At 34.7% G+C, this 107,547-nt stretch overlaps 19 protein-coding genes, 1 long non-coding RNA gene and 2 other non-coding genes across 28 annotated transcripts in view; 9 read left to right on the forward strand and 13 right to left on the reverse strand.

Moving 5' to 3' along the window:
- Positions 1 to 1,643: 1,643 nt before the first annotated feature.
- LOC130724535 (protein trichome birefringence-like 21) lies at positions 1,644 to 4,857 on the forward strand. Its single transcript, XM_057575781.1, has 2 exons — positions 1,644 to 2,292; positions 3,869 to 4,857. The coding sequence occupies exons 1-2, from the start codon at positions 1,849 to 1,851 to the stop codon at positions 4,640 to 4,642; spliced, it is 1,218 nt and encodes a 405-aa protein (XP_057431764.1). The 5' UTR covers positions 1,644 to 1,848; the 3' UTR covers positions 4,643 to 4,857.
- Positions 4,858 to 6,747: 1,890 nt separating this feature from the next.
- Positions 6,748 to 8,451, forward strand: LOC130726816 (cyclic dof factor 4-like). Its single transcript, XM_057578120.1, has 2 exons — positions 6,748 to 7,274; positions 7,970 to 8,451. Exons 1-2 carry the CDS (start codon positions 6,809 to 6,811, stop codon positions 8,005 to 8,007), a joined length of 504 nt encoding a protein of 167 aa, XP_057434103.1. The 5' UTR covers positions 6,748 to 6,808; the 3' UTR covers positions 8,008 to 8,451.
- A 3,405-nt stretch (positions 8,452 to 11,856) lies between these two features.
- Positions 11,857 to 13,019, reverse strand: LOC130724487 (olee1-like protein). The gene is made up of 2 exons (XM_057575717.1): positions 12,781 to 13,019; positions 11,857 to 12,483 (listed from the first exon to the last, which is right to left on the reverse strand). The coding sequence occupies exons 1-2, from the start codon at positions 12,935 to 12,937 to the stop codon at positions 12,134 to 12,136; spliced, it is 507 nt and encodes a 168-aa protein (XP_057431700.1). The 5' UTR covers positions 12,938 to 13,019; the 3' UTR covers positions 11,857 to 12,133.
- A 7,787-nt stretch (positions 13,020 to 20,806) lies between these two features.
- On the reverse strand, positions 20,807 to 26,441 carry LOC130724488 (uncharacterized). Its single transcript, XR_009014531.1, has 3 exons — positions 26,354 to 26,441; positions 23,326 to 23,408; positions 20,807 to 22,840 (listed from the first exon to the last, which is right to left on the reverse strand). It is a non-coding gene; the product is annotated as an uncharacterized LOC130724488 (long non-coding RNA).
- A 222-nt stretch (positions 26,442 to 26,663) lies between these two features.
- Positions 26,664 to 28,296, forward strand: LOC130726079 (anthocyanidin 3-O-glucosyltransferase 5-like). Its single transcript, XM_057577301.1, has one exon. The coding sequence runs from the start codon at positions 26,765 to 26,767 to the stop codon at positions 28,172 to 28,174; it is 1,410 nt and encodes a 469-aa protein (XP_057433284.1). The 5' UTR covers positions 26,664 to 26,764; the 3' UTR covers positions 28,175 to 28,296.
- Positions 28,297 to 29,544: 1,248 nt separating this feature from the next.
- Positions 29,545 to 30,767, reverse strand: LOC130724328 (14-3-3-like protein C). The gene is made up of 5 exons (XM_057575531.1): positions 30,692 to 30,767; positions 30,301 to 30,604; positions 30,130 to 30,217; positions 29,872 to 29,981; positions 29,545 to 29,789 (listed from the first exon to the last, which is right to left on the reverse strand). The coding sequence occupies exons 1-5, from the start codon at positions 30,765 to 30,767 to the stop codon at positions 29,639 to 29,641; spliced, it is 729 nt and encodes a 242-aa protein (XP_057431514.1). The 3' UTR covers positions 29,545 to 29,638.
- Positions 30,768 to 32,258: 1,491 nt separating this feature from the next.
- On the reverse strand, positions 32,259 to 34,639 carry LOC130722002 (anthocyanidin 3-O-glucosyltransferase 5-like). The gene has a single exon (XM_057572593.1). It carries the CDS (start codon positions 34,317 to 34,319, stop codon positions 32,895 to 32,897), a length of 1,425 nt encoding a protein of 474 aa, XP_057428576.1. The 5' UTR covers positions 34,320 to 34,639; the 3' UTR covers positions 32,259 to 32,894.
- A 2,554-nt stretch (positions 34,640 to 37,193) lies between these two features.
- On the reverse strand, positions 37,194 to 41,996 carry LOC130722399 (putative lipase YDL109C). Of its 4 annotated transcripts, none has more exons than XM_057573109.1 (11): positions 41,837 to 41,996; positions 41,541 to 41,618; positions 41,080 to 41,124; positions 40,178 to 40,248; positions 39,786 to 40,055; positions 39,103 to 39,266; positions 38,955 to 39,010; positions 38,824 to 38,876; positions 37,904 to 38,063; positions 37,710 to 37,807; positions 37,194 to 37,622 (listed from the first exon to the last, which is right to left on the reverse strand). In XM_057573109.1, exons 2-11 carry the CDS (start codon positions 41,554 to 41,556, stop codon positions 37,518 to 37,520), a joined length of 1,038 nt encoding a protein of 345 aa, XP_057429092.1. In that variant the 5' UTR covers positions 41,557 to 41,618; positions 41,837 to 41,996; the 3' UTR covers positions 37,194 to 37,517. The 4 variants fall into 4 exon arrangements, with proteins under 4 accessions (XP_057429092.1, XP_057429090.1, XP_057429091.1 ...); XM_057573107.1 differs by having other exon boundaries at positions 41,080 to 41,147; XM_057573108.1 differs by having other exon boundaries at positions 41,080 to 41,147; positions 41,737 to 41,841.
- Positions 41,997 to 43,584: 1,588 nt separating this feature from the next.
- On the forward strand, positions 43,585 to 43,995 carry LOC130725768 (uncharacterized). Its single transcript, XM_057576961.1, has one exon. It carries the CDS (start codon positions 43,585 to 43,587, stop codon positions 43,993 to 43,995), a length of 411 nt encoding a protein of 136 aa, XP_057432944.1.
- A 1,917-nt stretch (positions 43,996 to 45,912) lies between these two features.
- Positions 45,913 to 47,924, reverse strand: LOC130722398 (plant-specific TFIIB-related protein PTF2). Its single transcript, XM_057573106.1, has one exon. It carries the CDS (start codon positions 47,770 to 47,772, stop codon positions 46,153 to 46,155), a length of 1,620 nt encoding a protein of 539 aa, XP_057429089.1. The 5' UTR covers positions 47,773 to 47,924; the 3' UTR covers positions 45,913 to 46,152.
- Positions 47,925 to 49,041: 1,117 nt separating this feature from the next.
- LOC130726872 (ervatamin-B-like) lies at positions 49,042 to 50,806 on the reverse strand. The gene is made up of 4 exons (XM_057578193.1): positions 50,326 to 50,806; positions 49,900 to 50,132; positions 49,660 to 49,794; positions 49,042 to 49,554 (listed from the first exon to the last, which is right to left on the reverse strand). Exons 1-4 carry the CDS (start codon positions 50,804 to 50,806, stop codon positions 49,300 to 49,302), a joined length of 1,104 nt encoding a protein of 367 aa, XP_057434176.1. The 3' UTR covers positions 49,042 to 49,299.
- Positions 50,807 to 51,469: 663 nt separating this feature from the next.
- LOC130725769 (ervatamin-B-like) lies at positions 51,470 to 53,188 on the reverse strand. The gene is made up of 4 exons (XM_057576962.1): positions 52,711 to 53,188; positions 52,075 to 52,307; positions 51,839 to 51,970; positions 51,470 to 51,752 (listed from the first exon to the last, which is right to left on the reverse strand). The coding sequence occupies exons 1-4, from the start codon at positions 53,186 to 53,188 to the stop codon at positions 51,528 to 51,530; spliced, it is 1,068 nt and encodes a 355-aa protein (XP_057432945.1). The 3' UTR covers positions 51,470 to 51,527.
- Positions 53,189 to 55,933: 2,745 nt separating this feature from the next.
- Positions 55,934 to 56,004, forward strand: TRNAG-GCC (transfer RNA glycine (anticodon GCC)). Its single transcript has one exon. It is a non-coding gene; the product is annotated as a tRNA-Gly (tRNA).
- A 4,375-nt stretch (positions 56,005 to 60,379) lies between these two features.
- On the forward strand, positions 60,380 to 63,612 carry LOC130726055 (U-box domain-containing protein 7). The gene is made up of 2 exons (XM_057577274.1): positions 60,380 to 61,114; positions 62,503 to 63,612. Exons 1-2 carry the CDS (start codon positions 60,633 to 60,635, stop codon positions 63,347 to 63,349), a joined length of 1,329 nt encoding a protein of 442 aa, XP_057433257.1. The 5' UTR covers positions 60,380 to 60,632; the 3' UTR covers positions 63,350 to 63,612.
- Positions 63,613 to 65,841: 2,229 nt separating this feature from the next.
- Positions 65,842 to 72,585, forward strand: LOC130723291 (uncharacterized protein YNL011C). 4 transcript variants are annotated; one of them, XM_057574281.1, is made up of 13 exons: positions 65,842 to 66,214; positions 66,283 to 66,415; positions 66,525 to 66,621; positions 66,770 to 66,813; positions 67,028 to 67,114; positions 67,222 to 67,378; positions 67,559 to 67,630; positions 68,237 to 68,320; positions 69,608 to 69,709; positions 70,019 to 70,066; positions 70,213 to 70,338; positions 71,091 to 71,183; positions 71,985 to 72,585. In XM_057574281.1, the coding sequence occupies exons 1-13, from the start codon at positions 65,926 to 65,928 to the stop codon at positions 72,114 to 72,116; spliced, it is 1,464 nt and encodes a 487-aa protein (XP_057430264.1). In that variant the 5' UTR covers positions 65,842 to 65,925; the 3' UTR covers positions 72,117 to 72,585. The 4 variants fall into 4 exon arrangements, with proteins under 4 accessions (XP_057430264.1, XP_057430265.1, XP_057430266.1 ...); XM_057574282.1 differs by having other exon boundaries at positions 67,028 to 67,110; positions 67,245 to 67,378; XM_057574284.1 differs by having other exon boundaries at positions 66,075 to 66,214; positions 66,542 to 66,621.
- Positions 72,586 to 72,970: 385 nt separating this feature from the next.
- On the reverse strand, positions 72,971 to 75,104 carry LOC130723292 (zingipain-2-like). Its single transcript, XM_057574285.1, has 2 exons — positions 74,460 to 75,104; positions 72,971 to 73,571 (listed from the first exon to the last, which is right to left on the reverse strand). The coding sequence occupies exons 1-2, from the start codon at positions 74,902 to 74,904 to the stop codon at positions 72,982 to 72,984; spliced, it is 1,035 nt and encodes a 344-aa protein (XP_057430268.1). The 5' UTR covers positions 74,905 to 75,104; the 3' UTR covers positions 72,971 to 72,981.
- A 921-nt stretch (positions 75,105 to 76,025) lies between these two features.
- Positions 76,026 to 77,877, reverse strand: LOC130722034 (zingipain-2-like). Its single transcript, XM_057572618.1, has 2 exons — positions 77,348 to 77,877; positions 76,026 to 76,761 (listed from the first exon to the last, which is right to left on the reverse strand). Exons 1-2 carry the CDS (start codon positions 77,790 to 77,792, stop codon positions 76,175 to 76,177), a joined length of 1,032 nt encoding a protein of 343 aa, XP_057428601.1. The 5' UTR covers positions 77,793 to 77,877; the 3' UTR covers positions 76,026 to 76,174.
- A 5,261-nt stretch (positions 77,878 to 83,138) lies between these two features.
- LOC130726501 (50S ribosomal protein L34, chloroplastic) lies at positions 83,139 to 85,198 on the reverse strand. The gene is made up of 2 exons (XM_057577778.1): positions 84,982 to 85,198; positions 83,139 to 83,558 (listed from the first exon to the last, which is right to left on the reverse strand). The coding sequence occupies exons 1-2, from the start codon at positions 85,166 to 85,168 to the stop codon at positions 83,305 to 83,307; spliced, it is 441 nt and encodes a 146-aa protein (XP_057433761.1). The 5' UTR covers positions 85,169 to 85,198; the 3' UTR covers positions 83,139 to 83,304.
- Positions 85,199 to 85,276: 78 nt separating this feature from the next.
- Positions 85,277 to 85,349, forward strand: TRNAA-UGC (transfer RNA alanine (anticodon UGC)). Its single transcript has one exon. It is a non-coding gene; the product is annotated as a tRNA-Ala (tRNA).
- A 2,101-nt stretch (positions 85,350 to 87,450) lies between these two features.
- Positions 87,451 to 89,409, reverse strand: LOC130724629 (F-box protein At4g00893-like). The gene is made up of 2 exons (XM_057575904.1): positions 89,229 to 89,409; positions 87,451 to 88,659 (listed from the first exon to the last, which is right to left on the reverse strand). The coding sequence occupies exons 1-2, from the start codon at positions 89,252 to 89,254 to the stop codon at positions 87,651 to 87,653; spliced, it is 1,035 nt and encodes a 344-aa protein (XP_057431887.1). The 5' UTR covers positions 89,255 to 89,409; the 3' UTR covers positions 87,451 to 87,650.
- Positions 89,410 to 94,680: 5,271 nt separating this feature from the next.
- On the forward strand, positions 94,681 to 99,018 carry LOC130723359 (protein trichome birefringence-like 38). Its single transcript, XM_057574365.1, has 5 exons — positions 94,681 to 95,270; positions 95,554 to 95,725; positions 97,596 to 97,771; positions 97,912 to 98,070; positions 98,503 to 99,018. Exons 1-5 carry the CDS (start codon positions 94,987 to 94,989, stop codon positions 98,795 to 98,797), a joined length of 1,086 nt encoding a protein of 361 aa, XP_057430348.1. The 5' UTR covers positions 94,681 to 94,986; the 3' UTR covers positions 98,798 to 99,018.
- Positions 99,019 to 103,972: 4,954 nt separating this feature from the next.
- Positions 103,973 to 107,547, reverse strand: part of LOC130726903 (protein CHUP1, chloroplastic-like) — a 3,775-nt gene continuing 200 nt past the window's right edge. Inside the window, exons 1-6 of the mRNA XM_057578227.1 lie at positions 106,410 to 107,547; positions 105,978 to 106,109; positions 105,697 to 105,878; positions 105,487 to 105,598; positions 104,493 to 104,627; positions 103,973 to 104,404 (exon numbers count right to left, since the gene is read on the reverse strand). The exon at positions 106,410 to 107,547 is cut by the window's right edge and continues 200 nt beyond it. Coding sequence (XP_057434210.1) covers positions 104,285 to 104,404; positions 104,493 to 104,627; positions 105,487 to 105,598; positions 105,697 to 105,878; positions 105,978 to 106,109; positions 106,410 to 107,450 — 1,722 coding nt within the window. The 5' untranslated portion in view covers positions 107,451 to 107,547 and the 3' untranslated portion in view covers positions 103,973 to 104,284. The remainder of the gene's footprint in view (positions 104,405 to 104,492; positions 104,628 to 105,486; positions 105,599 to 105,696; positions 105,879 to 105,977; positions 106,110 to 106,409) is intronic.

The raw sequence follows: 107,547 nt of genomic DNA on the forward strand, positions 1-107,547 counted from the left end.
ACAATAGCTCATCCTTGTGTAAACATATATTTAAGAACAATATATCATAATTTCATATAAGCATAACATGAATTCGCATACAAATAAAATTAACAGACAAGCAAATCAGAAATAGAAAACCCAAAGACAATAGAAATAGAGGATTGAAAGAAGATGGATTTAAATGTAAAGAGTTAGGATTTATTTCTAGAAGACTGAAGACCTCTTTGGAAAATGACTAATGAAACATGCGATCTAACCTTAGGTAGAATAATTTTGTCAAGTGTCAATCCTCATATTTATGCTTGGAGGATGAGAAGCGGATACTTGAATGTTGCACGACTATAATAGCAAAGAAGGATTCTAATTATTTTCACCACCGGTGAGAACGAAAATCGAAACTCCAATTTATGAAGGGGAAACCGTGTAGCTCCAATGAGATGAGTTGTTCTAAAAATCTTAATCTAGATACATTGAATTTCCCAACAATATTTAATCATTCAGTTTCAAAAAAAAAAAATGCTCCTCCTTTGGAGATGCAAAATGATATTTTTTATTCATCCATATTTTTAAAATTTGACGTTTAAAAGTAGTTGTTTTCTAAAAACTCTCCTTTAATTCCGCAATTTTTTTTACGTAATGAAAATAACTAAAATTTGAAATAATGCTGAAAATCTTTTAGGTTGCAATATGGTTGATTCTTTAGGTTGCAATATATGGTTCCAACCAATGTGCTTGATTTTTTAATTTTGAGATTTAGATATAGATGTTTTTAACGAAATTAAAAAAAGCTCCTCCTATGAAAATATTTTTTTGTTTTTCTATAGCATACAATCTTGAAATCATACTAACTAACGTAAATTTTAATTTTCAAAATCTAAAAGATAAAACCATGTGCTCAATTAATTGAATCTTTTTGATTTAATCATTTAATTGTTTTCATTTCCTAATTTGTTTTTTTATATTTTTTTGTATTTATTGTGTCATTAATATGGACCAATGAAAAATCATCAATATGGACCAATTAAAAACTTACATTTGGAAAATCATTGTAACAACCAATAGGAGGAAAACATGTGGCATTTAGGTTGCAATATGACCCACTTTGGTGGATGAGCCTTATATATTATTAAGATATATTTGTCAACTTCGAGTTTCAATAGAGTTCCTCCACCTGAATCTGATGCAGCGTCTCGAGACCATATGGATGCACGTGTGTTTTCTCTTCCTTGGTATCCCCTGTTCTTCTCACTTTTTTTTCCTTTTTTTCTACTTGTATTGAGTTGAAGTACCCCTTGTACTTCACTTCAATATATTTCATATGGCTTATAAAAAAAACCTACATGCGAGTAATTTTTTTAGTGCTTATTGATATAACATGTGTCTAAATTCAACTCATTTTTCCTTGAAGAACTGGGTTAGAAACTCTTATATATATCATGTCAAATAATCAATTCTCACAAAAAAAAATTCGTTATTTATTTATGATAAAATGAATCGTTATTTATTGTAACAAACAGTCAAACAGTACAAATAACACTCAAAATAATGTACTTTTAAGTTTTTTTTTTTACATTAAAGTTTATTCAATAAATGTTTAATACTTTTAAAAATAAAAAAAAGCTTCTCTTTAAAAAGCTATAGTCATTAATACATGCCTTAACTAACACAATAAATACCATTGTTATTCGTCAAACCAATCTAAAGCTTCAATTGTGGGAGTATATGAGTGGTTCCCTGATACGTTTCCCCTGTTCATCACAGTTGCTTCTGCTTTTTTTTGTTTTGTTTATTATAGTAACTTTGAGGGAACCACCACTCACCTGACACAAACAACCAAACCAACCCTCATTTTCATTTTTCACCGCCATGAAGTTTGAAGAAATCGAGCTTTTCAGATGCAAGCACGCTGTTCCCAGAACGGTTTACCTCTTACCAGTCACCGTGCTCCTCGCCGTGGTCCTCCTCACTCTGCTCAGAAACTGGAACCAATATTCATCTTCTGCAACCACTTTGGGAGCAACTGAAACAACAGAATATTGCAACCTTTTTTCTGGAGAATGGGTTCCTTACCCCAAAGATCCTTACTATGATAACAAGACATGTTCCTTCATATCGGAGAAGCAGAACTGCTTCATGCATGGAAGACCTGACAGAGATTTTCTCCATTGGAGATGGAAACCTGATGAGTGTGAGCTTCCTCTGTTTGATGCAACCCTGTTCTTGAAGCTTGTTCAGGGGAAATCCATGGTTTTTGTTGGTGACTCTGTTGGGAGAAATCAGATGGAATCATTGCTCTGCCTCTTGAGTTCTGTAAGTAATTTCATCCATAATCCATTGATTCCATTCCTTATTGCTTTGATTTTTTGGAATTGAAATTGAAATCTCTGTACCATAAACCTATCCCCAATCTCAGTTTGGGTCTGACATATTTTGTTTTCTGCATCACGATGATTATTCAATGAACAATTAATGTATATTTAATGGGTAATAATGACCTCTTTATTTGTTGGGAATTGAATTGTTTAGTTGATTAGTACTAGTACATTATATTTTTATTGAAAGAATAAAACAACAAGGAGATGATTCAATTCAATGTTAGTAGCTGAAAAGCAGTGGCCCCAGTGACCATTATCATTGACCTTTTCAAATTCACGTGATCAATAGGTAAAAAAACCCAGGACCTACCTTTCACAGTAACTATCTTTTGTTTTTAGTCCGGCAACCCATTGATAGTGTGTATACTGTATAGTGATACTAACGTTATGTGGGATGTACCAAAAAAACTAACGTTTTGTGGGCTGACAATTTGTTGTGCAAGTGCAACTATTTAACTTCATTACAAGCCCAGTTGAGTCCACATTATTTATCAAACATAATTTGGACATGCTGCTTGTATCAACTATCAAGTGACATTAGGATAGCCTAGTAACTACTTTTATTAATTTAAGAGAATTAGGTAAAAGTGACCTATATATAGGAATATATGTATTAAGTGTAGCATTAACTGCTCAAAAAGTATTAACATTCTCATTTCAACATTCTTTCATTGTACCATTAGTAATATGAGGAGTTTGGCAACATTCTCTTTAACACGGTCATTTCAACATTCTTTCATAGATTAACTGAAATTCTTGTAGGTTCCACTAAATTAGAAGTGTGACACATATTTTTAGAGGATGCTAAATGAATTTTAACTAATTTTGAAGAGAGTTTTGAAAAGATAGTGTTAAGAGAATGTTGCTTGCATTTTTGTTAATATTTTAGATGCTCTTGTCTGATTTTGTAAGATGAATACAACTTATAGTTTGTTTGGTTTGAGAAATTTTTTGGATGATTTCGGGAGGCAAATGGTCCCCATGTTGAGTTAGAGTTTCCTTTTGAAATGCTGCATTGGTTGGACTCCTTGTTTGGAGAATGTCATAGACTGTTGCATCTTGATGGTTTGAAGGCTGCATCCTCTCCTACTGGCCCCAATTTGTAACAAAAAAATAATTGATCTTATTTTTAAATACAAATCATCATTTTAAAAATTAGAGCTAAAATGAAAGTAAGGCTATATTGTTTTAAAAATTAGAAGAAGAAATGAAAATATGTCAAAACCAATAGAATATATATAACCTGAAAGAGTTTGTCTACCGGAGCATAACAAGATCTTGTATGTGGCAGGTTCGAACCCCCCCCCCCCGTTAATCCTCTTCTTTCGGCAGTGCAGCTTTCCCTTAAATTAGTGGTCTTAAAGTAATGTGGTTCATTCTCATTTTAGGCCTAATTATTTAGAACTTTAGAATGTCTCTTCTCCTTGACAGCCCCAACTTGTTTCTTGATACAACAATGAACTGTCCTATATTTACATTTAATTTGCTGCACTGCATATATACTCTTTCAGGTTGCTCGTCCTGAGGACATCACAGGCAGATACAGATCCAAAACCGACATATATTTCAAGTGGTGGTTCTACTCCGATTACAACTTCACACTCACATTACTATGGTCCCCATTTCTTGTCAAATCCACAAAAACATATGTCAACGACAGCTCTTTCTACACCTCTGAGAAACTCTATCTAGACGAGCCGGATGAAGCTTGGACCACTGAAATCGCGAAATACGACTTCGTGATTATCTCAGGTGGCCAATGGTTCTTCCGGCCACTGACATTCTACGAAAATGGCCAAGTCGTGGGGTGTCAAAAATGCAACAACTCCACAGAGCTCAACTACTACGGTTACCAGCACGCATACAGAACCGCACTGAGAACAATTGCGAATCTCAAAGGTTTCAAGGGGTTGGCGTTTCTTGTGACGCACTCTCCGAACCATTTTGAGAGTGGACATTGGAATACAGGTGGGAGCTGTAACAGGACACGGCCTTATACAAAAGAAGAGAAAGCTCAGGTTCATCCTTATGGCCTTGAGACTCTGCATCAGATTCAGGTGGAGGAGTTCGCGACGGCGGAAGAGGAAGCGAGGGAGAAGGGGTTGCGATTTGAGTTGATCGATTTAACGGAGGTGATGGTGATGAGGCCTGATGGGCATCCTGATAAATATGGGCACGCGATTGATAAAGATGTGAGCGTTAGGGACTGCGTTCACTGGTGTATGCCTGGGCCTGTTGATACTTTGAATGAGATTTTGCTCTATATGATCAGAACGGGAAGGTGATGACTGATGATAGATCTTCTGATTTTGATTTGGAATTGTATAATGGTGATTGAAAATTTGAAACTTTTTTTTATGAACTTATAGAGTTATTGAACTTGAAATACAGTTTATTTAAGGTCTATTATATAGTAGGCAAGTTAGAATTATCATGTAATTGAGTTATAAATTGTTTTTAATTTGAAAATTGGAGACAAGCTTTTACTTCATAAGAAAAATAGGGGATGAGTTTGAAGCAAGTTTGGTGTTCCTTTGTCCACATCATAAAAAACTAAAAAAAGAGTAATGAGTTTGAGCTGGGAATTAATAACATAAAGATTCCTTTAGCAAAGAAATGGCATAACAAAATATTAAAATTAAGTGCTTCGTACTAAAAGGGATCCAGATCTACACCCCAAAATTTAATTTGGAGGTAAAGGAAGCAAAATATCCATTGGAACCTGGAAAGTTGTCTTTGAAACGAAAAGTAATATCAAATGCAACTAATTAAGAGCATGCAGCTTTGACAATTAATATACTGAAACTCAATTTTCCTCTTTTAGGTTAAACAGATAAGCTGATACTCAGAGTGGGCACTTCCTTTTGGACCTTATCGCATATATACATTTGGCTATATTTACTAAAGAGAATATATATTGCATCATGGCACTAAGCCATTGACATCACAAAGCAAACTTAATACACTATACATGCCTTTAATCTTGTTCTTGTATTATTTTAGGGAAATTAATCAGAAAGATAAAAAAAATACTTTTTTATGGTCAGGCATATATACTTACACTTTTGACAATGTGGTATCGAATCTGGATGGAGGAGGCACCGGCCGAGTTCATTCTCTTATTGGCGCTGATGTATTGGCTTCTACGCTTATGTTTCTTGATTAATTTTTTTTAATGGAATAAAATAGAAGAATTTTTTTTTATTGTAGAATAGAAGAATTTCACTAGAACAAGCTACTTTAATTTATTTCATACATATAAATATTAATTTTAATTGAGTAAGTACATGCATTCCCTTTCCACTAACTTTTGACACTTTGCAAGCGACCTATCTGGATTGGGCCCATGTTGTGGACAATTTTGCACTGCGTGACGATGACGTAGACTAAGTCTGTGATGGGCACAAAAATGAAAACAAATTCATATCTATAAGTTTTCAACTGAATAGTTCCCTCAATCGCTTTCCACTTTTCTCATTTCCGATCCATATTTTCCTTGGTTTTGACAAGGCACTTTATGCTCCACCTACATCTGGTTTTTGGCGTGTCCCATATCCCACATGTATTTTATGCTATGGTTTATGATTGCAGTAACTAATAAGCACTTTTCGCTTACAGATCATTTGGTTATAAGTAAGTGATACATGTTTAATTATTTTCTCATTCGAGTTGTATATATGATAAAAAAATCACTAGGAAAACTAACATTGTACATTGAGGGCTCAAATAGAGTTACATCTCATGTAATTATGAGAAGAGAGACACCTGCATCGGATATGGGGCAGGGAGTATCATCTGCTCTCATCCACATATCTCTTCCTTTTCCGTTTCATCGATCCTTAGGATAAGATAACGCAACATCAAATTTAACATCAATATAATGAACTTTAAATATTATTATATAAAATTTATCACATAATATATACAGTCTACAAAATAAGAAATTTAAAATGTAAAGTTCAATATTCAACTGATAAAAAATGTGAAATTTAACATTGAAAATATTCTATAGAATTCAACTAATCCAAACGTGAAGTCTTCATTATAACAATTCAATATTTGTAAAAATATTATCATATTTGTCACTTATATATACTTAACAGAGACTCTACAGGCATGAATGATGATCTCATCATCAGCACCTAAATCTTTATCCAAGAATTATCGCTCATCATGCTCACATAATATTTTTTCCCTAAGGTCGAAGTCTCAAACAAGACATAATCACCGGATAGATGATCTTCATTTTCTTGCGGAAGTTGTCATGCATATATAAATACTTATTTTAGGTAAAAAAACAACTTAACTTTATCACCCTAGGTAATGCATATATTTTTTTTTAAAGAAAGGTAATGCATATATATAAACCCACTTGTATAGTATTTCCTCCTAAACGCCAACCAAAACCTTCCTTATTAAGAATAATCCTTCTCTCTCTCTCTCTCTTAGAAATGGCCGAAGTGGAAAGAAGCCAAGAGAGTGAGGGGATTAAGCTGTTTGGTGCAATGATTACTTTGCATGATAGGAAAGTAATTAACGAGGGAGAAAAAGGAAGCGAAGAAGATGAAGATGAGACGGTGGAGAAGAAGTCAGAGAAGATGATAGAGTGTCCAAGATGCAATAGCACGGAGACCAAATTCTGTTACTTCAACAACTACAACGTTAATCAGCCAAGGCATTTCTGCAAGAGCTGCAAGAGGTACTGGACCGCTGGTGGGGCCCTTCGAAACGTTCCGGTTGGAGCTGGCCGGCGGAAGGCCAAGTCGCCGCCGCCATGCCATGGAGCCGATGGACTCATGGAGGGTAATTCCGATGATGACCAGTTTGGGTTGGTTTTGGATAAATGGCACGTTGCCAAGGCGTCTCAGAGTGATTTCCGGCATGCTTTTCCGGCCAAGCGGCGGAGGACAAACCCAGGTGAGGATCCTTTTTTCAATGATTCTCATACCACTAGCTCCTTCCATATATCTAAGATCTGAATCACTTATTCTATATCCATCTTTCTAGAAAATCTTGAATCTTAATTAAACCACTAGCTCCAACTCTATGTGCGAACCATAAGGATTTTTAGACCACTTGATATAAAATCAATTAGATTAGCTTTCTCATCTCGATCATAATCCATCTTTAATTTTATTTTTTTAGACCATAGTTTTTCTTACATTTTTCTGTTTTGCTTTATGCCAGATTTGAATCCAAGATTTGTTCGTATTTACTATTTAGAAATATTTCAATCCAACAAGTCACTAGGGTACCACCTAAATCTTATTTTCACTAATTAATTAGTTGTTCTTTCTATTACTTTTATATTTCTACCATATCACCTACACCCTCATCACATCTCTCACTTTTTTTTATCTTTAGCCTGAGATACTTTTCTAACTTAACAGACTAGCTTGTCTAAAAATATTCAGGAGAAATAGCAAATTTTGTCTAAGTTACACTTAAAATAAGAACAAGTAGCAACTAAAACTATTAATTGCGCGCGTGCTGAACAATCAATTATTGGAATTTTATTCCTGGAATTGAGTTTGGCATGGTGTTAAAAATACCTCAACTAAAATAATATATATATATATATATATATATATTAATTTTGTTTGTTTCTACAGCTCAACGTACGTCAAGATCAATGAACCCCTTATTATGATGAGAAAGCTTCAACAGCAACAGAATAAAACATACCTGATCGATGTATAAAGATGTTAATTTTTTATAGGCGATGTATAAAGATGTGAATACCCAAAAAAAAATGGCGCAGCAAAGCAACTTATGATGTTCAATTCAACTATGAGGAGACGTGACAATTTTGCTTATTTCTTGGCTTCTACAGCTTTTAAGGGCATATGACTGAATTGCCCATAATTTATTCAAATTCAAGTGAATTACTCATTAGCTGTGATGACATGATTGTGCACATATATGAAAGCCATACCAATTGATTTAGGGATATAGATGAAATGGTCAATGCACAAAGAGAGGTAAGATATTGTAAAAGTACACTTCCAAAACTAAAGACTCGATGATTAGTGCAGCAAATTGTAATTTAAGCGTTTAATTCTTATTCCCTTTCTCTTTCATTTGCTTTAACAAATTTTGGCTACAAGTTTGAGATTAATGTGAACAGATTATAATCTCAATTGATGAAAGTTCGTTCAGACTGAATCTTAAAATAAGTTTTACAATTCATTTCAATTGAAGAGTACCTAAATGTATTCAATTATTCAAACATAATTTAATAAGAATTTTTTATTTTTTAGACAAGACCGTGTGGCTCATGCGGCCGGCAAATAATTTAATTCTTTATACCAAATCAACATTAAATAATTTTGTACTGAGTGGAAGAATAACGGAGATTCCAATTTTATACCATGCTCTAAAAATGATAGAGTAGTGGTTGGATTTTTTAATAAGAAAATAGCATTTAAAAAAAAAAACATACTTATATATCGATTTCTTATATTTAATTATATTTTACATTGCGTTTAGTTCCTTTTGGTTTGTTCTTACCTACTTACGAAAGAAGCATATTCTTACTTTAATTATACTTATTCAATTCAATAACGTGTATATGATTTGAGCATGAGGAGATATCAATGTATTTTATGATCTAGAGACGTCTTATATGAGAATGATGAGAATAAATTGTGACGGTTAAATATAACAATAAATAGTTACGATTAAAAGATAATAAATGATCATATTATCACTTAAAAATGTCGTGTGACTTTTTAATTCATTATTTAATGTTTTTATCATGAACATATTTATTGTTAGATCTAACGGTAACGATTTATACTCATCATTCTCATATAGGAAGTCTTTTCTCATAAGGAGACCAACTATCTATCTGTTTGCAAGAGTTTATTGACGTTTATAAGTTTTTTTGATTTAATTATTGTTGATGGCATATATTGGTAGGCTATTTGTATATTCCAAATAAATTAGCTTGCGTGCACGCTCTAATTATTTGGAACTTATGGTGTGAATGATGTAAAAACTTATGACCTCATGCAAACTTTTCAAGCCTCTCACCACTAATCCGTTTCTAAGAGCATCTCCAATACTAGGTTTTTAGTTCTTATTTCTTAGCACTATACATGTGGGCCCGTACTGCCACATGTGTTTAACCAACTCTTTGCAGATTTTGCTCCAACCATGAGTTATTAGTTTTTAGCACTATTCATCTGGTCCAACATACCATTATAATAGTAATATTTGTTATTTTCATATAATTTTGATTTAAATTTAAATGTCAATTCAATACTTAAATTAAATGAGCTGATGAATGAAAGAGAAAAAAGTTAATTTTTTATGCTAAAAACTCAAAAAGTAAAATTTCTTATATAAGAACCAGCTCTTATTTTTAAGAACTAAGATCTTCACGTCAACCCTCTCCAATAGTTAAGAACTCTCAGAAATAAAAACTAAGAAGCTTACATTAAAGATACTCTAATGATTTTTCTAATTGAATAAGAGACTATCTCATACCATCTCCTTTTCCTTTTGTCTTACAAAATCATCCCCTAAAATCAATAAACTATAATATATTCTACGATTTATTTATTTATTCGGATAGATAAATTTATTTCCTAGATGATCTCCTAAATTGTGGGAAACCTTAATATTCAAATTTAATATGCTTTATTCAATAAAACTAATATATTATGATTTTACATACAAAGTTGCAAAATGTCTCATTATTAAACTTGACAAAACTAGCCTAATCACAACTTGATGGTACAAAATTTCTCAAGTCCATGGTTCAAATCCTACTAGTAAGGTTTTTTTTTTTTGGTCAATAATGTTTGGAATTAAAACCCAAAGGATTGCCAAACGGCACTTACAACATGTGAGATTAAATCTCAGGGAATGCTATTAGCAATGTACAAAAACATAAGACCATGAAAATCAAACATGCACACTCAGCATAAGTCATGAAAGGTTTGTGTGTTTTTTTTTATAACGGCAAAAAGAAACACTTGAGAAACACAACTTCTGACAATGGCAATGTCAAGCCCATGTCGTGGAACAAACCAATATACAATTTTGGGCCAAGCCCATATATTCATTGTTCAAGTTTGTTTTTGGCTTTTGCCTTTGCAATATGACATATGGAACTGTTGAACAAAAACAAAGATGCAAAAGATGCATTTTGTCCACGAAATATAATACTATGCAAAAGATGCACCATTTAGTAAACAAAATATATATGGAGAATTTATTTAAAGAAAAATTAAAATTAAAATTAAAATAAGAATCAAATGAAGAAATCGTGATAAGTCGAGAGATAAAAGAATGTCTTTGAATAATTTTTTAATAGTCTTGACAACAAAAATGAACATTTTGTCCTCAAGTGGTTTTTTTTTTACATTTATAGTTATACATTTTAAACATATTTACTAATAATATAACTTTTTTTTCTACCAAATTGTTATAAATCTCAGTTCGCCACTCTTAATGAATGGTGAGGGGTGATACCACTTGTTTATTTTTACTTTAATTTTTTTTTTTTGCGATGGAAAACCCGTCACAAAATTCTAGTACAAAATATTCTGTCCGAAAATATTTGCGACAGAAGTATAATGCGTCATAAAGTCCTTGTGAATTATAGAAACTGAATTAGCTACAGAACTTTGAGAGGGAACATAGCCGTCGCAAATGAATGGGCGGTGGAAACCTGTTAGGACGAAGTTTTTCGTCGCAAAATAAGAAAGTCACTGTATTTTGCATTTCTTGCTCAAGGTTTTTGTGACGAAAATTTTCGTCGCAAAAAAATAATGTACACCAATTTGATAATTAAAAAGACACTACATTGGTAAATATGTTTACAAAATATACTGTAAAAAAGCCCTGTGAATATGTTACTACATTTTACCTTTTTAAAATCATTTTCATTTTCTTTATATTTTTATCTCTCTCATTTTTTCCTATCATATCACTAATATTCTTATCCTTCATTTCTCCATCTTTTCTTATCATATCAGTAATCTTAAATGCCCTAACTAAGATTAGTGAACTTTCTTGCCAAGGGGGCCTCTTTTTTTTTTTGTTTGGATAGAGGAGGCTCCGCCAGTTCTTGATGCTTTTGTTTGTTCCAATGTTTTGGCGTCTATGCCAGCTTGATTTAATATAATCGGTTAAAAAAAATTACTAATCTAATCTTTCAGTGCTCCATCTTTTCTTTATATCTTTATTAGGTGAAAGTATTTTAAGAGTGTGAATCAAACTATATTTTTAACAAAAAAAAAAAAATTTATGGTGAGGAAATGGTGTCCCGTTCAAGGCGGAAAAACCTGTATGTTAGAGTCAAACTTACTTTTTTGTTATTGCTTTGAAAGCCTTACAGAATATGTACATTCATTAGAATTCAAGTTAAATATAATTATACCTCAAAAGTTAACTTAGAAGTGAAAATTGTTTATTGATGCTTGATTTCTCAACAATATGTTGTTCAATAAGTTATCAGTTTGAGAAGATAATAGTGAAGATCACTACATAATCCTTTAACTATTATCCTTTTATCATTTTGACTAGATGAAATAAAAAGTGATTACATGATGCAATGATGCAGAAACAGGCCAATAGAAGCTCCACCAACTAAAAAATGAGAGAGTACAGAACTAGCCAAAGGATGAAGAACCTTTGACACATTGAATGTGCTAGGAAAAGCTAAACAAACTCCCCCTAAGTTAGAGAAGCTTATGTTATTAATTCTCACATATCTTGATCCTAATTAAATAGCTAATATTAATAATAATGAGGATTAGCCCTTCTTAATCATCAAAGGTTCCATCTTCCTTTATTCCAAGCTCCTTGAGAACATCAGCGCAACCAGGAAGACGCTCTTTCTTAAGGAAACCAAGAGGGTTGGCGGCGCGAACAGGGGACACAATGCCGTTGTTCTTTGTGATGCTGATCTTCGCCGCCTGCTCCAGGTGAGAATCGCTGTCAATCTCCGAGCAATCACTCCTTGGACTCTTCACCAACACAACCTGGCACAGCTCCTCCTCATGGTCTCCGTCTACCTCCACTTTGTAAGACCCCTTTGCATCCGTCACTACCTCCTTTGTGAATGTCACGCTCCCGTTCCCTTCTTCTTTGCACTCCACGCGTACAGTTGCACCTATAAAAACATGCATGTTTGGTTTCAATTTTGGTCAATATACACACGTATCCATCTTTTCAAAAAAACTATTTATTCGTTGCTTCAATTTGATGTGATCCTTATGAGATATGGATTCACTTGTAATTTCCAAACTCGCACTAATCGATGATTGATCTAGTGCACGTTTGGAAATCGATTCATAATTTGATTCAAATGGTGTAATTAATTATGAGGAGAAACTTATTGATTGCGAGTAAAAAAAAAAAATGATCCAAAGCAGAGGTGTTTGTGAAACTGAGTGAAAGGAAAATGTACCTTCAAGGAACTCGGACAATTTGGTGATGAATTGGGTGCGGCATGTGTCACAGTAAACCACTCCCTCAACAAAGAAGCGATCATCGTCGGAGTAGACAGAGCCTAAGACGGATAAGAAGCAAAGGGCAGAGGCAAGAAAGATAATAGACTTTGACATTGTGAATGTGTTGTTTGTTGGTTTGGATAGGAAAATTTGATTCAGGGGAGGATAGATGATAGACTGTGTGCAATGAAGAGATGAATGTGTTTTTTATACATAAATGGGTCAAAGTGATTTCGCATTGTCTATTTGTTCTGTGAGGTTGTAATTTCTCCCTTTATTTGTTAATGGTTGATATTGTTGTTTTGACCCGTTTTTTACTCTCATTTCATCTCTGCTTAACCTATTTATATACAGGGCCTCAATGCCGTTCTTAATTAATACTCTTGGGCTCGTTTGAGATTGCAATGTTAGTAGCCAATCAGAACCAGAAATTTTGAGATGTATTATTAGTAATGAAGACCAGCTAATTAGGAAAATGATGCCTCATTTCAACTAACAACAACGAACATTCACAGCCTCAGAGCTGTATTGACTCATAACTTCTAGTTACTGATTCTTTTTGCTCAACCCCATAGACTGGCAAGTGGCAAGTAAGGTGGAGCAATAAACATTCCAAATTACATACCTTTTAGGATCGGATTATAGTATTATACGGTATTTTCCAAATATATTTCACAATAACACTGCCAAAGTTGGACAAATGATTTGGAGGATCTCATTTAAATTGGACAATGATGTTATTTATAACAAAATTACATTATTTTGTAAATTATAATAAATGGAAAAGAAACATACATGCATTAGGCCCACTAGACTAGCCAATTTAACCACGAGACATCGAGTGGTGGATAGATGGTGTGGTGGGCCGGTGGTTGCTCACTTTTTCATTAATCAAGAAGTCAGGAGTTCAATGAGTTTGATATTTGGCGTCTATGAGAATGGAGCTACACAACGAATGAATTAGTCATTGCGGTCAAACCGTTAGTAAAGTCACTAGTCATACTGTCAAGTAAACCGCTTTTTCGATGGAAATGACCGTCGATAATTTCGTACTGGTTTCATTAAAGCAACCGCCTAACTTACCGATGGTTTAAGTCGTCGATAAATCCATCCTTTTATAAGTAACTAAGGTTTATACTTTATACTGACGACTTCGGTTGTCGAAAATACACCAACTGTTAAAATTGAGTTATGATATATACATACCTCTCCACTTCTTTTCCACCTCCATTTTATTTATTTCTCTCTTCTTTATCAATCAAATCACATATCACATCTTTACTTTCTCTCTCCTTTCTTCCTATCTCTCTCTTCTTCCACCTCTTCACACCTCAAAAATGAGGTGTGAAGATATAATTATCCATTAAAATTTGTCGAAAAATTACTAACAACTTTTAGAAACCATCGGTAATAATTACTAACGAGGTAAATACTGATAAATGTTTACTGTTGGAAATTTTTGGTCGTCGATAATTAACGTTTTTCTTTTAGTATTTGTAGTGCTGAAGCAATAACAACACCATTATTGCGGTCAGTTCCTAGTGCGAGTCTTCGTCCTCTACGAAGAAGACTCACGTGCTTTACATTTTCCTCAGGATAAGTCTCGACGACCATCAAAAGGATAACTTGATGACATCTGTTTATAAAATCATGTAATTTAAATATTAAATAATATGGTCATCATAATAGTATGCTCACCCCAGGGCCGGTACAGACATTTTGGGGTCTAAGGCAAAAATTTTAAAGGGCCTTTTTTTTTAACAAGAATTTTAAAGAGAACTACAGAAGGAAACAATAGAACCTCGAAACGTGATAGAGATGAAAGGCGCGTGTGTAGTTTGTAAGCTTTTAGAATTTAGAAGATCAATTAATTCCAAGACCTTAAAATTCAAGAGAATCGAGATGAAGAGAATTTTTTTTAAACTAGGAGGAGCAGGAACCTAAACGTCTGTAGTCTAAACTAGGGAGAGAGTGAAAGATTGAGAGAGAATGGGAATAAAAGGAATTTATATTTTAGGATAAATAAATATTTTAAATTATATTAATGATGATATTGAATAGTTTTAAAAGAGATGATATTGATATAACTTATTTTAAAAATGAATATTATGTAACTTCCCTTTGTACCTGGCTAATTTTAGGGAAGATGAATGATTTTTATTTATTTTATTTTAATCAACTATGAGTCTTTATTTCTAGAAGGTATTTCTAATAAATCCTATATATTGTATATCAATCAAGCATTCAATTATATTTGCAATTTCCAACGTGACAACATTGTAGTTAATAATTATTTCTGTTTTTTTCTTTCAATCCAACACCTAAGCTCACTGTTTGGCCGTTTCATTTATAACTAAAACAAAATTTGGGTCTAACTTTTTTTTTGTTTTGTTGGGGGCCTTAGGCAGCTGCCTTTTTGGCCTAAAGGCCCCCACGGCCCTGGCTCACCCGTATCGAAAACGAATAAAAAGCACTCTAATTGCAAAACTGTCAAATAAAAAAAAACTATGTTTTAAAATGAAAATAGCAAAAAAAAAAATAAAAAAATAAAGAAACTAGCTTTCAAAGTTGACCGGAACTGAAGAAGATATGAAAATAACGTAAATTTCGATGTTATATATAGTGTATAAACGACTCTGACTATCGGTAAATTACCGACGATTTTGGCCATGCATACTTATTACCAATTGTTTAAGCTGTTAGAACATTACCAACGACATGAATGTATGGAAATTTTATAACCTACCACCGATTTTAGTAATTAAAGCGCGCAACTTACTGCTGACTATTTCTGTCAATAAATTATCACGAACATTTTTTTATAGTAAAGTTGACCATCAAGTTACCGACGAGTCCAAATCCTCTGTCTCAATTCTCTGTCCCAAACTCTGTCCCACCAGTAAGAAATTGACAACTCAATTAAAAATTCCAACACATCACTCTTTTCATTTGACGGGGTTAAGAAGACGTTTGTTCAACTTCATCTTCTTTTTCTCAATTTCCCCTTTCTCGCCTCTCTCCTCCTCCCCCACACTTTCTCTCTCCACGCATCACCTCCCTCCGTAGTTGTCGGCAGCCGCCGCTGCGGCTCCTTGAGTTCGAGAGGGTGCTCTATCATGGCGTCGCTCATGCAGTTCTTGGGGCTCTAGAATCATCCTCTGCTAACGTTGTTCGCGTCGACGGACGAGGCGGTGGTGAGCCTCAAGATCCTCAACGGCGGTGATTATTGGCGTAACCAACTTGATCCGTGCTTTAGAAATTTCTTCGACGGTTGCCTTCTAGTGTCCGGAGAAGGAATGGGTCAGCAAACACTTCTAGGGAGGTAACCAAACGATGCAGAGAACAACAAATAATTGAAATCAAGTATTGTGCTGGTTACCTCCTTTGCCCTCCATCTAGCTTCGTTTTTCATCTGCATCAATTTCTATATCTTGCTGTCATCGCACTTAGTTGAGGGACGGGAAGTATTAAAACCAAGATTTGGGGGAATTTCGGAAAATTAGGGTTTGAAAAATTACCAATAACTAATGATATAAAATCAAATTTAATTCTCAAATTCAACAGCAACATGGAACCAAGAAAACAAGTCTCAAAATCATCAACAATTAATAAATATTTCAATGTTTCTTCTCTCATGTAATGGGCAATGGAGGCAGCACAATGTTCTGATGAGTGGAGCTGTTGCTACAATTGGATTTGGAGTGACCGACAAAGAAAATACAAGGTAACGCCGCTAGATCACAAATGAGTAAAGCAGGCAAGTGAGTGACGGAACGCAGTAACAGAGTTAAGGTAAAAAAAATGCTTGTGTGTACATTTTAATTGAGGTGTCAAATTATGGTTGGTGGGACAGGAATAGAGACAAAAAGAGGAGACAGATGATTTTAATCCGTTACCGACTACCAAAATCGGTGGTAAGTTATACAATTTTCCGATGAAAGACAAAAAAAAAAAAAAAATGTTAGCGTGAAGCTCTCAATCTATTTATGAATGAAAGTCATCATGGGTAAGTCAGGCAAAGTCAACCTTCCTTGTCCTAATAGACTAAAACGACAGGCATTTCTAGATGGAATTTTTAATTCGTGATAGCTCACCCAATTTGACTATACCAAAAAGACTAAAGAAAAAACTATGAATAACATATAGAGTTACCTTTGTTTTCATGAGTTGATCGATGCACGAAGAACCATGAATATTGAAACGGAAAAATGATTAGGAAGCAGAGTGAAACTTGATAATTACTAAGGAAGTAAGGTTTTAAGTTGGAGGGTCTTGTCTTCTTTCCTTCTTTTACTGTTGTTCTGGGGTGGTTTCTTTGGGCTGTCATTACATGGTTTTATCCTTGTATTTGGTTTACTTTTTTGGTCCTTCATGTATTTTGGGTTGAGTACCCCTTGTACTCTCTTTTAATACAATTTTGCTTATCTAAAAAAAACTAAGGAAGTAAGGATCCCCTGCTTGCTAGCAGAAAACAAAAACACACTACAAATTAAAAACTAGTTCCTCATAAATCATATTTTTACTATTGATATATAGTACGTACACTACAAAAATTCGGTGGCTTAGCGGCAGTCACTTTTTAAGTTTAGCGGCGGTTATAACCGCAGCTAAATGGACTGGCGGCAATTCAACAACTAACACTAAATTTGGCTCCACTAAGTAAATTAGCGACGGCAAAAGTCAACTGCCGGCACAAGATTTAATTTAGCGGCGGTTAGTACCAACCACCGCTAATCCGCCGAAATTTTGTAGTGGTGCAAGTTATTTATGATTTATTTATTATTATTATTCTGTCCTAAAACTAATTTGTAGACGAATATTAATTAAATTTTTCTATTTGAATATTAATTAATATTTTATTCTTTATTTTACTTCTACTTATACTTTAAGTTATCTTTTAGTGAGTTAGAGATAGCATGAAAATGCCCCATATTTATTTTGTAATCTGTCTTTTATATAACTCTTGAATGTTCAATGGCTGTCCCACTCTGCTTGCATGCAAATGAACTAATTAATATCAAAACCAGGCTAAATAAAATGAAGCTGGCCATCACCATGATACCAACTGGGCATTAAACTATTAAGAACATTTTTTATATTCAGTTGACAATATAAGGGTTTCTCGTTTGATATGTGATTTTCTTCATACGTCGCGGATCCAGAAATTTAATGTTGTGAGGGCAATACAAACATATAAATTCGTAAAAAAAAAATTAACATATACTATTAGAAGTTATGAATTTTTTTACCAAACCGGACACAAGTGAAAGCATTTTTTATCAAAGGGGTCATCAAAAACCATACTTTTACTACTCAAGTGAGGGCATTTAACAATGTGAGATACAAGTGAGGGCATTTTTTACCAAAAAAAGCATAAAAAACCACATCATTTTACTACTCAATTTTTTTTCTAGGCTTAATCTTCATATTAGTCCCTGTCTTTGAGTCGCCGTCTGAACTAGGTCCCTGACCGAAAAAATTTGTGGATTAAATCCCTCTCTTTTAAAAACGTATGGAGCCAGTCCCTGCCGGAGCTCCAAGCTCCGGCGAGTGATGATGTAGCGTGCTGACTGTGTAAATGAAGCTGACATGACACTAAAAAAAATTAAAAAAAAATTACACATCATAAAATTAAATTAAATTAAATTAACAAAATCAAATTAAATTAAAAACTCAAATTAACCCCAATTCTAAATCCCTAATTCATAAACACCAAAACCTAATTCCTAACCCTAAATCAAACACAATCCCTAATCTAGTTCTTCCATCTTCATTGCAGGCAACAGATGCAGTAGCAGCAAAGGGAGAAGAAATTCCCATCTCCCGAAAAATTATCAACAATTGAAGATTTCTTCACTTCTGATGTTACCTAAATCCCTAATTCAGAAGCAGAAAAGGTAGAAGAAATTGAGGATTTTGTTGTTACAGATCTCTCTAGTTCGGTGATGAGTTGCCATGCGAGGTCGAATTGGTGAACCTTGGCCATGGTGTCGATGAGGAGGTGGAAGGAGGAGCGGGAGAGAGGGGGGTTGGGGAGGGATTTGGCGTAGTTGAAGAGAGTGAAGGCAATCTTGGAGTGGTGCTTGAGGCGGAGCAGGGTTTGGGTGAGGAGGAGGATCTTTGAGAAGGAGCGGTGTCGAAGGGGTTGTGCTGTTGGAGGAGGATCTTTAAGACCAGCTCTCGTCGGTGGAGGTGAAATGGCGGAGAGCGAGTCGCGGAGCGACGAACGCGGCGGAGCGAGGACAGTATCGTCGGGCTTTGAGAAACGCCATCGACTTGCTTCACTTCACCACAGCCTGTGGTTCGTTCAGACATCCATAACCAACAGCGGAAGTAGCAGAAGGTCTAGCATGAACAAGAACGTTGTGCTCGCTGTGCCGATCACCATAACCTTTTTGATTGGGGATTTTGTTGTTGGGAGCAAGCTTCTTCTTGTTTCTTGGCCCAATCCCCATAACAGCTTGGCCACCGCCACTACTTCTGAGTTTCTTGGCCACCACCACCACTTCTGGGTCTCACTCTCCAGGGTTTTTTGTTTGAGATTTGATTGGGGTTGTGGTTTTTTGTTTTGATATTTGTGTTGATGATGAAATGCACAGCCAGAGAAGGCCAAAATGTTTGTAGGAGCGGATGAAGAATTGGAACGAGAGGGCGAAGCAGATGAAGAATTCATTGTTTGTAGGAGAAGAGAACAAGAGCGCGATTCAGAAGTAGGAGAATGAGAACAGGAACGCGATTTGAGAACTAGAAGAAGAGAAGGCTTGAAACAGAGAAGAAGAAGGAGAGAGGAAGAGGAGGTCGATTCAGCAACGAGAAGAAGAGGAAATGGGGAAGAAGAAGGAGGCCGGGACAGATGGAGGAGATGAACACTAATTTTAATTTCTGAGTGTTAGATGAATTGGGAATTGGGGTAATTGTTTAGGGAATTAGAATTAGTTGGGGGGAGGGGGAATTAAGAATGTTTAATTAGTTTTTGGTTTATAGTTAGTTTTAGGTTAATTATGTTAATTATCATGTGTAAATTAATTTTATTAAATTTTTTTTTTGGTGTCATGTCAGCTTCATTTACACAGTCAGCATGCTACATCATCACTCGCCGGAGCTAACGTTTTTTAAAGAGAGGGATTTAATCCACATATTTTTCCGGTCAGGGACCTGGTTCAGACGGCGACTCAAAGACAGAGACTAATATGATGATTAAGCCTTTTTTCTAATCATTTTTTCCAAAGTCAAGTGAGGTCAAGTGCCCTCATACTACAACCTGTATCCATCCCTGCGACGGTCAACAAAACATGGCATGATTTTTAAGCCTTTTTTTTTTGCAATGCAAGCGTATGCATGCGGTGATAGCTAGAGAAAAAGATTGTTTTAAATAAAAATCAGGTGGATGTTAATTTGGTTGCATCAGGGATCAGACAAATTAAATGCTGACGGAGCCTACCGTGTTAGCAGGAAAATGGCAGTTTGTGGGGTGTGTTAAGGGACCCGGCCTATGAGAAGATTCATGGTGGCTTTAATTTCTCAAGAATTTAGATGATGTTTTTGTTTTATATGCAAAATTGTGGGGCATATTGATGGGCTTTTAGATAGTAAGGGCTGCTAATGCTAGTCAAGAATTGTTATTGAATTTGAAAGGAGTGAGACTCATGTAATTTCAATACTTTTTCAACAATATTAGTATGAGTTTAATTAGTGTGTAATAAGAGTGTCAGCGTAAAAAAAAAAAAAGAGAGTGTAGATTTTCTTTTACACAATCATCTAATTAAAATTCACTAATTTATCATGTTGTAATTAAATTTAAATATAATTTAAAAATATTTTAAATAAAAACGGTAAAGATGTGATTAAATAGACGTTTTACATTAACGATACACACAAATTAAGTCATATATTATATAGTATATGTAACATTAACATCAAATAATTAATATGATAACATTATTTGACTTTTTATTATTAGTTCACACATCTATTTTGTTTTCACGCTACTTTTTATTTATCTTTTTATAAAGTCTCAATCATATATATCACATGTCACATCTTTTAATTTATTTTCTATATTTTTTCCTCAAATCTAGTTTTTCTCTCAACCCCATATTTCACTTTTCATGGAGTATGAAGGTAAATTTATCCTTCTAGAACGAGGTTCCTGTTTTATGTTTGCATTCATTTCAAAAAAATAAAATTGTCCTTCTAGAAAACTTTCTGAAGTCTTTATCAATTACTAACATAAGTCACTATACGTTACGTTTTTCTATTGAATATAAATATTTTATTGCATGTCAAAATAATTCAATTTTTTTTTTCATCTAGTGTGTTTGAGATGGCAAGGTAGAATTTTCCTTCTTTTCATTCTATGGTGTTCCATTCATCAACCATCAGCCATCCGCCATCAACCACTACACCTAATATACACAAATTATTATATACTAGTGTTTTTTACCCGCGCGTTGTACAGAGAATATGTCTATTGTATTTGATACATTAATTAATACTTTGATTATTAAAAATATATTAAACAACGAATGAAATATAAGAGTCAGAATTGATGAGTAAAGTGAACATAAGGACTTATCTTCTAAGCCCGATTGAGACCAACGGGAACTCGTTAAGACGATAACACAAATCATAGATATAAGAAATTACCAACATATTAATCTTTAAAAAAAATGAATGTAGAAGTAGCATAAATCAGGATTGTGTAAGATAAATCATAAAATATAACATTATTGTGTTTATTCCAACTAAGTAGGGATGAAAATGGGTAGGTACTATAGTACCATCCCCATACCCGCGTTTTTAAAAATTACATATACTCGTCCCTATACTCACGTGGGTAGCAACTCGAAGCTCTCCACCTTTAGACAATTCAATGTCATTATACGAAGCTATCAATCTTTGCCAAAATCTAAATCTAGGGATGACAATGAGTCATGAAATCATAGGGTACCCGCAAAAAATACTCACTATGAGTAGGGTAAAAAACCGCTAAAAGAATATGAGGTTGGGTATAGGTCCCACAAAAAATAGTGGGTATGAGCACTATAGTACCCAACCGGCTCATACCCGCACACATATGTTATTATCATTATTATTATTATTTGGGAATATATTAACAAATTAACTTAAGCTATAGCTTTCAAACTCACTCTTCTTAAAAAAAGTTAAGGGTATATTAATTAATACTCAAAAAAAAAAAAAAAATAAATAAAGATAAAATCAAGAAATAAATCACCTAAATCCTAATCAAATCTAAAATTTAAAAATGTATTTTCTTTTACTTTAAAAATAAATCAAAAATAAATTAAAATAAAATCAAGAAATAAACAACCTAAATCCTAATCAAATCTTAAATTTTAAAATGTATTTTTTTATGAGAATTAACCTGAGAATGACACGTGTAATTTTTTTTCCAATAAATGAATATTCTGCACCCCAAAAGATTTTCTTTTCCTCAATCTTTTTGCTTTTGATTAAGAGAAAAGCATGAATCCTTGAAGCATATGACATCTTACAATTAGCTGAAGAACAAAATCAATTCATGAAGAAGATTGAAACAAAAACCCAAAATGAAGTCTTGAAGAACAAAAAACCCTCCTTCATCAATTTAAAAGGACTGTGGTGAAAGAATTGTATCTAGTGTATTTGTGAATCTTGGGGTGGAACCCTTGTGAAACAAAAAATCAAAGATGCATATCAGTCAAAAGAAACAAAAAATGGTGTAATGCCCCAATTGTGCACACCCTAACAAATTATCTATATATGTGAGAAGAAAAAAATTCTCCGACCCAAATAATTATGGTTACTTCACCAATGAACTTATACTAACAATCAATTTAAATTAAACTTAAGAAAATATATAGAGCAAAGTAAGATAAGTCACCCAATTGGCATACTAAAACATGATTATATGCAAAACTAATGAGTTTGAGGAAAACATGAACCAACCTTAACAATGGGCTAAACATACTCATGAAGATTAAATATGAGCTCTTCAATTTCATCAATTTGACTGACCTGTGCATTATAAAAAAAAAATTAGTAAGTTGTGCATCATTCACATACAGTGCAAAACGTATGCTTATACACACACAGCTCAAACATGATGAATAAAAAGGAGCAAAATTTGAGAAATGAATATAAATTCAGGCTATCCTAAGTTTCGTAAATTTCTATAAATTATATATACCAAAATCTCGTTTAGAATGGCTTCACGCGCATGGATTTCTACAAACTATACTAAAATCTGGTTTAAAAACATATAAAAGCGGAAGGAGAACAATAGAAAAAACATTACATAAGAATCAAAACATTACGTCTTCAATAATAATTCGTTAAATGGTCTATGCAAAAATTTGTTAACTTTAGGATCAAAACACACAAAATATGTGAAATTTAAGAATTCATGATTAAATTACGAACAAAGGATAAACTGAAATGACACAAATCATCAATCACAACATGATAAACTCTACTTCACGTAACATCATCTTACGGCATACCTCTGTCCTGATCGCGACATGTGGCAGAGGTAGAAATAACAGCTATCAAATCTCTGCGTGTCCATGGTAGCTTTGTGGACCCTCTGCACCAAATCAACTCCCTTTTCTTAGAATTAGCATTAAATAAATAATAAGATAAAGTAAGATAAAATCAAGAAATAAACAACATAAATCATAATCAAATCTAAACTTTAAAAATGTACTAAATAAAGATAGATAAAAACTACTAAAATCTAGCAAATCAGAATAAAAAATCATAAAATCCTGAATTAAATAAAAATATGAAAGTTCAATAAAAATTAATTATTATACTCTATCAATAAATGTAAAATAAAATAAAATATTTCCCGGACGTAAAATTAAATAAATAATAAGATAAAATTAAGAAATAAACAACATAAATCCTAATCAAATCTAATATTTAAAATGGTACTAAATAAAGATAGATAAAAACTACAAAATCTAGCAAATCATAATAAAAACTCAGAAAATCTTGAATTAATTTAAAATCCGAAAATTCAAGAAAAATTAATTAATATACTCTAAAAATAAATCTAAAATAAAAGAAAATATTTCCTGGAATTAAAATTAAATAAATAATAAGATAAATTAAAATAAAATTAAGAAATAAACAACCTAAATCTCAATCAAATATAATATTAAAAAAGGTACTAAATAAAATAGATAAAAACTAACAAAATCTAGCAAATCACAATAAAAACTCATAAAATCTCGAATTAATAAAAAAAATCGAAAATTCAATAAAAAGTAATTAATATATTCTAAAAATAAATTAAAAGACCAAATCTTATCTTTCAAAATAATATGAATCAATTATTTTAGAATATATAAAATTAAAACATATATCAATTGAAAATTATATCTTCTAAAATAATATCAATTAATTAGTTTAGAATGTATAAAATTAAAACATATATTAATTGAAAATTATACCCTCTAACAAATTGACACGTGGAATAATTTTTATGAGAATTAATCTGGTGCTGACACGTCACTAATAATTAATCTGGTGCTGACACGTCACTATGAAAGTTCTTCTTTTCTAATATATATATTGATATTGATTGATTGATATTGATATTGATATCACATTTATTATTTATCTCTCTTATTTTTCTATCTCAATTACTATTTAAGTGTCTAGTACACTTGGTGTACACGAAACATTAAATAATAAAATTTAATGAATATGCACTTCAATGTAAAATATTTTTGCGCTGATATACATCTTCAATCAAATATATATCACATAGGAGAAAATTACATTCATTTTAATTTAAATTGAAAACAAAACATATTTCCTAATTTATCGAAATTCAATTGCATAAAAGAAAATATTCTCAGTAAACTTTAATCCTAAATAGTAAAATTAATTAATTTAATACTAATTAACACAAAATTAGTCAACTTCGAAATCATTTATGAAATTAATCAACCTATTATTATTCAAATAAAGTTAACTAAAAAGCAATATGTCCAATTTTTGGTACAACTATTTTCGATTTTTACTACTTTTCCGACCACTTAGAAATAAATTGATTAACTTTCCCATTAACTCAGCAAAATAATCAATTTAATCCTATTTAATGCAAAATTTGTCAACTTAGACATTATCCTTCTAATTAATCAAATTATTTATTAATACTCTTTATAGCAAAATGAATTTAATACTAAATTAATGAAAATATGTTTTTTTTTTCTAATTTGGGTTGTAAAATGAGTACGATGAGAAAATGGATATTTTCAAATCTTTTAGGCTTAATAGCTCTTTGGTTCCTCACTTATCACGATTTTACACTTTTGGTCCTTATATGAAAAAATTAGCAAAATTAATCCCTCACATTTACACACTTTTGCAGTTTTAGTCTAAATATGAATTATTTTTGCAAACAAATAAGCAATGCGGAGGGCCAAAAGTGCTAATTTTTTTATTGGGGACCAAAAATGCAAAATCGTGATAAATGAGGGACCTAAAGAGCTATTAAGCCAATCTTTTTTGGTTACAAGAGGAAGATGAATATTTTCAAATCAATTAAATATAGACTTTTTTCAATTTTCAGCTTCCTTATTTTTTTAATTTTGATTTTTCGAAATTTTGATTAACTACTATGAAAATTACTATCTAGGTAGCATTAATATGATTATATTATATGACACGTCACGAGTATCCTTGCACAAAAGTGATAGTAATAGAGAACCATTTTAATTGTTTGTGGATTTCTTAGAGCATCATTATCCAAGAAACTCTAATGAGTTTCTAATTTAAATTTTGGTAATGTCACGTCATTTAAACCACTTTAATAAATTCTACTCACTTTTTACTCCAATCCAAAAATTCTAAAAAGTTTATTAAATGGATCCCACAATATACCCCACTACTTTCTTGTAAATCCAGTTCCTATTTATTTGCTTTTTTATTTTTTTTTATTTATTTTTTAATCATTAAATTTAGAAGAGAAACTTTGAGCAAAGTTTCTCTAGAAAGAAACTTTGGAGCAAAGTTGCTTACCACGTGGAGAAACTTAATTTTCTGCAACAGTTTAGAAACTTTACTTCAGATGACATGTCATAAAGAAACTCACAAAGTTTCTTAAAGAAACTTTGTGAGTTTCTTTGTTGCTGATGCTCTTACCTGATTTTTCTCGCTCCTCTCACTTATTCACACCTGCTCTGATTGGTTATGCCCAATCGTGCTCCTTGTGGGTGGCATGTAGCTTTACTCTTAATTCACCTATCTACTTTATTTTCACTACTCCACTTTTAATTATATTTATCTCTTTATTCATTTTTAATTATATCACATATCAAATCTTTTATTTTTCCCAAAAATCTATTTTCTTTCTCAACTTCAATTTCACTTTTCATGCAGTATATATGAAGGTAACTTTAGCCTTCTAGAAAGCTTTCTGAAGTATTGATTGCTAACATAGTCACTAATGTACGTTACGTTTTTTTATTGAATATTTTATTGCATATCAAAAAAATTCAGATATTTTAGTCACCTTACCTAGTCTTTGAGATGACAAGGTAGGAATGTAGAATTTTCCTTCTTTGTGTTTGACTCATCAGAGTTCCGATTCATCAACCATCAACCTGCATCATCCAATACAACTCATATACACACAAATTTTATGTATTTACAGTGTAAAATTTTTTACACCGTTAATAATCATATTCTAAGTGCATGCGTGAGAAAATTTATTTTTATTTAATTTTAATAATTATCATGACACATATTTCGTAAAATTATGGAAATTGAAGATTGTGTCGGTTTATAGAACTTCAATCCTAAATAGTAGCAAATAGCATATATATAAATAGTAATACTGTGGTCAAGTATGCAGTGCAAGAATCTGCACTACTTTGCAGTGCTTTCAATATTATCCAAGTCACCTTTGCTGTGTGAGTAACCATAACAATGGTGTTCGATGCCAAGAAACCTCACGTGGTGATTCTTCCCAGTCCCGGGATCGGTCACATGACACCCATGCTAGAGCTTGCAAAGCGCCTCGTCCTCCACCACTCCTGTCACGTGACCTTCCTCCGCATCACCACCCAAACATCCGCTGCTCACACCCGCCTTCTCCACCACCTTCCTCCTGGCCTAGACGTCGTCGACCTCCCCCCTGCCGACATCTCCGCCCTCATCTCCGATAAGACCAAGTATTTGCACAACCTGTGCATCACCATCCGTGAAAGCTTGCTCTGCCTAAAACCCACACTCGTTAAAATGGAGGAAAAGCCCCACGCTCTCATCACCGATCTCTTCTGCACACAAGCCCTCGAAACCTGCAGGGACCTCTCCATCCCTTTCTACGTTTTCTCCACCATTTCTGGTCTCCAACTCGCCTTCTCCTTCCTCTGCCTTGACCTCAACCCCGACGAGGTTGACGCTCCTGGTGTTCAGTTTATACATCTTCCCGGCTGCGCGCCACTCAGGAAAGAGGATCTGCCCTTCAAGAGCTTTAGCGAAATGGATCAATGGTACGTTTACCACCTCCGCCGCGTAACCATGGCGGATGGGATTCTCATGAACACGTCTGAAGATCTCGAACCGGTTCCGGTTCGAGCCATCCGGGAGCATCCTTTCTACAAACAAATTCCTGCACCGTTGATTTTCCCGGTTGGACCATTGGTCAAAGATTCTGAACCGGTCAACGAAAAGGAAGAAGAGTGCTTGGCCTGGCTTAACAAGCAAGCTTCAGGGTCTGTTTTGTTTGTGGCGCTGGGAAGTGCGGGGAATCTATGCGCGGAGCAACTCACTGAGTTGGCATGGGGTTTGGAACTGAGTCAACAACGATTCATTTGGGTGGCGCGTCCTCCAGCCGGCGTGAGTGGAATTAGCAGTTATTTCAAAGTTGGAGGAGCTGAGAACGACCCGGAAGCGTATCTACCGGAAGGGTTTGTGCAGAGGACAAGGGAGTTGGGGATGGTGGTGGCGTCGTGGGCACCACAGTTGTCTGTGCTAAAGCACGAGTCGACCGGGGCGTTTCTGAGTCATTGTGGGTGGAACTCGGTGTTGGAGAGCGTGAGTCATGGTGTGCCCTTGATAACGTGGCCGCTTTGTGCTGATCAGATGATGAGTGCGACCTTTCTGGTGGAGGGTTTGGGTGTGGCTATTAAACCGGTGGTAGAGGCGGGGAGGAAGGTGATCGGAAGAAAGGAGATAGAGAGGGTGGTGAGGGAAGTGATGGTGGGTGAAGAGGGGAAGAAGATGAGAGAGAGGGCAAGAGAATTGAAAGAAAGTGCGTTGAAAACGGTTCAGTGCGGTGGAAAAAGTTATGAGGCTCTTGCTAACGTGGTAGGTCATGTCCGTATGATTAATTAGCTTATGGTTGAAGAAAATTGTGTGAATCAATGTCTTTGATAGGAGTGTATTGAGAATCATGGGAAAAATTTGATCCGAAATAAGAATTAATAAATTGTATGGATTCATTTGAGTTTTAAAAATTCAGATTATAACCAATTATATAACGGCGGTAAATCTTGGTGTCATTAAATAAAAAATTGTTAAGGAAAATGATGAATTAGAATTGATACAGTGTGTGGAAACGGGCTTGGACTAGAAATTTGGGCTTAAAAAAAAAGGATTGAAATGCAATTTGAATGCCAAACCGTGGAAGAAACATAAAAAGCATGATCTATTTAAAGGCATTGAATCCTCGTTCGAATGAAACTAGGGTAACAGAACACACATTGAAGGAAAGGAAAGCATTCTAGGATCGAAAGATGAACGAACAGCGTCCAAGAAGAATTAGAGTATGTAATTCTTCAATCCTTTTCACCATTATATTACTATTTATCATGCCTAACGAAAATTGAAAAGTCATTTGTAGAACACATGATTCCTTAACCTATCTTGTAGTTGTGCTCTCTCCTTCTTAAGAGACTATATTTCTTCAAAAAAGGCATTGAATCCTCTTTATAAGTTTCAATCAGTACTATTTCTGGGGTAGACTGATGAAAGGTATAAGTCCCAAAAATCTATACAAACTGCTCAAAAAGAAGTTCCAAATCTGATGGTAATTAAGTTCCTGTGTTTTCAATTTTCAAAGAGTGACTCTGTTTTGTCATTTGAAACTCTCCATGATGTGAATGTAAATGTGTGTGTTCCTTTGATTCCATAGAATGAGTTTCATACGGAACCCATATTTGATCCTGATTGTGTCAACCTTGGAAGTTTTGGTTCCACCAATAATTATTTTCAGCATATGTGTCAGATAGATTGATAAATGGAGAAGAAAACATTAAAATAAAACCCAAAGCAATGAGGATCAAATACCTCTAAGCTGGTTTTTGGTTCCACAATTTGGTTGGCTACGATCATTACAGTGATGAGGAATTGGAAATGCTCAATGGGATCTACTTTCTTACCTAGCTTTGTTAATTTCACATAGAAAGCTTGATTTGAGTTCTTTGAACTTCAAGCAGGTGGTTTTGACTCTTATTTTTATAACTAAAACTATTAGGCTCTTGTTGTTCTTCAAGATTGTGATTTTTAAATCATGGAATTCTTTTCAAATCTCCGGAGATGACTTATGTTGACATTTTATAGAACCAAACAAAATCTAGTTCTCTAAGCCTGATCACCATGCATCTTTTCCTTTGCACCTTTTTTTGATTTAAAATGGGACTGGAATCTCTATCAAGTTAGTAGCACAACTCATTCTATTAAAGCACGTTGGCAGAAAGAGAGAACAAACAAAAGCTCGTATCTGATTAAACAAAACATAAAAAACTATCAAATACAATAAATCCTGTCAAATATTTTCTTTGGATTACAGATCAAGCATCAGTTATAGGAAAATCCTCGTTCTTCCCATAAGTCGATGTTTTCCCTTAAAAGCTTGAAAATGGCTAAGCTGTCTTTGGAAGCATCCTCATCGAGAGCAACCAACTCGGAGCGTGCTTCATAAATTGCCTGCTCGGCAAGGTAATTAGCCCTGAAATACAAGGAGGAGTACGTTAAAACTTGTTGAACTTGAGACGTAGCATTAGCACATGAAAACATAGAAGTATTTTTACCTTTCAGGAGATTTCAAAATCTCATAATAGAAGACAGAGAAGTTCAAAGCCACACCCGCTCTAATGTGAGGTGCGGCAGGTAACTCAGCTTTTGCTATGGTGGAAGCTTCCTGCAATTAACAAATTATAAGAGTATTATTATTAATATTAGGATGAGATGATAACATTAACCAAATAAACATAGTAAGAGTTTTTTATTATGTAATCATTTTATTCAAATTGCATCAAAGGTATTGTTAGGTATTGAAAGTTACAAACCTGGTAAGCTTTCAAGCACTGATCAACCGCCTCTTTTCTCTCATCGCCTCTCTTAAGTTCACCCAAATAGCGGTAACAGTCACCTTTCCTGCAATTAAAGGGGAAGTAAAACAGTGAAATTCAAAACTACAAGTAAAGAAGAAGCAAAACTCGGAGAAAAAGATGACTTACATTCTGTAGTATAAGACACTGGATTCACCCGAGGACTGTGGAAGGAGATGTTGATCAATGAGGGTTATGATATCGGTGCAGATAGTGGACAACTCTGATTCCAACTTTTTCATGGACTCCTTAATCCTATTCACATTCAAATCATTCCCTTTTGATTCTTCCTTCTTCTCAATCAAGGACAAGATTTTCCGCGACTCCCTGCGTTTGCGCACTACATTCGTGTACGCATATGCAAAAAGATCTCGTTCTTCAACTGTCAATTCAACATTCATTCTCACCACATTGTTCATTGCATCCACCATATCTGCAGGTTAATGCAATAAAAGTGAGTGAATAAAAGATTTGAAATCAAAGGAAAAGGAGTTGCGAAAATTGTTTTCGAGAGAGAAACCTTCATAGCGTTCAGCTTGTTTGGTGAACTTGGCAATGTAGACTAAGTTTTCACGTTGCTGCTTGGATGATGCCATTGTCACAACCGTTTCTTTGTTCTTCTTGTGTGAGGGGAAATTTCGTTAGTAGAGAGATGCGAGTGAGGATGTTATGGAAAAACTAAGATATCGTTCATTAAGTATGGCTTAGTCCAAGTTAAATTTATAAGGAGTTAGGTTTTTTATCTTCACTTGATTTGGATATGATGAGATGGTTATCTTTTAGATAGTTAGTAGTTGATATGATGATATAGAATATAAATCAAATTTAAAAAGTAAATATTGGAATAGGATAAAAACTAAGAAAAGAATTAGAAAGGGAACTCAGTATTATTAGGCAAAGAAACCGAGATTGAATTATGAATAATATTAAATTGTTTTAAGATATTTTTTCAATTTTAAATTATGATAAGATAACCGTGTCCGTTCGTAACCAAAACAAAATTATGATCATGATATGAATTATAAATTAGATTTTAAAATAAGGATTTGAAGGAACAAAAATAAAGGATTTGAACGTTATAAAAAAAGAATATTTTTGGTTACATAAGGATTTGAATATGAAAGAAAAAGATATGAACTAGTGAACTAAGACAAGATATGATTCATTATTTTTCTTTTTCCATGTTTACCCTTATAACCTTAAAATATTTTTTCTACTTTTCAAAATTTTCTTCAACATAGTATAAAATACCACATTAAAGCACATATTGGGGTCTGACCTATAGACTTTTCATCTAACCTGACTCATAATCTCATAACAAAATCTATCATTCATATTTTTTTTGCTTAATTGCATTTTTGGTCCCCCAACTATTGTCTTCCTGGGAAAATCGTCCCCAAACTTCAAAATTAGCAAAAAACGTCCTTCAACTATACATGTTGTTGCACTTTTGGTCTGTCGTTTGCCTTCCGTGAGAAAACTAACGGGAGAAGCTGATGTGTCTCCCTCATGCATGTCTCACGTGACTTTCTTCAGAGAGCTTGATGACTGGACAAGTCACATGCCTCGCACGTGACTCTAAAAGGGTTCCACGGTGAAGAAGACGATGGAGGAGGGAGATGACTGTTGGAGCCTTTTAGAGTTACGTGAGAAACATGTGACTTGTCCAGTCATCAAGCTCTTTGAAGAAAGTCACGTGAGACGCACGTGAGGGAGCCACATCAGCTTCTCACGTTAGTTTTCTCACGGAAGGCAAACAGCAGACCAAAAGTGCAACAACAAGTATAGTTGGAGGACATATTTTGCTAATTTTGAAGTTTGTGGACGATTTTCGCAAGAAAATAATAATTGGAAGATCAGAAGTGCAATTAAGCCTATTTTTTTTGTTTATTTATCTCACATTCTTATTTGAATCACACTAGTTTCTACCAAACATCTTTCTTCTATTAGTACAAAACTTAATTCAAACAAATTATTATGATAGTTATTATGCACAGATATCTAAACAATATATATATATATATATATATATATATATATATATATATATATATATATAAATATTAGAAAGCAGAATTTTACTCCAATAGGATTGAAAGATTACAAACAAGCATAGGACTTAAAGATTACAAACAAGTATATATATGTATACTCTTCACATATATTTCATTTTCTTTTTATCTTTCACTTTTTATGATATGACATCATATAATACATCAATTCTTCCTCTATCTTCCCTTTCTTACTCACTCTGATTGTCTACACTCACGCAATGACCACCCAACATTGTACTTATATTATTATTTAGGACCCCATTTTCCATGAGCCAATATGAATACACTCTTATTAAAGACACTCATTCTCATATCTTGAAAGCTTTTCTAAATCATCTAAAGCAAATATAGGTAAAATCACTCTAACCTTAAGTGACCAAATAATATCTGTAGACATATGTCAAAATATAGCTAGGTCAATTAAGCTCTAAGGTGAATTTATCTCATATTTACTCACGGTGATTTAGACAACTCATTTTCTTTTAGATCGGTAATTAACACTGGGACATTTCTAAATCACCATAAGTAAATGAGGTAAAATCACCATAACTTAAGTGAATCTGTAATATTTTGACATTTGCCTTAGAAAATTTCAACTCATAGCACGTGTCAAAATATTACGACCCTCTAAGACTTAAGTAATTTTACCTTATATTTACTTAAGATGATTTAGAATCCATTGCTAACACAACCTACAAACTGGTTAACCACGTGAGCAAGAGTCTCATAACTTTTTCCACCGCAGTGAACCACTTTCGACTCTATTTCTTTTAGTTCTCTTGCCCTTTCTCTTATGAGCTTCCCCTCTTCACCCATAATCACTTCCCTCACCACCCTCTCAACCTCCTTTCTTCCTATGATCCTTGTTCCCGCTTCCACCACCGGCTTGATAGCCACACCTAAATCCTTCACAAGGAAGGTCGCATTCATCATCTGATCAGCACAAAGTGGCCACGCTATCATGGGCACGCCATGACTCACACTCTCTAATGATGAGTTCCACCCGCAGTGACTTAGAAACGCCCCGGTCGACTTGTGCCTCAACACCGATAATTGCGGGGCCCATGACGCCACCATCATCCCCAACTCTCTTGTTCTCTCCGTAAACCCTTTTGGTAGATACGCTTCCGGGTCAGCGTCTGCACATCCAACCTTGAAATAACTATCTATTCCACTCGCACCGGTCGGGGGACGCACCACCCAAAGAAATCGTTGCTTACTCAATTCCAAACCCCATGCCAACTCTGTGAGTTGCTCCGCACAGAGATTCCCAGCACTCCCCAACGCCACAAATAGCACAGATCCCGGGGTTTGTTTGTCAAGCCAGGCCAAGCACTCTTCTCCATTTCCAGTGATTGGTTCAGTTTCTTTCACCAACGGTCCAACCGAATAAACTGGTGGCATGGGTATTTGTTTGAAGAAAGAATCCTCTTGCATGGCTCGAACAGGTTCCGGTTCAAGATCTTCACACGTGTTCAAGAGAATCCCATCAGCCATGATTATTCGACGGAGGTGGTCGGAGTGCCATTCATCGACGTTACCAGAATTTGTGAATGGTAAGTCTTCTTTTCTGAGTTGCGCGCAACCCGGAAGGTGAATAAATGCCCCAGGAACGGGAGCGAAAGTATCATGCTGATTGAAGTCCAAGGCGCAAAAGAAGGAGAAGGCGAGAAAGAGAGCCGAAGTGGTGCAGAAAACATAGAAAGGGATGGAGAGGTCCTTGCAGGTGTCAAGAGCTTGGGTGCTGAAGAGATCGGTGATGAGAGCATGGGGCTTTTGCATTTCTAGGAGTGTGGCTTTTAGGCAGAGGAGACTTTCGCGGATGGTGATACACAGGTTGGCAAGATATGGGGTCTCATCGGAAATGAGGGCGGAGACATCAGCAGGTGGGAGGTCGATGACGTTGAGGCCCGGAGGGAGGTGGTGGAAAAGGCGGGTCTGGGCAGCGGATGCTTGGGTGGTGATGTAGAGGAAGGTCACGTGACAGGAGTGGTGGATGACGAGGCGCTTCGCAAGCTCCAGCATGGGTGTCACATGACCGATCCCAGGACTGGGAAGAACAACCACGTGAGGTTTCTTGGCATCGACCACCATTGTTATCGTTACTCACACAGCGAAGGTGACTTTGATGATATGATGGCACTATAAATTAGAGATGGATTCTTGCAGTGCATACACAACGACATGATTACTATTTATATACGTAAAGTGTTGATTGATAATTTAGGAAAATGTTTAGAAATGAGTAGAAGAGAAAAATAAATGAATGTAATATATGATGAGTTTAATTTTTATGCACTGTCGGTGTAAAGTATTTTTGCACCGTCAACCAATCAGATTTCAAGGATGTGAGAAAATTTCTCTTTTTATTAAATTTCATTAATTGATGTGGCCCATCCTTAAAATCAGATTGCTTGACGGTGTAAAAAAACTTTACACCGTCGGTGCATCATTCTTTTTCTCATATAGGATTAAGAGTTATGATTAATACACATTTTAGTATTTTTTCTTTCATTTTAATTTTATGCTTTTTTTTCATATCTCTTATTTCTCTTTTCTATGTCTATTTCTTCTTTCAACCATATTATCTATCAAATTCTCTTAATTTCTTTCTTATCTTTGTATCTCTCCTTTCAACTCTATCCGCACTTTTGAGAAAGTGTGAATAATGAAGCTTTATTAAAAGAATGTGTTAATTGAATGATTACTTATAGACCAATAATTTAAGGTGAGCTTGACTAAATGACCTAAAGAATAAAACATAGGTTAAATCATCTTAGTTTTAAGTGGACCAATAATATTTACGATAAGTGAAATTTCTAGTTCACTCATCTCAAATATTATTGGTCAAACTAAAATCAAAATGATTTAACCCGAATTTTTTTGAGATCATTGACACAACTTAATAACAAATTAAAGATAACACCCATCTCAAAGGCAATAAATAACAAAAAAACATTGACGTGCAACCTTGGTCCTTGGGGAAATATATTTCAATCAAAAACGTTACGTACATATTTTTTTAGAAAAACAAAACGTTACGTACATTAATCAATTAAAAATTAAAATAATTAAATATGATCGAAAATAATTTTTAAAATAATTTGTGACTATGTTTTTTTGAACAAGACTACGTTACTAATTAACACTAATAATAACTTGGAAAAGTTTTCTAAATATAATCAAATAAAAATATAAATTATTCAGTGTTAGTTTTATGTATATACTAATACTAATATTGTTAAGGGTTGAAATTAGTCAATAAAAATACTAATGGTGAATTATTTTATAAAATTAATTTTAAAACAAAAAGAGCACTATAGAGTATAAACTATTAGCTTTCAAAAAAAAATATAAACTATTAAGTATTTATAACTATAACACAAATATAAACACATATTAACTACTACTAGAAGAAATATATTAAAATTATTAGTATACTTAATTATGCTGTGAGAGTGTAATTTTTTTTTACACACATCTAATTCAAACTTACTATTTTTTTTCAAATTGTAAATAAATAAAATTAATTTTTTTTATTTGAACAAATAATTAGAAGTAATTAAATTTTTGTTTAAAATATTTTATAATTATTAGTGCATATAAATTAAATCTTATATATAATGATACTATATATGTCATTAAAACATGACCATATATTATGTCACCTTATTTCTTTACTATATCTCTCTTGTATGAATAATCTGATATCTGATGCAACAAATTACATCCACTCTAATTTTTATTTAATACCATTTTTTCTCTAGCTATCACCGCATAGGCTTGCATTTGCATAAAAGGCTAAAACAATATGGTAGGATTTGTTGACCGTTGTATGAAGTAATGATTATTCCATAATTACATGTCAGACGAAAAACACTCCCTTATATTGTCAACTGAATATTAGAATTGTTCTTAAGTTTTAACGCTACCTAGTACAAGAGCAACCAATTTTTGGATCTTATAAATTATGATCAAATGATGTATTTCGTTATCAGTTTTGCATCGATAATTAACATTAAATTAAGTAGAGTCAACTTATATATGTTATGTCAGACACTAATTTTTAAGAATTTACTTTTGCCAACGTCTCAGACTAGTTGGGCGGCTTAGAGTCGGCTCAACAGATGTTAATCTGAAGTGTTGACCATCATGACTGATAGTAAGTGTTAATTTCAAGTAGTTTAACGATAGCTCCGACGCATCAATGATAAGCCAACGCTAAATTGATTGTAGCGCCGATTTTTACCTTGTTAAAGCCGACGTTAATGAGCGCGCGGTTGAGCGCATTGTGAGTAAATTAGTGTGTGTTTCACGTTAAATTCAAAGTGACGAATTCTAACTTTTTCATAGGTGTATTAAGATATGTGACATCACATTTGTGTTCCTTCAATACTAAAATAAACATGCACATAGAGCTTGTTTGTATTGGTGTCTACCCTCTCCGATCGCATGTAGTTTTGAACACTAGCAACTGGAACTAGAGGAAAAACCTGCCTCCTCCACCCATTTAAGGTGGAAACAAACAGACACTTAGTGTGTTTAAATATAGTTTAACTCAATATTGAAATACATTAAAAGTTAAATGTTATAAAATCTTATTTTTCTAATTGTGCATTTTGTACATTGAGATAATGTGTATTTTGTGCATTGAGATGTGATTCCCCAAATAAGAAACCAAAAGAAACAAATTTCACATAGCATGATATGATGTATAGGATCTCATTAAAAATTAGCACATGTAAAAGCATATTGGAACAAATTTGTGCAGTGTTTTTTTTAATGAACAATAAAATATAATGAAATGAAGTACAAGGGGTACTTCAACCCATTACAAATAGACAAATAGAAGAAAAACAAAGCTAAAGACAACATAAACTTACAACAACTTGATATCTTGAGAACCTTCTATTACTAGTCGTTGACCCTCGCTTCCATGGGGAAAGACAAAAGAAACATGCCTCAAAGTCTCATATCAATTATCAAAGGTTGAAATTAAATAAAATGATTTAACAATACACCCAAGCATGACATAGGGTTCAACATAGACAAATCTTTTAACAATGTCAAGTTGTCAATAACAAAAAGCTTCTAGATTTCACCCACTTTTTTTCCAAATGCCGATGGCATTTATGTTTTATAGTGAAATTAAAAGTTTGTTTGATTTTAGATGACAATTTCTGCATTTATTTCTTACTTTTATTTATTTGTTACATCTTATTTAATATTTTTAAATATTTGTATAAAAATAATGAAACTATATGGTCTCAGGCATATGAAAATAAACAGTGGCTAAAAGCTTGACGCCAAAATTGATGATGTTTCTTGCTGTCTTAAGCTGTCAACAACATGAGCGATTACTCCTGCACCAGAATTGTGAAGACGTTCATTTTTCACCTGAAATCCCAGAAGTACTCATGTTAAAAACTACAATCAATAATTTTATCATCACTGAAAAGAAGATTTAGTGGATGCAGTACATACATGTATGTTGTAATGTGCAAAGAAAGGCCAGAACGTTGAATGGAAGTTGACATCAACTTTCTTCCATCCCAATTGCTGTAGTCCCCGTATCATCTCCTCTATTAAAAAGAAATCAAGTGGTTTTAGTGAGACAGAAACAGTTACTCATGATGTGAATTATAGTATCTTATGTCACTTTGGGTTATAGTAATCACCTTCCACAATTTCATGATATTCCACAGTATTTTGGTTTTTCTGTGCAGACTCTTTTAATTTCGCTGCCTGTGGAGGAAATTGAGGCCCCTCAAGAGGAACTGGGGGGCAGTATTTTACATTAACAATATGTTTGTATCCATCCAAAGATTCGCATGGAGGCTGTCAAGACAATAATATGAAATGTTAGTACTCTATGAACAAAAACATTCCCTTTTCTCTTATATTTAATAATTTGTATTCCTGGTTTGTTATGCTTAATCACACGCCAAACAACTAGGATTGCCATTATACAAAATATCTGAATTGCAGAGGGGCAATATCTTCAAGCAGACCTACAATGCATGGATTCAAAATGCATATATAACTAATAACTTACCACTACATTATTCATTTTTTTAATACAGAATTATAGACCATCATTTTAAGTCAATATGATGTTATGGCAGAAGTGAAAGGCATTTCTTCTTCGAATTTATAACTATGGAGAGTCTTTAAAGACATATAAGATCTGGATACAAATATAACAAGTTAGCAATGAGAAACCATTGCAAATATTGCTTAGCTATAACTACTATAAGTTAAGTTTTATATGTAAAGTAGTCAACTCATACTATCTTATATTTCTTTCATGCTGTGTTATATTGCTTAAGAGACATAAATTTCAAAAGTTTTCCTATTGTCAAATGTGCAAACTAACATTTTATTGATAAATAAGGGTTGGCTTTAAAGACATGCCTTGAAGACTGCATTACAATTGCAGGACTTAACCCACATTCAGGATTTCAGCGACTTATAAATTCTACAATCCTACTAGATTTTATTTTATTGTAATCCAGATATATACTAATTTGAATGTCGGAGATCAATGACCAAAAAGAAAAAAGATAGATAATCCAAGAAGAGAAATGATCATATTCACCTTACCGAGTTCGATCTCCCTCCGTATAGAGGACGTGCGCCACCCAACCATATCTATATAAAGTTAAAGGAATTACACAAATTAAAGAAGAGAGAGCCAATAAACTTTTTGCTGATATGCTGAATGGATACGGTCATATGATACATTAGCATAAAGAACACGACATCTAAATGCTCCAAGTGCAGATCTACAGAATAAAAATTGTATAATATAAGCACTTGATTACTTTACTGAAACAAAAGGGAAGTATAATCAGAAAAGAAAGATTTCTTTACTCACATGAACTTTCCATCTTCACAATCAGAAGCCATTCTCAAAAGAAGGGGTGGTTTGTTGGATATACCATCAGTAAGGAATAGCTGACTACCAGTCCGACCAATAAAATATGGAGCTATAGGTGCAGCAAGCTTTTCTAGGATTGGAACACCCAATAGAAACGGAAGCTGAAAGATATGTGTATTAAACTATAAAATGTTATTGTGGAAAAAAAGGTCAAAACTCTGTTGAGCTATATGCAGTAAACATGAGATAACAAGTGCGAAATTCCAGCAAGGATGAGACATCAAAATGAAAGATTGGAGTAAGGATGGTATTAATATTCAATTTATTCATCATCTCTCTCAACAGTCAATACCAGAGTTATCAATATTCTACTTCTACTCCTTCCCTGCTCTTCCTTAAAAGTTCAAAAATATAACTACATGCATAAACTAATTAAAAAATTAAGAAAATCTCATCTTAATTAAACAGTGATAGAGAAAAGGTAATGAACGAAATGGAGAATAAGAATAATAAGACCATGTAATTTGAGAAAGAAGGACATAGAGTAGACTGCATGACAAATATTAGGAGTAATAGTAATAAATTGCTCTATAAAAGAAAAGAAAAAACAAAACATTTTCAGATATAAGTCTATATGTATTAAAAACAATAGTTCCATAATTTATTTGTCCCGAACAGACCTGCTTTTTTCCCCTTACGCCAAGATGTGGAGATGCTAAAGTAATAAAATTTAACGGCTCCAAACCAGCAATTGTTCCTCTTGAAAATTCTGTTCTCTGTGAATTTTCCATCATGCAGTTTGTCGAATCACCAGGTTGGCCACTATCATAGGTATTACTATTAGGTGAATAAAGGACAGCAATTGCATATCTAGCAAATAGGCCTCCTAGAGAATGGGCCAGAAAGGATATTCTTTTCAGGCTCTTTGTGCTTTTCACAACTTGCACGACCTGTTGGGATCGAAGACAAAATACATAAATAATTGCAGCCAGACTCCAAGCTAACAGAATAGAACTGACACTGGGGGTCCAAACTTATAGACATATAAATTTGAACATGTTTCAAGACTCACTTCATCAGCTAATCGCTTCCCAGCTTCATCGATCCCAGTAAATGTCTTGTTGTAAGAATTTGATGAACTAGCTGCAAGCGTCAAGTTGATTTTTAAACTTACGAAGAAAATATGAATCACAAAATTTTAAGACCATCTAATCAACTATAATTATCATATACAGCTTAGGCTTACAAGTGGGAAACTGATATAAATAGACTTCTCCCATGGATTACCCTTAAAATAAACATGTTTAGAGAATAGCATGACTTTGCAAGTGATAGGTACCAGTAATGAATGAGAAGGAAAACTGTTTATTGCTCAAGAATGAATATCAGTGGAACAACAATGGTTACTGGTTTTCAAGAGACCAGCCTTCACCCTAAACTGACCCCAATTTCCAAAATCCAAAATGACCCTAACTTCTAACTATTCTCCCTACTTATAGGAAGGTAACTGAACTGCAACTAACTACCTAGCTGTTGTAACTTCCTAACAAAATGACAGCTCGCTTCTCTAACTATTGACAAACTAATCAGCTATTACAAACTAACAGCTAATACAACTCAATCCCCTAACTGCTCAGTCCATTAGCAGCCCCAATCCCAGGCCCATAAGCTGGCCTATTGCTCTATTCTATCAGCGAGTCAATTCAAACTTAGTGGTTTCCAGCCACGTCAAAGTTGATAACTTTGAGTTGCCTATGGCATCTGAGTCAGTGTACCCCATTAAAGCAATCCTTCAAAGATTTTCTATTCTAGTTACAGTTTGATATTTTTCTTTTTTTGTGTGTGCACACACATTCACATTGTCCATCAGACCATCTCACCTTCAGTTATAAGTTTTAGGCAACTTTTTGTAACATAAGAAGGCTTTTCCCAAAGTACATGGTATGAAACTATAAGTATATAAGACATAGTTACCATAAATTAAAATCTTCTCTCCAAGGTGCCTTTTTAACTCAGCCTCTGCATAAGTCCAGTCATATGGGCTGCATCAGTTAAAACACCAATCAACTTTGTTTGCGGCTAAATTATATAGCAAAAACCAGCAGAAAGAAGTTAACAGATGCTAGGCATCCCTTGCTCTATATTTTGTACTGAATGCAAGAGATAATAAACACAGGACATGAATGACTTCAGATTTTTCAGTGCCCTAACCAATAAAAGTGTACGCGAAGTATACAATATAAAACATAGAACAATGAAATGAGTCAATGACAAATGAAAGGAAGATTTTTTTTTTTTTTTCAGATTAAAAACATAACATATAATCATAAAAGCATCAAGCACATATATTTTTCTTTCCACCTTGAGCTCTTGCTAACTTTTCACTCAAATATAAACATGCAAAATGGCAAATATAACAATTCAAACAACTTTACCTAGACGAGATACCATGGACAAGAACAATGAGATGATCAGGATCTTTACTCAGGTTCACAGTGCTCATAGCTTGGGCTCTGAAATTCAAAGAGAGATTATTGTATTTCAATAGCCACAAAAATGGATCCAATTGAGCAATAGTCAAAGCTTGAAACTTTAGGAAAGGGTAATCAAAAAAATAAAAAAGCTTGATACTTTAGAAGAAGCGATTGGCAATTCGTGGAGAGAAAGTACAGTGCGTGTGAATGAAACCTATGTATAAAAATGTGTATATCAATATGAGTAAAGTTAATACCAGTTGATTGTAAATTATGCAATCAAATCCTTCAATTTATGTAACTTCCAATTTCAAGCAGAGGGAGTGAGTGAAGAAGAAGAAGAATTTGACATCTGATGTTGTGTGTCTGTGTCTGCAGTTAATAACAGAACAGTCATAGCATAGGAAAAGATTAAAAAAAAAGAGATCAAGTATAAGAGCATATTGATATTTGATCGCAATTTTTGAAAATTGTTTCCGAAAATTTTTTTGTTGCATTTAATTATTCTGATATTTTAGTTTTAAAAACTGTAATTGAAAACGGTTCTTAAAACAATTTTTGAAAACAAATAAGTTCTTATCAGTTTTTAAAAACAGAAAACAGTTTTAAATAACTGTAATTAAACTTAATCTTATTCATTTCCCAAAATCTAGTAATTAGTTTTTTTTTTAAATACCCTTCTTCCTATAACGCAAAGCCTTCACAAATCACAATCACAAATATATATGCTACGCAATAACGCAAAGCCTTCACAATCACAAATTCATGTCGGTATGCACCAATATGTGATAACCATGACAGTAGGGTCTTATTACATATTCAATCAAACATAGCAACATTAATTTAAAACTTATAACTTACACAAAAACATATCTTTGGCGACTAGCTAGAGATTGAATAGTATTAAGGACTCTAGGAAACTCTAGTCTAGTTGCACTTGTGACTTTTCAACAGTATGCTTGCATGCATATTTTACAATGTGATCGGAATTGGTTGAAAATACAACGATTCTACGCAGCTCTTAGTTTCTTGATCTTGTATATATGATTTTCCAAGCTCATTAAAATCTTTTGTCGCACCACGCATCGCGCGGATATAAGTCTAGTTCAATTTGAATTGTGAAGCCATAATGTAAACAGATGACTAAACACTGATCTTCACCCAAAATTAATCTTTATGAGTACACTTTTCCTTTCATTTTCAACTATTTCCAAGAATAAAATTGTTAAAATGAAGGGAGATGGAAGAGACAACCTCCAAACTATCCCGAGAGAGCAACCTATGGCAATTCCCAAATGGAGAGTCTATCAAGTGATTACCAAGGGAAAACCTAAGCCCAACATGAGTCAGTAAGAGCATTTGCTTATCTATTAATGAATTGAATTGAAACACCATGACCCCATGAACTTGCTCCAAATGACGAACTGATATGCGCTAACATTAGGACCAGTAATTAGCTGAATCACCTCAAGCAAATCACACTTGAGGAATCTCCAAACCAATCTCAATCTCCACCTCCACCTCCACCACTGTAGACACAGCCGTCAATTCCGCAACTTATTTTGATTTCATAATTTGTAGAATGTATACTTTGCTGGTTGTAAAATAGATCATTAACGTGGCAGCACACTGTCCTGATTATTAGTGCATTTTGAAGGGGACAAAAATATATTGACAAAAAATAATAGCGAAGAAAAAATAGGGAGCCTTAGGCTTAGAGCTCTTACAGTCTTGAAAATTTACATTTTTCAAATTCATTTGCTTAACTGCTCAAACTATGACAAACATATTAAACAAGCTGCAAGCAATTTAGACATACAAGCAGGTGAAGGCCGGCTGAAAAACAACCTGGGAAACATGTTTGATGGTCAATACAAAGCTACTCCTCTTGGTTTCTCCGCTCTGTGTGTTATGCGTGAGTATATAACAACCAATTGAATCAGTTAACTAAACCCATCTCAAAACAAAAGATACTTGTTTGAGATTCAATATTTCAAGACTTCAAATGGCACAGAAAGATGGGGCAGCTGTTGCTAAAGGCCATGAAGAAGGAACAAAACTGGCAATCTCTATCTTGGAAGAGTTTGGACTTCCACTGGGACTTCTTCCTCTGGCTGACGTAATTGAAGTTGGTTTTGTTAGAGGCACCGGTTACATGTGGATCCTGCAAAAGAAGAAGGTTGAGCACAGCTTTAAACTGATTAGCAAGCTGGTGAGTTATGATACTGAAATAAATGGTTATGTGTTGAATAACAAAATCAAGAAGCTCAAAGGGGTGAAAGCCAAGGAACTCATGCTTTGGCCTCCTGTCAATGAAATTACTGTTGATGAACAACCCGCCGGAAAGATTCACTTCAAAAGTCTAGCTGGTATCACCAAAACCTTCCCAGTTGGGGCTTTTGCTGCAGGCCAGTAATTGAGATGCAACTATGATATCAACTGCCTGAGACTAAAGCAGCTTCCAAAGAATTTTCAATCTATGCAATAAATCTGTCACCTTTCTTTTTTAATTTTCTTCCTGATGTATTCCTTTTTTTTTGAACGATTCCTGATGTATTCCTGATCAAAGATAAAAGTGATATAGTAAGAGATACAAAGATTCAGTTAAAATGGCTAAAATTAAATTACAGGGAAAGTGAAAATAATAAAGTCTATTGGCTCCTACCAAGCAGTCATCCCTCCTTTTGAATAGTTAGGTTGACGTTCTCTTGATTCATAACAAAATATTGTTGATCCATATAGCTAACATCACTTGGTGGGTGGTAGAAGACTTGTTGTCTTTATACACAAACATGCACACATTGTCCACCGTCCTCAACAATAAGTTTCACATATTTGAGTAACACAAGGCTTCCCCAATCAAGCACATCTCAAATATTGCCGAGATAACAACGTTGCGATTAATGAACGTGAACACCATTTGCAGCAATTATATTCGATCTCTGGTAAACATTCTGACCTTTTCAACGGGGAAATTGAGTACAGCTTCATTGCCTCTCATGGCAAATGCACCTAGGTCATAAGCTAAAGAAGCAGCCTGTGCACTATCAAAGGTTCCAAGCCAGACCTTGTTGCTGTTCCTTCTTGTATTTCTGATATTTGCTGTAAACTTCCCCCAATGCCTTCTCCTGACACCTATATGGCATGTCCTTACAATACTAGTCTGCACTTCTTTAGCTTTGAACTTCTCTGCCAATCACTTTGGCTCATTGTTGTTTCCTTCTGTCGGTGCCTGTGAAATCATGGAGAAGTCAACCATATCGAAGGAAAGAAAAATCATGAATAGGGTTATGAGCACCATTGCTTGAAAATGATTCGAACAAAAGGAAATGTTATATTAGGAAACTGCTTTGTTTCTTATTCATCTCTCCTCTGGGCTATATTTTATTTCTTCAAACCCCACAATACCTTATTCAAATATCAGTTGGTGTAATTATAGTGTGGAAAGTAGAAACCTTTTTAGGAAAAACAATGATCTGTTGAAAATTTATTTGAAACCTTTCCAAAATATAAATTAGAGCAAAAATAATTAGGGCTGGAAAAAAACAGCACTCGTCAAATAGCACTCGATCACCATATCACTCAAAGCTGATAGTCAAAGTTAATCACACAATTCTAGCAGGCATCAGACTAAAACAATGAAACCATTACATAACTGAATTCCCTTTATCAAATATATACTCTAAATCCTTTAAGAAGCACGAAGAAGTTCTAAATCTTACAACCAAGGTGGGGGTGGGCAACGAATATGTATAACTTGAAAATTATGAATATCCAAAATGCCAAATGGGTAACAAATGTAAGGAAGCACAGAAGCATTTTATTCGTGACACGTAAAAAAAAAAAAACCAGTCAATTGTTGACATCAAAATGGCACTGCTTCAAAGTAGACATCAGATTGAAGCAAATTATTATATTTAATTTAGAGTATTATTAAAAAATGAGGCCATTCAGAAACAAAATAACATCAGTTAGCCATGTACTTTGCGATTAGATTTTCAATTTATAGTCAAATGATAGAAACTGCAGAGAATAGAATCATGGAATTCATCAAAACTTATAATAGAAACTGTGACCAGTCAGGGTGGTTATCTAATAGGATTGTGATGTTGTGATGTCAAACACTAATCTTATACTCCGACTTATATTAACATTTTAAGTCAAGAACAAGAGTAGTACTACTAATACAAACCTAACCCAACAACACTCCTAACATGTTATTAGAACTGACCCTCAATGTGTGCATAAACTCAATAACTAAATGAGAGGATAAAAATAAGCTTGAACTGCAATCTCTTGAAAGCAGATTAGCAGAGGCAAAATGACATGTCTATTTAACAGTATAGAACCAAAATCTCTTGATAGCAAATTATACCCTATACGGTACCGAATATACATTAAGGCACTTGAATTTGTAGAGTGGCAAACCAAAACAAATGTACCTGCCATTCTTAATAATCCTAGTACAAAACTTGCAGCAAGAAAATATCAAGCTGATGGTTGTCTGTCAAAAGATATCTATGCAAAACAAAATGAAACTTCTCATGTAATGCTTGTTTATGGTAAACCTCGCTTAGACAATGCCAGAGTTAAACACATATAGATCCAGTAAGGTATTGTAATGCCCCTTCTCAATGTCCTCCTCCTTTACTTGATGAAGAATAAGGGTCTCAATAATCAAGTCTTCCCAATCAATATCGTCAACTACAGTTCCTCTTCTCTTCTTCCTTCTTCTCTCAGGATAAGAATCATCTAAAAGGTCAGGATTCAAAATATCACCCAGACCATCCTCTGAAGGCTGCGCAATTCTTTTTATCCTCATCTTAGCAGCATTGATCTTCTCTTGCCTCCTTTTATATTTCAATTGACCAGTAACAAATGAGGGTGGCATGGCATCCATTCCAACATCCTTCTCTAGTAAATTCATGAGCAGAAGCTTTTTGCTCAGCTCTGACTTCCCATCCCACCACTCCCTACAATCCTGGAGATTAAGTCCTGACCATTGAAACTTCTGAGCATTATCGCTGTTTGAAAACTTAGCACCACGATTCTCTTCTAAAAATCTCTTATACAACATGGATAAACATTCAGGTGAAATCTGAAACCCGTCAACATCCTTGATAGCTGCTAGATCAGCATTACTTCCTAATGAAAAATACTGAGAGTCCTTTCTTGATGCTATGCCAATAAACCCATATTCACAACCACCATCATCATCATCCTGTCTTAAGCATTCAGCAACAACATCTGCCAAATCTAACCTAGGCTGATCAAGATTCTTTCTCTTCTCACCAGGTTTCGACATAGACTTCTTCTCCATATACTGAATCACAAACGGCGCATTCCTAACAATGTTCTTAGTGGTAATATCCTTTCCCCAAGGCAACACCTGTGCAACTTTCACAAGTGTCTCAAGAAGCTCCCTGTACCTAGTTCTACAAGTGGAAACCACAGCATGAACTTCCTTAGCCAAATCATCCATCCGAACTTCAACCTGATTCAACTCCGCCACCAAAACCAAAACCGCAACCACCAATGGAAGCGGCCGGCGACCGGTGCTCAAGTACCACTTCACCGCACACTGAATCAAAAACACCCCCTGCTTCCGCATCCGGTCCAACGTCCACCCCTCAACATCAGCAAAACTGGGAGAATTCTTGAGCGTCCGTTCCAATGAATGCACAATGTCAAACTCAGGAAAATCAGGTCTCTTCAACCCCAAGAAATCAATAACACGCAGTATCATCCTCCCGAGCTCATAAACATCCGAATCAACCGCGGACGCGACCTCCGCCATAGGCAGAGGGCGATCATCCTTCCGCATAATCACATAAGCACAAGCACCAATCAAAACCTCAAACCAATGCCCCATCCCAAACTCACCCTCAGTGATTTGAGATATCATGCTTTTGACATCAACAGTCTTGGACCCTAACCCTAACCTATGTGTCAACTCCTCGATGGTGGTGTTGGCAGTGAAGAGTTTTCTGTCTTTGTAGGAGTAATGGCTGCCTGCACCGGCGGTTCCGACGCGGATGAAGGTGCCGACGGGGCCGTTGATGCCGCCGATTTGGGCTTCGAAATTGTCGAAGGGTTGAACGGCGGAGCATGAGGAGCAGAATAATTCGCCGGTGGTGTCGTCCCGTGTGAAGGATCTTTTGCCGCAGTGGATGCAGGAATTGGAGCTCGACATGAACAAGAATGGAGTAGCAGTTCAGGAGAGTGAGGGTATCATTCGCACTCTCCTTCCTCTGTCTCGATTTAGGGTTCGATAATGGCGATTGTGGAAATACCTCTGAGTTTTGGTGTTGAGTTTTCTGCAATTCTGGTGCATCACCCGGTTGGATTTCTTGGGCTTTATAGTTTTTGGAAATTTATCTTGGGCTTGTTTTGGGCCTTCGTTCTATCCCAATTTTCAAAGAGATGGTGAGAAAAGTACTTATTCTTTTAATTTATTCATTAGTTGGTTTTTTGAAATAATTCATTAGTTGTTTTTTTTAAAAGAGCTTCCATTAATGAATCAAGCCTAGAGAACCATCTTTTCACGTTTATTAAACGCTTTTTTTTTCTTGTTTAGCAACACGTATGTCAAAAATATGTCGGGCTAAAATGAGATTTCATAAGTAGTGTTTGGTAGACAGGTGTGAAAAGAACGAAACGGGACATACAGGTTCTGTTTTGTGTTTATCATGTTTTTTGATGAAACGGAACTGAACACAAGGCTCCTGGAACGGGATACTTTGATTCCCTGAAAAAGGATGGAACGAAAGGAAACATAACAGAACACTTGATAAAAAGACAAAACTATCCCTAATTTATTACGAGTATCTCCTTATCAATTCATGCCTTTTATAATCACTACACATAATATCAATTAATTTCACACAAAATTTTCTAACTTTTTCAAACGACACCAGATGAATGAATTGATGAATTGAAACATGGAATATAAAATCAAAAACGAATTCGTTTGACAAATTTTATAAATTGAATATGAATAAAAGTTAGATGTGCGTTAATCAGGAGAATAAAATGTAAAATAATATTATTTGCAAAATTATTACATGTTAAACTATATTCATAATTAATATTTATTCATATTTTTCACAAATTTATAATCTTATTGACAAATATTTATTGTAAACTATGATAATTCTAATTTTTAAAGTTTTTAGTTAATTTGTATACAAGTTATTCTATTTTTTTTATGTTTAACGAAGTTTTAAATATGATAGGGGTATGTATGTAATTAATCATGTGGTCCTGTTCTGTTCGTTTTGTATTCACCAAACACGGTGCATATAAAAAATATGTCCTGTTCCATTATGTTAGGTTCTGTTATGTTCCGTTCTGTCTTGTTCTGTTCAATTTTAAACGCTACCATAGTCTTAATCTCTCGAACAACTCTTATGTGTTGTTCTTGGGAGAGAGCAAACCTATAAAGATTAAATAATAATGCAAGTTGCACAAACATCCTACATTATCTTATGATACACAATACAAGTACATTGACCTTTATAGTCATGATTTTATATATTACATCATTGAGGTCCATATCACTTCATTTATTTATGCCTATGACCTCTCAATTACTGTTGAGAACATTCATATTCAAAACAGAAGATGGCTGATGGCTGCTGGTATGAACAAAGACATACATATCAAATACATATATAATTCATGTTATAATTATATAAAAGCGTGTAACCTTACATCCAAACTATAATACTTGGCTTCCCTCTTGCTCCAAAGATATTTGGTTGGGGGCATAAGCCCATTCATTGATGTCACACACCCCTCTTTCTTTACCAGTGTTTCTTTTGATCCACATATAACCATCCATTCCCCATGTTGAACCCCATGAATTCTTTACTATCCAATAATCTTGACCGTCTACGGAATCATAACCAACTATTAACATGCAGTGATTCACCTGGACAGAAACTACTGGACAGTTGGTCCCATCATACACTCCCTGTGCGATAGAGAAAAAATATATATATAATTCCATGCTGCTTAATTATTTAGAATTAAGTGAATAAACTAAAATGGATGACGCAACAAATTGCAATAGACTTACATAATTGTAATTTGCAAAGTCATCCGAGTGTGCATACAGACACACACTAATAGGCTGCTGAGCAGCTGCACACAACAATCCATTCTCTGATTTGTCTACGTGATAATATCCATCAACGGTTGCATTATTTGGAATCTACTTAAGGAAAAAATTAAGGGGGAGATTAAAAAAAATTAACTCTTAAATTAAATCAGTGACAGGAAGATATTAATTGATAGAAATTAAACACACGATCCAAACCTGTGAGGCTTTGCAGGCAACCTGCTTTGCAGTATAAGTATAATCCTGTTCGGAAGCAATCCCACCGTTTCTTACAACCCAATCCAACGCTTTATCCGCCCATCCACCTCCACAACCTTTGCTTACACGGTCGCAATCGAGAAGCTCTTGCTCAGAAAGCCTTGTAAGCCTCCCTGTATTTATTGCATTTATTCCTTCAATGGCGCCCACCACTGAAAATGCCCAACAACTTCCTAATATATAAACAACAAATTGTTGGAAAACATAAATTAGAGTTTAATATTTGCAAATGCCGTAGCAATGTCTTATACAACTTGGTGTGGTGTGGTGTGGTGTGTTAAATTGAATTTAACCAATCATAACGGGAGCTTTATAGCGTCATCCGGTTTGTCTTTTTTTTTTCTGAAATAAAATCTGCAAACATACCACAGTCCTCTTGATCCTTGACATGAGTGACAACTCCTTTTGACCTCCAATCTAATGATGAAGGGGCATCACAGGGTAAGTCATCCAATTTCATGATGCTACTCTCTTCTTTAGGCATGTCAAGCTCATGTAGGTATGTTTCTTGGAACTCCTTGGCACTCCAATCAGCAAACTTGTTCAGACCAAGAAGGAAGTCATGAGGTGATTTTCTCTTTGCATTAGACTCTGTAATATACTTCAAATTGGAGAGGAAAATCTCAAATTTCTTTGCCATCTCTCCTAGGTCTTTGTAGACCCGGCCATGGTCTTTTTTCCATTGTTGGAATAGTTGTATGGCTTCATCTTGAGAAGGAAGCTTGTCAAGGTTTGGGCCCATTATGGAGGAGTAAGGGGTTGGGATTCTAAAGCTTGAAGAGAGACATGAGAATGTAGTGCATATGAAGAAGAGCAGAAATATGTTTGAGGTGTGGGAAATCATCATATGTGTATTCAAACTATTGATTGAATTAGTAAAATGTTTGATGTGCATTCTCATATATCAGTTTCACGAATTTATAATGCTTTCTCAATTTCTTTTAACACATTTAAAAAATAGCTTTAAAATATTAGATATATTTCAGATTATTTAGTTATAGATAGGTATGCATCAATGTGCATCCTTTTCAAGTTACGTGTCATAGTTTGATTTTACATGCATTTGTTTTTTATCATCAATTTTTATTCTATTTATTTATTGTATCCATCATGTGATACTCATTATCATCATGAAAAATTTTACACCATCACCTTTTAAATGTGGTAATAAGAGAATACTTTATGATTATTTTTTCATCATCTAAAAATTCATACACTATAATATAATATCAATTAATCATTGTACATTACTTATATATATTCAATCATAAGGGTGTAATATTTGCCAATAAAATAATTGAACTTTTTTAGCTTCATCAAAAGTTATACTAATTGGATGAGACATTTAGTTAGATGGTGTGGTTGTTGTGTCATGTGTGGATAAAAGCAGCGCTAAAGAACAAAATGTAAGTTGCATAAACATACATTATATCATTGGGGTGAAATTCCACCCCTTTCCATTTATTTAATTTCCATATTTCTGAATACTGCTGAGAGTTTACGCATTCAAAACAGCATTACAAGGGATTCTGGACATATGATCTGTAGTTTAAGAATCTAGAATTGAACTAGTACTTGATTGGGGCATGAGCCCAGGCATTGATTGCACACACTCCATATTTTTTACCAGTGTTCCTTTTGATCCACATGTAACCATCCATTCCCCATGTCTTGCTCCATGAGTTCTTCACAATCCAATAATCTTGTCCATCTCTGGAATCATAACCCACCACTAACACACAATGATTTGTACTGTCAGAATCCACCGGACAGTTTGGACCATCATAGATTCCCTGAACCAAAGGAAACAAAAATGTTGAAAATTGATTCTGAGAGAAAGAGAAGCTGATGAAAAAAATGGTACTAATTAAACACTTACATATGTGTAAAGGTGAAAGTCTTGAGGTGCATAAAGACACACACTAACAGGTTGCTTAGCAGCTGCACAAAGTAGTCCATTGTCTGATTGAGCTGTCTGATAGTAACTATCAATGGTTTCACGCTTTGGAACCTATTTCAGGATATAAAAAAATTTAAAAGGGTCAAACATGCAAACTCAAAAATTGAATGGATTAGAGAATTAGTATAGGAATCTTGTTTTTATATTGTATCAACCTTTGAGGCTCTACAGACACCCTGATTTGCAGTATAAGCATAATCTTTTTCCGAAGCAATTCCACGGTTTCTTGCAACCCAATTAAATGCTTTGTCCACCCACCCACTGTTGCAACCTTGGCTTACAGTCTCACAATCCACAAGCTCTTGCTCAGAAAGGGTGGTAAGCTTCCCTGTCACTATTGCATTTATCCCTTCAATGGCTCCTGTGGCTGAGAATGCCCAGCAACTTCCTATAATAACACCATAAGGAAAAAAATTAATTTTTTTATTCACGGTGTAAAATGGTTTTATCCTATATTTCAATCTCATTGAATATGTACTCTGTGCCTCACCAATAAAATTTTCACTCACTCTGATTTCTTTTATTTCACATGACAGTATTTAGTTGGTGTGACAAAAAATTGAGACATAATTTGGGTGAAAAGATGTCTATTGATCCATGTCCAACGATGTCCTGATATACTCTATTTAAGGGTGTTTGTTTGAAAACATAGAATGTTCAAAATCGTTGGGAAGCATTGAAAGATAGAATGTTTATATCATGCAGTTTAATTAAGATATTTTCATTTTTTTTTAACCACACATATGGTGGTATTACTCTAAACAGAAATGTTGCAAGCAGAACAAACTTACCACAGTTCTTTTGATCCTTAACATGAGTGACAGCTCCTTTTGACCTCCAATCTAAGAATGAAGGGGCACGGCAAGCTAAGTCATTCAGCTTCCTTGTACCATTGTCTTTGGGCATGTCAATGTCATGCAAAAATGTTTCTTGGAACTCATTTGCACTCCAATCAGCAAACGTGTTGACACCAAGAAGGAAGTCATAAGATGACTTTCTCTTTGCATTAGAATCTGTGATATACTTCAAATTGGAGAGGAAATTCTCAAATTTCTTTGCCATCTCTCCTAGGTCCTGATAGACTCGGCCATGATCTTTTTTCCATTGGTGGAATAGTTGGATGGCTTCATCTTGAGAAGGAAGCTTGTCAAGGTTAGGGCCCAATATGGAAGAGTACTGGGTTGGGACACTAAAACTTGAACAGAGACATAAGAATGTAGTGCAGATGAAGAAGAGGAAAAATAGTTTTGAGGTGTGGGAAATCATCATGACTCAAAACTATTGATTGAGATAATATAATGTTTGATGTGTGTGTGCATTCCTCATGTATCAGCTTTACATATTTATAGTATGTGAATGACGAATGCCTCGTGAACAATCCTATAGTTTTTTGTTTTCCGTTAAGAGTTCTCCAAAATGTGCATTCTTAATTTCTTAAGGGCTGGCCGGTATATTCTTAGTTTTTTATTGTGTAAGCTGCTAGTCTTAGTTATAAATAGATCAATTGTGTACTGTGTCAATTACCAATTATCATAATAACAAAATTCAGTTAGAAAGCTTTCTCTCTCTTCTCTCTTTTCTCTCTCTTCTCTCTTTTCTGTTTTGTTTCTGTTATGGTATCAGAGCAAAGTTTGTCAGTTTATGGCATCACCCTTGGATACTCATTGGGGAGCAGTAAAGAGAATTCTGAGGTATCTTCATGGTACAATTTCTTATGGTCTTCATATGAAGCCAGCCCTTAACTATCCTTTACAATTAAGGGGATTCACAGATGCAGACTGGGCTACTGATGCTGATGACAGAAGGTCAGTTTCAGGAGCAGCTCTTTATCTTGGTCCCAACTTAATTTCTTGGTGGTCCAAGAAGCAACAAGTGGTTGCTCGCAGTAGCTCAGAGGCCGAATACAGGAGCCTTGCACACCTTACAGCAGAAATTCTTTGGGTTCAATCTTTACTGCAGGAACTCAAAGTCTCAGCCTCCACACCTCAGCTTTACTGTGACAATCAGTCCACAGTTGCTCTTGCTCACAATCCAGTTCTACATGCCAGAACAAAGCACATTGAGCTTGATTTGTTTTTTGTCCGAGAGAAAGTGCTCCAAAAGCAAATTCAGGTCCAACATTTGCCAGCAGATCGCAGATAGCAGATACCATGACTAAACCTCTGCCTACAACTAGATTTCTTACCTTAAGGAACAAGCTGACTGTGTGTGATGCTGCACACACACCCAGTGCAGCTTGAGGGGGGAGTAATGGAGTGTATAGCACTCTGTTAGGAATATATGATGTATTGTACTATTAGGATTAGGCAGAAGTAGCTTATTGTGTAAGCTGCTAGTCTTAGTTATAAATAGATCAATTGTGTACTGTGTCAATTACCAATTATCATAATAACAAAATTCAGTTAGAAAGCTTTCTCTCTCTTCTCTCTTTTCGCTCTCTTCTCTCTTTTCTGTTTTGTTTCTGTTAAGATATAGTTCTTTTTTTTGCTCGGTCAAACAAGATATAGTTTGGTATTAAGAGAGAGAGAAGACGATGATGATATGATGATATTGTTTTTTTCTAATGATAAATTTTCATCTTTTATTATAATACAGTTGCATTTCCTTTTTTTTTTTGGTCAAAAGTTGCATTTCCTTCTTTCTTGCTATCTCATCATTCTTAGGAATATTTTTTTTGGTCAAATCACTCTTTGGAATTTGGGTTGAAGAAAATAAAAACAGAAAAAAAAATTGAACTAAGGCACAAAGTCCAAAATGACCGTAGCCCAGTTACACCATGCAGTCGGGCTATCTCACTGCCTAACAGGACCAAGCCCGCATGTTGTAGAACCGAAAAAGATTTTTATTTTTAAAAATAGTTTCTGAATTCATTGACAAAACAAAAAATAGTACCAAACTAGTTAAGTGAAACTAATTAGTTGTGTTTAGATAACGTTAACAGAATTGATTATTGATACAATTGATTTTACTGAAATTGTGTAAACATGTTAAAAATCACATGATTTATGTTTTGGTACAATTATGAAAACATTGGTTTTTGTAGGGTAATGTTATAAAATTCACTTGTAAAATTTTAAAATTGATTATGTTGAACTAAGGGTGCACTTAGGTTGGTTTAGAAAGATTCTTGATATAAAGAGAATCCGAACCAATAAAAAAGGTTTGGGTTCGTTTGAATTGAATTTCACATATTTTTACCTTCAAACCTGAATCTAATTGTAAATCTTTAATTAACTTCATTACATGCTTTGTTAATAAGCATAATTGTCTTAAGAAGACCTTATAATTAGAGACGGATGGAGTAGCAGAAATGCATCTCAGTAATTAGATCAGAACATTTTGTATGCAAAATTTAGTACAAATGATGTAATATCTATGTGATTTATGTTATATATAATTCATTAATAGGATTAAAATTATTATTTTTTAAAATAGAAAGTGTTTATAATTCTTTCATTAGTGAATTGAAAGTGACATTCAATTTATCTTACAGACCAACCCGAACTCATCTTTTTACGACCCGATCTTTACTAGACTTGCACCTCATAGGGTTTCTTTGAATCTATGGATGAGCTCGAGATTTATAGTTTAAAAACTAACTCAATCAAATATTTAGGATCAGGTGAAAGATAAGTTCAACCTGTCTTAATTCGTCTCATGAACATCCCTATATGCGGAATGGTGGGGCAAAGGTGGGCTCCCCAAAGTCCTATTTAATTTCACCAAAATTAATTTTCTAAAATTTAAAATAAACATTAATTTTTTTAGGATATGAAGAAAATGATATTAGTTTTTTTTATTTTAGGTTCTTTCAAAAAAAAAGATTTTAGGTTACTGTTTAAATCATTTTATTTAGAATAAAATGGGTGACTATATTATTTTATTTCACTCTATTATTTACATTGGTTAATATGAGATGAAATAAACTTTTTGGTATCACGACTGAAAAATAATATATTTGATGTGTATTGTATTGGATAAATATGCGCGAGCAAAATTAACTGTCAATAACTTGCACCAGTGGTCTAGTGGTAGAATAGTACCCTGCCACGGTACAGACCCGGGTTCGATTCCCGGCTGGTGCATTTCTCTGTTTTTTGAGTTGTTTTTTTATAATTTTAGATATATATGTGCTTGATTTTCAAGTAATATATACACGTAAATGCTAGCTGTATCACAGTCACAGATGTTTCAAGAGCTGAGAATTCACTGTCATTCACTCATTTTTCTGTGCAGATTATGCTTCAATTAGCTGCAACAAAGTTAATCACAAACACCAAAAAAAAAAAGTATAATTGAAAAGAAAAGACAAGGCAATTTCCTTAGTTGCTGAATGACCCACGAACGCACTTGAGAAATATACACAGCGCATCATCCTTCTACATTGTCCTTGAAAAGTTCAATTCAAACTAGCTTCGTGAGTTGGTCTCAGGAACAATGAAAAGTGTCAAATGGTGGAGTTTTAGAACATTGATTATTCTTAAAAGCCCCCTGTGACTTTGAAGTCTCTACAGAATGCTCATAGTGGGTCTTGTACCCTACACTTTTTTGTCTATGTAATTAGTCTCACGAGCCATCATTGGATCAAATTGCAAGTTCTTATCTATCCCATTTGGTAGCACTGCACTTGGTGTTGGTTGTAGAAATTGTACCTTACGTTGCATACCTTCCACCTTTGTTAAACAAATCAAATTTCAATTTTAATTTCAGTAGTGGGATATTGGGTCAGGTATTGTTCATTGCTCACACGTTGGCTACGAATCTCAGAATCTGTTGCATAATTTGAGTTCCACATTCTTAATTATCCCCACGTGTGAGTGTGATGATGAATCACAAATTCACAATTCAGGTTTTGCCTTGATATAACCCCTGTGCTGTGCCGCAATAATTGATGTGAAGAGGCCTCAGCCACAATTTTGTAATCCTACACGTGCATTGATCCACCTTCACGGGATTTGTGTAACACATCAGCATTTTGTTTTATCAGGGAAACAAGTTAAAAACTAGGTTTAAAAAAAACTACAAGTTACATTCAATCGGTAAAGGATTTGAATAACACTTTGTAATTTTTTAAAATCAAAATAATTGCATTAAGCGCATATGACAAAGCACAAATGTCATTACATCAAACTAGAAGATGAATAATACTGGTGTGGGAGGAACTTCTTCAATTCGGTCAAATTCACTCGGCTAATGTTTAGCCAACAAATCTGCAACTGTATTATTAGATCTAAGAATAAGTAATAAACCAACAAAATAAAAAGAAGACACCAAGACATGACGATCACGAACTACATATGCTAAATTAGAGTGTCTCTCATAAGGTAGCTTCCAAACTTCATAAAGAAGCATGCAATATGTTTCAAAACAAGCACAACGAGCAAAGATTAAGAGAGGAAAAAGGTGCACCGAATGCATATAGCCTATGCAAGTGTAGGAGATAAAGGATGTTGTAGTTTTGTGGGCAAGAACGTTATCATTGAAATTCCACACAATAAAACCCAAAATTGTTGAAAGTTGACTGATTTAATGTGTGTTTGGGAAACTTGAAACACTTAATGCGAATTGAGCAAAAATAAGTTGTTTTAGTGCAATGTATATACAAACACACCCTAGCGTGTTCATCACGCACAATAATCCAAACAATTGTTAGAATATAATTTAAAATTATTCATGTAACTCTTGCCTAAAAATTTAAAAGTTTGAGTTTTTAAATAAGAGTCAACTGAATAATTTTATATCATATTCTTAATCACGGTAACAAACTATTGCTAGTGATACGCAAGGTCTTGGAGTGACCCATATCATATTTGCATCTACATGTCCTTGTATCGCACGCCCTCAATCCCAAAATCAAAATGGAAATCCTTCGCACGTGAGGAAACTTCATTGCCTGCAAATTGACACAGATGGATAGATTTTTTGTAGTGGACTCCAACATGGAAATGAAATTGCCAAAACCATGATCTGTTTTACTTTGAATATACATCAAAATTTATATATATCACCCACCCTGGCCTAATGGAATTCCACCCAAAACTATACCAAAAATTGTTTCACTTATGACTTAATCTCTCTATTCCGTGGGTCAAAATTGGTTACGTTATGATCCACTCATAGCTTGTTTAAACGTAATTTTTAATTAGTTAAATTGAACTTGTTCATTATTCACCCAAAATACTTTATATGCCGACATATAACTAATAACTAAATATATTTCTCTTTTATTTCTATTTACTTTTATGAAATTTCTCTTTTATTTTCCCCCAATAAAGATGTGTGTTAATGCACTGCTAAGTGCTAACTATCTATCTGGCTACTTCAGTTCCACCATAGGCTAGCTTGCTAGGATAGCCACATTTTCCTTTTTATAGCTCAAATCTCTATGATACATCTAAAAACTGCTTGGTTTTAAATGAATTGATGTCTTATGTTTAATTTGTTTTGTCAGAAGCATATATAATCGAAGAAATTAATGAATGACTTGTCCTTCTCCCTCACCCTTCATACGAGGGGAACCTGACATGATCAAGAGTCCCTAACGCATGTGAGAATATCACAGCCATCGATCCAGATCAGATTTTGCAGCCAACTCAGAACTACTTAATGTTGACGCGTGTGCACTGCCCCAGCTTTGTGGTTCCACGAAGGAACATATATGGAGGGCTTCTCCCTGATTCCACATGCAATGAGTGTGGGTTTACATCGAAACCATAGTCTAACGGTGTGTTTGGTTTAGTGGAAAGGGAATGGAAAGATTGTTGATGGAAAGAAAATTACTCCAAAACTTTTCTTTCCATTGATTGGTTGCACTTTTAAAGGGAGGGAAATAACACTTTTTGTGGGCCCTACTTGAAAAAAAATTCTCCCCTAAACTGGACGGAAAACAGAGGGAGTGTTGTGAATTAAATTGAAAAGACCAATTAGCCCCTATTTCAATATTAAACAAGTTCTGTGTACAATTTTTTTTTGTCAAGGTTGCATATATCATATTAAAGTGACTTGTTGACGTGTATAAACTACTAATATTAATATTAACTTAGATGCTATTGTTTCTTTTTGGTACTATGAGATTATTTTCTTTTTAATTATGTCTGAGATTTGATTTAATATTGGCTATCCAATCTCCTATCTTTTACATATCAATGTATGACATTAATAATATATCGCATCTAATGTATCGCGTGGATCTATATTTTTTCTTCAGTGTATTTATATATCGTAGATAAATGTTAGAAGCATTTACGATAGTTTTTTTTTTCTTATATAGCTCTCAAATTATGTGCATAGTTTGAATTTTCATAAAATAATAAGGATTCCAATAGTCAATAATATTTTTCCTATTTAGTATTTTGTTGTTTTAACTTTCTATTGGAAGATAAAAATATGAAAGAATATCATTTATTAAATAAAATTTCTTTAAAATAGATTTATTTTATTTTATTAAGGGTATTTAAGTCATTTTACAATTATATTTTCTTTATTTCCTCTCTCTATCAACCAAATCAATTATGAGAAAAGAAAACTTTTCACTTTCTTTCCTTTCTTTTCTCTCAAACCAAACAACTTAAATAATCCTCTCACTTTCCTTTCCCTTTCTTTCCTTTCTCTTTCTTTCCTTCCACTTTTCTTTCCTCTCCCTTTCTTCTCTAACCAAACACACCCTAAAACTCTAAATTTAGTTAATTGTTGCCCCCTTTTTTAATGAACAAAATGCCAAGTCATATTTCTCACTCTACATGGGACCGGTGAACAAAAGAACTCTCTATTTTATGTTCACCTTAAGTCCCTAACCTATAAGTTATAAGACTAGTTAGGTCCCCTAAAACTGAGTTTGGTAGAGAATGGAGATGTACTACAGGTCCTCTTATAATTTCATCCCCACTAACTTATAAGACTAGTTAGGTTGAGATTGTTAGTGATGTCCTACCAACTAGTAGTATATCTAAAAATAGTTATGTCGATCATACAATAGTTTTTTTTTTTACAATTCTATTTTATTTTGGCATAATTACATTTTTTATACGTGATATCTATAATTTCATTTATTCAAATTAAATCCCTCTACGTTCAAAATTTGATTCATAGGTTAAATTGTCATCCAATAATGAATAAAAAATTGTCATATATCACAATTTTTTATGTTAAAAGTGAGGTAAGTCATCTTAAAATGTTATTCACGTAAAAAAAAATTGTACTCTACATCAAAATTTTCATCAAATATTGGATGATAAGTTAACATCTAAATTAGTTCAATTTTATAAATAGAGGAACTTAGTTTTAACAATTGAAATTACAAGGACTAAAATCACAAGTTGATGAAATTATAGAGACCAAACATGTAATTAACCCTTTATTTTTCAATTTCTCTCTTTGATGCACACATTAATCTAGCTTAAGGTACCACATCAAGTATCTAAATCTATTCCTTAATAAATGCATAAATTTGAGATGATGTACCATAATATTCACCATTACATTAAAGCGATACAACTCTGTTCTGTGCATGTGCTCTGTTCTTAATTCCCCTGTATTTTTTAAGTTCACGGAGCTCTTTTAATAGTCTCATTGATTCGCTTTCTCTCACTTCTCCCTCTGTTCTTTCTCTGCCTGTGAACTCACAAGCACGAGCAAACAAAATTATAAAAGAATCAAAATACCATACACTTTTTCAATTTCTCACTTTGTTACCTCCTCACTTCACAAAGCAAACATGTCAACTCATTCATCATCATCTTCTTCTTCTTCTATCTGGGCAGTGTCGAACATAAAGCTTCAGTTCTTTGCCCGCATCAGACGGTTTCTACAATCCAAAGCAACCCGAAAGCGCTGTGACGCCTCTGATCGATTCATCATAGCGAAAAGCAGGGCTGAACAGAACAACAACAAGGATGAAAATCTTGAAACAGTTCAAGTTATGGAGGCGAAGCATGAGGAGGAGGAGGAAGAATTTGAGGAGTCTGCGATCACCCTGTTGCAGAGGACTGTGAAGATGCTTCACTTTGGGAGCTGGGAAGAGAAGGAGGTGGCTGCAAAGGAGATTGGAAGGTTAGCTAAAGAGGATGTCAAGGTTAGAAAGTTGATAACGGAACTCGGGGTGGTGCCGGTGTTGGTATCGATGGTGGCGTCGCCGGTGGCTACCCGCCGCCAGGCAGGGTTGACGGCGTTGATCCAACTAGCTGATGGAACCTACACGTGAGTTTTTTTTTGGAATTACTCTGTTTCTTATTTCTTCTTGTCTTTTAGTTGATGCTACTTATCACTATACTTTTTTGTTTTTGTTTTTAGTGTTTTATTCTTCTTGTTTGATTTCAAAAAGATCAACAAGAAGCAAGTAGCTCAATAATACACTTACATGTTGTCAACTTGATGTGAAACTTGTATGTTTAATTCGAGTTTGAAACTTAGTGACTAAAATTTCAAGTTCTTTAGATTTCACTGTTTGAAATATTGAATTAGTTCCCTATCTGATGAGTTTAAAGAGTCTAACTTGTTAGAATAGATGTCTATCTATCCAATGGCATAGAAAGACAAAATGAATTGTTAGAACTTAAAACACAAAATTATTGTTTAGTTTAGCATACTGTCATGGAAGAAATCATAAAAAAATTAGAGCTGAATGTGTACATGGGTTGAGGTCCACTAACTTGAAATCATGTACAAGGGGCATGAATAAGCACTAAACTTTTTTTTCTCATACTTTTGTTGTCTTTTTGTTTCACATAGTGTTTAAAATGGATAAAAATGTTATCTAGTAGTTTTATTGGTGAGAGTGGAGTCATCATTTTGACTTTTGGGGGAGCAAGGACAAGATTGATGAATACCAAGTGGTTGTGGTTTGGCTTGGCGGGTTTTAGCTCAAGACTCCACAGTAAATTGAAACAAACCTTGGAAATTACAGAGGCAAGGAAAATGCATGGTGGTTGCAGTGCCTCGCTTTTAGAGTTATGATTCTCCCCTACAGGCTGTAGAAACTTGAAAGTTATCAAACTAATTAAACTTGCATCCTAATTGAATCTGAGAATGGAATTTAGCCAATATTTTCGGATCAAATTTGCCAAAATCTCACTGTCACCACCGTGCCTTAATGTGCAATATTAGTTGGATGAAACATAAAGAATATTAAATACCTAAATGTGCGTTGCATGTGTCAATTGGGTTGCTGGGTTGTAGGTTGAGTTACAAGGGGACAATGTTCATATTGAAGAGACAATTTTGTCTTAATATAAATTACAGCTTATAAAATATAGAGTAGTTTATCAGATTCCTCTATTATCTTAATTTTATTGTCTTCTGTTGACCTCCATTTTCCAACACAGATCACATTTCAGATTCTGCTTGACTTCACAATGCCATAGATGATATATTTATTTTAGTTGGCTTGGTCTTATTATTGTTTATACAAATTGCATTATTATTCCCATCCAAGAAAGAAAAAATGAATTGAAGATGGTAGGATGATGCTAGTGGAAGTTTAGTTCTTAATTGACTATAATTTATGCTGACTTTGAGATGATGCTAAATATATTTGTTTCTGACCAAAACTTTGACTAAGTTAAAACATGCTTTGACTATTTCTTCAGGAACAAGGCTTTGATAATGGAGGCAGGAATATTGTCCAAGCTGCCTAAGACAGTTGACCTTGTAGATGAATCAACAATGAGTGATTTTGCAGAGTTGCTTTTGTCATTGTCTTCTCTTGCAAACACTCAATTCCCTCATTCTTCATTAGATTTTATCCCATTTCTAAGAGAAATCCTTGAGACAAGCTCAAATTTTGATACCAAAGCATCATGTTTGGGAGCTTTATACAACCTATCAACTGTGTTGGACAATGTGGGGCCTTTGGTTTCTAATGAGATTGTCCCTATCCTCTTGGAACTGTCCTTAGTGAAAGAAATTTCAGAAAAGGCACTAGCCACTCTTGGGAACTTGGTGGTGACTTTGATGGGAAAGAAAGCAATCGAGAACAACTCAAGGGTGCCAATAAGCTTCATTGATATCTTGTCATGGGAAGATAAACCCAAATGCCAAGAGTTATCTGTTTATATTTTGATGATTCTTGCACATCAAAGCTCATCTCAGAGGGAGAAAATGGCACAGGCTGGGATTGTTCATGTGCTTCTTGAAGTGGTTTTGTTGGGGAGTGATTTGGCTCAGAAGAGAGCAATGAAACTGTTGCAATGGTTTAAGGATGAAAGGCAAACAAGGATGGGGCCACATTCAGGTCCACAAACACCAAGATTTGCAATGGGCTCACCTGTGAATCAAAGAGATGTGAAAGAAGGGAAGAAATTGATGAAGAGTTTGGTGAAACAGAGTTTGAATAGGAATTTGGAAATTATAACTCAGAGGGCAAATGCGTCTGGGGAGTGTTCTAATCAGAAGTCTTTGGTTATCAGCACTAGTTCTAAGAGTTTGCCTTACTAAAGAGTAAAGACTTCACTTCTGTTTTTTTTCTAAATTTTGATGTTGACTAAGTTTTTTAGCAACTTAGACTTTCCTGATATGTGCTATTCTTTGGCACCTGCCAACTCTGAAACTTGAAAAAACGAAAATGTCTCCTTGACATGTCTTGCTAGCTACCACATTTGTATATGTGAATATAAATGAAAAGTTTCCAATGATAGAAAATTGTTAAATTAATGGGAACTAAAAGGAATCAGTTAATTGATCAGCGTGTAAATTTGTGATTGTAGTGTTGATATTTCATGGTTTTTTTCTTAGATTTGTAAATCTAAGGCTTAATTCCATTTTGGGCCTATGATGTTTTATAAATGTGCGATCTGCACCCCATGTGTATAAAATGTGCGGTCAAGGTCCCTGACGTTTCTAAAACGTGCGATTAACGCCCTTCTGTTAGGTTCCGTCTGTTGACCAAACAGAATGCTAACGTGACACTTATTTAATTTCATAAAAAAATCATTTTTCTAATAAAAATAATAAAATATTAAAACTTAATAATAATAAAAATTAAAAAATCTCTCAGACTCTCACTCACTCACACTCGACCCTCTCTCTCTCCCTCTTTCACGCTTCTTCTTCTTTCTTCTTCTTTCATCTTCCTCCTTCCATGGCTTCCTCAACCTCACCTCACCCCAACCTCACCCCACAACCCCAAATCTCTCTCTCTCTCTCTCTCTCTCTCTCTCTCTCTCTCTCTCTCTCGATCCCGCTTTCTCCTCTGGTTGGTTGGGTGGCGGCTGCAGGTGGGTGGGGGTGGATTTGTTGAGGTTGCAGGTTGGTTGGGTGTTGATTGGGGTGAGGTATGGGTTAAGACATATGAACCAGTGGGTCGAAGAAGGTGAGGGAAGAGTGTGGGTCGAAGAACCAATGATCACAGAACCTCAATGGGTCTGATGGTTCAGATCTGAGAACCAAGAACCACCGCATGCAACCATAGCTCGCGGTTGAGGGGGTCGGTTTGAAGTCGAAGAAGGCTTTTCTTTCCATGGTTGCTCGATCTGGAGAAAGTGAAGGGGTTTGTGGGTTTCTGAGTTCCTTAGTTATGGGTTTTTTATGAAGATATGTGGGGTTCTTCAGATTTCTCTAAATTCCATTTTTTATGCAATTCATAACCCTTTTTTTTTACCAATTCATAACCTTTTTGGTCTAGGGTTATTGAGTTTTGAATCTAGTATTTGTTCGGGGTGATTTTGATAGGTTTTGTGTGTAACTAGGTATGGAGCTTGAAGAACATTACATTTTTTGCTACTGCTGCAAGATAAGTAATTTGAAGAACATTAAATTTTGATAGGTTCGTGGGTAATTTTGTTTCGTTCTTTTTAAATTTTTTGATTTTCAGTGGAATTGGGGTGGATTTTGAGTTGTTTGGTTGGGTGGGTTTTGGATGAAGAAGATGAGTGATGAAGATGATAAGATTAAGGATAAATTTTGCTTTGAAATAATTTTTATTTTTATGTTTTGAAATAATGTTGAAATAATTTTATTTGAAAAATAAATTTTTAATTAATTAAATAATGCCACGTCAGCATTTTCCGTTTGGTCAACTGAGGAACCAAACGGATTTGGACGGAAGGATGTTAATCGCACATTTTAGAAACGTCAGGGACCTTGACCGCACGTTTTATACACAGGGGTGCAGATCGCACATTTATGAAACATCAGGGGCCCAACGCCTGAAATCTTGGACAGAAACTAAAATTCGCCTGTAACCCAAGATTGGTCGCTCTACAAATGGGTGATATATAAGAGAACTCATGTTGCCTCCCAAAATCAACATTATTAGAGAAAAACATCATGTATTTTTCTAAGTTGGCTTCCATCCCATAGGCATTGCAAAAATTAGCCAAAATAGCATAAATTTAACTTTAGGTAATCCTTATTTTCATGACAGTAAAGGAGTACATCATCATCAAAGATGAGGTGAGATATGTCACTACCTTCTTTCATGACATGAATCATATTTTATCATGACTCGAATTAATCAGTCTCAACTGATTTTATCATACACCTTCTCCAGGCCAAAAATGTTTCTAAAAGCTATTAGTCCCCCTCTCCTTTTGTAAGCGTGAACAATGTGCATGACTTCATGTGCAAGATAATATTATCTCTTGTGTCTTGACTAGGAAAGAAACTACCTAAAGAAGTCTCACTCACTAACTCTGCAAGCAATGGTCTGATAACTCCCTTAATTTTTTTTGGGCCAAACTGGAATTTAAAACCAAGTAAATAATAAGGGTTTTGATTTATTTACTTGCATCATATTTTCGCCTACTTTCTCTTATAATCTCTTTTATTTTCCCATTAAATTACACATATTTTGCTCGACACTTCTCTAATTTTTATTTTTATCTCTTATATGGTACAGCCGCGAGTGAAATGAATGAGGATGAAATATTATTGAAATAATAAAGATCAACATTAAATAATTTCATCAAAGCCTATAAAAAAAAATCCAAAACATTAAAAATGCATGGTGGTGGAGTCCGAGTGTCCGACACAGACAGTCGCATACAAAACGTGAATTGGCGAGAATTGCGAACATGGTAGACACATTGTTGGGCCCCACCTTCTGTAACACCTTCCCAAGGTTCCTCACTTCTTCTTCAATGGCGTTCTTCCCATCTTCTCACCATCGCCATCATCAACATCACCGTCGCTGTTACTCAAACCCCGACACTCCTCACCCTCAACCCGCTTTACTCGTCTTTTCCGGCGGAACTGCCTTCAACGGCGTCGTCGAAGAGCTTAAGAACTTCACCACTCGCGTCGCCCATGTTCTCCCTGTTTCCGACGACGGTGGAAGCACCGCTGAAATCGTTCGCGTCCTCGGTAGGTATCGCTTTCTGTTTCTACATTTGGCGATTTAGGGATTTGCTGATTGGGTGATTACATTGCAGGTGGTCCTGCTGTTGGAGACATACGTTCAAGGTGTCTGAGATTGTCTGATCAAAGTACCAATGAGGCTCTCGCGGTTCGGAATTTGCTTGGTCATCGTCTTCCACTTGACCCTCTGCAAGCTAAATCTGAATGGTACCATTTTCTTCCTCATTGCTGTTCAATGCAATGAATGCATAACCCTTTTGTTTATATTATTTGATAGTTTGAGCTCTTTTAAATTCAACCCTGGTTACATTTATAGGTATTCTATTGTTGAAGGTGATCACTCTTTATGGAAAGGTGTGTCAAAACCTTATAGAGAGACCATTCGAGCTTTTCTGGTTTATTTCCAGAGTCAGGTGACTTCTAGTTGCTAACTTAGGCTATTTCTGATTATATTTCCAGAGTCATTTGTTTTTGACATAGGGGTATTGCTTGTTAAGAGTGAAGTCTATTACTTCACTGCATATCATGCCAATAATAAACTTTTTTTTTTGTCTTCGGCAGATTCTTAGCCGGGCTGAAGAATCCTTTTGTTTCAGCAATGGCAGGTTTATTTCTAATTAAGCAAGATACTTGCCCTGGTTTATTATTACTTCATTTTTTGTGCCATTGTTTTTTCTCCCCCTCTATAAGCTTGCTTTATATTCATTATATTATAATTACAAAGTCAGCATGCCATTGCATAAGCACATTGAAGTGTAATGCAATTGCAACTTCAGTTTTTGTTTTCCAAATTGTAATCTATTGTTTATGCAACTTCAGTTTTGCTTTGGTGATAAGTGTTGAAGTAGCAATTGTGAATGAAATAGTCCCACATGTGTTCCGCTGCGCCACTCCAACAATAAGTTGGTATTTGTCGAGCTGGTTCTATGTCCAAATTAAACATAATTTCATACCAACTGATGTTTTGGTTTGTGGCATTATATCAATGTAACTGACTTTTATAAACTTTGCAGCATTGGAAATTTCTTTTTTGCAGGAGCACGGATATTTTTTCAGTCATTAGATGCTGCAATATTTTTGTTTTCACGGGTTTCAGATATTCCCCCTGAAAGTTTGGTTCTCCCGGTGATTTCAACCAATGACAGGCTCACATTAGGATGTGAATTATTGGTACGTTATACATCTATTTGTCCTTGCAATTCTTTTACGATTTCATAGAGGTTAAATGCTATTGTTAGGGAAAATTTATTTATTTCTTGTTAAAAGAACTTGATAAGTTTGCGGATATGTTTGACCTCTTATTTTAATAATTGTCTTATTATCTTGCATTATCTCTTAATATCCATATAGGATGGAACTATTATAAGGGGGCAAAATGAAATTTCTCATCCAACCAGTGGATCGATGGAGCTTATTAAGAAGGTATGCCAGTGTATATGTTGTGACATTATGCCTATCCCTACAGTAATTTGTTTGAATTTTAATAATGTCAAAGGAAATTGCCTGAGATAAAGCTTAAGCTTGTATGAACTTTTGAGACTCTTATAGAAAGAAAATGAGCACTCAGTTCTTCAAGGGGATCCAACAGTCATAGTGATGGTATTTTTAGGTTAATAAGAATGTGTGGTGTTTGCTGACGTTGCATGGATGTTGGATTGGAATTTGAATATATTCATATATTAACTGTTGGTGTTAATTGAGTCGGAAATAGACAAAGATGTTGGTTTGAATTTAGAAAAGATATATTGTCTAAATTAGTGAGTTCATTTCTTTGATTTTATGTTCTCTTTGACACAATTCTGGTGAGAGAACTTTATCTTCTACACTGATGAAGGATATTGATTTTAAATTGAAATATGGAAATTGTTTTCTCATTCATTCTGGATTACTATACATCATAATGATTGGTGTGTCCATCTGGCGAAACTCAGTCTGTAATTTGTTGATTGAGATTTTACACTGGGCTGCTGATTCCTGGCAATTATATCTTATATCTCTGGTATTGAAATTTTATTATTTCATGGGTAGGAAAGTCTTTCAGCTCCAGCACTTCCTTCAAAAATAAAACGGGTGTTCTACATGTCAAGTGAGGGAAAAAATTTGCTCCATGAGGTAAATGCCTTGTCTTGTTGGACCTACTTTTCCGACATTTAGTTGAAGGACTTTTGCCATATATGACTCGCACATTGTGTTACACATTGCTATCAACAATAGGAAGAAGATATTAATGGATTCTATGGAAGATGGAACCAGAAAAAGCAGTTAGTTAATTATTTTTATTGTAAATTAAAATTTAGTAGAAAGAAAGGAAATTTATTTAGTTATTGGCATTGGCATGTATCTGATGTCTTTCTGCAATGTATTTAACATAATATTAGATTATAAAATGTGTTTACTCTTTTCTTGATGGAAGAAAAATAAGTTCATAATAGAATAACAAAGAAGCCATGCAGGACGGAGAGTAACATGTGCTGTGATAGAACAAAAGAATAACAAAAACAAATATGAATAAAATATAACCCTTCATTCTAATTGGATGTCAACGAGAGAACTTGATGCAGAGGAGAGCACATTCCTTAAAGCCAGACTATTAAGATGAGAGAGAATCTATTTTAAATGGATTTTCACGTCTCACATCCAGCCAATATGAGAAATAGCAGTCCATCCTTTGATACCATTTGCTGTAGAGGTATCCCACTTCTTACAGCCAGGCTGTTATTATAGATAGCTATAAATTGGAGTTAGATGTCCTACCCAGGCGTGTCATTACTTGTGTACCTGCAACTGAACCTCTCTGTTCTATGAGCAGAACAATAGAAAGGAAGCCAAATGAATAACTTCATTGAAAGCAGTTGTGGTTTTTTGATTTTTTCCTTCCAAATATTCAGCATTGCCATTGCCCTTCTATCTATATCTTAGACCTATTGTTTATCATCTGTGGTATATCTTTCTCATTTTGCTAAGGAACAATTTTTTATATATTGGCTAGTGCCTACACAGAGGCGCAATTGTTCATTGCATTTTATACATTCATACATATGCTGTCCAACTTCCCTTGTTTATTCTGTACTAGAATTTTTGGTTCTGTAACAAGGCTCTCCATTTTAGTGACCTTAAGGTCCAAACTTGAACTAGGGGAATGCTCACTCTTCAGCCATTACCAAGTGGGAGACCAGGCCAATGATCTGATGGCTTATAACATGAAATGAAATACATCTAATTTTTCAATGAAACATGCAACATGCTGTCTTTTTAAATCTATGTGGGTGGGTGCTATTTTACTTTTTTTCTTATGTTATGAAAATACTAATAAGTGCTTTTAAATTTGTTAATTTGGCTATTGAGTTCCTTAGGATAAACAATTTATAATGGGTGCTTCTTTTTCTCTTCTTTGAATAGGTATTTCCCTCAGCTAATGTGGCTGTATTAGAACAATTAAATAATGTGGACTGTATTGTGTATGGCATGGGCTCCCTTTTTACTTCAATTTGCCCCTCTTTGGTAAGATTCTTACACTTAGTGTTCATTTTTTGCAATCACATATAGTAGTGTAGTGTTGGCCTTTGCAGTTCACAACATCGATGATTATATTTGTCTGAAAACACTCATATTTATAACATATGACCAGTTGGTACTTTTATATAACTGGCCTTCTCTTCCTTGTATATTGTGAATGCATGTCTGAAAAACATGATTGTCCAACTCTTCCAGGAATTTTTTGGAAGCAGTTTTTACTATATTACTCCCATTCGATGTTCGTGACAATTTGATTCTCCCATTCAATGTTTACTGACTTACAAGTTATTCTAGGTATTACTTGGAATTGGGGAGATTATTTCTTCAAGGTCCTGCCTTAAGGTGTTTCCTTGTCATGTTACTTTTCCTTGTCATATTACTATCTGTTATTTTGGTCATTTAATGTTGGCTTAGAAATGGTAAACCCAAACATTGAAAGCTATATACTCTTAGCTCAATTTTTACTAATTAGATTACAAAAATGATAGGTACTTATGTTAAATGGCACATGTGACCGGGAGACTAATGAGTTTTCAGCTTCTTGTTTTGTAACTGCTATTACGGACGCTCTAAATCGAACATATGGAGACCCTTGCAATCGCTTACAGAATCTTGTGAGTGAATTTTCCTTCCCAATTGAAACTGTATGGTGCCAAGCGAGAACTTTGTATTGATTCTTGTTCAAAATAATTACTCTCTATAGATGGCCAGTATTATAGTTTGAATGCATACTATTTATCGTGTTGTAAGTGATCTAAATTCAAAATGATTCACCCAGCTATTTGTACAGATTTCACTTCCCCCTCCTCAACCTCCCTTCTCCAGCTGAAAGTATCCCATCAATGCTGTATCACACACGCACAGTTTTTTTCTTAGTGCCATAGCTAATTGAGAATCATATTTTTCTATTTTTAAACAGGAATTATATTCATTTCAAAGCATCATTGCTGTCATAAAAAAGAATTGTTATGAAGTAAAGTTTACTTCTACTTTTTATTTTTCTTATCATTGTTATTATTGGTTTTCTAGAAATCTTCACATAGATATGTATAATTATTTGTGGGGTGCCTATGAGCTCTTTCTGCTACTCTAACTTCAATAGTTTTAGCATTTGTCTGTTGTCTCCGTCATTCTTGTCATATCTTCAACAGGATGTGCCAGAAAAACCTTAGAAAAATACTGTCTAATGTCTCTATCTACTCTATCTCTTAGTATTTTTCTTCCTTTGATGCAAGATGAATTATACAGTGCGTGTATGTTTCATCAAGTTCTGATACAATTATAACAGAATATGAAAACCAAAAAGCACAGTACACAAAGAATAACGTGATAAAAGTAATTAATGTGCTGCTTGTATTTGGTGCAGCCAAGTCAGTATATCAATACCCTTTTGGTACCAAGAGACAGTGAAATTTCAGTAGATGTTGGCTGTTTGGCTTCCCAAGGAATATTTGATGTGGTATGCCTCCCAAATCTTTTCATTATGCAAATTATTGAGAGATGATTACATATCCCAAGATGTTCTGTTCGAGATTTCTTGTGGACAAGTTCATGAATAGAGATGACATTTTTGTCTAAGATCTAATTTTGATTTCTATCAATGTAAAACTTGTTTAAACCATGACTCAATCAACTATTACCACATTGTTGTAGGAGTTTGATCATGCTTTCAATAATGTGGAAACTCATGTTTAGATGATGTATGAGAAAATTGCAGTAGTAGTGCCTTTAATATGAAAACCTCGGTATCCTTCACTCCGTTAAGTCTAGCTCAACCCCAACAACTAAATTTGGAAGACAGGATTGTCCAAGTTTTTATGGGAGTAATTTGGCTGTATACTAGCTGATGTGGGATCTTAGGACCCCCTTCTAATAACCAGTGCTGACATATAGTGCATCATGTTTGCAGGATTGAATATTTACAGTTGGCCCAATATAATGTCTAGGTTAGGCTTTGATACTATATTGGTATTGAGAATGGATTTGTCTTAACTCAATCTCAAAAGCTAGCTCTAAGGGGAAGGACTGTTCAAGTCTTTATAAGGAGTATTTTGGCCACATATACCGACCAGAATGGATCTTTTTTTTGGTGCTTCGGAAAACACCAGAATGGATCTTAACAATACTAGTACATATTAATATTTTAATGAAGGGTTATATTTATGATGGATCTGTGTACTCTTATTTTGGTAAGGATCCACGGTCATTTTAAGATGCAATTTACTTTGTAATCATCCTACAATTCTCTTTTTTTTTGCAGATAGTTGTTGACTCCCTAAGTGATCCTAAAGTGGGGATAATATATGACCCGAAGTCACTGATAAGAACTCTTGCTGACCTAATAGACAGATACATGAAGTCTCAGGTCAATGGCTTAATTGATACCAGATGATAATGAGGGGCTAGTGTAATTAATAATTATTCCCAAAATATTGACAGCTAAATCCTACTTTGCTGCCTATTCTTCACAATGTATTAAGGTATGAAATTTTTATTCTTTAACCTCAGCAACTTTTTCCATGACTGGTCCAATTTTCACGCTGATGATAAATTAGGAGTTCTAGGTCAATTGGCCTATTTTGCGACGTGAGAACTTCAATTTTTTCCCAACCAAGCTCCAGTTTATTCCCTTCCCTTCCTTCAAAATACAGAGACTTGAGATAACACTCAAGTTCTCTGAATGCCATAACATTTTTGTGTACAATATGAGTCTGTTGCGATGATCTAGATGACAATAGGCAAATTTATGTAGAAGTGCTATTGTATTGTTTAGTTAGAATATTGAAAACAGAATAATCTCTAGTTAGTGTGGTGTATATATTTCTCATATTTATTTTTTGCCGCACCATAATTATCATGTACATTGTACATACCTTTGTTTAGTTCTTTCATGTCTTCTTGAGTATGTTAATATTTTAATGAAAAAACGTATTTTATTAGGAAAAAAAGTGAAAAGAACTCTTGAAAGTATAAGTACTTTCACAGTCATGATAAACTGCAACACAAACCAAACATAATCTATAAATCATAATTCATTGATTGATAGGTTCAATTCCAGTACAAGTACGAAGCCTAAGCTTCATACCAAATAGTTGTACTGAAAATGACAGAGTCGACCTACGTTCACTAAGAAAAAGCAAAAGAGAGGCGGAAACATATATTTCTCCCTTCCCATTATGATCAAATGGTACTCAAGCACACACTTAGATATTATAAACTGCTTTGAAACTAAGTATAGTTGGATAAGAAGTCTTCATTCACATAGTGGGATAAGAAGCCATAATAGTAATGCCACAATGACCCTCAGGTTGACCACTTTCCCTGAGCAACCTCATGTAGCCATTCTCGCCCCACCTCTCACCCCAAGAATTCTTGATCAGCCAGTACTTAGTGCCATCTTCTTCACTTGTCCCATAACCTACTAAAGTGACCGCATGGTTGAGGCGATATCCACATGTTCCTGAATAAATGCCTTCCCTGTATGATTTAAATTCATAACCAATAGCAATAGCAACCGACACCGGTTGCTGTGACACTGCTAGCAGCAGTTGCTCTTCATTGTATGCAGGAACATATTCGAAGCCGCTTATTTGAGCTGTGGGTGTGATCATCTCATTGTTCTGGCATGTTTCAGCAACTCCTTGGTATGGATAATTGGTTTCACTTGCAATACCATTTTGTGTTATGTAGTTGAAAGCATTGTCCATAAAACCCCCACCGCAACCCGAGTACTGCCGATTGCTTGCACAGTCCACTAGTTGTTGCTCTGACAGTGAGATCAACTTTCCATATTTAATTTTCACAATGCCTTCTACTGCTGCAACTGCTGTGAATGCCCAACAGCTTCCTGCATATACGCCAAACACACATTAATCATTACGCTATTAGAATTACTCTCTAGAAATTGAAGAATCATTTGGCTACACAGATTAGTGTGAAATTTTTTTTTCTATCGTGCTTGGTTACAACATTAGTATTGTCTACTATGGACCAAGAAATATCTGATTCACAAGTTTAAAGAGTTTTTATTTAGGTGAAGTGTTTACAATATAATGACAGATGTCAGACCTATGTCTGCTTCCGCCTATAAAATAACTGATTTTATGATTTAATAAAATATTAATTTTATTTTAAGAGATTTTTAACAATGATTTATGTATGTTTGCAAATATAAAAAATGCTTTTCACATAAAAACCCACAGATAAATTGTACCCTTCGAGCTTGGTAGCCCCAAACCTGAATAATGAGTTACATCATCCCTTTCCCCCAACAATTAAATGTCCCTCTTCAATAGGCAAATTATGAGACCTAATTGGCACTACCCATGCGCATAAAGCCATCAGAAACCATCCCCACCAACCCAAGGGACAAAGTGTACCTTTATAAGAGAGCGCCTTGACTAAGCATCTAAGGCATGTTACTCAGTACTCACCACCAGATTCTTGGAGCGAGGCCTTGTATCTCTCACTTGGTCTAACCCCCAAAATTTGGCATAAATAATTGATCAATTCAATAGTAGCTTAAACAAATAATCAAATTTCGTTTTTTTTTTTCTTTTCAAATTATGTTCTTTTTTATCAAAAACATACATAAACAGTTCAAAAAATTAATAAGTGTTTATTTTACAAAATAGACCAATTTAAGCGGATCCGTCGTCTGTTGCGTGTCGCGCGCAAATTGTGATAAATGTGATAAATAATATGAAGAAAAATATATTAAAAGGTGATTATTTACCACAATAGCCTTGGTACTTAACATCTGTTACAGCTCCTTGCTCTCTCCAGTCCAAGCTTGTTGGTGTATCACTCAGGTTCAAAGGTGCAGGTAACACCATCATGGATGAAGAAGACGGTTTGGCTGGATCAATCTTGAGTCCAGTATGTGAAGCTATAAACTCTTCGTTTGTTAAATCAGAAAATTGATTGAGGTCCAACTTGTAGCTCTTGTTCCCAGGAGCATTGTTGAACTTCTCAATGTATTCCAAATTCTCCATAAATATCTTGAAGCGTTTCTCCATCTCAGCATCATTTGTGTAGGAACGGCCATGCTGCAACATCCATTGCTGATGCGTTTTGGCAACAGATGGTGATTCATCATACAGAGTTCTGGACATGGCTGTGTAATCACATGCCCACATCAATATAGTGCAAATAGCAAATATGAGATTGAGATGCTTCATTTTCAACTGTAACAGCTAGCAATGATAGAATAGAATGTTCTAGGTAAGTTGTGTAGCTGTGATGAACAAAGTAACATTGATTCTGGATATTTATAGATTTGCAGAATCATGAACATGTTAGTGTCTGACTAGAAAACTTTTATGAATTGTTCAAATTACACACTACTTTATAATTTTCAAGTATTTTAAATTACACATAAATATATGAATTAATAGCAATTAATATTTTGGTTGAAAAATTTATTACTATATATATGTGTTTGACATTTATTGCTTTAATTTCTACCATTTTTGTTTTTGATAGGCAAATTTCTACCATGTTGCTACTAATTTTATACCAAATGTTGAATTCAATTACATTAATTGTTATAATGACAAAATATCAAGCAAAGATTAAAAAAATAATAAAATAACATAAAATAAGTGCAATCAGTTATTCCAGAATCAGTATTAAATATAATTCTATAATTACTTAATTAATAAGACAAACTTTTTTAAAGGCTCCCTTTAAAAAAATTTAAATTCTTTATTAACTATACAAGTTTGACAAAAATATTTGTTGACTCTTTATTCTATAATAATATTACTAATTTACCAATATAACTTATTTTTCTAAATTTGAATTCCGAATTCAAAAAAAAAAAAAACATGCCAAATGAATTAAACGAACTTGCATTAAAAAGAAAAAAAAAAAATCAAAGCAAGTCAATCAAGAAAGGTTACAATTTATAAATCTATAAAACTGGATATATACAAGACCTCGATACATTGAATTGACGTCACTCCTGTTAAAGGGTGTCTTACAATCATAGATTTATCAAAACATGAAACATTAAACGGTGAAACAATATGAGTTTATATCCCAACCCACTCACATTATTGCTCATTACAAAATAAATTTTAGTGAAAAAACGTATTTTATTAGGAAAAAAAAGTGTGAAAAGAACTCTTGAAGTATTAGTACTTTCACTGTTTCACATTTATGATAAACTGCAACACAAACCAAACATAATCTATAATTCATAATTCATTTATTGATAGGCTCAATTTTAATACAAGTACGAAGCCTAAGCTTCACACCAAATAGTTGAACTAAAAATGACAGGGTCAACCTACGTTCATTAAGAAAAAAGCAAAAGACATGAAATATATATTTCTCCCTTCTCATACAATCAACTGGTGCCCAAGCGCACACTTATTATAGCGGGAAAAAATGATACTAGCTATAAACTTCATTCAAAGTACGTATAGTTGGATAAGAAGCCTTCATTCATATAGTGGGATAAGAAGCCTTTACAGCAATGCCACAATGACCCTCAGATTGACCACTTTCCCTGAGCAACCTCATGTAACCATTCTCGCCCCAGCTCTCACCCCAAGAATTCTTGATCAGCCAGTACTTAGTGCCATCTTCTTCACTCGTCCCATAACCAACTAGAGTAACCCCATGGTTGAGGCTAGATCCACATGGTCCTGAATAAATGCCTTCCTTGTATAAATGAAATGATTGACCAACAGCAATAGCAACTGACACCGGTTGCTGTGACACTGCCAGCAGCAGTTGATCTTCACCTGCAGGAACATCTTCGTAGCCGCTTATTCGAGCTGCGGGTGTTATCATCTCATTGTTCTGGCATGTTCCAGCACCTCCTCGGTATTGATAATCGTTTTCACTTGCAATACCATTTTCTGTTATGTAGCTGAAAGCATTATCCATAAAACCTCCACCACAACCCTGGTTCTGCTCATTGCTTGCACAGTCCACTAGTTGTTGCTCTGACAGTGAGATCAAGTTTCCATTTTTTATTTTCACAATGCCCTCTACGGCTGCAACTGCTGAAAATGCCCAACAGCTTCCTGCATGCGCCAAGCACGGATTAATCATACACTATATAGAATTCGCCCCCAGGAAATTTAAGCAACATTTGGTACACGGTACATTGATTAGGGTATATATGTTTTTTGTTGCTCTATCACACTCGTGGACTATGAAATATCTGATTCACAAGTTTAAAGTTTAGAGTTTTTATACAAATTTATAAAAAACGGTTTTTTTTTTTTGCAAATTAAGTGATTTTCAATATACTGAAAGATGTCAAACCTATTTGTGAATGCTTAAAAAATAAGTAAGTAATTTTAGAGTGTAACAAAAAATTGATTTTCTTATAAAAGTTTTTTTTAAAACTAAGTTTGTTTGCAAATATAAAATTGATTTTCTCTTAAAAACCCACATAGAAATAATTGATTATTGCAAAAGCTACTACAATTAATGTGATTTTTAAAAATTCTGTTTTTTATCAAAAGACATTAAAAAATTCACAATTGGTTATTTCACAAAATAGAGTAGAGTCATCGTATTGTCTTTCACGTGCCACATAGCGATTGTGAAAGATAAGATGTATAATGAGAAGAGAAACATATATAGTAAAAAGTAATTATTTACCACAGTTGCCTTGGTTCTTAACATCGGTTACAGCTCCTTGCTCTCTCCAGTCCAAGCTTGTTGGTGTATCACTCAGGTCCAAAGATGCAGGTGACGCCCTCTTGGATGAAGAAGACGGTTTGGATGGATCAATCATGAGTCCAGTATGTGAAGCAATAAACTCTTCATTTGTTAAATCAGAAAATTGATTGAGGTCCAACTTGTAGCTCTTGTTGCCAGGAGCATTGTTGAACTTTTCAATGTACTCCAAATTCTCCATAAATATCTTGAAGCGTTTCTCCATCTCAGCATCATTTGTGTAGGAACGCCCATATTGCAACATCCACTGCTGGTGCGTTTTGGCAACAACAGATGATGTTTCATCATACAGTGTTCTGGACATGGCTGTGTAAGCACATGCCCACAACATGGTGCAAAGAGCAATTATGGGATTGAGATGCTTCATTTTCAACTGTAACAACTAACAATGATAGAATTGAGTAATGTACGTTCTATGTATGTAAGTTGTGTAGCTGTGAAGAACAAAGTAACATAGGTTCTGGGTATTTATAGATTTTCAGTTCATGACTTCATGTTAATTAGTTTCTGGCGTAATAAATGGGAAATTCTCTTCCTGGCGAAAGTTCGATCGGTAGCCATGTCTTTTATGGACCTCAATTTTTCATCGGTCATTTCATTTTTTTTTTTCATGGTATACGGTCAAATTTGTCTAAGATAGTTGACCCGAAAACATGAATATAACTTTTATAATTTGTTCAAATTAAACATTATTCATGAGTTTCTAGTTTTTTTTAGATTAATTTCTATGCACCGACGGTGTAAAAAGTTTTACACCATCATTCAATCATAACCTTCCATTTTCTATTTTAGATAGGCTTAATACATCAGAAGGGCCCTGAAATTATAAAGGGAATCAAATCCAGGGCCTGGAAATTTTTTTGCATCCAATTGGGTCCCTATGAATTTTTTTTTAATTCAATTAAGAACAAAGTGTGTCTGATGCTGATGAAGTTGTTTCAATTTTAGCCTACTCAGCTTTTCCACGTGGCATTTTAATTTTTTTTAATTGAAAAAATTCTAAAACTTAATTTTTTAAAATCCAACTCATATATTAAAGCATAAATAAAAAATAAAAACTTAATAAAAACCTAAATCTAATTAAAAAAAACCTAATCTAATAAAATACCCTCTCCTCCTCATATAAAAAAACCTAACATAACAAAATCTAATATAAAAAACATAATCAATCATCTTCTGGAACCTTCCTCCTCCACTTCCTCCTAATCAAAATTCAGTTAAACCCAAAACCCATTGTGTCCCTTTCCCATACCTTGTAATGCTACAGAAGAAAAAAAACTAGATTGAAGCTCTGAGAGAGGAAGAAGATTATGGGATAGAGGCTTTGAAACAGAGAAACGTTGCAGCGCTGTGGTGGTGGTGCGATTTGTTGGGCACGACGGCGCCGACGATGACTTCACCACCTCCTTCCTTCCTTCTAAATCGCCTCCACCGCGCTCCTCTACTAGCCACCGCCACGCACCTCGTCGGATCTGTTACGTTGTCGCCACGCTCCACTCCTCCTTCTTGGTCGCGTCCTCTCTACTCCTCTCGTGCCACCACGACTCTCCATTCTCCCTCACGAGGTTCCGATCTGTCACTGTTTCTCCTCTCACACGCCGGCATGTCTGTCGCTACTGTTCCTCCACGCGAATCCGTTCTGGTTCGCTTCTCCCTTTCCCCTTTGAATCTCTGTGTTTTGTTGTTGGTTTAGATGTGAGACTTGTTGGAAATTTGGAAAGAATGATGGTTTGGGGATTTTTTGAACCAACCTGCAAATGAGGGAGAGTGGATGTGCGGGATGTGTGAGAACGTGTATACGAATTTTTGAATTAGATATTTCTTTGTTAATGTTTGAAGAGGAGATGATGATGAAGAGAAGAATATATTTTTGGGTTCTTAAATTTCTGGATTTAAAGATGAATGAAGATGTTTTTTTGTTACTAATAGATTATTAGATTAGGTTATTATTTAGATTAGGTAATTATTTAGTTAAGAGATTTTATTTAAATTAGAGATTTATTAAGTTTTTTAAATTTTTTTCTGATTATTTAATTGAGTTGGAATTAAAAATAATTTATTATTATTATTTTTGATTAAATAATAATAATAAAAACCACGTGGAATTAATGACTGGGATAAAATTGGGGGCTGACACACTTTACCCTTAATTGAATTAAAAAAAAAAATTCTAGGGACCTAATTTGATGCAAAAATTTTCTAGGCCCTGAATTTGATTCCCTTTACAATTACATGGGTCTTCTGATGTATTAAGCCTTTTAGATATTATTAAATTCAAAATTAATTATGAGCGAATAAAATGAAGTGATGTGATTGAATGATGGTGTAAAATTTATTTACACCGTCGGTGCATAGAAATTAATCTTTTTTTTTTGATAATTTATGAGTTCTGGTAAAACTATTTTTTTTTATATCGGAAAGATAAATTGCACATGTCGGGAATCGATCCCTTGACCTCCCCTTACCCAACTCATATGTTCCTCACTACTACCACTTGAGCTATCTTATGGGGACTTCGGGTAAAAGTAAAACTACTAATACAAATTATGAATTTTCTAAATTTGATTTTTTAAATTTAAATGATATAATAAGATTATTAAATTTGCTAATAAAATATAACTTGAATGTTCTAAATTTGAATTCCAAATTAATTAAATCGCATGCCAAATGAATTAAACGAACTTGCATTAAAGAATAAAAATCAAAGTAAGTCAATCAAGAAATTAAGGTTACAAGGATACAGGACCTCGATGTTAAGTCAATCAAGAAACGCCAATCCTGTTAACCCATCAAACACGCGAAGATAAAACGTGTCTTACAATCACAGATTTATCAAGCCATGTGCATGAAGCATTGTTTGTCTTACTAGTAGAAACATATGCACTCGATCAATGGTCAGTTTTCTACCATAAAAATTATAAAGAGTAGTATAAGCCAGTTTTTATATATACGGATATTTATTTAAATTATATCATCTTATGACAATGTCTCTTGTTAATGCTCGAATCAATCCTATTCCTCTGTGGGAATCTTCTCAACCATGACAATTCTTGGACCACTCGTTCACATGACCATCTTCCTCAAGAAGATGACTCTTAGGCATATCAAGCAAACTTAGTATGCAAGAAAATGATGCTACGAACCGCAAGCAAACAAGTCAATCAAGAAAGGTTAAAAATTAGCATGGAAAAACTGGGATACTATACAAGACCTGGTGATATTCTGAATTGTTGATAGCACCTTGATTGCCATTTACTTAAGCTCCATTAATGGCATCAATCGCATTAACCCATCAGGCACGTTAAGATCTTAAAATGACGTACAAATTATCAAGACAAATTTATATGAATGTTTGTCTTATGCGTGCGGGCCTGGATCAAGAAGAGTGGACTTGGGACGTTGTAGTAGAAGCTTTGTGACACTGGAGTAAAAGATTTACCCAAAAATCTTAAGGCAATTGAGATTGTAACTCTCCGGTTTATATTCTATTGATTTTGTCTCCAACTTAGCAATGTGAAAATTTCTTTGTATATTTTAACAAAAACGACAAATTTCAATTGCATTAACCCATCTGTGCAACTTTCTAAACGCGATTTCAGCTGCACCAATTAAAGTCAAGTACAGCAATGTTCATTTGGTTCACAAAGAGGAGAAAGGGTACCTGCTGAAAAAATAAACAATAGAGAGGGTAAGAGAGGGATATACAAAGAGAGAGGAAAATGGTGGTGGAAGATGGAAGACGACGAGAAGGAAAACGGGGCGGAGTGTTAAAGGTTGGGGAGGAAAAAATGGTTGAGGCCGGCAAAAGTAGGAAAAAATAAGAAGAAAAATGGTAGGCATAGCAATAGTTGAGGAAGACAGAGATAAAAATATGATACCCGAGACATTATCTCTATCGGTTCTAGAAACCTTGAGGGGAATCTAAGTCATCGTTATTTCTAAATTGTAGCCACTTAATTATTTTTTAAACAAATCATGTAAAAAACACATTTTAATTCAAATAATTTACAAATATACGCCAAAAATATTATTGTTTAACTACTATTATGGTTCAAATCACATCAGGGTTGGGTTCGAGGGTCAGAATTTGCACCCTCAAACTCATCCTCATCCTTGTCTCTTCAGGTTTAGAGGGGTTTGGTTCGGTTTCTTTTCAAAACTCAATCAAAGCGGATTTTATTGCGAGTCACATTGGAGGTATCCACAGGTTTGAGTTTTGTTCTTATGCCTAAGAAATGGATGTGAAAGAAGATTGGGAAGGAGGTGGTGGAGTGTGGTTAGGGGAAGAAACAAAACTGCCCCTTAGTGTGGGTAGAGAAGCCCCCATCCTAGGGGACTAGTAGAATAAGTATGTACTTCTAGCTCTAGAAGACCCCAATGGACCATACAGTACCTCGGTGTCACTGGTCAAAGCTTGACACAATCCTCTACACGAATCATCTCAACCATGCGATCCTTGCAACACTCATGCACATCACTAATTTCCTCAACAAGATAATTCTTTGGCGATTCATTTATGATCATAAAAAACACCTATTGCTTCTTGGATTATTCACCCACCTATTGCATCTTGGATTATTTACCCACTTTATTTCTAAAACCTTCGAAAGATGCAAAAATTTGGGGCGGATTGGTGGCAGAATGTCAAGAACAATTGCATAATGGATATACTTGACATGGCTTTTGATCTCTTGGGCTTGGTTGATGCCAACATTCACCACCATTGCCACAGTGCTTCAACCTATTATCTAGGTAGTTTTTTTTTACTTGACAGATTGAGGACCTAAAAAAAAAATCTAAAATAATAAAAAGTTTAATTCTACATTGCTGATGGAATACTCTCATTTATGAAAGGAGAAATCTATATATAGGGGATAAATACCCTATATGAGGAGAAGAAGCCCGAGGGCAGTGGTTACTATCTAGGGTTTCTCATAACCAAGGTTGTTAAGATCGCGATCTTACTCGAGATTGTGAGAGTGAAAAATCATAAATTGAAGGATCATAGATTGAATCACAGGATCCAATTAGAAATGCAAAATTATACTTAATAAAATACACAACATAGAAAATCACATAGATAAGAAAAATAATTATTCACATTATTAGAGTAAACTTCAACTGGAAATACATAACCATAAAATAGCATAAGCCCTTATAAGCCATAACCATAAGAAACATAAGTTCATAAGATAAGACTAATACTACAAAAACCCAAGAGGACATAACCCAAATGTCTAACTATACGATTCCACCAATCTCTGAATTACCACTACCAAATGCCATTGTCTCTCCAAACCAAATACAACACACATGACTACATGAGAGATGAGAACATAGAACTCACACTACATAAATGAGAGGAGTCAAAGACTCAGAGGACCAAAAATGAGACCCTCACGAAGACATGATTTGGCATTGTTCACAACATATTGTGACCCAACTAATGCTAATGTGAGATCTCTTACAACAAGCAAAAATCAGTTTGAAATGTTGTGAGCAAAAGAAGTATCAGTCACTGAAAGTTGAAACTTGAAACACACTAAAAAATAAAGCAAAGTGAAAACTTACCAGTAAAAATAAGGTTAGCACAAGAGAGACAGTATTACATATGCAAAACTAGTTACCTTGTTTGTCATTCCATCAAGTCTAATTTGCATTTTGTTTTGCAACTTACTAGCACCAGTATATATGCAACTTAGCAAGAATCATAGATTTCAAAGACAAGTTAAGCATAAAAATAATAAATTCTTAAAATACATTGGGTACAAAAAACACCACTGTTGGGGAAAAAAGAAAAGAAAAGCTTGAAATGCGGACAAGTTAAGAGGAATAAATACATTTACCCTCAGAACTAGAATAAATTTAAGTGCTCTTCACTATTTGCCACTATTTGGGTGGGTCTTGGTGCAAAGAACTTTCCGTCCCTTGGCACGTCGGCGCCTTAATATAGCTCTTCCACCTGTTGTTCTCATCCTTCTGCGGAAGCCATGGGTGCGTGCCAATGATTTTCGTGATCTGTTTCTCTTGGTCTGACAAAGGGCAAACTTCTTGCCTGCCCTCACAACCAGGCCACGGCGTTTTCCATTTCCAGTCCCAGCATTAGATATCAAATCCAATCCAAGTGACAATCCTGAATATTGAGCAACGGATGAGATCAAATTATTTTAATTTTAACTATATACATGCAGATTAAACAAATGCACCAAACAATTGAAAGCACGTCACATAAAGAGTTAAGAGCTCCATTCTCTTCTCTCTTTCAGGCCAGTTCCTTTCTTTCTATGTCAAACTATTCACAAGGAATCAATGGAAAAATATGTTGAATTTTAATCTTAGAGTTAGGTGTTGCTTGAGTTTCCTAATGTCCTCAATGATGTTTACAAAAGAATGTCATTGAGGTATCCCTGTGTGACACATAGGCAAATGTTACACTGGAGTGTCTTTTTTCCTACCAATTTTTTTTTTTTACTTTGAGCAAGGAAGAGTGCATAATGACCCAGGAGTTAAACCCTCCATACCAGCCTTTACAAAAATAAAAGTGTCAGAACTAGAGCCAGACTTTGGATACGAGCTTATTGGAGCATACCTACTAGAAAATGCACTAAATAAGCTCAAATAAGAGCTCTTTAGTTTGCATCCAAATGTGCACTTAATCATGTTCATGTCTCTAACAACTCCTCCAAATCCAAAGAAAGACAAATATTAATGTTATCGATGTCAATATGTACTGTAAGAACCAGATCAAAATCACTCAATGGCGTTTACAAAAGGATATCAATGAGGTATTCCAGGTTAATCCAGATGCACCAAATAGTAACTGTGAAACAGGCAGGATGCAAATTAGATCTATTTCAATTTACATTTCAAACTTCAGACCCATCACTAACTGCATTCCATCCGAAAACCAAACCAAAATGTAGCCATGTAATAAATTTATTTGCTTTACTTGCATTCAGAAGAAAGATTCATCCAAATCCAATTACAACAACTCAACCTTATTGTTTCAGTAGGTAGTAGCAAGCAGTAGCATCAACTCCTGTTTGTTTATATTGGAAAAAAAGATAGATTTCACTTAAAACCCATAGAAGGAACTTTCATTCCAAACTGTTACCATGCTCAAGCTCAATTGTACTAAAAAAAAAAAGACCCATCAGGAGAAAAAAAAAAGCACCAAAATGTGGAATTGCTTATTAAAGTGTTGAAGCAAGAACTGCAAAAAAAAATGTTTTTTTATTTTTTTATTTTTACAAAAGCAACCCAAATAGGTGAAATGCAACCACCATGTTTATCAATTATCATCATATATAAAAATCCAAACAGCTAAATAATAAACCCTAATCCCAATTATCCTTTCACGACATTGACCCAGTTGCAAATTTCAACCAAGTATCTAACTTTATAGTCTCATTTGCCTCTCCGATGCTTAATTATCCAAATTCAAAACAAAAAAGAAGACATTACAATTGCAAACAGCTGCTACCATGAACAGTAAATCGAAAATGAAAGAAAAAAAGCTAGAAGTAGAAGTTGTTGGAGGGAGTGAAGTGAAGTACCTGAAAGCGAAGAGGAAGGGAAAGAGAGGGAAGAAGGGGAAGAGAGGAAGGAGCAACGGAGCAATGGAGAGCGAGTGTTGTGGAGAGACAGTGAAGAAGTTGTTGGAATTGAAGAAGAAGCAGTGAAAGCGAGAGAAGCAGTTGGAACTCGCATGCTTATCCATGGAGACACTGATAACGAAGCCATTATCCTCTTTTCACCGTTCAGCTTCTCTTTCCTTCGAATATGTATATGGATGAGATGTTCAGGAGGGATTATTGGTTATATATTTAATATGCGGTGGAATTTTCAAATGGGGATGTAGCTCAAATGGTAGAGCGCTCGCTTTGCATGCGAGAGGTACAGGGTTCGATCCCCTGCATCTCCACAATGTTTTTAAATTTTTGCCATTTTTTATATTAATTATTAGTTTTTGTCAAAAATAAATTTATTGTTTTAACAATCTCTAAAGGCTTCTGTAGAACATAAAAAAAAAAAAAATTTGTACTTATACTTTCTTTTTAAAAAAAAAACTTGCACTTATATTGCTAATCATGTTAACAATTTAAAATGAGTTTCAAATTTCAAAGATATGAATCATATCATTTAAAGTTTTAAATTATTTTAATTAAATAAAATAACTATTTTTACCACTTCACTCAAATGCGATCGTCTCACGGTATAAATCTCATTTATAGAGTCGGTGTATTACATTTTTTTCTCATTTAAAATACTTTTTTTTCATCATGTTCTAGTTTCGATGTGAAGTGAATACATACAATTTAGTCTCTGCCTATCCTTACTCTACTTCGTCAGAGAGGAAAGTCGTTGCATCATTCATAGATTCTTGACTTGCAGGATCGGGCATAACCAAGAAGAATAATGCGTGTAGACTAGCTTCGAGTATTGTCGGCACCATAGTTGGCATTCAACCTCGGGGTTCAAAAGACCTTATTAGGGACCTTTATTTAAAGGAAGGGTTGAAGCTGAATCGAGATGTTTCACACTCACACAATAATGGATAGTACAATAAGATAGTCAGCTGCAAAATAGCTATTGTAGATTGAAAAAGTGGGATACTTTTGAAAAATAAATATTTAAAATATTGTCTCATATAACTGTTAAGTTTACAATAATTCATAACTTTTCTTTTATTGAATTTTAACTAGGTTAAAGTTGTTTTTTGTCCTAGTTAAGTTGCTAGTTTTGATATTAGTCGCTTGCCGATGTAAAGTTGGAAATCATCTTTATTTTTGGAAAATAATTAGGGTACATTTATTCATAAATTGAATTGAGACCAACAAGGTGTATCACAACTGGTAGATAGTTAAACTCCTTAACCATCTAGTCTAGGGTTCGATTCTTGGGCGATGCGTATGGAGAAGCATTTGTTGGGAGAGACCTTCCCACTTAACGTGATTTCAAAGCCTCGAAGGATTAGTCTCATAGCTGTCGGTTGTGGGGATACCTTGATGTTCTTACATGAACAATGAGGACATTTCTCTAGGTTTATGGTAGTCATTGTTGAACATAAGAATGAACCTTTTAATGGGGGTTTGCCTTTTATAGTGGAGCTATTACATTTACCCTAATCTATTACATTTGGGCCTTGTCTATCTATGGTTTATTGGGCATTAGAATCAACTCATACGACTAACTAAGCCTATCTGGACACTAACGAGCTCCTCCGTTGACTCGCCTTGCCCAGCGATGTCCTAACGTTAAGGTCTCGCAAGTATCTTGTTAGACGGGACCTGTCCATATGCCCGCAAGACGCCGAGTCCTTGTGCAGAAGGATGAAGTGCGTCTTTAGTATCAGGTCCCGACCCGCCAATATATATAGGGCGAGACCTGTCCACTTGGGAAAAAAAGGTTCTCATAAGTCCTTGTTTACCTTATTTGTAACTTATGTACAGAAATTTGAGAGGATAATACGTGCCCTTATTGTGGCTTCAACCCTCCAAATTGTTCTTGGCTTTAGTGGCCTTAATTTGGCTCAATGTTCCAATGTAGTGAGGTTCTACCGAAACAACATACACTTTTTGCTTTATCTTGTCACATTTTTCTCTATATAATTACCCTTAAAATTCTTTCACTTTCTAGTTCTATGAGGTGGTTTCGATTTAATTGTTTGGGGTAGCTCTATTTCTTGTACAATATATCCTACATTTCATTTGTTAATTCCCAATTTGAGATAATAAACCTTATGTTAATCAGCATCAACAATCTCTTTTAGGCAATGTGTGTCTAAGATTCAACGAGTCAGGGTAGGAAATTAAAGATGGATGGAGACATTGTGCCCTTTGTAGCCTGAGGTTTAACATGGAGCAAGATAGGCAGAGTTATTACTGTTGTATCGATGCTCAAATTCATGAAATCTATTGACCCTTATGGCAAGAGTGGAACTAGAACTAGCTAGAGTTTTTGTGGTAAAAAAACATAATTTCAAGGGACAGCACAAAACATACATAAAACAGCACCCAGTTGAAATCATGGCAATATAAACATACCTGAACATGAAGACATACACAGCAAAAAATTAAAGGATACATCTAAATAAAAACTTCTTCAAATGAAAGTGATTCATCCACAAATCAACTATTCAAAATCCTAAGTTTGAAATAAATAACAAATCCATGAAAGTCTCAACACAAAATAAGAACTAGATTAAAAAAAAACCTCCATTAAGTTACCATCTATGATCCATGCTTGGTGTATGATATCTTGGCATGATCCATACTCCTTTAAAGTGAGGGCTTTCAGATCCTATAGAGGATATATTTGCCTCAATGCTTTCATCTGGAATCACTTTCTCAACTACACCGTTGTCACTATAGTCTGAATATAGAGTCCCACATGCAGAAATTGAAACTCTCTTTCTATCTAATCCCAATTTACTGAAATCAATGGATTCAAGCTTGCCTGTGCGTAAGCTATAATTCAAGGTAGTTGCAGTTGTTACAGGTTCTGTTGGCCTTATAATACGATAAATAGTCCATTTTTCAGTTTCAGCAGCAGCATCAAATGTGACTAACCCTTGCTTGTCGTCCCGGAAATGAAACACCCCTTGAATGAAAATTGCAGCCGCTATTGTACTAAATTGTTCTACTCTGAAATTACGGTTGTGCTTAGCCCAAGTGTCGTGCCCCCGAGAAAGCAAGTGCAATTCTAATTCACCATCATCGCCGCGTCTAATCACAACAACATGGCAATCTTGAGAAGTGGGAGGAGCTGAAAATGCTGCAACATGACCAGATAGTTCAGTGAAAGGGCAGTTTGGAAGCTCTATTTTCGCCATGGAAAAGGGGCAGAAGAAGAACATTGAACCGCCGCGAAAGACTAGTAGCCATCCTTCATGGGATGCAAGGCAAGTTGCCCCCTCAAGTTCAGGAATGGTGGCAGTGCAGATCTTATCGTGGTTGCTTAATAGCAAGGAACACTTAGAACCTTCCCCATCATAGAGAAGAAACCAGGGATCACATCCAAAAGATTCCACTTGATTGAGCAAATTTTCTGAAGAAACATTGCGCCAATCCTTGCAAACACCACGGAGATTCATCAACTCCATCAGTCCCAAATCATCTGCAATATTTGACAGCAGGTCACGCGGAAGATTCGACCAATCATCTTCCCGTTCTCGTTGTCTTTTGCTAGAAGTTTCTTCTAACATTTTTGCTCTTCTACTTTGCTTCAAACAACTATACAAGAGGAGGAAATTAGTGGAATGTGATGAAACAAATGATTCAGCAAGAGTTTAGAAGTCATGCTTAAATGAAATTTGTTATTTGAACTAGATAATCATTGTGGCATATTCTTAACAATATTTCCATATAACCAGGACATCTCAATGTCGTTCGACAATGATGGTAATTCTTAAAGAATGAAGAATTATACAAATCATGTTAAACATTCTTCCTCATGCAATTAGTGTGAAAAAGGTTAATTTTATGATCTAGGGGAGAATACGTTTGACGATGATGGTAATTCTTAAAGAATGAACCATTATACAAAGCATGTTCGGTTAAACATCCTTCCTCATGCAATTAGTGTGAAAAAGGTTAATTTTATGATCTAGGGAAGAATACCGTTCGACGATGATGGTAATTCTTAAAGAATGAACCATTATACAAAGCACGGTTAAACATCCTTCCTCATGCTTTCCAAACATGCAATATAGTACATCGTACACCAAGGTATTGAATAGTGGGTGGTAGCAGGAGTGATTTGGAGACGGAGGAAATATAGAAAACACCATAATTAGGATTACCTTTTTAATGGGAAACGCCACTTCATTAGTGTGGATCGCCTAGTAGTTATTTACAGCAACGTTGAAGTATGAACACATAAATCATACAAGTCAAGTATTACTCGTTCTGGGTTTTGGAGAAAGGAACCAAAAAGTAAAGAAGGGTTTTTGTGAATGGAACAAAGACTAGAAGGGCACAACAATCTTTCATTCAATTAATAGATTAGTTATTTGATATTTCCCATCACCGTACTATCTTCTTGTAACTATTTTCCCTCATTTTTCTATAACAAATTCTAGCTTAGGTGGGTAAGATTCTAAATAAGTCAAAATTATCTCAATACAAACCATTATTTTAAATTTTAAATTTTATAATCCTTTTTTGAGATTAAAATTTACAATATATCATTTTCCCTCATTCTAACCCTTATTTAATATAAATTCAAATTCTTATCCTTAATTTCAAAAAAAGTCTTATCCTTGTTATTTTTCAACTCATTTAAATATCCCTTAAATAGTTAAGTATAATATGTCATCATAATTTAAATTAAATAATTATTCAAAATTTTAATTCAAATTCATTTTTATTCACTATTCCTCCTGGGAAAAAAATAGTTTAATTTTTATGTAGTGTGAAGTTTTTTTACATCGTCAACCAATCAGATTTCAAAGATGTGTCATGTCTCTCTTTTTATTTAATTTCATTAATTGACATGACACATCATTAAAATCTGATTGGTCGACGGTGTAAAAAAACTTTAAACCGTCGGTGCATCATCCTTTTTCTAAAAAAAAACATTTCAATTATTCCTTATCCTATTTATAATTCGGTTTCTTTTTTTTAAATTTAAAAAAATAAATTTGGTTTCTAACCATCACTAAATATGTGTGTGTATATATAATATGAAAATTTTCTATATTCCTAACTTGATAATTTTACTTTAAAAAAAATCTTGATAGTATAATTTTAAAAAGAAAAAGTAAATCAGTCCCTCCAATATAACAAAAAAAAAAAAGTCGGTGACGGTAATTCCGTCACTACTGAACCACAGATAAATTGTCTCTCATGATTTGTGACAGAATTTTCTGTCACTAAGTTAGTTACAGTTCATCTTTCATTGCTTCACTGTGAATTAGATTGCCTTTTTCAAATATTAGGATCTGGCTTTGGTTTCCTATTAGACTAAGTCAACCACATAAATTTTAGAACATGCATTGCATACACAAAAAGATGAAACACATAAACCATAACTCCATAAGAAGATGCTTTGCACATCTCTTAAGCTCTTCGATCAAGCCATGTAGGTGGTTATTTTACGCAGAACAAAGTCTACATAAATGATTGATGTAGCAATTCTAGGAATTTTTTTTTTTTTGAAATAGACTTATGATTAATCTGCTGTTAATAATATTTTGATTAAGTCTGTTGTCAACAAGGACTAAAACCCAACTTGGACTTAATGGCTGATTTGATGCTAGCTTAAATTATCTTTTGATTATAACCTGAAGTTGTTGTTGTGTTGCAACTTGCAAGTGCATTAAGAGATAAGATCATCAATTAATAAAGACTTTGCACTTTATCAATTGCAAGTTCAAATGCATGTGCACTGCTTACCACAGCCCCTATGAACAATGATGGGAACCCGATCAAGTTGAAGCAGACAATGGAAAATGGGCCCCATGGGCCCTATTATGGGTTGCGTAGTGTAGTGGGTTTGTTGAGTACTGGACTTGTGGGCTTCGGTGGGTGGCACTGCCAAGCTTAATTTGTGGTTTTGTTCATGAGAGCAATCCTACTCATCCAACACATGTATTATAGGGTTGTCTAAATGACCAATGAAAAGTTTGGATTAAATGATTCATCATCTAATCACATTGGAGATAAATGAGTTTGAAATAAATTAATAAATAAAATATAGAAATTTCAACTCTCTTATATTCAATGTGATTGGATGATGAGTTATTTAACTTAAACTTTCTCATAGGTCATTTAGACAACCTCATGTATTATTATCAAGTCATTAGTCTACATGGCAATCATATACATTTATGTGTTCATCTGTAAATTTCACATCATTTTCTTTTCTTACTAGTGTTTTTTTACTCGCGCGTTGCACGGGGAATATGTCTATTGTATTTGATACATCGATTCATATTTTAAATTATAAATATTTAAGATGCTAAGAATATAAGAATAATCATAATAAAGATGTAGATATTTAAAGAGCACAAATTTTGAAAAACACAGAAGTTAATAAACTAAAAGCTTTAATTTTTGCATATGTGAGGTATAACTGAATTTTGTTTGTGAAGATGTATACTCGTGTTGCATAAAGGGTAATGCTTTTGTGTTTTAGATATATAACAATACATAAATATATAATTATTTTTTAAATTATTAAAAATACACTTAAGTTATAAAAAATGAATTTTTTTTTTAACTCGTATTTTTCATTTTCATGTAAAATGTTTCTCCCCGTGAGATCTCGTAACTCTAATTTGTTACCACTAATAAATTCAGGTCATAATTTTATAGTACATATGTATTAATATTTTGTATTCCTCGTACTTTTCTTACTATCAAATTATTATAGTTATATACTTATATAAATATACACTCTTAAAATTTTGAAAATAATACTAAAGTTAATTATATTAAATTTATTCTATTAAAATAATATCAATTAATTAGTTTAGAATATAATGATTGTATAAAAAAAGTATAATGATACTTTTTATAAAAGATCCAAGCTAAAATCAAGAAATAAACAACTTAAATCTTAATCAAATCTAAAATTTAAAAAGGTACTAATTAAAGATAGATAAAAACTACCAAAGTCTAGCAAATCACAATAAAAACTCATAAAACCCTGAATTAAATAAAAATCCGAAAATTCAATAAAAATACGATAAAAATTAATTAACACTCTTAAGGGAATATGTAACTATATGGTTTAGAACTTATGAAAGGTGCTGGTAGACTGGCGGTATGTTTTTCACGAGAATTGAAAACCTTTTACCATGTACATTATGAGAGGGAAGGTAACGTTTGGCACAAAGAAAACTTATATAAGAACAGAGAGGGAAATATTGAATGGTAACATATTAACCATGTAATCAATATTTTAATTGTAAACATAAACGGGATGCCAATCATAAATAGATAAATATTTTTAATTTAAATTCACTTTAAATCTTTTGAAATGTTAATAAAATATACAACAAAAAGTTCATATGCAAACAAATAAATGTTCTCAAGATTTAGCTTAATCAAATAAGGGACCATAAAATTCTAAAGAAAATTCACCATTCCAGAAAAAAAAATGCAACCTAGCAATAGGATTTGACAATTCCAAATTAACACTAACCTATAGGTATTCAGTTGTAGAAGAATCCCACCAAAACTATGAAAAAATCTAAATTGCAAGGTGAAATGAATCACACTACTTTTCCACATACCTCGATTAATTAAAAATATATATATTTTCTATTGTTTTATATGCACAATATTTTTTTATTGATCTCAGGTTAATTATATTCTCATAAAAAATACCTTTTTAAATTTTAGATTTGATTAGGATTTAGATTGTTTATTTCTTAATTTTATCTTAATTTATTTTTGATTTATTTCTAGAGTATTAATTAAATTTTATGGTATTTTTAGTGAATTTTTCTGATTTTTATTTTATATGCACAATATTTTTTTTATTGATCTCACCTTGCTTATGTTAGTCACTAAGACTATGTTTGTATAAATGTTCACATACATTCAAATGCACCTATATCTCAATCTTTGTTAGTAGTACATGCCTCAAATTAAAGTACGTACTTATGGCCATTAACCTTAAGATTTGGATAACACCTGCAGTAAGATCTGGTTAGCCTGATTCATCAGCTTACAACATCAAAGAAACTTTTAATCCCCCCTTAAAAAAGTGAGAACAGATGGAAAACAATTCACCTTTCATGACCAGTGAGAACAGATAAATGTTGAAATAACATACATAACAATGAAAAAAATAAATGCGATGTTCATCTATCAATGTTAATTTTTTTTTATCAACAAACACATTAATACATGAACATTACAAAACAATAATAATGAAACATAGAATGAGTTAAAACATGCTTTGGCGATCAAAAGACACTTCTAAAACTACATGAAAGAATCATTAAAATTGAAGAAGAAGGACTACCAGAGATATGAGGAAAATGATATGTCTTTGACTTTTGAGTGATAACAATTCTTAGTCTACAAAGCCACAAAGCATTGTTTTTTACATACCTGGAACAAAGAGGTTGAAGCAAGAAGTGAGAAACTCGTTTTTGAGTTTGAAGAACATGCACTCTCAAATCTCAATTGTGATTTCCCTCTGTAACCATAAAAAAAAATTCCCAATTGTGATGGGGATAAATTTATAATGAAAAATTTAATTGAAGTGAAGGTCCATGTTGTTTTTGAAGCATATATGATATGAGGTTTGCCATGGTTGAGATGAAGAAGGGGGAAATAGAGAAAATTGTGTGAGAATTTTGGAGATAGAGAACGTATGAAGGTTTTTTTGCTCTTCTAATCCTTTTTATTTTCTAATATAGATTGATATTGATACTCTATATAAAAAACAATATTTTTTAGGAAGATTTTTTTAACAGAAACTATCTAACAAAGATACATAAAAACAAACAACCTAAATCCTAATCAAATCTAAAATTAAAAAAGGTACTAAATAAATTTAGATAAAAACTATCAAAATCTAGCAAATCACAATAAAAACTCATAAAATTCTGAATTAATTAAAAATCCGAAAATTCAATAAAAATACCATAAAAATTAATTGATGCTCTAAAAATAAATTAAGATTAAATTAAGAAATAAACAACCTAAATCCTAATCAAATCTAAAATTTAATGTGGCAAATAGGGCCAAGGTGGAAAAGCTGATGTGTAAATTATTAAATGAGAATTAATAGGTGGAAAAGCTGACGTGTAAATAATTAAGTGAGAATTAATCTCGGAGCGACACGTCACTAACTTGACCTATAAGAGCGACACGTCATGCTAGAAATTCTTCTTTTCTAATATATATTGATATTGATATTGATATTGATATTGATTGATATTGATATTGATTACTCAAAGTTATTTGAAGTATATTAATTACATTGGCCATACAATTTTGAATTTCAAATAAATACACTTGATATAGCTATATACTTATATGTAGGTTTGAAATTGACATTACTAATGCCTATGATTGGCCTTAGTTAACTACTACCAACTACCAAGTAATCCAGACCGTTGATCCTCCTATTTCACTCTTATTTTCATGACAAACAGATACGGTCAAATCATAGTGTTTTAGTTTTACCTCATGGTTCACGAGATTAGGCACATAAATTGAATAACTTTTGTTTTTGTTTGCAAATGGTAAAGTGAATATTAAATTGAGTGCAATAGATTCCATTTGGCCCGTGACAGTGTTAAGGGTAGAGAGAGACCAATGAAATGCAAAAGAAAGAACATTTCTTCAGCTTCCTCCGTGACTGTAGTAGTAGAATAACGTAGTGGTAGTAAAGTAACATCTGAGTTTCCCCATTAAAACCAAGCTCTTCAGTTTCATAACCCCACATACCATTGACAATTCCACCCAAGATCCCATTATCAGCACCCACCATTGGAACCCACCGAGTACTCTTTTTTTCTTCCAGTTTCTCCTTCTATATATATATGACCCACACTAGTTTCATTCACTACCCATTCTCTCTCTCTTAAATCCCAGATGGGTTTCAGTTTCAGGGTCATTGCTCTGTTTCTGATCTCTCTGTTTTGCCAAGCAAGTGCACAAAATTTCCACAATGTGACTGGCTTAAGAGGAAAAAAACCAGTAGTGAATGGAGGGTGCAATTTTTTCATAGGAACATGGGTTGTTGATCCTTCCAACCATCTCTATGACTCTTCATCTTGCCCCTTCATTGATTCTGAGTTTAATTGCCAAAAGTATGGAAGACCTGACACTCAGTACCTCAAATATGCTTGGAAACCTGATTCATGTGCCTTACCCAGGTAATTTCCATGTTCATGTATCAATTTATTACCATTGGATCCAAACCAACATCAACTTGTTAATCACCATTGGATTTATTGTAGTGAATATAAAATTATTCATGTGATCTCATTTTATGGATAATTAGTTCTTGACATGATATTAGAATATCTTTGATTAAACGGTCTACAGTAGTTCGATCCTTATCGTTTTACATTACATACTAGGACTAGTAGTTAAACTCTTACCAAGTGTTTGATAAATTGTTTTTTTGTTAATGTGACTGCAATTATTCTGGTACAGGTTCGATGGGAAAGATTTTCTGAACAGGTGGAAGGGTAAGAAGATAATGTTTGTGGGTGATTCACTGAGTCTGAACATGTGGGAATCACTGGCTTGTATGATTCACGCGTCGGTGCCGAATGCAAAGACCAGCTTTTTGAGGAAAGAGTCACTGTCTACTGTGACGTTCCAGGTTTGCTTTTGTATTTTATATCTTTGTCTGCTTCTTGGTTTGGTAAATAAATCACCAGTGTTCACTGAATGCAAGCCTCACACGTTTGACTTCATTTTCATGTCTTTTGTTTGTTTGTTTCTGTGTATACTTTTTCATTTATGGTTCATGTCCCTTGTTGGTTCTTCTATTTCTCTTTCTCCTACCCCAGCTATGTCATTTTTATCTCTAGCTGTTTTACACTTTTACTAAGTTAAGTTGAGAAGCTATAATAAAGGATTGCTTACCAAAAAAAGAAGCTATAATAAAGGATTAAAGGAGTAGTAGAACTTTATCTCTCTAATCTAGACAGCATACCTTTGGGTAAGACAAGATTCCTTTTGCTGGGCCAGGAACAAACAGAGATTACAAAGTTAAATATGTTTTTTGATGTTAGTATTGATATGGCCTATGGGTAAATTGAATTTGGTTATTAAAAAAACTTCTTAGTCTCCAACATTAAATATTGTAAAAAGATAATCCATGTCGTATTTTTGGCGACGGTTTTTGTGTATTAACGGTAAATTTTAATTGCCACAAATCATTTAGTTTTAGTGGCGGTTCATACCACAATAAAATGAGCTGAGTGTCTAATTTCATTCATTTCATTAATATTGGGATTGAAAGCTATAATTTCTTTTTAAAAGAATCAAATTCAATTCATTCTTATTTTACACAAACTAAAAACATATTTAACCATAAAAATAGGCAAATAGCAATAAAAGTACTTATAGCCCAAAAGAAAACACTCACACCCTGCAATAAGAAGACATAATTTCCAATATTTGGATTGAAGGAACCCAAAAGCTTACAGTTTACTAATGCAGTACTTAAGAGAAGGGGCCCACAAATTTTTTTGGAATAAAATAGTTATAATGAAATTTGGATTTATAAATTGCTATAAAATTTCCAGGTCACTCATTATTAACCCAACCCTAATGGAATATCTGATTAAAAACTCTCACTTCCTCTCATTGAAGCTTATGGAATTGAGAATTGTTTCATCAAAATTAAGCCAGAAAACAGAGGTTTCATATAGATGTAGACGAATTATGTCGACAAGATGTGAGGCAGGCCATGCCAACTTGTGATTACAAGTTGGAGGCTGCTCACAATTATCAATCACAGAACATGGCACTTTTGTTTTCATATTTAAATACCATTTATGGCATGTCAACATTGTCATACCACAAATTGTGCCTTGTTTGTGATAAAATCCAGCTTAATTTTTTTCATGCTAAATGTGTATACTGTATATAATAAACAAACTTTCATTCTTAGTGGGTGTTAATGTCTATTTGAACTGAGTTCCTCTTGTAACCAAAAAATGTCTATTTACCCTTATGTTAACTGATATTCAAACTTTGCTCTATTGTTATATCGTATTTATATTTTTTAACTGCTGACTTAATTTTAATTTGCAGCTAATTTTATTCTATCCTAATCACTTTAGAATTATAATAATATTTATCATTATTAACATATGATGGTTTTTTTTGAAAGACATATGATGGTTAATGAGTAATAGTTTGTTCACCATTGAAATACACTCCCACCTTTAATTAGGTACTTACTAATTATCAATGATAAAAAATTGTAAGCATATAGGGCAATGATAGCATTATAATACTATTTTTTCTGATAGTGATCTTGACAGAGCAGGGCATGTTTGATTCATTGATTGTCCTGCACGTTAATATTTTATGCACACAAATACATGTTTCTGCTTTTGAAAATCACGTTTCTAAAAAAAACACTTAATTGTCTGGTTTGTCATACATCTGGGGGTGTTGCAATTGAATTTCAGCCATCCAAAGTGGATTGATGGTGATGATGATGCCTGTGTTTGCAGGACTATGGAGTAACAATACAGCTATACCGCACACCATATTTAGTGGACATCATTCGAGAAAATGTTGGTCGAGTGCTTACATTGGACTCCATTGTGGCTGGAAATGCTTGGAAAGGCATGGACATGTTGATTTTCAACTCATGGCATTGGTGGATCCACACTGGAAAATCTCAAGGGTATGCTTTTAATTAGTATGATAATCATCATTAATTGCCATAAATTAATACAACCACATTGTAAAGTTGTTTTGAGTTAGCACTACTATAAGTGTTAAATTATTCATTCCCTGTCCCTTTGTTTTGATTGTGATATTCAGATGGGACTACATCAGAGATGGACCCAATCTGGTGAAGAACATGGACCGTTTGGAGGCATACACTAAGGGATTGACCACTTGGGCTAGATGGGTTGATCTCAATGTTGATCCCTCCAAAACTAAAGTCTTCTTTCAAGGCATTTCCCCTACTCATTATCAGTAAGCAACTCCTACTCTCATCTCTTTCTTGTGTGCATTTAAATGAGTTTGATTCAATTGAATATTAAAATGAAGACCTAAAACTTAAATTGTATGTAATGGATAACAACGCATGCTTAGCTCAAGTGATACATGCTTCATTACCATAAGCAAGACCTCGAGTTTGAGTTTTGTATATGGAAAAAACATGTGGCCTTGAAGAACTAGCCCCATTTTGATATGGATGCTCCCGCTTCGAATAGGATTGCCTCCCGTGCTGGATGTCTCACTTATACAAAACAAATTGTATGTAATGGATATCTTTCAAAACTATCAACAAACAATTGAGAAATTATACTAAAAATTGGTTAGAAGTTGGAAGCAATTAATAGATGCAACAATCCAGAAAATAAACTGAAACTTAATGTTATGATATCTGTTTGACTCAAACAGAGGCAAGGAGTGGAATCAACCTAAGAGAAGCTGTAGTGGACAACTTGAACCATTAGCTGGTTCAACATATCCAGCAGGTCTACCTCAAGCAGCTAACATCCTGAACAGTGTGTTAAAGAAGATGAATAATCCAGTTTATCTGCTTGACATTACACTCCTTTCGCAACTAAGGAAAGATGCACACCCTTCTACCTACGGCGAGGATCACTCTGGCAATGACTGCAGCCACTGGTGCCTGCCAGGGTTACCTGATACATGGAACCAGCTCCTGTACGCAGCTCTTACCAACAATTGATCCTGTAATTTCTTCATCCCTTGGTTATGTGTTCTGTTGGTGACTTCAAAATTTGTACATTACTTGCAAGGCAGAGATGCTAACCAGGGGTGAAAGTCGATTGTAAAATTATATGATTCTTGGATAATATACAAAAAAAAGTTTGTCAGAGAGATCAAAACTCTTACATATCAAGAAATGTACTTTACAAGAGTATAAACTAATTTTATTGGATCACAAAATGATGTTGAACTTTACCATAATTGATGCACAGATAATGTAAGTTCCATAATTGTGAACAGCTACAAGGCTGATTCTATTAGTGAAACTTCCTTTCCTCCCAAGAAAGAAGGAATTCTGCTAGACTGTCATTGATCATTTTTGGCTTAAATGCATTTTGTGCCCCTGATGTTTTAGGGGCGTGCAAATGACACCCTTCTTCTAATTTTGTCAACGTTTGTACCCTCAATGTTCTGAGAAAGTATAGCGAATGCCCCTCCGTCAAATTGACGTTAAAAAACTAACGGAGGGGCTGACGTGACTTTTCTTTTTATTTCCTCAAATGACACGTCATTAAATAAAAATCAGAAACTTAAAAAGGGGTGGGGGAGATTCGAACCCAAGACATGAAAGTGGCAAAACACACACTTTACCAGTTAAGCTACACAAACAATTAGTAATATTATGAACAAAGATTTATTTATATCATGTTTATTCATCAAAATGTAATAAACATAAACCCAAATACTTCCCACTATTTCATTCCCTTCATCTTTTTGAGTCTCTCCATTTTCCTACGAATCAAACCGAAACAAGAAAGCAAATACAAAAAAACTCTGATTAGCTAACTAGTTGAATGTGAATTCTGAAAGAACTTAACATTGCAAGTTTATCTCTAACTCTGAGTGTAAAATATCAAAATCGAAAGCATGATTGATTCGAACGAATTGAAAACAGAAACCATCAGAGAATTGCAACAAGTTGAAGCGTGATTTGATCTCTGTTCAAGAGAATGAGAGTTGAAATGCGAGGTACCTGTGCGGAGATTCAAACTGCAGAGAAGAAAGGGTTGCTGGTTGCAGATTCAGAATGTGGAATTTGAAAGCAGCGATGTTTATTGCATATGAAAAATAGTAACAATGGTACCAGCCAGTAATTTAACCTGAGTGAAGCCAAATTACAAAACTCAAAAGGGATTGATTTTGAACCAGAATACCCAAGCGGATACAGTGAAGAACCAGGGCACAACCTTCTCTTGAAGTGATCCTCCAAAGCTCCATCAATTTGTGCTTCTCTTCTCAGATCTGGAAACAAAATCCAGAAATCGAACTCAGAAACAAACCCAGAGATCCCATTTTTCTGCAAAATCAAACCTTCTCAAACAGACTTTTCATATATTCATCTCATCTTCATCCAGAACACACCCCAATACCATCGAACCCACACCCAGCCTCACCTCATCCCCGCCGCAACCCAGAACCACCCACACCAGCAAACCACAACTCACCCGAACCCCAAACCCACCACACCCAACCTCACTTCATCCCTACTGCAACCCACAACCGCAAATCGACCCCCGCCCCCATATTGGAAACCCAATCCCCAGCCTCACCGTCGCGCCGCTTTACTCCGCCGCCATCACCCAATCGGCCACCACCGCATCCCACCCCACCCCCACCCCAAAAACCAGAAACCCACTCACCTCCAACCACCACCGCAACCCACCCCACCCCACCCCTTTCCTAGAAACCCAATCGGTAACCACTCAAAGGGAGTTTTACCAGAAATTGGGGGTGAAAGATGAAGAGAAGGAGAGAGGGGGAAGGAGGGTTAATGATATAAATAAAATTGTGTTACTAAATAAATCAATTCTCTATGTAGCTTAATTGGTAAAGTGCGGTTTTGCCACTTACAGAGCCTGGGTTCGAATCTCCTTCTCCTATTTTTTCAAATTTTAAAGTTATTTCCACGTGGCAACTCCAAAAAAAATAAAAATAAAAGCCACATCAGCCCCTTCCGTTAATTTTTAACGTCAAAGTGACGGAGGGGTACTCGTTACACTTTTCAATAACATTGGGGGTACAAACATTGACAAAAATAAATGAGGGGTGTCAGTTGCACAATCATGAAACATCAGGGGCAACAAATGCTTTTAAGCCATCAATTTTTTTTTACAGAAGCAAATACGCTTGACATGTCTTTCTCATTATTTGTAGTCCTGCAAAACATGTGTATCTACCTACCGGGTTTCAAACAACCAATCTCAGCCACTCAAGTTCCCTAAGCTAAACACTTTACACTTAGGACTTGGATTTGGAGGAATATGTACTTGTCGGGTCTAAAACACCTAGGCTCGACCATAAATATCTCGGTGCGAGACCAGCTTAGAGGAAGAGTATGAACCTGAACTACAATGTTCACTTAAATATCATTAACTCATCTAGCAACAGCCCTCATAATAGTATCACAATAAAAGACATCATAATTAGGAGTAAGAGCTGCAACGAAAGCCTACCTAAACTGAAAAGGCATCTTCACTTACATATGAACGTTGGCGATCAAGGCCGAGCATTCCTAACGTTTGGTCTAGTTCCCAAAATTTGGAAGGAACAACATGGAACAGAGTTCTGTGCAAAGTTCTGGTTAATAATATTTAGGATGAATTTAATTGTATTATTGGGTAGTGCTATTTGTTTTAGCACACTCCTAGCAAAAGAAGCTCCAATAAATTAACAGCAATGCCTATGAGCAACAGCTTAATTAAGTATTTATATCAGTAAACACCTATTTATCCATTTTTATTTGAAAATCTTAATGAAATAAGCTCAATTTTATCAGCACTCACAAATTTGAACTTATAAGAAGTTCATAATTTATAAGAGCAATTTTCTCAAGTTCAACAGTCAGACAGCTTCATTCATGTGTGATCCCATATCAAGCTCAACAAACAAATAAACAAACAAAGAAAATTGACCAGTCCATGAATTTGTCAGAGCCCATGTGAGTGGAAAAGTTGAAGAAAAGCCACAATTTTAGTGAATCAGCTGAAAAGAGCATTTGGAGTTTCCATGGGTGAACAAAAATGGTTGGTACCACGAGTATTTCAAGCTGTCGCAGTCCCTGAACCGGTGTAAACACGTTTCCTTGTCATGCAAACAAGTTGGACACACGGCACTAACTTCCATTACAACGGAGAGCATTTGTCATGAGTCCATTTTAGGACAACTCTCCAAAGGAAGAAGCATCCAACTCTCCATTTCCAAATACTGAACTTGTAGATGCTATCTCTTATAGATGACACATCAGTTTCAATTAAGTCATAGGGAGATAGATCTAGTAGAGAACTCCCCATTAGCATTCACATATGGTCCAGCTTGGTGCATCTGCACCAAGACTCGAGTTAGGAGGAATGTTGTTTTCCAACTCTTGACACACACTCACACATTAAGGAAGGAAACTTTGAAATTTATGGCTATATGCCATTCATACTGCTCCTCATAAAACTTAGCAACACACAGGTTATAACTCTCATGCTGACTTGTAAATTTAAGTGTATAGCCCGAAACATCCATATCTTAGTGGTGCTAATTGAGCTAATTCTTTCACTGGGGTTTTATTCATACACAAACTCAAGACTATGTTCTTGTTTTAGGAGACTCAAACATGTAAACTTGAACAAATTATCGCGGTCATCATCAACGTGCAATTTGATAACCTAGTCATAACATCAATTTTAAAGGATGAGAATTGTCTCATGTGGAAATTTTTATGTTGACACCCGATTTCCAGAACACCAATATAAGAATAGAATTGAGAGAAATAAAAGATATGATGAGCAATGTGATAAAAAAATTCAGCGGGTAGAAAGAGAAAGTGTGAAAAAAATGAGGAGTGGGTGAATAAAAAACTCTTATATGGACAATCAAAATTGAGGCTTATCTTGATGCTGAGTTATTTTAGGAGGCTAATCTTGAAGTGAGTTATTTACAGGATGCTATTGAGAAGGATTATGAAGTTCATCAATTAGAAGTTATCTCTAGTGGTGCATATGGAAAAATGTGGTGCAAACTGTTGTACCGTTTGACAGGCAATGGCTTCAGGCTGATAATGGGCCAAAGTATTTTTGTCAAGACTTATGTATGTAAGTTCAGGCAATGTTTGACCAAAAATTAAGATCAGGCAATGGAATTGGGTTCTTAATTAAGGGCTACTATTGCGTTCAAACCAAAGAAGAAGTGGGTTTCTATTTGACCCAAAAAAGAAAGAGACCGGGTCATAATATAACTTTGATTGGGTTCAATTTATTGAACAAAAGTTTTAGAAAATAGGAGATGCACTGACAGTGTAAACTTGTTTTACACATGCACCCAATTGATTTCCGCCACATCAGCAATTTATTAATTTACTAATTAAAATTAAAAAGATTTGTAACTACTTAGTCTTATGTGGCATAATGTGATTGGACGTGCATATCCATTAATCTCTACTTTTAAATGACCAAAAAGTTATTTTTTTTTTTATTTCCAACTTATTTCTTGGCAATGAAATTCAGTTGAAGAAACTAATTTTTCTAGAAAAGAAGTCATGTTACTTTTCCTCATCACCTCCTCCCTTTCAAAAATATATGTATTGCTCTTAACTCTTAAGAGACGGTGGGTCATCAATTCTCAGCCCTCACAGAAACTCCTAAGAGCATCTTTAATGGGGGTTGCTTAAATCCAGTTGGCAATTTAAGCAACGTTGCTTATTTTGAAGCATCACTGGAGCAACATGACGTGGCAGTTGAGTTGCTTATTTAAGCAACGGTTGCTTATTTTCTCTCTCCTTACTTTTGACTAAAAAATCATATTTTATCTTTCATTCATGTACTTATAGAGTGTCATTACCTTAAAATAATATAAATATAAGAGGTATAATAGGACCCAACTAAAAGTAAGCTAAGCAACCGTGGTTGGAGTAAATTCTGCTTGGGTTGCTTAAATCCTATGTGTCAGTCTGGGTCCACCGAAATAGTTTTTAAGCAACCCAACTAGCAACTATGCATTGGAGATGCTCTAATAGCTTTTCTCAACATTCTCTTCACCCCACTTTCAGAAGAAAATAAAAACATTCTACTCCCCCAAGTCCCCAAGGTACTTGAAAATAAATAGCCAGCGGTGCCAATTAATAGACAGTACAGACACAACTGCACCTTATCATTAAATCGTTGTTGTACTATTTTTTCATTTATTTCTTAGGTTCACTCAGAATTGAATTTGAATTTTCAAGGAAATCCACAACGGCAGGAAACAAATTAATGTTACTGTCTTAACAGAAATCAGTGAACTGGTATGACTGTCCTGTAACTCCTGTTTCCCTTTTCAAGCAATTAATGAATGGATGAAGTCATGAAGAGTTCCAGCACTAGTAATACGTTCATGGCTGATACTATTATCATTCTATTCACAAACAAAATGTCACTGTCTACACAACAGAAAAAGACATTTTGAAGCTAAGTTTGCTCCAGCACTAGCATGTTGCAGGCCTGTAAAAGAATTTTTGTTGCTGGCTATGGCACTGAAGATGGCATGCTTTAACTCTCAATTCTTGGAATGCCTTCATTGTCTCTCCATCAAAGCCCCCAGCAAACTGCCAAATATTAACAACTCATTACTCCAAATGAGATGGCCCTATATACTCTGTCTGTATGAGAAAGAACATGTATTGGAGGATTTACCTGATGTACTCGAAATGCAAATCTAACTCCTTGGATAATGAGCTCTTCTTCTTCAGGACCACCACCAATTGTCTCAAGCTCAGCAGAGACTCTTCTCATGTACTTCATAGCTAATTTTACCGACGCCAACTTCATCTGCCACAACATAAGGTTTTAGGTAAGATAAATGAACTCACTTAACACAACATTTGATACTTAAGTTTACCCCATCATTCTTCACAATGTAGCTAGAAAATTGTAATAGAATCTACCAATGCTATCCTATCCATGCCTCAATAGGTGTTGTCCTTTTGCTCTTTATTCTACTATCATGTAATATTTATTTTAAACACTTGGAGTGTAAGTGAAGTTATTTATCCTAGGTACCACTTGACTACTACCAAGAAAAAGAATCTCCTCTTTTTATCAAGTTAAAATGAAGCAGACAAACAGATGGATTTTAGAGATCTCGGAGTTCACATGTGCCCACAGAGAAACAGAAGTACAAGTCCAACCATTGGTTTGTCATGTTGCTACCAGCATTGCACATTTTAGAAACAGTTGTTGATTACACTACATGGCAGATAGTAAATTACACCAAGATATATTTTTTCTATTAAGGTTTGCAATGTTTTGGCAATATGTTTCCGACATAATCAGACAATAAAAAACTAGTTAACATTTGATAGATTCGATATGTATGTTGTGTTTTATATTTGATACAAGTATACATCTGAAAAGGGGAGCAGAATAGGATATCAACAACAGAAAACATTAGTACTTAATTTATTGATAGTCCTGTTTAAAACAGAACACAACCAATAAATAAATACCACTGAAGACAATTCTTCAGAAACGCATAAAACAAATTATGTGTTAATATAAAGCAGTTGAGACAACTTTTGTCTTTTGGCCATCAGTCAGTGAGACACTGAAAATATTTTGCCCTGCATTAACTAACCTATGCAGCTAAAATTAAGCACATGTAACTTCTCAATTGATACATAGAAATTACCTGGCTCACAAAACCATTATCAAGCATCCAATGTACAGGTATTAGGAAGCCTTTGTATCTATTTGTTGCTGCCTCCCTCATTCTTGAGATATTGTAAACCCCATGCTCTAATCTGTCATAACCCATTTTTGAGACAAAGTCAGTGTGTGTTCTACAAGACTCTGCATTCAATTCACATTTTAAGAAAGAAACAATCACAACTTCACTTACTTTTCCAATAGAGCCTGCATCTTCTTGAGTGCTGGACCACATGGCTGCCGAGGATCATCCCGGAAGGACGAGGCCTCGGATTCTAACTTCTTCAGATCACAATACCCAAATGCAGCCTCACGTAAAGCATCGGCTTTCTGCTCCGGCCAATCAAAGTGTTTCAGCACTGCTCTTTCATCCACCTAACAGAAAATCAAAAACAAAAAACCATTAAAAATTTCTCTTCATTAACCTCAATGCAGAATTGGAGGATAAGTATAAAGTAACATGAAATCAAATACCAAGTAGGAGAGCTCATCATCAAGCCATTTAACAAAGAGCACAGCATCTTCAATGTCGGTAAATGCAGCACCCTCCACTTCTTTGATTAAGCATCTAATAAAATCTCCTTGTGTTTCCACATCAGTTTTGATCTGAAAACAAGAGTTCAACATAATTCATTGATACTTCTTTTTCCCATTTTACCATTTCAAAAATTTAGTGAAATTCCACAAAGTGGCTCTACAATTTGGGACCATAGTTATTGTTGTGGGCTCCAAATTATCAATGTGTAGTATCTATCAAAAGTTAATTTATGGAATAATTAGTTTGTGTTAGTTAAGTAATCACTAATCAGAAATCCATTTCAAACTAAAGTAAGAACTTGACATTGACATACATAAATGCTCAGTGGCAAAACCGAAATTTTTAGCAAAACTGATAGAAACGGTTACCGCTAGCAGGTGAGTTGAGCGGTTCTCAATCTCTCCGATCATGTCCCGTGGATTTGCCGCCGACGGCGGCACCTCCGCCACGCCGGAACTCGACTCCCGCCTGGACTGCGATTCTCTCCTCATTAGAGAGTGGTAAAACTCCACAACCTCCGGTTCCCTCGTGACCTTCGCTGTGAGCCGCTTGCTTGCCTTCGGCAGCGGCGGAGGAGGAGGCGGAGGAGCAGTCTTGGACGCAGCCTTGGGCGGAGGCGGCGGTGGCGGAGGTGCTAGTTGCAGAGTTCCTTGCTCAGTAGTGACAGAGGGCGGAGAATGAGATGACGACGACGGTCTCGGCGGCGGTTTAGGAATGCGAGGCGCGCGCGATCTAGTTGTTATAACTGAGTTAGCGAGTTCCTCCGAGTCACACGGCGGCGAGTGACGCGGTTTTTCACTTTGAGCTTCAACCTGCTTCTGGTTTCCACTTGCATGATCCAACGACGCTGTTTTCCTCAAGCTCCTGATAAGACTCGACCTCGCCGTCACCTCCACCAGTCCTTGAAACCCCTGCGACGAAGCAGAGGAAGAAACGCCGTCGTCGTCATTGTCATTTTCCACCACCGTTCTGTTACTAGCGCGATCCGACGCCGTTTTCTTGAGTTCCGCTATCTCATCCTCCAATGCCTTGGTTTTCCGTTGATGCTCTGTCTTCTCCTCTTCCAGCTCCTTCATGAGCCTCTGGTTCTCTGCTTCCAGTTGTTCCAACTTCTCGGCGTTGCTTTCGAGTTCTGCGTCTTTGGAGATGATCTCGTTCTCGAGAATGGGGACAATGGCGGCGGTTTCCTTGAGGAGCTTGTACTCGAGGAGCTCGGTTTTGAGGCGAGACTCTCTCTCGCGGAGGTCCTCGACGAGGCGGAGGAGGTCGGTGACGTCGGGGGGACGGGGCTGAACCTGAGCGGAAGAGCGAGGGAAGTAGGCACCGATGGTGCGAGTGAAGGAGGATTTGGATTTGGTGGCGGAGGATGGCGGAGGTGTAGGTGGCGCTGGTGACTTGGGAAAACCCATTGCAATGTGAAGAGATAGAGAGAGTCTGAAAGTGAGAGTGAGAGTGAGAGGAACCTAACAGTAGTAGTAACCAAAGATGTCCTTGTCTGAGAGTCTG

Source organism: Lotus japonicus, chromosome 6, assembly GCF_012489685.1.
Source record: "Lotus japonicus ecotype B-129 chromosome 6, LjGifu_v1.2".
Classification (NCBI taxonomy): domain Eukaryota; kingdom Viridiplantae; phylum Streptophyta; class Magnoliopsida; order Fabales; family Fabaceae; genus Lotus; species Lotus japonicus.

What these genes read in the sequence shown, in the direction of transcription:
- LOC130726501 (XM_057577778.1), bottom strand. Translation starts at nt 85,168, where the DNA reads ATGGCTTCGTTATCAGTGTCTCCATGGATAAGCATGCGAGTTCCAACT. An exon ending in CCCTTCCTCTTCGCTTTCAG is followed by an intron (nt 83,559 to 84,981) that starts GTACTTCACTTC and finishes CTCAATATTCAG; the next exon opens with GATTGTCACTTGGATTGGAT.
- LOC130722398 (XM_057573106.1), bottom strand. Translation starts at nt 47,772, where the DNA reads ATGTCGAGCTCCAATTCCTGCATCCACTGCGGCAAAAGATCCTTCACA.
- LOC130724629 (XM_057575904.1), bottom strand. Translation starts at nt 89,254, where the DNA reads ATGAAGTGGCGTTTCCCATTAAAAAG. An exon ending in TGGCGTTTCCCATTAAAAAG is followed by an intron (nt 88,660 to 89,228) that starts GTAATCCTAATT and finishes CCTCTTGTATAG; the next exon opens with TTGTTTGAAGCAAAGTAGAA.
- LOC130725769 (XM_057576962.1), bottom strand. Translation starts at nt 53,188, where the DNA reads ATGATGATTTCCCACACCTCAAAACTATTTTTCCTCTTCTTCATCTGC. An exon ending in TAAGGATCAAAAGAACTGTG is followed by an intron (nt 52,308 to 52,710) that starts GTAAGTTTGTTC and finishes GTGTTATTATAG; the next exon opens with GAAGTTGCTGGGCATTCTCA. An exon ending in ACTTTCACCTTTACACATAT is followed by an intron (nt 51,753 to 51,838) that starts GTAAGTGTTTAA and finishes CCTTTGGTTCAG; the next exon opens with GGAATCTATGATGGTCCAAA.
- LOC130722399 (XM_057573107.1), bottom strand. Translation starts at nt 41,608, where the DNA reads ATGAGCACTGTGAACCTGAGTAAAGATCCTGATCATCTCATTGTTCTT. An exon ending in GTCCATGGTATCTCGTCTAG is followed by an intron (nt 41,148 to 41,540) that starts GTAAAGTTGTTT and finishes TAACTGATGCAG; the next exon opens with CCCATATGACTGGACTTATG. An exon ending in GGAAGCGATTAGCTGATGAA is followed by an intron (nt 40,056 to 40,177) that starts GTGAGTCTTGAA and finishes CGATCCCAACAG; the next exon opens with GTCGTGCAAGTTGTGAAAAG.
- LOC130723359 (XM_057574365.1), top strand. Translation starts at nt 94,987, where the DNA reads ATGGGTTTCAGTTTCAGGGTCATTGCTCTGTTTCTGATCTCTCTGTTT. An exon ending in GATTCATGTGCCTTACCCAG is followed by an intron (nt 95,271 to 95,553) that starts GTAATTTCCATG and finishes ATTCTGGTACAG; the next exon opens with GTTCGATGGGAAAGATTTTC. An exon ending in TGTCTACTGTGACGTTCCAG is followed by an intron (nt 95,726 to 97,595) that starts GTTTGCTTTTGT and finishes CTGTGTTTGCAG; the next exon opens with GACTATGGAGTAACAATACA.
- LOC130726079 (XM_057577301.1), top strand. Translation starts at nt 26,765, where the DNA reads ATGGTGTTCGATGCCAAGAAACCTCACGTGGTGATTCTTCCCAGTCCC.
- LOC130726872 (XM_057578193.1), bottom strand. Translation starts at nt 50,806, where the DNA reads ATGATGATTTCCCACACCTCAAACATATTTCTGCTCTTCTTCATATGC. An exon ending in CAAGGATCAAGAGGACTGTG is followed by an intron (nt 50,133 to 50,325) that starts GTATGTTTGCAG and finishes TTTATATATTAG; the next exon opens with GAAGTTGTTGGGCATTTTCA. An exon ending in TTGCCTGCAAAGCCTCACAG is followed by an intron (nt 49,795 to 49,899) that starts GTTTGGATCGTG and finishes TTCCTTAAGTAG; the next exon opens with ATTCCAAATAATGCAACCGT.
- LOC130723292 (XM_057574285.1), bottom strand. Translation starts at nt 74,904, where the DNA reads ATGAAGCATCTCAATCTCATATTTGCTATTTGCACTATATTGATGTGG. An exon ending in TAAGTACCAAGGCTATTGTG is followed by an intron (nt 73,572 to 74,459) that starts GTAAATAATCAC and finishes GCGTATATGCAG; the next exon opens with GAAGCTGTTGGGCATTCACA.
- LOC130723291 (XM_057574281.1), top strand. Translation starts at nt 65,926, where the DNA reads ATGGTAGACACATTGTTGGGCCCCACCTTCTGTAACACCTTCCCAAGG. An exon ending in GCCACTCCAACAATAAGTTG is followed by an intron (nt 67,115 to 67,221) that starts GTATTTGTCGAG and finishes TAAACTTTGCAG; the next exon opens with CATTGGAAATTTCTTTTTTG. An exon ending in CCCAAGGAATATTTGATGTG is followed by an intron (nt 71,184 to 71,984) that starts GTATGCCTCCCA and finishes TTTTTTTTGCAG; the next exon opens with ATAGTTGTTGACTCCCTAAG.
- LOC130726055 (XM_057577274.1), top strand. Translation starts at nt 60,633, where the DNA reads ATGTCAACTCATTCATCATCATCTTCTTCTTCTTCTATCTGGGCAGTG. An exon ending in CTAGCTGATGGAACCTACAC is followed by an intron (nt 61,115 to 62,502) that starts GTGAGTTTTTTT and finishes CTATTTCTTCAG; the next exon opens with GAACAAGGCTTTGATAATGG.
- LOC130722034 (XM_057572618.1), bottom strand. Translation starts at nt 77,792, where the DNA reads ATGAAGCATCTCAATCCCATAATTGCTCTTTGCACCATGTTGTGGGCA. An exon ending in TAAGAACCAAGGCAACTGTG is followed by an intron (nt 76,762 to 77,347) that starts GTAAATAATTAC and finishes TGGCGCATGCAG; the next exon opens with GAAGCTGTTGGGCATTTTCA.
- LOC130724328 (XM_057575531.1), bottom strand. Translation starts at nt 30,767, where the DNA reads ATGGCATCATCCAAGCAGCAACGTGAAAACTTAGTCTACATTGCCAAG. An exon ending in AGTGCTTGAAAGCTTACCAG is followed by an intron (nt 29,982 to 30,129) that starts GTTTGTAACTTT and finishes TGTTAATTGCAG; the next exon opens with GAAGCTTCCACCATAGCAAA. An exon ending in ATTTTGAAATCTCCTGAAAG is followed by an intron (nt 29,790 to 29,871) that starts GTAAAAATACTT and finishes CTTGTATTTCAG; the next exon opens with GGCTAATTACCTTGCCGAGC.
- LOC130725768 (XM_057576961.1), top strand. Translation starts at nt 43,585, where the DNA reads ATGGCACAGAAAGATGGGGCAGCTGTTGCTAAAGGCCATGAAGAAGGA.
- LOC130722002 (XM_057572593.1), bottom strand. Translation starts at nt 34,319, where the DNA reads ATGGTGGTCGATGCCAAGAAACCTCACGTGGTTGTTCTTCCCAGTCCT.
- LOC130724487 (XM_057575717.1), bottom strand. Translation starts at nt 12,937, where the DNA reads ATGTCAAAGTCTATTATCTTTCTTGCCTCTGCCCTTTGCTTCTTATCC. An exon ending in ATTGTCCGAGTTCCTTGAAG is followed by an intron (nt 12,484 to 12,780) that starts GTACATTTTCCT and finishes ATGTTTTTATAG; the next exon opens with GTGCAACTGTACGCGTGGAG.
- LOC130724535 (XM_057575781.1), top strand. Translation starts at nt 1,849, where the DNA reads ATGAAGTTTGAAGAAATCGAGCTTTTCAGATGCAAGCACGCTGTTCCC. An exon ending in TGCTCTGCCTCTTGAGTTCT is followed by an intron (nt 2,293 to 3,868) that starts GTAAGTAATTTC and finishes ATACTCTTTCAG; the next exon opens with GTTGCTCGTCCTGAGGACAT.
- LOC130726816 (XM_057578120.1), top strand. Translation starts at nt 6,809, where the DNA reads ATGGCCGAAGTGGAAAGAAGCCAAGAGAGTGAGGGGATTAAGCTGTTT. An exon ending in GCGGCGGAGGACAAACCCAG is followed by an intron (nt 7,275 to 7,969) that starts GTGAGGATCCTT and finishes TTGTTTCTACAG; the next exon opens with CTCAACGTACGTCAAGATCA.